This window comes from Erithacus rubecula (assembly GCF_903797595.1).
Source record: "Erithacus rubecula genome assembly, chromosome: Z".
Taxonomy (NCBI): domain Eukaryota; kingdom Metazoa; phylum Chordata; class Aves; order Passeriformes; family Muscicapidae; genus Erithacus; species Erithacus rubecula.
Window position 1 is genome coordinate 15,696,706 of NC_136661.1, and position 144,179 is coordinate 15,840,884.

Below are 144,179 nucleotides of genomic sequence, written 5' to 3' on the forward strand. Positions count from 1 at the left end.
CAATTTATTTTTGTTTTTCCAGTCTTGGAGAAGAATTGTATTTGGAGTGAGGGTAGTAAGCTGTCCAAGGGTGCATGGGCCACGTCGAAGGCGGGAAGGGATTCTGGCACAAGCTCAATATCCACAAATGAGGAAGACACCGTGGGGGAGGGTTCTGGCTTGGAAAGAAGCAGATGTTTTGGGCTGTGATTTCTCCGAATAATTACACCAATCAGCTGAATTATAGATCTTTGTTGTTGGGGCAACATCATTGGGCCAGGAGGATGGATTGGAAAAGTAAAAACTTACACAGTAGCTGGCTTTAGACCCCAGTAAGTCCAATTCTTGTGGCTCCCCATGCACAGGTGGAAGAGCTTCTGACCAGCTTTTACCTTGTTCAGAAGGGTGGAGCCACTGTTCCCAGATGTTTGCTGGTTTAGTCAACTCCTCCAAGGAGGGGTTTTCCCCCTGCTTGAAGGGAATCCCAACAAGACATGTTGAGAGCAGGTTATCTACTGAGCCCATGCACAGACACAGGTCTTGCTGCTGCAGGGATTTGGCTAGAGTGACCCATACATTTTGAATGGGCTGTGGGACTATCTAGCCAAGAGTGCATGGCACGGTGAGGAGTATCCAGAGACTAAGAAGAGGCAGCAAGGTGAGTGGTTCTCATCTTGAGTGGGGAGGAGACTTTTGTTAGGGGGTGCAAAACTTTTTTTTTAGTTTTTTTTTTAGAGGTCTTTTTTTTTTAGAGTTAATAATTTGGAGGAAGAGGGTTAATCTTTCATACCTTTTAGTTTTCTCTCTATTCCCCCTTTTCCACACCTTCCAAAATTACCAGCATAGCTTCATGGTGGTGGTGGTGCAAGGTAAAGGGAAGATTTTAGGGTAGGAAGGGATGAAAGGGCAGGTGCGGGGCCAGCAGTGCCACAAGATGTTGTGGAGGCTCTGGAGGCTACCGAGGGAAGGGAGAAAGGGTAAGGACAGTAAGCAAAGCACCACACCCGCCAGGTGCTGCAGCGGATCTAAAGCACTGGCTTCAGAGCCAAACTGGACGAGGAGCAGCTGGTGCAGAGCAAGGTGAATTACCTGGGAATCACCATTGGAACTAAGGGATGGGGAAAAGGGAAGACAAAGGTAGGTGGTCACAATGAGAATGGTGCAGCAGCAATAGCTAAGACATGCCTAGTTTGTGGGTTGGGGAGCTTTTGGTGTTGTAGTTGGTTTTGTATACTTTGCTGTCTGTGACCTGGTGATGGGAGGACTTGATGGCTTTTGGCTCAGGGGCTCAGCGTTCAATGCCTTCTTCATCTCCAGCAGCCTGATTTTGGTCCTTAGAATTTGCTTGAAATTGCTTAGAACTGATCTCATTAATCTTGGCAGGGGCAGTGTTTGTCGGCCCTAAGTATGGTTTGATATATTTCCCTGGGAGCCATTTTGGGCCACAGGGTGCAGACACACAGGCATACCCTCTCCCCCAGGTAATCAGAGGAAAGGCCCTGATATTTGTTGAGTCTCAGGATCCTTGATCAGCACCAGTGGCTTTTCATCGAGCTTAGCTCAGGCTGAATTTGAGAAGTGCCAGAGTATGTGGGGGGGTCGGCTCAGAGAAAGAGCAATTCAAGAAATTTGTAGCATACAGAGCCTTACAGAGTCTCTTAACTGGGGACATGGTCTCTGTCCCACCCTGCTGCTGATCAAGGATTCACTTGATGGTACCATGGGTCCTTTCTACAATCGATTGTCCTGTCGAGTTATGAGGAATGCCTATGATGTGCTTGACTCCCCATTGGTTAAAAAACTCCCTTAGTCTGCAGGAAGTGTAAGCAGGCCCATTATCTGTTTTAATTTCTTGTGGTACTCCCAGGGTAGCAAACGCTAGGAAAAAGTGCTTAATGGTGTGAGCAGCATCTTCTCCTGAGTGGGTTGAGGCAAACACTGCACCTGAAAAAGTGTCAATGGAAATGTGACCAAAAGAGGGTCCAAAAGAGGGGTAATGTGTCACATCTGTCTGCCATACTTGGCAGCTATTGAAGCCTTGGGAGGTTGACCCCAGATCCTAAGGAGAGTAGTTGGTATTTTTGGCAGTTCGGGCAGGTGGCCACAATGGCTCTGGCCTATTCTCTTGTCAGTCAGAACATTCTTATTAGGGCAGGTACATTTTGATGGAAAAAGGCATTAGATGTCTTTGTTTGAGCAAAGATATCTGGCACATTTGCTATTTTGGCAGATGTGGCCAATGCGTCAGCTCTCCTGTTCCCTTCTGCGATGGCTCCTGGGAGATCAGTGTGTGACTTTGCATGAATAATATCAAATGGTTGCTTTCTGTGGGAGATGAGATGGATTAATTTAGAAAACAACTTGTATAAATTTGGGTTGGTGTGGGAGCCCATGGCGTACCCCTGGCCTCCTTGGGGGTCTCAAAACCCCCTTGTTGAGGGTCTCAAAAACCCCTGAGTGAGACCCTGGTGTCTCAGGCACTGAATTCCAACCCCTGGGTGAAATTATCAACACAGAGGGAATGGAAACAAGCCACCAAAATTACTAAAGTATTAATTAGATTTTTAGAATGTAGATAAATAGAGTTTTGGAAATGTTTATGATAAGGGACACGTGGCCAAGATGGAGAATTTGGGGTGTGGATACTTCTTCCTCCTTCTTCTCCATGTCATCCATGTTAGGTGACATGTTGCCACTTTTAGATTGGATGGGGTCAGAGCTGGACCATTTAATAAAATTGTATTGTATTGGAAAATTATTGTAAACATGTAATACATAATTCGGACTATATAAGATAAGCCTTGCCTTCACCAGGCAGATTCCACCCTGGATGCCCAGCTGAGCAGGCCGCTGTTGGCTGGGCAAAAAAGTCCCTGATATAAGAAATAAACAATCCTTGAAGCCTCTGAAAACTGTCTCCAGCAATCTCTCTTCAGCTGCTTCAGGGAAAACCAGGATTTGAACCATTTCATGTTCTTCTGAGGTGATCTCGGGTCTAAGCAGAAACCTCAGACTGGGACAGGTTGGGGACTTCTTTTAAAAGAGAATGTTCTACCCCCATAGCTGAATCAGTGACCACATTAATAGGTTTTTGAAATTTCTCAAAAGCTCTGACAACAGCTACTAGTTCTGCAATTTGTGGTGATTCTTCGACCACCTGAACATCAGATTCCCACTTCTGGATCTTGGGATCCCTCCATGTCATTACTGACTTGTGGGATGATCCAGAGCCATCATTAAAAACTGTCAGGGCTTTGAGAGGTGTTTTACTTTGAATAAATTTGCAGACCAGATCAAAATTTGATTTGAATAATTTGTGGCTCGGTAGATGGATTGAAATTTGGCCTGGATAGCTATCGAGAGCAAACTGAAGGCTCTCCTTGGATTGGAGCAAATGCTCCAAATATCCGATAGTTGCCAATGGCAGAAGGAGCCATGTGAATTCACACCCCACAGAGAGCAGAGGCGAGCCCTGGCTTTCTTTATTAGGTTTGCTATGAGCTCCTGGGGGGTGGTGATGGTTTTGGTGGGCTGATGGTGTGGGAATACCTATTCCAGGATTAATAGAGCATCTCTGGACTGGGCTTCCCACTGGAAGATCAGCCCATGGAACCGAGGGGCCTTACCTAGGATGGCTAGCTGGAAAGGCAGGCTGAGTTCACACTGGTGAGCTTGACAGGACGACAAGGCCTCCTGGAACCTTTGCAATGGATTCTCGGGCTTCAGGTGTGAGTGCACATGATGAATCAAGGTTCTTGCTGCCGTGGAGGAGGTTGAAGAGAGGTGCGAGGGTTTCCGTTGTGACTCTCAGCAGGGAACATACACGGCTGATGGAACCGCAGAGCTGGTGAAGGTCTCGCAGGATCTTTGGGTTGTTTCTGATGGCCAGCAGTACGATGGTGCACTCACAATTCCGGAGTCTAAGGTAAGTCCAGGGGCTTGTATGTTGTATTTTGTTTTTGCTGATTTTGAAACCTGCCAACTTAATAGCTTGAACAGTTTTGTTTAGAGTTACATTTAGATAAGTCTCGTCTGGTGCACAAATAAGGCTGTTGTCCATGTAGTGAAGGACAATCACTTCTAGCAACAGACTCCTCACTGGTGACAAAATATGGGCAACGTATCACTGGCATATGGTTGGAGAGTTTTTCATGCCCTGGGGCAGGACAAGCCAGTGATAACGTTTTAGGGGTGCTTGTTTATTGAGAGAGGGAACTGAGAACGCAAACCTCCGGGCACCTTGAGGATGGAGGGGAATGTTAAAAAAGCAGTCCTAAATGTCGATGATAGCCAGTTTCCACTCCCAAGGCAACATGGAACACGAGGGCAGACCAGGCTGCAGAGGACCCGTGTCTTCAATTACCTCATTGATTTTTCTGAGGTCATGGAGGAGCCTCCACCTGTCCTTGCCAGGTTTTTACAAAACAAAGACAGGGGAATTCCAAGGGCTATTGGTCTCAAATATGTGGCTCTTGGAGAGCTGTTCCTCCATGAGAGCTTCTCGGGTGCGCAGTTTTTTTTTTAAAAGGGACCACTGATCCACCCACACGGGATGATCTTGTCTCCAGGTGAGCTGAGGGGTGGTAGGTGTTGCGTGCCACACAGTGGCCCCAGCTAAAAATCCTGGGCATTAATACAGATGGAATCCCCCCACTGAGACAAAAGGTCACTGCCCCAGAGGGTGATAGGTGCCCTCATTACATATGACCGGATGCTTGCTATTTTGCCTTCGGGACCTTCCACTAGGATGTTATGCTTGGTCCTCATGAGACAGCAACCCCTCCGATCTCTGAGATCATCCCAGCCATAGGTTCCAGTTCCCAGTTTGATGGCCATTCAGAGCCGGCAATGATGGGGACATCTGCTCTGGTGTCCATCATCCCTGGGCTGAGAATTTTTTCCCCTTTACTAAACAGATTACATTCAACAATTGGTTTGCTGGCCCCAACAATGTGAAACCACACAATGGTGGGATTGAGAGGAACCTGTTCCGAGTAGTCAGCAGGTAAGAGGAAGGCTTGGGCAATTGGAGTTCCTTGGTGCAATTCAAAGGGTGTATCTCTTGTCGTCTGGGCCTACAGTTTGCACCTCTGGATATACATGAAAATTGTCTGGCAAATTAACTGTGTCTCCAATAACAAGAATGTCTCGAGGACTGTCCCATGGCCTGTATTTCCCTGTGGGTATTCTGAAGACACACTCATCCACAAAGGTGACAGTCAAAGTGCTTACCAGCTGGCGTCTGGTCTCTAATGAATCGCTCTGTACATCATGTACGTGCGGGCTTTCGGAGCTGTCAAGGCTACTGGTTGAGCGTCCTGTTGCCCAGTGATGTAAGGTAATGTGGGTGAAACGGCTTCTGATTTGTTGTCATAGCGCGGGGCCGCACCGTGCTCTGTTGGAAGTTTCCCAAACGCAGTTGGTAAGGGGATTGGGACTGGGGTCACGGGTGACATTTTCAATGGTACTGTATTGTTGCCCTGTCTGGGCAGTCCTTTAAAAAGTGTCCTGGTGTTATAAGATATGAGCTAAGTTATTGTCTGTAATTGTTATAAGTTATGAGCTAAGTTGTTGTCTGTATATTAAATGTCTCATTGTCTGTATGTTAACTGTCTGTTGTATGTTCCATTCGTTACAATGTTTTGTGTTCTGTATTCCTGGTTGTTTGTCCCTCGCCCCATCCTGTACCTGATCCTGTACACTTCCAGCCTTCCCCCAAGATCAGCATACTGTAACAAGGACTTGTGAGAGTGTCACTGAGAGTAGGTACCTTTTTAAAACTCCATTTACTAAAAACACCAGGAACTAAAAATGTTACCCTCAAGTAAGGAATGCTACTGAATAACATCCAGGGCATTCCTCGCCTGCTAGCTATGACTTAACTGACACTCTGGTAGTGTGATCCCCATGGACAATGAGCCAACACCAGTCTTCCCAGGGACCCCATGAGGATGGAAGGCCCAGCTCTGCCAGAGACAACAAAGCTGCACTCCTCCTCCTCTGCGTCGTCTGGGAGCAAGCAGCGGGGTGCACGACTCCCTTGAGCCCCCTCCGCAGGGCTGTCTCTAATAAAGGCCGTAAAAAAGGGTTTGGTCTCCTGGCCCATTTTTTTACAGCTTGGGGCCTCATCCAGGATAGCCACACCCAGAAGAGGACCAAGGAAGGTATAGCTGCCCACCCTTGCGGGCCTCCAAGGGACAGCTGGCTATTCCAGACCAAAAAGACAGCCTGGGGACCAGCAACGTGAAGGAGCGCCTTGGCAAGTACAGCTGGCGGCAGGTCTAGGAGGCAAGCGAGTGAAATATGCGTGAGATGGGGGCCGGCAGCCCAAACCCCCGAAGCGACTGTGGACTCCTTAGTACTGCGGTTTCTGGACTCCCACGAGGGGGCTGGCCAGGAACAGGGAGAAGCAAATGAGGCCTGAGAATAAGTGAGGCGGCTCCTTGGGACAGAGAGGGCCCCCCCCAGCAAGTAGGGTAGGCCATCTCAATCAGTCAGATTGAAGCAGGAGATTCAGTTACTTCATTTAAGGGTTGCAATATTAATGAAAATTTTTGTTCAATACTTTCTGTTTTATCACGCATAATATTATTATTTTGTTCTGTTCTTACATATAGATTAGTTTATATATATATATATATATATATAATTTTTGTTCCTTTAAACCACTATTTTTCTTTCATTCCTACACTACTTCCTATTTTTGTCACCCACAATATATTTGTTTAAAACTGCTAGCTTTATTTAGCTAAAAATTGACTCTTGTTCAATTTCCCACACTATTTCTATTCCCTTGAGTCTTGTTAGATATCTCATTATTCAATTTCCACATGCATTTATTATTACCTTTGTTTTTGCGTTTTATTATTAATCAAGTTAGCTTTAGTTAATTGATGCAGTAATTAAGTTGGAGTTAAAACTTTAACCATGGGGCAGTGTGCAGGAAAAAGTGTTAGAAAATCGAAGAAAGAAAAGACCACAATAAGAAATATCCCTACTAATAGTCCATTGGGATAAATGTTAGACAAGTGGGATCGGAAAGATTTGAATAAAATAAAAATTATAAGAGTATTGCATGGAAATTTAGCCCAAAGAAAGTATTTCAGACGGACCTGTTTATTGGCCATGATATGGGTCTAAAGAAAGATGGCAACGTGTAGCCTTAAATAAGCATGTCAATTTAAAAATGGAATAAGGCACAGAAGAGATAAAACATGTGGCTTACTGGCTAGAAAATACAGAAAAAGAAAACAAAGCAAAAGCATACAAAATGTCTAGGGAGCAAGACCTAGAAAAAGGGCTGACCTCTGGGAAGGGTGAGATCCCTTGGATTGCCTCCCACCTCCAACTCCACCCGTAATCCAACTTCCTCCACTAGCGTTACCTCCTCCACCAGTTTTGCCACGTCAACAGGCAGCCCTAGCTGTCCATCCTATTCCGACTTCCACTCTGTCAACTGTATCATCCCCGCTTACATGTACCTCTCCAGGACCCACCTCTCTTGTTTCCCCTATAAATACTGCTTCTCTTCCTAATTCCCCGTTGTCACCTCCCATCCTAACCAGGCCCCTTGCAGTTCTTCAAAATCCATTGGATACCACAACACATTCTCTCCCTACCTCCATAACTCAACCCTGTCCCTCTAACTCCTGCTTAGCACCTCACAGTGTCCCTGTTCCCATTCCCATTCCCATCCCCAAAACTTTCCAAGATGCTACTTCTGGTGTTGAAGGAGAAATGTCAAGTACAATAGAAGGTGGTGTAAAAACTCACACATATAATACCAGATTCCAAACTAAAAGAGGGCAGGACCAGGAAAAAAATTTGAACGAATGCTCCCTCTGAGAGAAGCACCTATGGGAGGAGCTTTAGGGGGCATGGGATTCATAAATGCACCCTTAACTGCTTCTGAAGTAAGGAGTTTTAAAAAAGAAATAAAAAATTTGCTAGAAGACTCAATAGGAATATTACAACAATTCAATCAGTTCCTAGGTCCTAGTATATACACATGGGAAGAATTAGATTCAATTTTAGGTATAGTCTTTCCCCCAGAAGAAATCAAATTAATTCAGGCTGCAGCAATGAGGATTTGGGAACGGGAAAATCGGAGTGGTCCTAGAGCGGAGGAAAAGATACCTCAAAATTCACCAAATTGGGATCCAAATGAGGAGGATGGGAGGAGAAATATGAGAGACTACAGAACTTTAATTATAAGAGGAATACAGGAAACAGTTCCTAGGGTCAATAATACAAAGCTAGCATTTGACAGTCACCATATGGCTTGAAAGGTTGAAAAAAAATTTTCGGTTGTAGTCCAGCATAGACCCAGAGAGTCCAGAAGGACAAGTGCTAGTAAAAATCCACTTTGTGTGTTGGGGGTTGAGTGTTTTTCTATTACTGTGTCAATTGAAAGAATTTTTCCCATTATCATGCCAATGGAGCTGGCCGGGTTACACCCAGGATCTTTGGTGACTCTAGACAAAAGGGGTCGGTGGCAGCGGCTCCCGGAGGGGCCTTTCGTGCTTCCAGAGGGGACTTGTGTTTCCGGGGAGCTTGGAGGAAGACACCCCATCTGCAGCCCCTGCTGTGGAACACAGGAGAGCCAGACCCTCTGCGATCACCTGCCCTGCATCTGCCCCGTTCCAGCCTCCTGCCTCTGCGGACACAGCTGATCAGCCGGACACACACGGTGAGCGAGGAGCCGCCGCTCCAGCCCGTTCCCACCGAGACCGGCGTGGCCGCTGCCACCCCCCCGCCTCCGCTCCCGCCTGCCCTCTGCAGCAGCCGGACTTTGTTCCGTCTGCAGCACCGGGACTGAGCGCAGAGAGTGTGACTGCAGCTAAAGAAGGGACTGGAACCGAGCTATCTGCAGGCACAGGCCCCACTGGGACCTAACTGGGCCTAGGTTAGGTTTCACGCATAGTCTAAAGTACAGTTGGCCAAGAAGAAGAGTAGTGAGAAGTTTCAGTAGTTGTGTTGCCTGTCATTAGTTTTTCCGTTCGGGTATAGGCACTGTGAACATTTTTTTGTTTTTTTTTTTTTGAAGGCCTGACTTTGGTTGTACAAATGGGGAAGTGCTTAAGCAAGAGGGGAGGAGTAGAGAGGAAGAGTAAGAGAATGAGGAATATTCCCCCTTAGGGCAAATGTTAGAAGAGTGGGACACTGATGAACACACCAGAGGGCTAAATAAGGTTACAGTGATCCTTTTTTGTGTGGAAGTGTGGCCTACCCTAGACTTGCCTGGTAAGTGGCCCTGGTGCGGGACCAGGGATCCCTGGATGTGCTCCAGGTTAAATCAATATTTGAGAGCCCAAGGGGATCCAGATGTGGAGCAATTAGAATGTGCGATTTGTTAGGAACACCAAGAGAGGGCTAAGATCTGCAAACTCAGAAGGAAAGAGGAGAAAGGGGGGGAGAGGGAAAGAAGATGAGAGTAAGAGCCATAGATGGGACCCCCTTGAACATCTACCACCTCCTCCTCCAGACCCCGCAGTCACACCCCAACATCCCCCTCAGGGTCTCCCAGCCCCATCGATAACCCCTTCCTTGATGCCACAAGTCTCCCCTTCAAGTTTCCCAGACCCATCTGTGACCCTCTCCTCAACGCCACAAGTCCCTTCTCCAAGTTTTCCAGCCCTACCACCACAGGCCCCCCCTCCAAGGCTCCTGGCTTCTACTTCTCTGTCCTCCCAACCCACCCTCTCAAAAGCAAACCCTTTCTATACCCAGACCCCATCGTCACCATTCCCTAGTCCCAATGTGGTTCCTTCCCCTCTACCCTCAGCAGTCTCGGTGCCTCCCCTTAGTTGGGGACATGAATTGCCAAACCAACCAACCCCAGCAGATACTAATTTTACTCCTATAAATCAACTAACCCCCACCTCAACGTTTCCACCCAGATAACAGAAGCCTCAGAAAGACCTCCGTATAACACCAGGTCAAAGACTAAACTCTTCCCTTTAAGAGAAGTTCCCATGGGTGACGTGGCCGGAGGAGTAGACTTTGTGAATGCACCATTGACAGCTTCAGAGGTACGGAGTTTTAGGAAGGAGTTAGGGAGTTTGGTGGAAGACCCCATCGGGATAACAAATCAAATTGACCAATTTTTAGGACCAACATATATACATGGGAGAATTAAATTCAATCTTAAATATTCTCTTTAACCCAGAGGAAGTACAATTGATTAGAACAGCTGGCATCAGAATTTGGGAGAGAGAGAACAGGATGGGTCCTCCCGGAGATCATAAATTACCTGTTGTTGACCCGGGGTGGCACCTGAACTGAGAAGAAGACAGGAGGAGTATGGAAGATTATCGAAATTTAGTAATAAGGGGAATAAAAGAATCAGTTCCCCGGAGTAACAACACTAAATTGGCATTTGATGCAGCGCAGGAAAAAGATGAAACTCCGGCCTCTTGGTTGAATAGACTCAGGAGGAACTTCCAGCAGTACTTGAATCTGGATCCAGATAGCCCTGAAGGTCAGATGTTCTTAAAGTTTCAATTTGTTACAAAGTCCTGGTCCGATACAAGAAGAAAATTAGAAAAAATCAAAATTTGGCAAGAAAAGGGCATCAATGAGTTACTGTGGGAAGCCCTCCAAGTCTATTTAAGGGGAGAAAAGAGAAGAGAAGAGAAGAGAAGAGAAGAGAAGAGAAGAGAAGAGAAGAGAAGAGAAGAGAAGAGAAGAGAAGAGAAGAGAAGAGAAGAGAAGAGAAGAGAAGAGAAGAGAAGAGAAGAAGAGAAGAGAAGAGAAGAGAAGAGAAGAGAGAGAAGAGAAGAGAATAGAGAGAGAGAAGAGAAGAGAAGAGAAGAGAAGAGAAGAGAAGAGAAGAGAAGAGAAGAGAAGAGAAGAGAAGAGAAGAGAAGAGAAGAGAAGAGAAGAGAAGAGAAGAAATCCAAAGCTAGGATTATGATAGCTGTGGCCTGTGAAAGTGTCAGAGCTGGAGGAAATCCTCAAGAAGGAGACAACCAGGGGGGCAACAACCCAAAACCTGTGCCAAGGGAGGAGAAGAAAAAAACTGGGTCACCATGGGTCAGGCCCCAGAGATCGTGGGAACTCCAGGAACCCCCCCAGGTGCTTCTATTGTGGGGAAGTAGGCCACATACAAAGATTCTGCAAAAAGATCGTGTTTGATGAGACTATTGCAAGGGAGCAGAAGGTGTTAGAAAGTTGTTAAAGGGGGAAGGACAAGATGATTAGGGGTGTCATGGGCTCTATTCGTTAGGGGACCCCATAGAACATCAGGAGCCCATAGTAAATTTGGAAGTAGGTCCCTATGATGAAGAATTGGAATTCGTGGTGGATACAGGTGCAGATAGATCAAGCCTTAGACAACTCCCACTAGGAACAAAGATTGGAAAAAGAGTTTGTAAGGTGCTAGGAGCAGAGGGGAAGCCCTTTAAAGCAAGTATCATAGACCAAGTGGAAATAAAAGGAAACTCGAGACAGAGTGTGGCAAATTTTATATACTTACCGCATCTAGAAGGCAACTTGCTGGGAAGAGACCTACAGGTCTGGCTAAGCATAGGAATTATACTGAGACAAGGCAAAATGGTGATAAATATGATGAAGTTAACAACAAGCAACCTAGATAAGGTAGATCCAGGGCTGTGGGCTGAAGAGGGGAAGTATGGGTACTTAGACATTCCACCCATAGAGGTAGAAATGAAAGAAGGAGGGCCCCTTGTTAGACAGTACTCCATGTCGAATGAAAGTAAAAAAAGATTAGCACCAATTATAACACATTTGTTGGCTGAGGGAATACTAGAACCATGCATGTCCCCTCAAAATATTCCTGGCTATAAAGAAGTCAGAAGATAAATTCAGATTAGTACAGGACCTCAGGGAAGTGAACAAGCGAACGATTGCTCAACACCCTGTAGTCACAAATCCGTACACGCTCTTAAGTAAAATACCCAGGGAGCATGCTTGTTTTACAGTAATAAATTTAAAAGATGCCTTTTGGGCCTGCCCCCTCACAGAAAAGAGCTGAGACTATTTTGCTTTCAAGTGGGAATGCAAAAAAAAGCAACAGAAAGCAAAAGAAAGCAACAGCTACGGTGGACACGACTCCCTCAGGGCTTTACAGAGTCCCTGAATATGTTTGGTCAAACCTTAGAGGAACTGCTGGGACAATTGACCCCTGAAATTGAGACCCAGATTCTACAATATGTAGATGATCTACTCATATCTGGAAAAGGGAAAGATAAAGTCAGAACAACCACCATCAAGCTTCTAAATTTTCTGGGAAGGAAAGGCTTAAAAGTATCTCAGAACAAACTGCAATTCGTAGAAACCCAAGTCACCTACATGGGGTACATTATTGGAGAAGGATATAAAAGGCTGAGCCCTGAACGAGTATCTGGAATATTAGTGATCCCACCCCCAAAAACAAAAAGAGACATCAGAAAATTACTAGGCCTGTTTGGATACTGCAAATTATGGATTGACCAATATTTCCAAAATGTCAAATTTTTGTATGAAAAATTGGTCAAATCTGAGCCCATTGAATGGACGATGGAAGACAAAAAACAGTTAGAGAACATGAAAACTAAATTATCATCTGCCCCGGTCCTAAGCCTTTCTGACCTGAAGAAGAAGTTTGATCTATTCATAAATGCAGAAGAGGGAATTGCATATGGAGTACTGACCCAGGAATGGGGAGGGCATAGAAAACCGATAGCTTACCTCTCAAAGCTCTTAGACCCAGTTGCCAGGGGGTGGTCTACCCCTCTGCAGGCTATCACTGCCACCGCAGTACTAATAGAATAAGCACAAAAGTTGATTTTACAAGGAAAAATAATTGTACACACTCCACATGACCTTAAAACAGTATTAAGCCAAAAAGCCCAACAATGGCTAACAGACCCTAGAATATTAAAATACGAAGCCATTTTAATCAACACAAATTATCTAGAGTTAACTACCTCAAAAAGCCTAAATCCCGCACAGTTCCTTCTAGGTGAACCTGTAACTGAGTTAGAACATGATTGCCTGGAAGCTATAGATCTCCAAACTAGAGTAAGGGAAGACCTAGAAGACTTACCTTTACCCTACGGGAGAAGGCGATTCACGGACAGATCATCTAGGGTACTAGAAGGGAAAAGAATATCTGGATATGCTGTAGTTGAGGGAGCAAAGGATGCAAGCCTGAAAGTTGTTGAACAAGGGAAAGTACCTTCACATTGGTCAGTGCAATGTTGTGAGGTATACACATTGAAAAGAGGATTGGATCTGTTAGAAGATGACAAAGACACAATATATATTGACTCCTGATATGCTTATGGGATTGTCCACAATTTCGGAAAGATCTGGGAAGGGGTTACTTAAATTCAAAAGGAAAAGACCTGACACATAAAGAGTTAATTAAGTCGATATTAAATTCCTTTCTAAAACCTAGAGAAATTGCAGTAGTACACGTTAAAGGGCACCAGAAAGGAGATACTTTTGAAGGAAAGGGCAATCAAGCAGCCAACCAGGTGGCAAAGTTAGCAGCCAAAAGTCCAAAGAAGCCTATAAAAGTTTTTAATTTAAGTAACGCCCCAACTAATGAAGTGAGTAAGCGACTATATAGTGACAATGAATTGAAGGAAATCAAGAAGCTAGGGTTACACCAAGGAAGGCAAGGGGAATGGCTAACACCAGACAGGAGAAAATTTCTAAATAAGGCCGTGGCACGAAAAATCTTAACCGAAATACATGAACTGACGCATTGGGGCACCCAGGGGATATGTGACCATTTCTTAAGAAATTACCTATGCATAGGGGTATACGGATTGGCCAAAGCAATCACTGAAGGATGTTTAATTTGCCAGAAAATAAACCAGAAACATATGAGGAAAACCATGATGGGGGTAGAGAGCTAGTACTGAGGCCATTCCAGAGCATCCAAGTTGATTCTACAGAAATGCCCCCAGTCCAAGGATACAAGCATATATTGGTCATAGTAGACCATCTAACTCATTGGGTGGAAGCATTCCCCACAAAAAGGGAAACAGCCCAAGTAGTGACCAGAATACTACTAGAACACATAATCCCCAGATATGGGCTAGTAAACAACATCGACTCAGACCAAGGCCCCCATTTTACAGCACAAGTGTTACAAAATGTAATCAAGGCCTTAGGGATTAAGTGGAGGCTGCATACCCCTTGGCATCCCCAGAGTTCAGGGAGAGTAGAGAGGATAAATAAAACCCTCAAAAATGTGTTAACCAAATTGATAATGGAAACAGGCATGAATTGGCTTAAGTGCCTACCATTGGCCCTACTACAAATTTGAACCCAGCCAAGACCAGATGTAGGGGCCTCCCCATATGAGATGATGTTTGGGCTCCCCTTCTTGCTAACCTCGTACAGTATGGGAGATTATCTGGAAGGGAAGCCACCACCCAAAAATATATAAGGACAATTGGGAACACATTGGCAAATCTTAAGAAAAGAGGGTATCTTCCTCAAACCTCTCCTTTGGACTCAGATATACACCAAATAAAACCAGGAGAGTGGGTACTAATAAAGTCGTGGAACACTACCCCGTTGACCCTTAAGTTTGAAGGCCCATTCCAGGTCCTCCTCACAACCCATACTGCAGTCAGAACCCAGGAAAAAGGTTGGACTCACATCACTCACATATAAGGACCGCTGCCACCTTCAAGTGACCTGCCCAACTCCACAAGGACCTCTTCCAAGTGGGTAGCCATCCGTGACCCATCCACACTTAAAGTCACCTTGAGGAAACACCCAAAGACCAACTAAACGACATCAGTGAGATCTATCATGGAAAGCAATTAAGAACTGTTTGAGTTGTTGTTAAGTGTTTAAGTTATTGTTAAACTATAGCCAGAAGTAGTTGTAAGTTAATAAGTTGTTATTAATTGTTAGTTGTTGTTAAACCATCAGGAATTGCTGCCAATTTCTCTCAAGTGTGAATTGTGGTTAAAATTTAGAATATCACATAACAGCATCAATCTCTCATACGGTATACTCTTAAGTAAGCATATCTAAATTAATATAGACGTGGGAGAGCGTGAGAGATAGGGAGAACTTACAATCACTAAAAAGGGTCCACACTCATGTAAGTCCCACATGCTTTGATATCAATCAATTGACCACTTGTCAGGAAGATGAAAAACAATATTGGATTGCGAGAAATGCTGCCACTTTTAGGCAATGCTTGCTTGAAAAATGCCCTATTAAAGAATGGTTTTGCATGAAGCAACTAGATAACCCAGAGGGTGCTGCAGATCTGGTAAAAGAAAAATTACTACTAGCAAAGAAAGATGAAATAACTGAGGCCCCTAGCAAGAATTTGTTTATCGATTTAATAGAAAAGATTAGTCATGAACTCAACCAACTGTTGGGTATGTGGGTATGAGTACTCAAATGTCTGACATTTGGCCATGGGAAGGAACGAGCCTAGCCCCCCTAGACATCTTAAGGTGGAAATTAATGGGGTAGAAAATTCCCAATGAAGGAGAAAGAGGAAAAGGACAATGGGATCTTAAATCAAAGGTGGTAGGAGAAGAGTGTATAAGAACAGGAAAGAGGTCTAAGACCCTTTTAGGGAGCATGGCCTGTAAACGCTATCTATCCATCAAAGAATCAGAATCAGAATGGGTCCCAAGGGAGCCAGATACTTACTGGTCTAGTGGAAGGAAAGAAAAAGGGTGCATATACCACGAAGGTTACAATTTATATGAATGCACTGATAAGGGAATAAACCCTTTTTGGGGAATACAGGAAATATCAAAATTCTGGGAATATCCTTATGATACTCAAACTAATACCTGGAGAGCCCCAACACATTTGTTTTAGATTTGTGGAAATAATTTACCTGGAGACTGGACCGGAAGTTGTACCATAGGAATAATTAAGCCTACCTTCTTCTTGCTCCAAGAGAATCAGCAAAACATTTAGGTGTTCCCCTATAAGATAATCTGAGAAAAGTCACCCGAAGAAAAAGAACTATAATAGATTTGGGGAGCACTCAGAAGTGGAAAGGAAAAGTTTGGACACCAGAAGAAATTGTGAGGACATATGGGCCAGCTACGTGGGCACAGGATGGGTTTTGGGGGTAGTGGACCCCAATATATGCTTAATCGGATTATTAGGTTACAAGCTGTTCTAGAAATAATTTCCAACAAAACAGCTTTAGCCTTAGATCATATAAGCGGTCAATTGACTCAAACTAGGACAGTAGTATATCAAATCAGACTGGCCGTGGACTACCTGTTGGCCAACAAAGGTGGCATTTGTGGTAAGTTTAACTCCTCGGAATGTTGCCTCGAAATTGATTATAAGAGCAAAGAAATTAAAAATATCTCTAAAGAAATCCAGAAAAACGTTTATGTAGGCACCCAAGAATGGAAGCCCATAATTAATACTGATTTGTGGAATAACTTTTGGTCCTTAAAAGGAGCCTGGTGGAAAAAGGTAATATTTGTACCTGTAAGTGCATTGGCCAGTCTCATGCTACTTCCCTGTCTGGTACCCTGCCTAATTAGAATAATTACAGCTATGGTAAAAGCAAATCTTCAAATCCCCATACCCACTAGCCAAAAGCATACCACCGTATTAACAATGAACTCCCAAGATGAAGAATTGGGTACAGCCCAAAGAATTTATAACCAGTATCAAACATTAAGAAAAATATACTCTAAAAAACCTGAGACTGCAAATTGATGCGGGCAAGGCCCGATCAAAGACATAGAGGGGAAATTGAGATAAATACATCTCCGCTGAGGGTTATAAGCAGCATTGTTTAAGTGTTAAATATAGTTACTTACTGTTTGTCTGTTGGATCTGTGTTCCTTGTTCCAGTTTGTTATATTTCCCTTGTTACTTCCTACTCCCACCCTGTCCCTTACCTCACTTCCAGCCAGGCTGCGGCTACTCCCTGCCTGTCAATCAGCCAGTTGATGCCACCCAATATGTAAATCCTGGAGGGTCCCAAAAATCATTGCTCCTAGCAGAAGTTGTCCAACTATCAAAACTCTTCAGAGATGGAATATTAACATCAAATGTAAGAACCAGGTCATAGCATTCAACTAGCGAGACCATCCACTACCACTGCCTCTGCCTTTCCTGCTGTCAACTCGCCACCACCTAAGTGCAGTTGAACAAGGTGACACCCCTAAGTAACAAGGGATTGGAGAAGTTTGTTATAATGCATGTGAGAACAGAACTTCTGATCCTGAAGTGCAAGCTACAAGATTGCCTTGGGAGCCTCATTTCTGGTGGGGACTCGGGCGTGGAACTGGCAGAGCAGCAATGTAAGCAGTCCCATGGGTCCCCACTGTTTTTCAAGAAAAAAAAACTGTTTTCATAAAGGCTTTGGCCCTGAGTTATTTCTTACATTGTCCTCAGATGCGTCCAGGAATGAGAAGCTCTGAACAGAATCAGGGGAGAAGGGTTTACAAAGGAAAGCTTAAGGGAAGGATAGAGCAACAGACCTGTTCGCTGAGGGTGCAGGGGGGAATAAGGGGGAAAGAACCAACGGGATATAAACAATTTGCCTAGAGCAGGGAAGCATTATGGGAGAAATATTCTTCTCTATTAACAGAATTCTCACTGGATGTCTAAAAGCCCTCTCTCCAAGGGAGAGCGGCTAACTCCATTCCTGTTGGCCCATCGGCCTCCACATTTGGAACATTAGAGCAGCCTTTTCCCACGGGATTCCCAGAGGAAGACCAGATCCATCTACATCATCACTGGACCTTCGGAGGAAAACTGCACCCTTCTGCAAGAGCACTGCTTCAACAGAATGCATGTGTTACTCCAGGGGGACTGCAGCCACCATTTAATCATTTTGCCACCAATACCCTGACTGACAGGATGTCAGGGTGTATTCTGAGTCTGACAGTGTTTTGGGGTTTTGTATTACTATATTTTAATTTTAATTTCCTGGGTAAAGAACTGTTATTTCTCTTTCCCTATCTTTGCCTGATGGTTGCTTAATTTCAAAATTATAATAATTTAGAGGGAGGAGGTTTACATTTTCCATTTCAAGAGAGGCTCCTGCCTTAGTTAGCAGACACCTGTCTTTCAAACCAAGACAACCAGGCCTCCTGTTTAGAAAATATTCCCCCCAACTTTTCCAAAACAAAGCTATCTTATTACACTACAGTAATGTTACCAGAAAGGCTAATACCATACATTTAATAAGCAAAGGCAAGTTTCTTGAAATTACTTTTTCAATTATGATGGCTGGCTGTTGTGTATGTATTTAAAATGCTTTGAGAGACACTGAAAAACACAATGGGTTTTTTTCTTATAAAATGAAAATTAGCAATGTGCAATATTGAGGAGAAACTGTTTCTTATTAGGCTCTTAGTTGTTTATAATTCAATTACATACCTGCCTTTTCATTAAAAACTTCCTTCTTGACCAACACTAGGGCATACAGAGGAGGTACCTGAACTGTCTGTTTTTCTTTGCATAGCTGAGTAACAGTTTTCAGTTATATTGCAAGGACAGTCCCATTTTAGTATGTAGGCAATCAGAAAGATGCTTTCTCTTAGCAAGACTACCTTCCTGGGTGAGCTGTGCCTTTAACAGAATACAGGGCTCATTCCCTTCACACTGGGGTTATCCATCCCATAGGTGTTAAAACCTAAGGAGGGCTGAAGATTGCAACCTAAGGTAGATCCCTGATGGGAAGCCTTCCTTAGATTACCTCTGTAAAAATCTCCTAAACTAAAGTATTCACATTACACCATCTCTTGTGTACATCTCGTGTGTAATTAACAGTGCTGTAGTTATTTGCCTGTGTAAGTCATATATCGGTAAGTCTGGATAAAGCATCTTGCTATAAATCTCCCAGTTTTTGTAAGCTTCACCAAAAGTAAGCTGCTTTGCTCACTACTAAAATTAAACTGTTGTTTATTGTTTTTGCTACTGTTATTATTTTTAATTGCTATTATTAAATACTTTCCACAGCCAAGGATATTTCAGTGTCCTGTGCTCTGCAGCGATCAGGTGCCCAAGAGGCTGGGGGAGCATGGCCAGGAGAGCTGACCCCACCTGGCCAAAGCGATATTCCACGCACAGACTGACATGGCCAGGGGATGAACTGGGGGAGCTGGCTGGGAGGTACTGATTGTTGCTGCAGGATGATGGGCTGGGCAACTGTCACTGGGTGATAAGCAACTGCATTTGAGCACCTCTTGCCTTTCTGGGGCTTTATTGCTCTCTCCCTGTGTTTCATTATTATTGTTGATGATGATGAAGGTTACAATTAGGTTATATTTTGTTTTGTTTCAATTATTAATCTGTTCTTATCTCAGTCAACAAGTTTACTTTTTTTTACTGACTTTTCGCCCCATCTGGGAAAAATAAGCAGGCAGTTGCACAATACTTAGATGCGATCTGAGTTAAACCATGACAAATAACCAGGACATTTTAAATTTACTCTGCACATCCATTCTCTGTTGAAATAAAATCCTCAAATCGATGGCACCTGCACAAGAAATGTGATTAGAAGCAATATGCCTAAAACACAGATGGGGCTCCTTTCACCCTTCCCTCCCAAAGCTCAAGGAATATGAATTGGTAGGACATAGCACCTTGTATTTTTATATTGCTTTTCCAATAAGTTGAACAGTGCTGTGACATGGTCATCCTTGACATCAATCTATTAGGATGGTTCCTGTGTGTTTCATGACCAGCAGCTTTCCTTTCAGGTTACTGTGTTCAACTGTCCACCTACAACAGATGGTCTCTGACAGAAGCAAAGGTTTTGGCTGCAGACATATGTGCAGTTCTGGACATAATTCTATGTTCTAGACAGAAGTTCTGTGCTTCTTAGTGGTTTTAATGTCCAGCAAACATCCCTGAGTATATGTAATTTACTAGCACAGATACAGCCAAAAGATCTACGATAAGATCCATTTCCTGAACAAACAGGCTTTGCTTTTTTTCCCTTCATGCCTACAGAAAGTGGTGTTTGAGGACTTTACTCTAGGGCATTGGGAAACCATTTGTGGAGCGAAGTAAAAGATTAGCACCATATCCACACCACCCAGACACAAACTAAAACTTAAAAAATGTTTATGGTAATTTCTGATCATCAAGTGTCTCTTAGATATGTCCATAACATCATAAACTAAGACTGCAGGATGCAAAAGAGTGAAAGAAAAAAAATTGCTACAGATCAAGAAATCTTTCTTTCTGTACTCTTAGTCTCATGATTCCCCATTTATAGCTGTTTAGTTTCATTGTGTTATTGGGGGTTTTGTTTCAGGTTTGTTATTATTATTTGCAGTTATTTCCACTTTCTTTAGTGTTTCAATCAATTGAAACAATTTTCTTTTTGAAATTAAGTCAGATGATAAAATACAGCCAAAACACATACATATAGTGTATCATCCTCCATTACTTCACAAAGTACAAGTTAGGCAGATTTTTGTCCCATCTTTTTGATTCCAATTCAAGAGAAAAGATGCCTTGAAATACAGAACACCATGGGTTTTAATATTCATGGTAGCTATGGAAAGCTGCATCTCCATTGATGCAATTATTTGATTTGCTCTATATATGCATAGTATAGTTTCTTCTGCCATGTCTAATTCTGAGTCCTTGCAAAATTAAGGGAAAGAGCAATCTCACCTTGCCTTTCTGTTCAGGGAGGCAGGGCAGAGGGCAAAAAAACACTGTTGAAAGTACTGGGCTGCAGAAGAAGCTCCACAAAAACACCATACCAGACTTCACTGAAACACAAGGTTTTGTTTCCTAGCTACAGTTCACAAACATTTCAGGTTCTCACCCCTGTTTCTGGAGAAAAACTGAGAGAGAAGTGGTGCAAGCACATCCCTATTCCTTTTCATTTCCATTAAGAACAATTCTAACCCAGTAATTCACCATCCTCACTCTATATTCTGACCTGCACTCAGTAAAAAACACTGGGAGGTAAAACACCTTGTAACATCTTGCAACAGCACAGAATATTACAGATATTACAATCCAACCCCCACTATGATAGAGGATCACAGAAGCTCCTTTCAAATCTTCAAGATCTAGCTTTTTTCCTTTTCTTTATCTGAAGTATTGGAATATGCAAATATTTGAACGTTTTTCTTTATAGCTACAATTTCCAGGTGCAAAACTAAATCTCAGTGAAAATTCTTTTCACTGTTATGCTTTAGAATCCAGTATTTTTTATTTTCCTTGCAGCCCCTTGGCCACAGGTCTGAGCACTAGTTTTTCCAGAATACCTCCTACACCTTATATGGCAGCTCTGGAATACACATCATGACCTCCTGTAAAAGGGCTATGAGCTCACACCATTTTATCAAAGACGACTGAATTATAATTTAAAAACTCGGTTTTAAATCTGATAAAAAATTTTAAGTAGCAAATTAGCAATTGATTTTTCTGTAAAATTGCACACAACTGAAAAGCTTAATCATATCTAACAGCCAAATGACGCTGAAGTTAACTACATCAGGAGTCAGGAAATAGGTACTTGCATCAAAATTGGGGAAAATTCCTATTAATAAAATGCATATAGTAGCAAATATGTACTTTCATGAATTGAGATTCTTTTCCTGTTGCATTTTCTGTGCAATTTTATTGGTACAATGAACAGGCCTTTGAATATGTAACACATTCTGAGTTTGTGAGAAGCTATTTGCCTTATCCAACCTGAGGCTTCAAGAGAGTAGGGAACTGGATTTGTTGTATTTTGAGGGAACAAAACGTAGAGAGGCTAAGTTGCATTAGTAGGTTATAATTACATTCTGGATCAGTCAGAGGTGGAAGAGATTAAGTCTACTTTCTTAATTTTTGAGTGGATATGATTGACTCTTTCTTCTTCATGTTGGAATATGTGCCCTGACATAGCCCATCTGTCTGCTGCTGACCATTTTTAACAGGAAACTTGAAAAAAACTTGAAGGCTGATCTGGTAACAGAGGTTGAGGTACTGATGAAGCTGCCAGTGATTGTGACAGCTTTCCTAAAATACGTGTTTCTGCAAAGACATGCAATTTTTTATGTCAGCATTCTACCCCAGGTACATTGATAGCAGTATGACTACATTGTATCTGCTGTGTAGTTTAAAGGCATACAATCAGTTTGAGTACTGGAATTGTATTAGACTCAGCAGTGTAGCATGATACTGTTTAATTTACTCTGTTTCTCAGAGCCACAGGTCCCTGCAGAATGAATGCAGCATTGTAGAACTCTCTTGCTCAAGTACCTGAACTAGCCTGAGATCCCTACACTGTCTCCAAATCCAACTTAGGTCGCAGCCATTCACTTTGTGTACAGCCTTGAGCCCCCCCAGTGCATATGCCCCCCTGGGGCATACTGGCTGTGAGTGCTGCTGTGACACACACCACCCCGCCAGAACAGCAGTATGCAATGTATCAAGTATGGCCATTGAAATTGGGCCAGAAGCAGAAACTTGTGAATCCAAAATTAAAAGCATCGGTCTTTGTAGCCTGGGATGAAGGAATCCAAAAACAGCCCAATCCAACGTTATGTGTAGAGGGACAAAAAATGCTAGAGAACAGGAAGAGTATGGCCAGCAGGTCAAGGGAGGTTGATCCTCTCCCTCCACTTGGCCCTAGTGAGGCCACATCTGGAGTACAGTGTCCAGTACAGTTCTGGGCTCCTTAGTAAAAAACAAGACCAAGATTACCAGAGACAATCCAGTGAAGGGCCATAAAGATGATGAGGGATCTGGAGCATCTCTCTAATGAGGAGAGACACCAGGTCCTGGGCCCGTTTAGTCTAGAGAACATCGAGAGGAGATCTCATTGACGTGTATAAATATCTCAAAGGCAGGTGCCAACAGAATGGTGCCAGACTCTTTTCAGTGGTGCCCAGCAACAGTACAAGATGTAATGACCATATATGAAAACAAAAAAGTTCCACCTAAACTTGAGGAAGAAGTTCACATTGAGGCTGGCAGTGCAGTGGAACAGGCTGCCAGGGAAGTCATGAATCTGCCTCTCTGGAGACATTGAACACCCAACCTGTGGCAGGGGTTTGGACCAGCAAATATCCTGAGATCCCTTCCAACCCTAACAATTCGGTGATTCTGTAAAAAGGAGTAGATATAACTTGCATGCAATAGACATGGCACGTTTTAGATAAAAAGACCGCTAAGTAAATTTTACTTTCTCTGTTTGCCAGAGCAGACGACGTACACCAGCAAGGCTGAAGGCTTTGGAGTTTTGTTCACGTTCCTGACACTTAGGGCGCGGGGATCAGCGTGACGCCAGCTCTCCTGCACACCGGTACCGAGGTGACAGGGCCGGGTCCGCTCCCGCTGGGCGCTCCCAGCTGTCCGAGCCGCCGGCCCCGAGCGCTCCGCCGCCGGCCCCCGCAGCCGCCCCCGCCAAGCGGGGCGGGCGCCCTCTCCGGGCGGGGCCGCGCTGGGGCGGGCCGAGCGCCGTCGCCGGCCGGGGCGGCGCCGCCAGAGGAGGGTCCCGGCGGGTCCCGGCGCTCGCTGCCCCGCCTCCGCCGCCCCGCCCGGCCCGGCCCGGCCCGGTCCCCCCGCGCCCGCACGGACGGTCCGGCGGGCCCGCGGCCGCCATTGGCTCCCGGCGCCATCCGGGCACTCGGCGCGGCGCCGCCGCTCGGCCCCATCGTCCCAATATGGCGGAGGTGAGCGGGCAGAGCGGGCCGGGCGCGGGGCTCGCCCGGCGCCCCGCGGGGCCCCGCGCCCGCAGCGCCCCCGCGCCGCGCCGGCACCCCCGAGAGGCGCCCCGGCGGCGGCTCGGCGGCACCGGCGGGGGCGGCGGGGCCGGGGCGGCGGAGCCTGCGCGACCAGGCCGCGGGGCGGGCGCGGTGCCGGTGCGCGGCCCGCGGGCGGCGGAGGGGCCGCGGGACGGGCCGGCGGTGTCGCCGCTGCGGCGCGGGCCGTGGAGAACCGCCCGGAGGGAGGGAAGAGAAGCGAGCCCCGGGCTGGGAGCGGGGACGAGGCGGCGGCCGGTCCGGTCCCTGACACGTCCCGCCTGGCCGGGGCCGGAGGGAGCGGGAGCGCCAGCCGGGCCTGGCACAAGGCCCCCCCCCCCCCCCCCCCCGGGGCCGCGCCAGGGACGGAGAGCGGCAGGCGGGAGCCGGGTAGGAGGGATGGGATGGGCGCGGGCGAGCGGGATGGAGCGGCCAGCAGGGCGGGATGCCGGGGGTGAGGCTGGAGGGGAGCGGGGTGCCGGGGAAGCGGGGCAGCTCCGACGGCTGCGGGAAATGAAGGGCCCTGCCTGCTGCCGGGCCGCCGGGTGCCCGCTCTCATCTCGCTCTCTTTTTTTCTCCAGGCTTCCTTTGGGAGTTCGAGCCCAGGTTCGTCCTCGCCCACCTCCTGCATCGGCACCCGGCCTGTCGCCCGCACACCGTTCTCTCCCTACTGCTCCTTCCCAAATTTATCCCCTCGTAGTTTTCCTAAGGCTTCGTGTGCACGCTGTAACCGCCTGCCAGGTTTTTAAGAGGAGATGTGCGCTATGGAATCCTTCACTTAAGTCCAGTTGCAGTTAGAAATTGGCTGCTCGGAATCAAAAATGAAAACAAAGTTGTGTAGCATCTCAGTAAAGCCAGATAGCCTGGAGAGAGACAGCTTCTCTTGTTGCTGATAGCTGGAGGCTTGTCTAAATTTTTGACTTCTTGGTAATAACAGAAAATATTTAAAATCATAATAACAAGTAATTTTCAAGGCTGTAACTAAATGATGTTGAGGTTCTTTGGAGCTCATTATGCAACCAAGCATCATTAACATAAACAGGGGTATTTTCAAACGTTTGGGGAACATATTTGCTTCTATGCAAATGCATTCTGCAGTGTTTGTCATCATCTTTAACTATTATGAAATTTGTTGAGCTTGTATTTTTCAATATAGTTTTGAGTATTTTGAATGGGGTGTTGGACATTCAGAACTACAGAAGTGGGACTTTTTAGTGTAAAGTCTATGGAGCAGAACTTCCCCTTGAGTTAAATGGAAAATTAATTAGAAAAGCAATTAGAAGAAATAATTTTGAGACACCCTTATAAGTACATGGTAGATTAAGACAGGTGATACTTTCTTAAAACTTGAGTGGGGTGTGATGGCCAACAGCAGGAGAATTGAAAACATAATGTAATTCTTGGAACTGTAGTAGTGCTGTCACCTATGTAGAAGGTTCTGTGTGACCCTAATATGAATAGAATGTGAATAAAAAAGCATTTTTAGCCTGTATGTTTCTCTAGATTATGGTATTATAAACTTTGACAACTTTGTCTAAGGCAAGCTGAACAAAGTTCAATTACCTGCATGTACAGAATGAATACATAGCATGAAGGATGAAAAATTGCATTATTTAAGGCTCAGAAGTGTTGGTATATACAGCTCAAGGCTGAAAGCAGTACAGAGAGGAATACTGTATTATTTTTTGAAATGAGTTGAAAAATTTGTAGCTATTTCTTTCAAAACTTTTAGAGAAGTTCCTTGATAGAAATAATTCTTAATAAACCACTTTGATGCTAGAAAGCAAGGCATTGTAACAGAGCACTACCCTATAAGGGGGAACCAGAAGGGAAAGAGGAAATATACTAATAAATATTAAATAGAAATAATAGTAATAGAAATAATCTGTCTTTTTTTTCTTCAACCAAAAAAACCATAAAGAAGTGAACATTTAAGAGCAAAGCAACTCCTAATTTGGTGATTCTTTACTGTAGAACAGTAATATTCTACTGATGTAGAATATTTTCATCTAATAATATTACTTTTTTGGTGACTTCTGAGTATCATCTTCAGTAATTAAAAAGTGTCTGTTGGACCACAGAACTATCACACTGTGTTGTTAATTAATGTGATCCATTAGAAGCATCTTGTTATTTTTAGTGTATTTTCCATAGTATTTATTGAAATTCTCCTGTGTTTATTCTTCTAGATCAAGTCTTACAAGGTAATTTTATTAGAAGATCCATTTGTGAGGCTAAAGCAATTGGAAGCGAGTCTCACTTTATTTTGCTATTAGTAGGATGTGAATTCATAACCTGTTACCTGTTTGCCAGTGAAAAATTATGCTTGTTACATATAAATTCCATCAATAAAATCAGAGTCTATAGATCACAGTTTTGCAGCTTCTGATGGATTTTGATGTGTATGCTTTCTAAATCTTCTGATTTAAAAGGTGTATTGAAGAAACTTTTATTCAGTAAAATATTTCAGTACTTTCTGAAATTTAGTTTTGCTTGTTAAGGTACTTCTCCTTGCTATTTTGTCTTTAGCAAAAGAGAAAGCTGACCTTATTACTTACAAATATGAAATGGAAAGGTCATCTAAAGCAGCTGAATTTGTCAAGTAGTTACAAATTTGTCTCTCCACTGAGAGTTCTGACCCTGTTTGTAAGAGAATTCATGCAGTTGGGTTTTTTGCCAGGATTTAATTTTTTACATTTGTATAGGAGAAGAAATTTCTCAAGTTAAGTTTTTTTTTTTAATAGTTGGCTCTTTGTCATCTGAGGATCATGACTTTGACCCATCTGCTGAAATGCTGGTACACGATTATGATGATGAGCGAACTCTTGAAGAAGAGGAAATGATGGAAGAAAGCAAAAATTTCAGCTCTGAAATTGAAGATTTAGAAAAGGTAAGAAGGACTCTATCCCTTGTGAATGTCCATATGTATTGTAACTTTTCTAGTGGAAAAAACATTCAACCTGTCCTTCAATTTGTATTGTATAGTGCAGTTTACTGCAAAAATGCATTTGCAGCTTGTTTAAAAGAAAGTCAGGTTGGGATGTAGAAGTGCATCATCGCAGAAAAGAACTTAGCTTCTCAAAGATACTGGCATTTAAATTTTTTTGCTTTGGTAGAGGAAACCTCTACCTGATGTAGGTAGAGAGGTAAACTGATGTAGGTTTTAGGGGCCTGTCATTTAAGATCACTTTGTTGAAACTGTACATTTTGTTTGTTGTTAAAATGATATCTAGCTGTGTTTCATTATGTTGGTCAGGTTTTACTTTTCCAATACGCTGACAAACAATCCTGGTTTAGGCATGATGGGTCACATTAATTTGCTATATAAATTCTATTTCTGTGTCTTAGTTTCATCAGTTCAGTATCCAGTGAGTGTACGGAATGATCAGTGTGCTCTTTGGCTTTTCCTATTCCTTTTTGCACTTCTTAATAAAAAGTTTTTCATATGTACACTTCTTCTTCATCCATGGTAGTGTAGCACGCATTCCAAATGCCTGCTGAACACTGAACATCCAGACATTGATGCTGTTTGCATTGCTGTTTGGTGACCCACTTACACCATGCAACATAACTACAGGTTTTGGTCAACAGAATTCTGAAAAAATGTATTTTTTAGCATCAAATGCAAGGCTGTGTTTATGTAGTCCACGTAAAAGCAGATCTTCTACATGTGGAGTTGACACTGTTTATACTACTAACTTTTTTTTACCTTACTGCCTTTACAGTTGCATTTCTGCTGATAATGAGCTCACTGTGATAGTAGTGAACCAGTTTACCAGGTCTGATGGTTAAAATGGAGCTTTTACTCCACAAAATTCTCTTACTGCTTCTATAATAGAAGAAAGAAGAACTGAGAGACACTCATCTTAAAAATTGTATTACTTTAGGTCCTTATCCTGGAAAGACTTGGACATGAATTTCCATTTACCCATTGTGAAAAGTCTTTGCAGGACTAAAAACTTGCCTGACTAAAGAAAAAAGGGAATTTAGTCAGTATATGAGTTTAGCAATAATTTTTTAGAGGTATGACTTTTAAAGGTGTAAGTGGTTGAAAATATTTTTCATACTCTGTCTTGAACCAGGTTTTATTAATTGTGTTAGGATGCAAGTATGATGATAGTTACTAGAATCACCTGATAAAAAGCTATTGAAAAATAAATGTTAATATCAAGCCTTTCTCTTGATTTTTGCATTTTCTTGGCTGTCTTTGTCTTGTTACATTCTCAGTAGTTAATATAAAATACATTGTGCAGGAGATGAGATGAAGGGCTTAGAAGTTGCTGTATTGGTTTACTTCTGAGGGGTTTTCACATGTAAAGCTGTAGCTATGAAAGTCTTAAAGAGTTTTTGTATTTCTCTTGAATAAATATTGACAAATCATGTACTACAGTACCAATCAGATAAGGAGCAGTTTTTTAATACATATTGTTTAGTTTCATCCAGTAAAAAATGTTCTCCCCAACAGCTTGACAGAACTTCACTACATGCCAAGAAACATGTTTATGAGTTATCGTTATTGTTGAATCACAATGTTTTAAACCTTTGATCATTGCTACTTTCAGCTGAGTTTTTGTTTTTTATTTCTGTTCTTCAAAATATATATTCTTCTCTTAGGCCTGAACTGTTTACAGTAATTGACAATATATTGAAGTGTTGTGAATGTTCTTGTATTAGGAAGGAAACATGCCTTTGGAAGATTTACTAGCATTCTATGGCTATGAACCCACGATTCCAGTCATGCCAGGTTCCAGTGCGAATAGCTCTCCAAGTGAACTTGCGGATGAACTTCCAGATATGACTCTAGATAAAGTAAGAACCATTTTCACCTGAAGTGTTGTTTAAAAGTGGCTTTAATTACATGTCATAATATCATGAGGTTACAAAATACTTATCTTGGTTAATTTTGATATACATTGTCACTCTGAGATCCTGCCAGTTTTGATATACATTGTCACTCTGGGATCCTAGCTTTTCAAGGATATTTGAAATCTAGTTCTAATAATGATGTACATCAACTTTAGTGTCACTATATTAGTACAAAAGAAAACTAAATATAACAACAGTTCGTCTAAAGCACATGCTAAGAACTTTTAAGTAGGGGTTGTAAATTTGGGGGTTTTTTAGTTAAGAAGTTGTGGCTGTTACAGGCTCAGGGAAAACCTTGAGAGATTTTCCAGTCTAATTTTGTCATGCTTAGCTGGAGTTTTTCCCAAGCTAGAGACCTTTGTCTAATGTAAGAGAGAGAATTATAACAAAAGATAAACACCTGTTAGATCCATAAGAAAACTTAGGACAAGAGGTGTTTCCTTCACTGACCAATTAATCCTTTCTATTTTGTTTTGCACAAAGTCTCTTTTTAAACCTATGGTTTTCTTCAATAAATTGTTCTTTCTTGTACCATGCAAGAGAGTGCCATGTTACTGTGTTGTCTTGCTGCTCTGTAACCCTATACAGTAACAATGGGATTTTTTGATAATATATGCAATGTCCAGAAATGAGTCTGACTTCCACCACACATCAAGTACCGAAAAATGGTATGAAAATAAATTGAAAATGCACTTTTGTATGCTTTGGAATTTTATTTTCAAATGCCTGTCTTTTAGAAAGGTATCATCATTGGGGATTGATAGATTATGTGTAGTGACTCTATGTGTTTCATTGCTAGTACAAAACCCTGAAACTTCAGCTTTTATGGTTTGCAAATTAACTTAAAATTCTGAGATTTTATTTTGATTTTTGGCCACAAAGCATGTGCAGCTTGTAGTTGAGCTTAGAAAGTATGCGAGTAGTGAGTATATGTCTTTTTTTTTTCCTGTGAGTATGATGTAATGGTAAACTCCACAGAAAGAAGGATATAATGATGGCTCTGCACATCTGATTCTCATTAGGATTCACGATTGTGTTGAGGCTACAAAAATGTAGTCGGCTTGTTGTCTAATACAGTTCTTTCCCTTCCAAATCTCTGTCAGAGAGGTTCAAACATATCTGCTAGTGAAGGAAGTGTGCCTTTTCCAACTTAATATTGTTTCTTTAACCTACGAAAACATAAGAGTTTTTTGGTATTTTGTTATCTGGAACTATCCTCTTGGCAAAAGTCTACAAAAAACCTGGCTAGGTTTTTTTTTTTTGTTTTTTTGGTTGGTTGGTTGGTTGGTTGGTTGGCTTTTTCCCCAGAGTTTAGGAGGCAGTAGGCTTTTAAAGCTTCAATATATCTGTGATGCAAAGAATGACAGAATGCTAAGTGTGTGAGGCAATTTCCATTGGTGTTTGTTACTAGAAGCAGTTGGAGGAACATCTGAGATTGATGCTTGCAAAAATTAATTCTTGTACATTTGTTTTAATAGAATACACAGGGGAGCCACTGTGTATGACTCTGAAATGAATGATTGTATTCTAGAGCTAGTAGGAGCAAACTAGCTTTTTATTTAAGGGAATATAGCCTGCTAAATTTTCTTACAGTAAGGTAACTCATTTTAAGTAATGAGGCTTACAATTGGCTGAATCTAAGTACTCACCAGTCTATATTTTATAGTCACTCTGAGGTTTAATTTTTTGTATTTTTAATGATACAGGAGGAAATCGCTAAAGATCTCTTGTCGGGTGATGATGAAGAAACACAGTCCTCTGCTGATGACTTGACACCATCAGTTACTTCACATGAGGCTACTGACTTCTTTCCTCGACCACTAAGATGTAGGAAACCTAATTTTATAATAGTATTTGAAAAGTTGTAGTATTACATGTAGCTTTCTACCTTAAAATAGCAAAATTGAGGAGTACTACTTACTGTACCAAGTGTTGAGAAACAGTGCTTTGCAGGATGTTGTATGTGAACATTGCCTTTGGTTGGCATTTCTGAGTACCTGAAAGACTTGCATTTGGTTCTCTGCTCAAAGCACAAGTGAAATTAATTGCTCTATAAATACAATGGCTTCCTAATCAATACTTAATACAGTATTGAGGAACACCCTTCATGATTTTCAATGTTAGTGAATTATATAAACATGTAACCCATTCTTTTAAATTAGTGTTTCTGTACTAAAACTTCTGCTGCTGCTTTTAAGCCAGTGACTCCTCCGTGCAGCCTGTGGATGTGAGCTGGGACGTAGTGTCTTTGTGATTATTTCCCTTCACACATTCAGCACTTTTCCATAGGACTTCATGGGGTGAGCCAAAGTAGTTTTATATGGGATGGGGCCTGTAAACCCATGACCACCAAAATTTCACTGTCCATGGAGCTGTGATGAGAAAGAACCAGTGGTTCAGTTATCCAGCCTGGATGTGGGATTCCTCATCACCTGTTGCATCTCATTTTTTCACTGGTGTCCTAGAGTTAGAGCAGTGTGGAGGACTTCTATCACAGTTTTAATCTGGCAAATATCTAAAGGTATTCCGTGGGGGATTTCACGTTTTTAGAGAGGGGCAATAGAGGGATTGTGCTGCCTCAGTCACCAACAATCATAGCCTTTTGCATGCTGCTGTCTGACAAATGCAGGACATTTGTATTGAAAGAGAGACACAAAAAACTTAAAAATTGTAATGCCTCTTTTTCAGTTGAGCAAACTCCAAAATATGCTCGCCCTTATGAATTGTTAATGAGTGTGACATTGTAAGTGTGGCAGCTTCATAGAAAAATATTTTTAACCCTCTTTTGTATTGAGGATGTAGAAACAGTCATCTTTGTTATCAACTGTCATGGTTTTCTTTCAAAATGTTACTTTGTGAGAACATTAAGCTGGGCGCTTTAAGATCAAGTATCCATCCTTTCAGGGAAGGGGATGTCAGTTCTCTATCGTGTTGGCAGTTCCGTCTTTTTTCTGGTCTCTGCCCATTTCCTAGATTCTATGGTAACATTAAGCTTTAAGATATACATTATTTAATACATAACACAGACTGTTGCCTTACATTTCAGCCCAATCTATAAGTATTTTTTTCTGAAGTTGGAGAATACAAAATAGCTGTAATCGTGTCATAACTGTAGATTCCCTTCTGCTGGGGATTATACAACTATAAAAATACAATTCCTTCAGAACCCAGTACCACAGTGTTCCAGATTCTAAAATCTGAGTTATTCTATGGAGTAATGTATTTGAATTGTTTGGAGGGCTCTGCTGTATTTCTTCCTAAGGGAAGAGAGGAAAAAAAAAAAAAAAAAAGAGATTTAAGAGTAGTAAGCAGTCTTTTGCTGTCTTTTCCTTACTCCGTTTTGTGCGTCTCTCCTGTATCTTACTCTGAGCTAAGGCACCCTGGTTTAAAAGGAATGTTTCAAATGCCCATTAAAACTTCTGGTGAAAGGTTTCAGTTGGTAATAAAGGCATGCCTTCAGTTTTACTCTCTTTGTGATTAATCTGAGGCTATGTCATAGCCCTGTTTTTTTCTCTAGATATAAGCTTTTATTGAGAAAACTAACAAAAAATTATCTCATTTCCTTTGACTTTTGAAAATGTAGTAGATTGTGTCATTTTCAATGAAGTTAAATGTTTCAGTTCTGCGGTACGGAAATACCTGTGTGTTCTGACTTCATTTTAGTTTGGTTTTGATAGAAATCTGGATCAACAGACACACTATAAGTGTCTCCCTGAATAAAAGCAGGTACTTCTTTCAAAAGTAAATGATATCTTATAGTTCTGTGCTTGAACAGAAAATTCTTCGTAGCTAAAAACAAACTTCTTTGTTTCTGAAGCAAACACCACGTGTGATGGAGATAAGGAATCTGATGGTGAAGACGTAGAGGCAGACAATGGTAATTCATCTGAAGATTTGAGAAAGGTAATAATTATATTTTTTAAAATTTAGAACTCTGCTGTTAACAAAAATCCAGTAAGATTTTTAGTGTATATCTAAAATTATACCTTAATTCAGAAATACTATGTCACATGCCAGGTGAACATTTTTTAATACTTCCATGCACAAAGTATCATTAATAACTTTTTCTCTTCATTTTTATTTCATTTTCAGGAAATAATGGTTGGTTCACAGTACCAGGCTGAAATTCCAGCTTACCTTGGCAGATGCAGTGATGATGAAAAGGGTTTGTTCTTCTAATTGTTTTACTTCTTATTTTGTGTTTATACATAGCACTTGGAAAAACCTTATATAAATTTGTAAGGTCAATTCAATTACCTGGCTAAAGTCTCAGACACCATTAAAAACGAGTTACTAGAAAATTGAAGTAGCACAACTGTATACTTGTATCTCAGAAGTGTGACTCTCTAACTTGGAGAGGATATTATTAAGACAAAAATAGAGGGTTAATTTTGAAGTGTCTGGTAATATTTGATGTCAGTTAACTGTAGGTCAAGGATGAGTATCTTTGTTGGAGAATCATAGCTGGTCAATGAGTATGTAACTTAGTTTATATTGAAGATGTTCAGAACAGTCTTTTTCCTTGCTTGTGTTTTTTGGCAGGTAAAACCACATGAGATGCAAAATTGATACGGAAAATAAAGCAATAAGCTATTTTAAATTTCTTTGTAAAGGTCCTGTAATACTGTCTCTCAAAAATGTGGTGTTTTAAATACGATATTACTCCAGTGCAAATTTAGGTTAAAAACAGCAGTTGTGCTAGAGTGGAAAAAAGAGCCTTATTTAATAGAGTTGTATTTTGCTTCTTTAGAAACCTAGCACATGTAGCTGTGGAATTAAAAATGTAAATAATGCAAACATGTTTTCTCATGGGTTGAACAGTTATGAAATTAAGAAACTGTGGGGTAGTATAATAATAAATGAAGGGCTGTGGTTTTTTTCTGTAGATTTTTGATACTCTGTGAAGTGCTTGTGTTCTTTAACATTTAAGGGGGATATTATTTGAGTGAATTGTATTGAGTCTTTGCAATAGTACCACCTACTCTTTTGAGATATAATCCTTTACAATGAGAAGAATGTTTGTTAGGGATAGAGCTGGAAGGGTTAGGAAGTGAGAATCTTTTGTTTTGCTTAAGATCTAGGAAAGACTCCAATTTTTTAAGATTCAAGCATGATGCTAATGAGTTGCAAGAAATGGAGGAGAAAGGACTGGGTTTATGTGGGTAATGCTTTTACTATTTCCACATCTTGACTTCTCCTTAGCTGAGAACTAAGGAAGTTCCTATAACCAGAGGATGACCAAGGACAGGTTAATCTGACAGTTTTCTCTGTAATGAGTTGGTAGTAGAGAACTAGTGAAATTCTTGTCTGATAGCATGGCCAAGAGCAAAGGGGTAGCTCCCAGATCAGAGCTCAGGATGCATCTTTTGAGGTTATTAGTCATGGACTCTAGCAAGAAGCACTGCATTGTCTTGATTGATAAAGAAAGGTAAAGAGGGTTGTCACCAGCATTCCGGAAGGTTTGGCTTGGTTGTAGGGGTGTAGTATTCTGTGAAAGCCTTTCTGCACACTCTGAAGAGCTAGTAATGGCAAATAGGGACTTACATTTGTGCCATGTAGTCCAGTTACTAGAATTGAGCTGGAAAGCAGTTCTGCACTCCTGTAAACTTTATGCTTGTAACATGTCTGTCTGAAAGCTTTCCATGTTGTTAAGCCATAAAAGAATTTTCAGAGGCATCATTTTATTCCTCACCTTAGCCTAATGCTGTTTCCTGGAGTTTTAGGAGAGCTTTGAGCATCTCCATCTTTTGCTGTAACAGCCATTTTGATTCTGAGTTTGAATTAAATAACTCAGATTCTGTATTGCCGAGAGAAAACATGATGTGCAATGGTAATTGCATCTATTGATCAGAGTAAAGGATTTATAGTTTAATCTAGTATTGAAACACATGCACAGACTGATAAAGGTTCAGGTCAGCTCTTTTGTGTTGTATCATCCTTGAAATGAGCTGTCTGAAAGTTGCAGATGTCATTTCAATGTACTGTGGAGACTGCACAACCTAGTAACTTACAGCATTCAAAATACTAGACAGTTCTTGACAGCATTCAGTTTTTACTAAATGGAAGAATAAATCACCACTCTGCCATTTTGTTATGTAATTTTTGGCAAATTTTTGTTGAAAATTGCTAAATAGCTGAAGTGATCTGCTGTTTAAAAGTGGTATGTTCATGCTTGATTTGATTGCTTCTGTGTTCCTGTTCTTTGTATTTGTGAAATAGCTTTTAATTTACAGCTTTAAAAATGTTATACCTGGCATGAATGGGTTTCTGTTTTATCAGCTTATGAAAATGAAGATCATTTACTTTGGAAACCTGATGTGATCTCAGAAAGTAAAGTGAAAGAATACCTTTTTGAAACCTCCTTGAGAACAGGAAATGAAAAAATGATTGGCAGAATTCCTGAGGGACTACATACACGGGACAATGAACAAGTAGGTTTTATATCCTGTTCCATTTGTGACACAGCACTTTGTAATTAGCATGTGTTCTCCTTCTCTGCTTTTGTGTTATAAAGGGACCACTACTCAACATCCTCATTCCTTTGTTGGATATTATGGGGTCAAGATCTTAATTAAAATTTTTAAGCATACGCTTAAAAATCTTGAGTATTTGAATGTTGGCAGCCTTATGATCGCTGATGCTTCTGTTGAAAAATTCAGCCTTTTTGATAATTGCATATAGTGTTTTGCATTTTGTTTTTAGTTAAATCTTGCCTCAGCTTTTGGGTGGTTTTGGTCTTGGCTCTTATTTTTAAATTTTCATAATGTGTAAAGATAAATCCTCTATTTATTCTTTTTTACACTAGATAGGTTCGCTACAAGACTGATTTAGGAGGTCTAGATTGAATATTAGAAAACTTTGATTCTTCCTGAAGACTTTTTTTTTATTTTATAGGCCCTGTATGAACTTCTTAAAAGTAGCCATAATGTTAAAGAAGCAATTGAAAGATACTGCACAAATGGAAAGGCATCTCAGGGTAAGAGAATACCTTGTTTTTCAGAAAAATATAGTTTAAAAAAAAAAAAGTTGTGTGGAAAATTCTTGAGTAGGAATCAGATTATTAAGCACATTGCTGTCATGAAGAGTTTAGCACAAATTAGGTATAATCTGACTGTCAGCCATTTGGAAGTTCTGCTACAGAAGTTGGCAGTTTGTAGAAAAGTTGAGGATGTGCTTTTGACCTCCCCTTCTTTCCTCCACAGCTGTTGTAACAATGAAACAGATAGACCAGAGGGGTAGGGAGTGTTGTTACTGTGATGCTGTAAAGGAGTTCTCATCCGCTAGGTAGTACCTGAGATTGTGATTGATTGCAATCTGATAATATTTGTACCAAAAACAAGAGAATATAGGTGTGTACTTAAGTAAGCCCCCACTCTGTGCTAATATTTGTGCTATGCCAGACCTAAACAGGCTCCATTGTATAGTTCCTGGAGCATGGAGAGCTTTGCTTGAGTCTGCATTGGAAAATGGGCTACCATCTTGTTTCTCCTTATTATTTATTAATCCCTTAAATGAAAACCAGAGTCTGTCATTTAACAAAGATGGGGTTTTGTCCTTTATTTTTGCATATGTATTGTGCAAAGTGGAATGGGTTATGAGCTCTGGTGTAAGTTGATATTCTGGCAGATAGCCCTCTGCTCGGAATGGGATCCAGAGGGAAGTTGAGTGTATGTGGTTTAGGTTCTGTGACAGGTGTGCTGAAGTGGTTAAACACCGGTTGGCAACTTAAGTACCACACAGCTGCTCACTCACTCCTCCTCCCCACCACTTCCTTTCCTGGTGTAGATGAGAATTAGAAGAAAAAAGTAAAACTTTGGGTTGAGCTAAGAACATTTTAATAATTAAAATAAGAACATAGTAAGAATACTAATAATACTGACAATAATTGTAATGAGAGGGAAGAGAGAGGAGTAAAACCCCCGAGAGGGGAGTGCTGCCCAGTGCTGCAGTTGCTCAGCACCTGCTGAGCACTGCCCAGCCCGTTCCCCAGCAGAGCCTGGCCCCTCCCAGCCAGCTTCCCCCAGCTCATTCCCATGTATGGAATATCCCTTTGATCCCCTTATGGCTAGGTTGGGTCAGTTTTCTTGGCCATTCTCCTCCAGCCTCTTGGGCACCTGATTACTGTAGAGCAGGGGACACTGAAATGTCCTTAATTGTACAGTTTGGCATCAACTAAAACATCAGTGTGTTACCAATATTGTTCTTGTATGGGAACCAAAACACAGCACTACACCAGTTACTAAAAGGAAAATTATTTCAGCCACAATCAGGACACTAAGATCAAGCTGAAAGGGGAAATAAGGACTGTAAGGAGAATGCTTTAAAAGCCTCATGTAGAAGAAGAGATTGTATAGACCTTAAAGTATCAGCTGCAGGGCTGTATCCTAAATCCAATACCTCTCTGGAATTTAGGTTCCTGTTTCAGGATTGAAAAATACCTCTGTCTATTTGTGACTTAGAACTCTACCCATACCCCATCCCCAAGTTCAAATGGGATTGTTATACCCTCACTAAAATAGTAAGGGATAGATGGAGGATGGAGGCCTAGTAGATGAGGGGGAGGCTGTAGATGTTGCTTACCTAGACTTCAGTAAAGCCTTTGATATCATTTTCCACAGCATTCTCCAGCAGCTGACAGCCCATGGCTTGGACAGATGCACTCTTAGCTGGGATAAAGCTGACTGGATGGCTGAGCCCAGAAGGTGGTGGTAAACACACCAGCTGGTGTGTTCCCCAGGGCTCAGTATTGGGGGCAGTTCTATTTAGTGTCTTCATCAGTGATCTGGATCAAGTGCACTCTTGGTCCATTTGCAGGCAAAACCAAAATGGGTGGGAGTGTTGATCTGCTGTTGGGCAGGAAGGCTCTGCAGAGGGATCTGCACAGTCTGGATCATGGCTGAGGCCAATGGTGTGAGGTTCAACAGGGCCAGTGCTGGGTCCTGCCCTTGGCTCACAACAACCCCAGGCAGTGCCACAGGCTGGGACAGAGAGGCTGGAAAGGACCTGGGGGTGCTGGTGGCAGCAGCTGAACATGAGCCAGGGTGTGCCCAGGGGCCAAGAAGGCCAATGGCATCCTGGCTGGATCAGCAATAGTGTGGGCAGCAGGAGCAGGGCAGGGATTGTCCCCCTGTCCTGGGCACTGCTGAGGCCACACCTCGAGTGCTGTGTCCAGCTCTGGGCCTGAGTGCAAGAGAGACACTGAGGGGCTGGAGTGAGTGCAGAGAAGGGAATGGAGCTGGGGCAGGGTCTGGAGCACCAGAGCTCTGAGGAGCAGCTGAGGGGGCTGGGGGTGTTTATCCTGCAGAAAAGGAGGCTCAGGGTGACCTTGTCACTGCCACAACTGCCTGAAAGAGGCTGTGGCCAGGTGGGGGTTGACCTCTTCTCCCAGGCAACCATGGCAGGAAGAGAAGAAATGGCTTCAAGCTGCACCAGGGGAAGTTTATACTAGGTATTGCAAAGAACTTCACAGATAGGGTTGGATTTTCCAGGAGGGTGGTGGAATCACCATTCCTGGGGGTGTTCAAGATAGAACTATGTATAAGGCATTCGGTGCTGTGATCTATTTGGCATAGTGATGTTTGATCAAAAGTTGGGCTTCATGATCTTGGAGGAATTTTCCAACCTTAATGATTCTATGATTCTGTAATGTTTTCAGTGTCTGTCTTTTAGAGTAGCCATTATACTGTGTTCTACTCTTATCCCACTGAAGCTCACTACTGTTCTCAATATGGAAATCAAAAATACACCATTCCGAGACAACTCAGCACAGTGAGACTTCACATGGGGATATTTTTTCTTCTTCAAAGGTTGAGAACTCTGTAGTAAGGAATGCAAAAGTAATGGGGCTGAGAAACAAAAAATAAAAAAAAATCAGCTCTGCAGTGGAGTGATTATCACTTTCATTGGGAGCAGAAACATAGTGTTTTCAGTGTCTGCTTCCAGAGATACTTTGAAATGTGTGAATGCTTTTCCCTCCACTGGCTTTAAATGTTAGTTGCTTAGTTAGCTAGTTGAGTGGAAACTTTTTGGGTCACCATTATGAGCGTAAGATATCTGAAAAATCACTTCTTATTTATATACCCAAAGCTACAATCAAAATAGGAAATTAAGAAGAGTCTTGAATGATTTTTGTTGTTTATCTAACTAAAATAGTTTTAGAAAATGTAGATTTAGTAATAAAAAAAAAAAAGGAAAAATAATTTTGCAGTTTTTCCTCAAGAGATCTGAAGGGGTTAGAAGAGATCTGTGTCTCTTTAGGACCAGGTGGTTTTTTGTTTTTGTTTTTCTGGATTCCCTGACACCCCTCATTTTTCAAAAACTTGGATCATGCTAAGTATAGTCCCAGTCAGTTTGTCCACTATGGCTTCCTGACCTAGGCTTAGTGCTGAGGCACTCCTCCATGGTGCATTATGCCTTTTCCAGGAGTGCACTACCTCCCCAGGAGGTTTGTGAGATCAGGCAGGCGTTGTATGTTCTGGGCAGTGTGTCTCACGCTGCATCCATTGGCTGTCTGTGCCAGGTTGGAATGCCCTCCTCATGGCAGTTCATCCCACCTTGTTTCTTGGCTGATTTACAGTGCCATGCACCAAGGCTGGTCATTGGCTCCTGGGTAAGACATGGCCTAGACTGCTGAGTGCCTGGGAGGGTGAGGAGCTAGCAGTGCTCCTGTGTTTGCACAGCAGGGCTCAGCTCTGTCAGGCCTTCTTGTCTGTGATGCTCACCCTGCCAGAACACAGCCATCCATCAGGATTTTCCTTCACTCTCTTTTTTCAACCACTCTTCCTTGTGTCCTGTGTAACAAGAAATACTGAGAAAAATTATCACACCTATCACCTAAGTGATGTTATCAAACACTATTTTTAATTACAAACTCATTAAGAACAATAAACCTTTGAAATATCCTTTGTCTTCAAGGATGAAAGATTTCTGAAATCAAACTCTTCTATATCATTCTTTGTAAAGAAGAATGTTGAGTTTCAGGTAGGATAGTTTCTCAGTAGGAGAAATAACATGGATCTAAATAACTGAATTCTTTTTTTAGAATGCATTTGGATACTCATCAATTAGGAGCAAAAATTTTATTCTTTGTGAAAAGTTAGTGAGTTAAATCAATTTTCTCATGCTACTTTTGTAATTATCTAGAAGAGATGACAGCATGGACAGAAGAAGAATGCAGAAGCTTTGAAAATGCACTTCTGATGTATGGAAAAGACTTTCATCTCATACAGAAAAACAAGGTTAGTATTTTACAGTTAAGTGGAAGAGTTGGTAAATAGTATGATACTGTGTGAAGGCAGTCTGTCAGAAGCCATACAGAAGAGGGAAATAAGAGCTGTTTAAAATGAATTTGGCAGTTTTGAATTTTCCTTTATTTGCACTGATATTTCCAAATGTCAGTGGAAATACTAGGCATTATGATGAGTTAATATATTATCTCTGAAATCAACTTAAGTTGACATTATTTCTGTTTATGCTATGTGCATTACAATTCAATTTAAATTAATGTCTTTCCTAGTGAAGTGAACAGCATTTCTATACCATAGCTGTAGGAGTGGAGAATGCATCTTTGCCTAATTAATTCTTTCACCAGGAAGGTCTGGTGAATTGCTTGATTGACTCTTCTGTACCTGAAGAATAGGGCTTTTTGTTATTTTTATCAAAAAGCAATCATTGACAATATCCATGTGTTCAAATTTCCTATATACCTCCTTTATGCTTTTGATAATATATTTTTTTTTAGGAGTCTGGTGTTTGTATTGTATTTCAGGTAAACTTTATAGGATTGTGGTTGCTGTTCAACAAGAGGTTGCTGATCTTGCCCAGTCCCTGGCTTAGCCCATCCTAAATAATTTGGGTAGTTCAAATTTTAAATGGACATTACAAATAAACATTAAAGCATCAGAGATTAAAAATATATTTTCCGACATGGTCCAAAACACATGTTGATGTGTCTGTCACTATGGACCACAATTTGACTAAGAAATCTTAGGCAAAAAGCAAGAAGGTTTAGGGAAAGCTCTGGGATCCAGCATAAGGTGATGTCATTTGTATACAGCATCAGCTAGACATGATTTAGTATGTGGAGGAGCTTAAAAAGATGTGTTTCCTTATCACTGCAGTGCAAAGCTTTGTTAACTGGGACTTTATGCATTAGCGTATGGACACTTTTTCCCCTTCCTGGTATGTCTGTGCCTAAACTAGCAAGGTTTACTACTACACTTAAGACATTTTGGATTTACCAGTGATGATTCTGTATGATTGAAAACACTGAAATACATTTTACTGCCAGACTGTATTGGATTGAGTTGTATATTGGATGGAGTTGTAAAACTGGAACTGTGGGTGATGTGATGATGATGTGAAATGTTTCTGCATCAAAAGGTAGATAAAAGTGGAAGTAATGACTTTTTCTCTAAGAATCTGATTTCACAAAGCACCTCCATTTTGGGGAAAGAGACAAACAGTTAACATAGATCGAAATTAGTCTTTTCAGTCCTTTATACCTTTGCAACAAAACTACAGTTTTATTTTGTTTAAGCATTTACTGTTGTGGTTTGACAACTCTGTTGCCAAAGCCTCCACAGTTCTGGATTTTCCCCAAAGGAATACATACTCAGAGTCTTCTGTGCTTCACTCCTTTTAGATCATTTATTTGCTTAGCTTTTTCCATCATAAGAGAGGGTATCTTAATGTTTACAAAATGTAGATGTAGATGTATATATATAAGCATTTCAAAAGTAGAGTTTTAACCTAGTTAAGAAAAAAAAAAATCTAATAATGCATTGAATAGAACAAAAGTAATACTTGAAATTATAAATCTGTTTGAAGTCTGCAAAGATTTGTTCCAGAACAATAAAAACTAACAATATTGCAGGAATGGGAATTGGGAAGATGACAAAACTTAAGTCTTCACATTAATCTTGTCAATTCTTGTTGCCCTTTAGGTAAGAACCAGAACAGTAGCTGAGTGTGTGGCTTTCTACTACATGTGGAAGAAGTCAGAACGTTATGATTACTTTGCTCAGCAAACAAGATTTGGGAAAAAGAAATATAACCATCATCCAGGAGTTACGTAAGTAAAATGCTCTCGGAATGTGTTTTCTATTCCAAGTCATAAATGTAGAAGACTTCCCCCCACCCCACTTCTGTCATTGCAGTGTAAAGTTTCAGTGGCTATGGCAACTGAAATTAAATCTATAATCATTTTTAGGTCTTGTTTTCCAGTTACATAATACATTATGGGTGCAATATTCTTTTAGGGACTACATGGATCGTTTGGTAGATGAAGCAGAGTCTCTTGGAGGAGCAGTGCATTCTTCATCTAACAGTCGAACAGAAACCATTCCCGACCAACAGCTAAGCATTCTGAACTCTATCACTGCCAATGAGTTGACAGGTAAATCAAGGAAAAAAAAATCTTGGTTGGAACTACACAAACAACTATTTCATTTGCATTTGTGTTCATCTGTTTTCCAGCACTGACAAACAGCGTAGCTACAGTCTGCCACACTTCAGATGTGAACTGCCTGGATGATGCTTTTCCTCCCATGGACAGCTTACCCCGAGCACCAGTTAATCATGTGCCTGTTGGAACAGAAGAATTGCTTAACTTGCCTAGCAATGGTGAAAGTGATTGTTTTAATTTATTTGAGACTGGCTTTTATCATTCAGACCTAAACCAAATGAACATGTGCAGTGAGGAGGCAGAAAGACCTGCAAAGAGATTGAAAATGGGGATTGCTGTCCCAGAATCCTTCATGAATGATGTCTCTGTAAATAACCTTGGTGTGGACTTCGAGAACCACACACACCACATTACTAGTGCCAAAATGGCTGTTTCAGTGGCTGACTTCAGCAGTCTATCTGCAAATGAGACAAATGGTTTTATCAATACCCACACTCTCCACCAACATGCTGCCCTTCATTCAGAATGACTGTGGAAAACTAAACAAACAGTGGGTACTTTATGCAGTAGTAGTAAACTTGATGGGAGCTATCAGGTTTGCATAGTCTTTCACTGGAAGTTTGAACTTTATGACATCAGTGATGTCTTTGTATGTATAGAACTATATCTTGATTTATCAAGAGTAATTTCTTTTTTCAGTCCATAAATGTGGAAATGTCATAGGATGTGTGGCAGAGTTTGGGACTAAGAGAACTCTGTGGTGCAGCTTTAAGCTCTGCTTCAGTTTTTTTTCCTAAAGCCTGTAGACGGAGGCCACCGTTTCAAAACCAGCACAGAAGTTCAGAACGGATTGGAGTGGCTTTTTTAGTCTAAGTTACTTTTGCCGTAATGGATGCAGTGGAATAACAATGTTTACAGGTACCAATCCTGATCCCTGCTCAATGTAGCATTTTTTTTCCCCCCCTTTATAAAGGCAGGGATGGGTTTCTTTATTTTAAACTGCACAAACATACAAGGATGTGTTTTTAAAGGAACCTTCTCTCATGTGATACTAAACTAGAGCACTTCAGTTTACAAAACAGCAAATTTATGTTGGTAGAAGCTAGCACAAGGGACTTCAGATGAGTAAAGTGAAGATCTACACTTGAATGCTGTTGCAAAATTAAAGGTCATGGCTACCTTAAACAGAAATAATCATGCTGCCATAGATGTCTGTGTACTTTAAACTTACCAGCTTAAACAGATGAGTTTTAGGCTATATTGTATTTGGATGGGGTTTGTCCACAACTCTGAAGAGTAATGCAATCGTGTACCTTAACTTTCCTAAGGCAGCTGATGTGTAAAGCTACAGTCTGCACAGCTTAGGATTTACCACTAAACAGTCTACGTTTGGAAGACATCTTAAGTTGTTTGGAGCACTGCAGTTCTAAGTGTTACAGTTTTGAGGGACTATCTAGTTTATATAGTAAAAGTAGAACCTTGAAGTACGTGCTTGAAAGTTTTTATTTAGCGTGGATTGCATTTATTTGTTTTGGCAAGTCATTGGCTTCAAAATGGCACTTCACTTCCTTGGTCAAATAGGAAAGGATGGATAAAAATGCATCCCATAAAAGCACCTATTTAACTTCATTACATTTTTTCTTTTGAACCTTGAGTGCAATTTAGCCATCCAGGATGTTTGTCTTGCAAACATTTGTTCCAGTTGCTGCAGGAACCAAGCACAGTATTGGTTTGTAACACATTGTAGCATACAATTTGCAGGGTGTTCTAAGGAAAGCCTGAACCTTACTTCAGTAGGATTACCCCTGTCCCTCCACACCTTTCTTTGCACTGTTTGTATTACAAATCTAATTGCCACTAATTTGTATTCATTATTCAAGCAATTCAGTTTGCATTGTTGATATTTTTAATAGTTGCTTCAAGGTTGTGCTGAGTAATTAGAAAGTAGTGACTTTAATATTTGAAAGGGAAGAGGGTATTTATTATGCATACTGTGAACTGCATTGACATCCAGAGTTTCAGATGCAGCATACGGAATTTTCTTTACAGCATTGTAATGAAGATTGCTTTGAAGTGTTTATGCAATAGCACATTTATCATATTAAAAACAAATTAGTTTAGCACAGTGGACAAAAGTAGATACGATTTTATAATCAGTTCTTAACTTAAACATCTGAAATACTTAACTTCAGTAAGTACACAGTAAATAACAGGTAGCCTTGGCCCTGTGTTGTACTCTTGACATTTTTAGCCAAGTTCTCAGCTTCCTACTGCTGTGTTTTGTGCTGAACTTTGTACCTTGTTTCTTTTGTTTAGAAATCAACCCATTTTAAGTAATTTTGTGGAATTCCGGCCATAATCTTCCATTGTTATACGTTTGAGTTTATCTATGGGTTTACAGTGAGTGGCTGGTCTGTATAAAAATCATTCAAAAATGACTGAATGCTTATACCAGTTGCACTTAAATGAACTCACCCATTTTCATTAGTTGATGCAGTAATATACTCAGTTTATCTATGCATTGCTGGGCTCTTAATGTAGGCAGAGACTTGTCTAAGGTTTGGGTTGTCAGCAAGTTGAATGGACACTTTAGTTATTTAATAAAGACTTTGACCAAAATTCTGAAAATGATATGAGAGAAAAATGATTTCCGGGTAGTCTAATATAAATGCTGATCTTATTTAGCCTGTTGGCTAGCTAGCTGGTATCGTTTACTTTTAATTCCTTGTTAAAATGAGGCAATAATTTGCAAGATTTCGTAAATATGTAAATTCTTCATATCTTTTTAGATATCTCTTTCAATATTTTCTGACTACTTCTGTGTATAGTAACATTTTTGTGCATGCTTGATGTGACATTCATAAATTTGTACCACTATGACTTTATCCATGTAAAATAGCTATTTATTGAACTTTACTTTTAAAAGCTGGACTTACTTTTTTTTCTCTCAGTTTAAACATTTAAATGGAGAACTTGTTACTGTTTATTAAAAGAATTGTGTTTTGAAAATTAGCATGGAGATAACTGAATTGCAACCATGTGAAGAAATTACAATGCTTTGGCTATTACACAGTGAAGCACAATTCTTGTAACAAACTGTGATGAATTCTTTGTCGTTTGCCACGTGTTTTCTTCATACAAACAAACCAAAAAATCCATAATGGGCAATTGCAGTGTTGGTAAATGTATCCTTTTTATGTACAGGGAATCTGAAGAGGGTAGCAGATTCATGTAGAAGTGTAACTGGTGCTGTGATTATAGCAATACCACAGTTGGTGGCACGTCATCTTCCCATGCTAGGTTCTTAAGTGTTTAGTCTTCCTCTTGTAATGGTCAAACTGCTGAATTTACTTGAAGGATGTACAATACTGTTTGAAGAATACAAATTGTATACAATTAGGTCAGTGAATTGTGCAATTGAAACTGAGAGTCAAAAATATAGAAAAACTTCAGTTCAAGTAGGACACAGTGATACTACTTAATTTAACCAAAGTCTCTAATGAGTGTTTAACTTTGAATGTAAACTAATGGATAAACTGACCAGCAGGGACGCTATTGCCCAGCATTACAAGCACATTGTCTACAGACAGGGAAATTAAATACAGTAATTTGTAAGATAATGACAAGGTTACTATTTTTATTATTCCTATTTTTCATTGAAAGAAGGAGGAAGATACTATCAATTGTACAATAAAGTAGGAATGGTCATAGTCTTCCTAATGAAACAGAGATTGCAGTTATTCTCAGTTCAAAGTAACTACCCTGTGCATAACAACAAATCAAGTGACAATCGGAACATGTTTTAGTATCAGATGTTCAAGAGGAAGTCGCTGTTGTTGCATTGGTTTTAATATTTGTACATAAACACTGATTTTTTTGAGCATTATTTTGTATTTGTTGTACTTTAATACCTGGTGTACAGTTCCAGAAATAAATGTCTGGAAACCTTTCTTTATTCGTAAAGCTCTTCACGCATCTGCACTGTGTTTGCTACTTCTTTTCCGAGATATTTAGCAGTAATTCTGAATGCACCTTTAAGAACTCTGGCTTCCAAAGCACATGCTACCATCTACCTAGAGGTGTGCAAAGGAGTGAAAAAGGCAGCAGGCAGTGATGCAGGTAGCTGATGAGTAACGGTTTGTCTCAGACTTTTGAAACATCATGGCTAAAGTCTAGCAAATCTCAGATGGGACTTAAGTGTAGCTTCAAAGTAACACATGGCAGTACTGTCACCCAGTTCAGACTACACCTAAACTGGGGAACAGGTACCTGTTTTCTGGAGAAAGAAAGCTCACCCAAATTCATAAATATGTGTCGAGGTGGATTACAGCTGTGAACACAGAAATTTTACTTGGCTTAGGCCTTAATTGTATTTAACAATTAACAATTGTACTTAAACAATTTAAAATGCTTTTTGCCTGGTTCTCCAGTTCCTTTAAAACAACAAGCACTAATCCTGGACCCTGAAAAGCTCTAAGACCTTACATACCAATTCTGTAAAATGCCATATGGTTAGTGGAGTTCTTCCCTGGATCCAGCATGCTTGTTTTTACAGTGGCTGGCACAGTAAATCTTCAAGTAAAGAAATTATTTTTTAATTAGACAGGAGTACAAGCTGATATAATTGTAAACAGCAAAAGTTGTGATTTGCCAAGCTTTACTTCCCCTGATAGAGAGATAGGAGGATGTCTTTATAATGATGCTCAATACATATAATGATGCTCTGAAAAACATAATACCTATCCAAAACACTACAATTACAAGCTGCACCTCCCTTTATTTTAGTTGTTTAGCTTAAGGATTGATGTTGGAATAAATGATAATGACTGACCCCATCGAATTCTTGTTTTAATGCAACTAATTGTTAGCCTGGCAGTACTGGAGTCTTAAAAGTGGTTGAAGTTTAATACATGTATATTTAACCTAAACTCCCCTCAACTCAGTTACTTAACTTATGCTTCCTTTGAGGTAGGAAACATTCATTTCTAATACTAAAAAGATAAGAAGATGTCCTTACAGTGCTTAGGCATCAAACAGTCAATCATAGAATCATAGAATATACTGAGATGGAAAAGACCCATCAGGAACCATCAAAGTCCAGATCTTGCCCTGCACACAATATCCCAGGAGTCTCACCATGTGCCAAGAATATTGTCTGAATACTTCTTGAACTCTGTCAGGCTTGGTGCTGTGACCACTGCCCTGGGGAGCTGTTCAGTGCCCAAAAGCCCTCTGAGGGAAGAATCTTTTCCTGACATCCAACCTCAGTCTCCCTGGACACAACTCCAGGTCATTCCCTTGCGTCCTGTCACTGGTCATCAGAGTCTAGAGGTCAGTGCCCACCCCTTTGCTTCCTTTCCTGGGGATGCTGAAGAGCACAGCAAAGTCTCCCCTCAGTCTCCTTCTGGCTCCACAGACAAGAGACTCGGCTATCCTCCTATGGCTTCCCCTCCAGATCCTTCAACATTCTCATGGCCCTCCTCTGGGTATGTTCCCTAGCAGTTTATTGTCTTACATTGTAGCACCCAGAATTGCCCCCAGCACTGGAGGTGAGGCTGCCCCAGCTCAGAGCACAGCAGGACAATCCCCTCCCTTGCCTGGCTGCTGATGCTGTCCCTGATGCCCCCAGGACACTCTTGGCCCTCCTGGCTGCCAGGGCACTGCTGGCTCATGTTCAACTTGCCATGGACCAGAGCCCAGGGCCCTTTCCATGGCACAGCTCTCCAGCCTCTCATTGCCAGTCTCTCTGTACATCCAGAGCTGCCCCAGCCCAGCTGCAGAATCTGGCACCAGCCCTCATTGATCTTCCTATGATTGGTGATTGTCTAGTTCTCTAATTTCTTAAGGTCTCTCTGCCCTCGAGGTACTCAACAGCTCCTCCAAATTTAGTCTAATCAGCAAATCTACTCAGTATTCCTTTCCACCCTTTGTCCAAGTCATGTATGAAACTGTGGAAGAGCACAGGGCTGAGGATGGAGCCCTGTGGAACCTTCCTAGTTACAGGTCCCCTGTCTGATACCTCCCCATTCACTGCAACCCTTTGTGCCCAATCCATGAGCCAGTTCTCACCCATCCCAAAATATGTTTGTCTAGATTCTGTGAGAGAGAGCAATGAAAGCTTTACTGAAATACAAAAATATCACATCAGTTGGCTTCCCTTGATCAAACGTGTGGATTACCTTCTCATAAAAGGAAGACTCAATAAGCAGGACTTTATTCTCATGAAGCCATGCTGGCTGTGAACAGTGACTAAATTGCCCTCCAGCTGTTTTTCAACACTTCTCAGAATAATCCTTTTCCATTATTTTACTGGGCAGTGAAGTGAGACGTACAGGCCTGTGTTTTCCGGGGTCCTCCTTCTTGCCCTTCTTGAAAATCAGATTTGTCAAATTCCAGTCAGCTGGAACCTCTCCAGATTGGCAAGACTGCTCAAAATTCATTGAGAGAAGTTTTGGAACAACATCACTCAGCTCTTTTAGGATTCTCTGATGAACTCTATTAGACCCCATAGATTTGTAGGGATTCGGCTTGAGCAGCAGGTCTCACACAGTTTCAGGGTCAGCTGGTAGCTGATCACTCTCACAGTCATGGTCCTCCAGCTCAAGGCACTGAGATTTCCTCGGTCCTTTATTGATGTATTACTCCTTGTTAGGGAAGAATCAAGAAAATCACTAGTGCTCCTGATCCTTCAGACTCCCAATTGTCCCAAGAACCCGAAGGCTCTTTTGACGGCCCTCAGACATCTCTTTGTTTTTTTGTCTCTGCTAATTTGAACAACCGGTAGCAGATAGTAATCAAATAGCCTTACTACCTGGAAAGTTTTCCAGTAATGTCCCTTTTCTTGAACCCCTGGGAGCCAGCAGACTTCCCTATGCATTGAGTCCGACTGGGCCCTCTGTTCTCCTTAGAAGGGAGTCTCCTATTAAAACTACTTGTTTTCTCTTAAAAGAAAGGATTGTGATGTGGAGTACAGAGAGTGTTGTTTTACAAGGCCCCTCTATTCCAGGAGGATCTTTACCCATCTTATCTGTTGTCTGGGCTTTTAGTTCCAGGGCTTCATACCTGTTGTAGCAGGTGCTAGTCCTAGTCTTTTTCAGGAGGAGGAACCTTCCCTGTGGTACATGCGGTGACCTGCTTCCAGCCTTCATCTTCAACAGACCCTTGGATAATTACCTTGCAGGACTCTGAGCCCATCACCTTCTCTATTACCATGGAGCTTTGAGACTCCCGAGAGTCTTGAGTGTAGCATCTCTGAAAATAACTGGTCAATCTCTTACTTATTCACTCAAATACTATGTAACTTGTTCACTTCTTCCTCTGCTCCTTCACTGGGCGACCCATCTCTTCAACCACAGCCCACTGCAGAAGAACTGTTTGTTGACCCAGCCTGAGGCATCAGACACTTCTGGCAGTCTGTGACCTGGACAGATGCATCTGCCATCAGCAGGTGTGGCTGGCCGGCAGCTTCTGACATGGCTGGGTCAGTGACTCCAGCAGCTGCAGGGAATGAGCTCTGGTGCAGCAGCTCCACAACTGAAGCTCATGCTAATATTAGCTTACATTTATAAGACTGGGGCTGAAAGGATCTTTCCATGGCTCTTTTCCACCCGACACTGAGTCTGTTTTTCTGCTTCTATTGGCTCTCTGCATATGGTCAAAGCAGCCCTTCCTGTCATCCTGCAGTGCCATGCTCATGTTCACTGCAGTCTCTGTTGCTCATGGTCTTCAGAGCCAATTGAATCTGCTGCACTGTTCCCAGCAAAGTGGGTGACTGGCTGCCGAGGGCTTCTGGATCCAGACAGGGCTTGGGGCTGCTGCCCAAGTCTTGCTGAGCACGAGAACCCCATGAACAGCAGGATCTAACCCTCACCCCCAAATCTACCCAAACTGTCACTGCTGCCGCCTCACCAACTGACTTGTTTTGTCAAGTTACAAGGCAGAAACATTGCAAGCACAAACCTTGGCTATCAGTTTGATAAAATACTTTCTCTCCTACTTCTTGGATTTCTCTTCCCTCTCTGTAGGGGGAAAGTAATTTTAAGCTCCTAGTAAGTCTTGTCCCTCCGGGGAGGAGGCCAGAGTACCCCAGCAGAAACGTGCTGTCCTGCTCCCCTCACCGTGCCGAGCCGTGGGCGCGCTCCTGCCCTGCAGCGTGGCTGCTGATCCCCACCCGCTCCCTTGCCGTGGCTGGCACACAGCTGTGCCAACAGGCCGGCCATGCACAGCTCTGCAGGGCACCAGAACACCACCTCTCCCTCTTGCTGAAGTTCCTGACACCGTTCCCTGTGTTGGCAGGTGAGCTCCAGAGCTGGCATGGGGAGGAGTCTGCAGTGGGGAGAAGAACAGCCCGGCAAGGCAGTGAGATGTTGAGCAAGCACAGCATCACCTTTATGTGCAAAACAGAATTGTCTCAAAGAACAGCTTTGTGAGACTTGGGGAGTCAAGCAGCAGCTCTGACAGCACCTATGGGCTTCCCACTCTCTGGCTCACTCTGGCCCTTCTATGAGCTGCTTTCCATGAGCTGTTTCTGCTCACTGCAATACAAGAGGATATAACAGCAGAGAAAGCCTGGAGTAGTAGTGGTGTTACTGTCAAGTCAGATCAGCTTGCTCTCCTCCTTCCTGAGTGCCATGGGAGCCCCTACACCAGGAACACTGCAAGTGCCGTTGACATCCAGCTTCCTCCATGGTTCAAGAGGTCCCAATAACCTCCCAGAGAGTTGGGAAGAGCCAGCTCAAGAGAGGAGGGATCCTGAGAGGCATGGAGGATGACCTCAGCAGACTGGTGATCGCTGCTCTGATCCCTTACAGGCAGTGAAGACACAAAGAATGTCACTAGAAGTCTCCCTGAGCATCACCATGACATTGCACAATCCGTGCTGAGCCTGATGCCACTATCTCAGAGCTCTGCTGATTAACTCCTGCCAGTTGCCTCTGGCAGTGAAGGACTTCCAAAGGAATGTGGCAGGCAAGGTTCAGGCTTGGAAGCAGAACATGTACTGCAGACACCACAAAGCTTTGCATTCTGAACAGGAGAGAATGCCTCAGCAGCTAAGCAGAGCACCCCGGCTGCCCCAACCACTAACCAGTTCATAACAGCACAGTGTTGCCCAGCTCCTCCTCTCTCACGAGTTTATGCCAACCACAAATTCATCGGGTGGCTTGTTTGGACTTCTGCAGTAAATACTGGCTTAATCTTTCTGAAAGCAGTTTGCAGACAGCAGCAAAAATTAACATGGGAATAGCTGGTCCTGTTTATACCAGCAACTGTTTAATTAAGTCCTCTTGCAGAATACAAGTAATGAAAATTGCCGCATGCCAGTAGACTTTCAGTGGATCACTGGAATAAGGACCGGACAAGGTTTCAAGGCATACACGTGTTTTTTCCTAATGCAGGACAGGCACAGCTAAAGCCAGTGGCTCCAGATGGCCTCAAGATGACTGCACCATGCAGGCACAGCTGAGGGGCCCATCAGCACGGCTCCACAGCTGTCAAACAGCTGCAGCTGCCACTTGGCCATGACACTCGACCAGCCGAGCTGCTTGCAGAACAAGTCGGCAAGTCCCCAGGCATGTCATGGAGAGGTTGGACCCAAACTCAAACAGGAGACCCCAGCCACTCCCTTTGAAGTACGAATGCACCTACACCATTGCCCAGCGAGCTGGGCAGAGCTAAGACCCTTGACCAGCCATGGGAAATTTGAAGCCCCTATAAAAGGAGGCACACATCAATAAAAATTGGCTGTTTCTGCATGAATTTGGTATCTGTCTTTGCATTCCAACCTCCAACATCACTACAGCTTCAAAATGGGAGCACATAAATCATACAAGATTTGGATAACTGCCTGCACTGCTGTGTTTTTTAATACAAGCTAATACCAAAGGGGTCAACTTCAAGAAACCAGTAAAAGATGAATCAGCATTATATTCCTTATGAGAATTAGCATTATATATTATTACACAGTTCAAGAGGAAAGTCATTCTTACTAGCTGTGTCCATTTTAAGCACAGGAAATTAAATGGGAAAATACTACAACAGTCCCAGTTAAAGATAACTGTGCAATCCAGTAGATTAAACAGCATGTACAGAACTCAGGTTTTAATTTTACAATCTACTTTATGGGCAGCTGAACACTAATATGCAGAAGTATCAACAACAGCAGACAGCTGAAAAGCTAATGATTTAATGGTTAAATCTTCACCTGTGCATGAAATGCAGACTTTTTTCCAGAGGAAAAAAAAATTCAGAGAAATTTAAGCCTACAGTTTTGCTTTCTGGATGGTAAAACTACAGCTCTCCCTTACAGAAAAATGATAATGAAGCTTGAAGTACAGGTACCACATATATTTTATTGACACAGATTTCTTCAGTTTTGAATCTATTAATTCAGCTGACAACAGTGTAGTAATTTGAAAAAAGTTCTTCTCCTTGCTTGATGTCCCTGAGAGTGACAAGAACTACACACCTCAAGTGGCTGCAAAAGAAGAAGCAAAACATGAAAGCGAACAGTTAATACCTCCCTTTCAATTGTTTTCAATTCTTCATTTCAAGAAGCTAAACCACTGGCCTCATCTATATTAGTTTTGAATATATGCGTAATGCAGGGCAGAGAACATGGAAAAACAACACTGGAATACAGACAGCAAATATAAGCAAAACCAATATACTTACCACACCTATGTGGGTATGCAAAAAAAAAAGTTCCCATTCAATTGTTCCACACCATCATTCAGAGATGAAAATAATTAGTTGAAACTGCAAGACACACACTTACTCAGACAGGAGCAGAAGCTAAGCAGAGTTCATGCAGCAGGAGCCACTCCTGTGGACAGCCTGTCCACAGGTGTCAGCTGGCTAAAGCACCTCTCCTAGGGCCCACCACCACGCAGGAAGACAGTCCCTAACTGCAAACAGAGATCTGCTGCCATCTGCAGTGATGGCCAATCATCGCAGAATCACTCGGCTGGAAGAGACCTTCAAGACCATTGTGTCCAACCCATGCCCTAACACCTCAACTAAACCACGGCACTGAGTGCCATATCCAGTCTATTTTTTAAACGCTTCCAGGGATGGTGGCTACACCACCTCCCCAGGCAGACCATTCCTGTACTTTATCACTCTTTCCGTAAAATCTTTTTCCTAATATCCAACCTAAATTTCCCTTGGGGCAGCCTGAGACCGTGTCCTCTGGTTCTGTCAGCTGCTGCCTGGTGAAAGGGACCAACCCCCACCTGCCTACAAGCACCTTTCAGAGAGTAGAGAGTGATGAGGTCACCTCCATGTCTCCTTTTCTCCAGGCTGAACAACCCCAGCTCCCTCAGTCAGCTGAAATCAGGGGCTGGCAGGCAGCTTCTGAGAAAGAAATACAGAAACCCAGCCCTCCAAACTTCCTTTTAGTAAACGACCATGCCCTAAAGCTGAAATCTATGTTGTAGGAAGGAGAGTACGTGCTTTAGACACTGATGAACCAGGAAGTGGAAAACTGCATCAACCTAAGTCTCTATATTAAAAATTTAGCATGAGGCCATTTTGAAATGTATGAAACAACATAGTAAATAAGTACTGAGAACTTTTCATATGACACAAAAATATCTAGAAATCAGATTATCTATGTTGTCAGTATTGTATACATCAGTATTGAAACAAGGACCTAGAAGCAGATGGGAGCTTTTGTCTGGTGGCTGTATACTGGGAGAAATGATGACCAGAAGATGTTATTTTCTTGGATATATCCCAAGCAAGAGTGAAATTCTCCCTTCCTGAAGCAGTCCCATAGTTTATGTGCTTTCACTCTTCAAGTACAGCATCTAGGCTTCCTGAGAATTCAGTCCTACTGCTTATTTTATTAGCATTTATTTAATTATCTGCAGATTCCAAGTGCATCTTCAAACTTAACAAACTCTAGGTTTGATCAGAAAAGCCATTTTTCCAATATGCATCACAGCTTTCTCCAATGAAATTGCAGAGTACTTATATCAGAATTACATTAAAAGCTCAGATGATCTGCTCTAAAATTCTTACACATCCTTGAAATGAAGAGGATTATCTGAGAAAGATTTCCAAGTGTTCTAATTTCTGAAAAAAGGTGGACTTTCAAGTCGTAACCAGGGTGCTGTAATTTTACTAACTGTACTGCAGCTCTAAGTCCCTGCCTTTACACTGTACATTTTTTCACAATTTTAGGTTTCTTCTTGAAAATTCATCTGCTCATTTGTCACATAAGAAGACATGGAGAACAGAGTGCAAGAAGCCTAAATCTGAATTATCTTGGAAAGGCTTTGGTCAAGGCTGAAACAGATTTGAGATATGTGCTGAAAAGCCTAGTACTGTAATACAAAGTACAACTAGTGCTTTATGGGATTCAGAAGAATTGCACTATAGTGCAACAACTGCTTGTAAAACTGTGTCCTCCAGAGCTATGCTGATTTCATTTGTGAAAATATGGAAAAAAGAATGAAGAATCTTGTAATTAAAATTAGTCTATTCAGAGAGGTAAATCACCCATACAGTTGCACACTTCTGTGTAACTCATCTTCATATGGTTTGTTATTTTTCAGCCAAGTCTGTCTTTTCTTTACACATGCAGTATGCTTTGTATCATACAAATCTACAAGCTCTTTCACTTGCTGCCAACCTCTCTATGTCATGACTGTAGACGATGTTTGGAAGATATTGTTTCAGTTCTACTGGAAAATGTCTTGGCACGTCAAACTCTTGGTAACACACATTTGCTGCTTTTTCTAGGAATTAAAAAAAAAAAAAAAAAAAGGTGTAAGATAAGGCTTACAGATGTGTAAAAGCATCAAATATACTCCTACAGAACCAGATGCTTTATCAAGCCTGAAAACCATTCCTGTGTCAGGAGGTAGAGCATTCCTCTGAAGGCTATTTTGAATTATACAAGAGGCACACAATCAACTGCAGGAATTTTGCCCAGTTATCAACATGTCCGTGAAGAAGCACAACTTACTTAGTGTCAGGGGTAGCTTACAGCATAGCTAAATGGTCCAAATACACAATGTTTGCTTTTACAATTAAAAAAAAAATTAAAAATATTTTTGTCTGGTGACAAAACATGTCAGAAATACAAGCAGGGAGAAAATCACCACTTACACAGACATGATGTGGAACAGTTTTGTGGGACAGCCCTGTATCTCTGTGCCAATCCCCGGCCACCTTTCTGAATGCTACTTGGAGGCAGGGAATCTTTAGTGTAATGCAGGCTATGAAAGCACTTAGCTGAGTATGGGATCAATTCAACTTTCTGTACAGTACAACTGTTCCCGTGAGTTACTTACGACCAACACAAAATAAGCAGCTCCAACAAGGAGCTTCTTCAGGTCCAACAAGAGAGATTACAACAACAATTTCCTAGACTTTGTGCATAAATGTAGGGAAGTCTAGAAAAGGTTTTAGGTTCAAAGTGAGCAGTGACAATCTTACAGTCTATGTCACTGTGTGCAGTTTTCTCATAAAACGTCCTGGAACATTTCTGGGGAACATGATCTGCAAATCTCTACTGCCTCAGTCTGGTGGTACTTTGACAGGTATCCTTTCCCACCATCTCACTTTTGGAGTGCATGTCTTTCATTCTATATACCAGGAGAGAAACTGGGGTGTCACTGAGAAAAGAAAAAGTATATCTGAAGTGTTGCTGCATGGAAAGATTCTAACACTCAGCTGTGACAAAAAGCATCAGAAACGTTTTACTCCCTAAGTGCTTGTTTTAAACAGCACTACTGCCCCCCCAAGATCATTATATCCACAAAGCCAAACTCATACTTGTAAAATTTATCTGGCAACTTACCATGTGAGCAGTTGTTGACGTATTGTCCCACTGCCAGTGGGTTTTGCGGGGTGGCTGTGAGCCAACTCTCATCACTCATTTGAAAAGGGCCAAGTTGATCTCTTCTGCTGCAAGACCTGAAATGCCCGACAGCGTGAGCGTGGATCATGGCTCATTTGCCTAACAAGTTATCTTACTTCCTCTGTTGGAATGGCCACAGTCACTGCATAAAGCTGCAGCTGCCCAACCCATCTGGGGTGGAGGGCACGTGCCTAGACCAACATCTCCCACTATTCTGTGGTGTCTGTCGGATTCTGGTGGAAGAACATGCAAAAAAGTACTACATACTCTTCCACAAATCAATATCTAATGTTACCATTATGGAAGTGTCAACACCTTTCATTCATCTCTAAAAATACAAAGACAATATTAATATTGCAATATTAAACTCATTCCAGAAATTAAAAACTGGTATTCATAGATATTAATATTCAAAGTAGCATTATTTTCTAACATTCTCCTAATTGTTTTCATGTCATATTTAAACATATACTGCAACAGATTATATTTTATGGTAAATCAACCAGCTAGCTCTTGCAGAGGAAGTTTAGACTGAGCATTATGGAGATTCTTCACTGAGAGGGTGGCCAGACACAGTGGTCCCCTGCAGAGTGGTCACAGCACCAAGTCTGTCACGGCAAAGGAGCGCGTGTATGATGCTCTTGACATACGGTTCAGCTTTAGGCAGCACCGCAAGGAGCGGGGAGCTGGACTTAATGAACTGACGTAAGCAGGTTTGAGTAACAGCTCAGAAACATTTGAATACTTTTACACTACATCCTGCTCTAGAGAACTATTTTCTGCACAGTAAAGTCTCTACATCAAAATGCATCTCACTGGTGTTACAGATGAAGACACAAGTACATGCTGGATTACATCCAGAATCTCTTACCCTTGTGCTGCTTTCATTATGAGCAATTCTCAGGTGGACAACAATCATGTACAACTCAGGGTAAGAAATAGGAACTGAGGTGAGGAGTACCCCTGTTTTAAATCAGATGAGCAACAATCCTCTATTTCTTTTGCTTACCTGTACACTGATCTTGACAGTCCTTTATCATTCCCATCAATAAGGACACCATCAATGCACCTAAAAATAAAGGGATTGCCAAGCGACTGGAAAAAGATGGGCTCATGCTTTCTGTATACTGTTCCTGTTGCAAGACAGATATTATTTCAGAAGAAAATAAGTTAACTGTCAGAATGGGCTTACACAGAAACTCAAAGGAAAGACAGCAGGTAGGAGAGAGGCCTCCTCTCACTTAGTGACACTGACATCTACCTATAAACCTACAAGTTATCAGACACAACTTTTTGGGATGTAAAAAATCTCCTCTCACCTAAATGAGCTGATATATTCCAAAGAGAGAAGCCTTACAGGAAATCACAGAAGGCCTGAACTGAATATCTTTGGAGAAGCAGATAAAGCCTCACAGCCAACTAGCATGCTTCAGAGATTAAGGCATCAGGGGATATTTGTTCAGGAAAACACAGCTTAAAATACTAAGCCGTTTTTTTACTATTGTGTCAGGACTCTGAAAAACACACAGAGATTCAGCAAAGAATCTGAAACACTTCCCTCCACTACCCCATGGATTTTGTTTGGTCCAGGAGATGGAAAATGACAAACCAAGAAAAAATATCTCAGCAGACTGTTTCCCAAATCTGAAGAGAGGATTTAATCTGCCACGACTTCCAAGCACAGAAAAGCCCCAGCAGACTGGCTTGCCATTTTTCATGAAGTTGCTGTGCTGCATCCCTCACACCCAGACCATGTCCAGCACCTCTCTGCAGAAATCCTGCACTGCAATCTCACAATGAACCAGATAAAGGCTGCAGTCAGGCAGCAGTCCCTGTACACAGGGTCCCATCCCCAACCTGGCAGGCTCCTTCATTACCCTGAAAAGGCATTTCAACAGCCCATCCTCTTGTTTTGCCAGAAGAACTGTTACAGGAGACTCTGAACGAGCCTACACTCCCATCTGGCACGTGCCTGAAATTTGAAGTGAGCTGCAGAAGTGGCAGGCTGTCTCGCTGGCACTCGACAATTAGCTCAGAGTACTCAAGGGCCAGGACCAGGCACCCCAAAGGTCACACTCCACTGCCCAGCAAACGCCTGGGCTGCTCCTGATCCCGCACTGCTGGCACAGGCAGGCACCACAGGGCATGATTTTGCTGGCACATGAGACAGACACAAACCCAAAGCAACTCAGCAGAGTTGTTAGCTTGGCCATACTGATAGAATTACAAACCTCTTTAAAAAATGTATGCAAATACAATTCCAAGAAATAAGAAAGGGAGAACTATTGATTTTTCCACACATACTTCATGGAATGAAGTTCTGCTGAATGAAGGTTTTTATTTTCATTCTCCATCTTGTACTTCTGTACTTAGAGGAAGCTCATGCAGTTGTCTACTGACCTGTGTGGAGATCTCAAAACCTCATTTTTCATATCCTGAACCAAAACAGAACCCCTAAGGAATCAAACTGCACTGTTTGCAATGCACTGTTCATCTACTATAAATTTCTCTCATGCATTGATATTTCAAAGCTTTGCAGCTGCTGGAAAATCAAGCTTTAAAATTATTCTTCCCAATATTATTTTTTGTATTTCCAAAATAACTCTAGATAGTTTAGAAATATTCTCATGCAGCCTAACCGGTGATTTTGTTAAGGAATGACAGAAAGAAAACTCATAAAATAAAAATTAGTGTAGATCTCTGGCATTCCATGGTCAGATGGTTAGAAGTCCCATCTAACTTAATAAAAAATAAGAATATTCCATTACCAGGATACATAGACACAACTGTCCCTTTCGGTACAAAACCTTTGGTAACAAAGACTCCAGTTCCAGCAGAGGCGAGGGAACTCCGGTCTCTGCTAACAGTGAACCCAAGCGTGTTAAACAAAACCTCCTCAGGACTAGACACGTGCTGCTGCTCCACAGTCAGTAATTCCAGATATTGACACTTGACTTCTGGAAGTATGGCCAGAATATCTGCTTGTTTAGTGAAGCTGTTTATGAACAGAGCCTTAAATGTTTTCAGTAGTGTTTCAAATACGTCTTCATCAGCAATTACTTTGTCTTGAGAGCTTTCAGGAACATATCGAAGGGTCCTGTAAAGAAAGTAATTTAAATTAGAATTAAATTTTGCAGCACCAGTAACTCTAATATACTATTGTTTTACAAAACCCCAGGGTTTTTTTCATGCTTGTTCAAGCTAAACCACAGTCTGTAACTCTAAAAGAGACTGTTTAGCTGTTTAGTTAAAACCTGTTCTACCATAAATCATCTCTTAAGTATTTACCACAAGTAGGTTAAACCCTCAACCCTCGGTGAAAAAGGCACCAAAAATAAACATAATTATCATACTGCTCATTAAAAAAAAAAAAACAAATAGTTAATTACACCTTAAATGAAGTAAGACAGGTATTATAAGGGCAAAGAAGGTTCCACTTTAGTTAATAATTTTAATTTTGTTACTTACAACCATGTCATAATTTAAACTGAAACACTACTTTTACAATGGGGCACACACACATTGCCAAAAGAAATTATTTATCTAGCTATCTATCAATCTCCACCGTTAAGCACCATTTTAAGCTATCTGACTAAGAATTTCATGCCAGCCAAGAAGAGACCAATGCTGCACTTCTGTGTGACAAACCCAAGTGAACTCCTGCGGCGCCCAGCCCATCCCGACGAGGGGCAGCGGAGTCTGGGCTGGCGCCCGGGACCTTTCCCCGCGCCTCACCTGCGCTGGCGGCGGAGGTTGAGGGCGAGCCAGGGCACGAAGCGGTACTTGTAGGAGCGCCAGCGCCGCCGCAGCTCCCGCAGCATGGCGGCCGCTCCCTCACGGCCCGGCACCGCCCCCCTGCCGAGCCGCGCCCGCGCTGACTGAGACAACCAATCCGCGCTCCGGACACACTCCGGCGCGTTTGTGTCCTGAGCTGCCATTGGCTGCGACCGGTCGGCGGGGCGCCGAGGGTCGGGGCCGGCCGTGAGGGGAGCCCCTGGCCGAGAGTGGGGCCCGGGTCCCGCTCTGTGGCGCGGGTGAGGACGCGCAACACCCAGAACGGGGAGAGGGCAGGCACCGGAAATGGAAGAGCATAGCTCCTTGGTGTTCACGTACAGGCGTAAATACACGCATTTCTCTTTTGGAACAATGTTACATTGCACCTTCTGTGTTGTACTGAGCAATCCAAAAAGACAAGATCAGATTAAAAGGTGGTTTAAAAGTATCTAGAAGCGGCCATGAAAGACCGCTTCTAACACCGTCACATCACTTCGCCAAAATTATCCAGTGCCTTCTTCTAGCGATGGTAAGGGCTGTAAATGCCTCAGATGGTCACAGCAGATGGTCACAGCATTAGGATGGAAAAGACCTCTCAGATGGAGTCCAACCTATGACCAAACACCACTGTGAGTACCATTGTTCACTCTTCCCTTAAACATCTCCAGGGACAGTGACTGCACCGCCTCCCTGGACAGCCCATTGCAGTATTAAATCACCCTCCCCGTGAAGAAATTCCTCCTGGTATCCAGCCTGAACCTGCCGCGCAGCAGCTTAGGGCCGGGTCCTCACGTCCTGTGGCCCGGGAGAGGAGGCCGGGCCGCACCGGCTCCAGCCTCCTTTCAGGAGGATCGCATCTGAACCTTTTTTCTCCCGGCTGAGCCCATCCCCATCTCCACCCCAGCTCCCTCAGCTGCTCGTCGTAAGACTTGTGCTCCGGAGTTGTGATCCATGTCATAAAGAGTGGCTGAGTTACAGACACCTGTTACACTTCTGTCCACGCTTTCAGCTAGTATGTGGCTGTGGTAACAAGGAGATATGAGTTGTACTTTGTAGCATCATAACTTACTGTAGATTTAAAGGTGCTTCAACGGCCCCCAAATCATCCTCTACAAACCACTACTGGTGTAAAGATAAGAGTACTGTTACCATCTTTGGCCACTGTTGTCCTTTGGCTGCTTGGATACCTATCTTTGGATGCTGCTCCTTATCTGCAGTTTTAGTTTAACAGTGGCTATGAACTGGGAAAATAAGAACATATATGTATGCATGTATTTTACTTTCTTTGGAAAGTAGTTAAAAAAAAAATGGAGCGTTTGAGAATTGGTTTTGGAGTAAACAGAGAAATATGACCTCAAAACCCTCCTTTGGATTACACTCCTTCCTCAACCTGAAATTTTGACAAAAGTTTGGAAATTGGAGACAGGCCCACCAAAGCAATTTAACTACCAGAATTAACTTCTCATCTCAGAGCTTCACAAATATTTTAAGTTGTGCCTTAATTTATTCCTAATAACTTCTACTGTTAGCCTGCCTCATCTTTTCCAAGAACAGGAGCTGAGTGATAGTCTACTGCAAACTGAAGAAATTGAAAGAAAAAGCAGGAAAAGGCACAGTGACTGCCGCAAAGTGCTTCTCTGCCATCTCCTGGCCTTCCTCGGTCATTGCAGGGAAGAAAGGTCTTAATATTAGTAACTCTTGTTTCAGCAGCCGTGTGCTATAGCCAGAAAACAACACACGTTCACCACAACACATGCATATTGTGGCTCTTAAAAGTAGGGCAGTCAGAGTTGCCCACTTTCATGTGATGAAAGGTCATACATGACCCTTGTGACACTCCAGTGTGTTCTGGAGGCAGTCTTAGCCTCGAGTGAGATCTTGCAAAGATGAAACACCATCAGACTTCAACCCATGACCAACATGCAGAAATGTGATTTTATTCTCACTGGAGAAGTCGCACCAGGCCTTGAGCTTACCCTTTGCCTATGGAAGTACTGAAAATGCCCTTGGTACCTTAAGTAGGTGTCTCTGAAATTCACTGCCATTTGCTGGATACCAGTGATGTCTGCCATCCCTTGTTCCAAAAAAAAGGCTGCAACATCACAGGTGCAACACAGTAGTGTAACTTCTCTAGTTAGTCATTATAATCAGTTTGTCTCCTACTTAATCCGTGCCATGTATTTTCCTTTCTGACATTTGAGGTAGTACATTCTTCTGATTTGAAAAGGATTTATTTGAAGATTTCTGCTGCCAGATTTTCTGGTGAATTGATACACTCATTTCTACCAGTAGAAAGTCTCATACTTTGATTAATATTAATTAGAATATGAATTATTAGAATATTTAATATTCTAACATGAAAATATTCAAGAAGTTCAGTCCTTCAAAATACAGAATTTATAGTCACAAGAAAGTCTATAGTTGAAATCTGTTTACATGAAAAAAGATTTATTTTTAAGACTTCAAAAATATCTAGAGAAAAGCATTGAAATTAGCCTAGCTTTGCAATATATGGATTGCCTGAATAAGAAAAGGCTTATGGTTCCTATTAAAATCTCAAGTAACAGAATCATTTCACCAGAAACATAAAACAAGAGATTAACTTCCAACTTACACTTCAGTGGCTCTACAGCTGATCTAACCAGCTCACCTGAATAGGTAATTGTTACATTTGCAGTAATGCAAAATTTAGACAATTCTTGGCTCAAAGGCATAATCAAGTGAGGTTCGTGGATAACAGTGCTAAGAGAAGTTTTAAAAACAGAAATTAGTCTTTGTTGCTGCCCTTTAACTAAGCATTCTTTATTAATTCCCCCAAGATATATAAATATGTATGTAGGCCAGAATTCACTCACTTGTGTCATTTAATATTAGAAACTACGACTTGATATACCAAGTGTATGAAATTGTGCATGAACAGTAAAGTGTACCAGAGATATTTTATTTCCATCAGTAAAAGGAACGTGTTTGGCTTACAGTAAGCAAAGGACAAAGTTTGTTCAAAAACTTTTATTTACTATAAAGACAAAAAACACCAAAATACGTACAAATTATACTATATAAAATTGGTTCAATGGGGTAAAAACTTTTAATTAAAATATCTTGATATATTTAAAATAACAAAGGATACAATGAAGCCAAATTTCTTAACCCAGAGATTTCTGTAAAATTTGCTTGCACAGTAAGGTGCTAATAGAAGTTAGCCCTTAAGCCCTGGAAGTCTTAGGAATCAGTCACATAGCAAATATAATTTCATTGTGAAAGTGAACTTTGGTAGAAGAAACTCTATAGGACACCTGAGGTAGTAGAAACTGGAATAAACAGCAGTAGACGTTATTTACAACTTAAGTACCAAATAACATTAAGAACACAAAAAATAATTACACAATACAATTTTCAGTCCAGCTTTGATCCAAAGAAAATAAGAATATTACATCACATCTCCATTTTAAAAACACCACAATTACCAGCAAGCCGAGGGAAATGCAAACTCAAACAAATGCATTTGGACACCTAAGAGGCAGTTTGAGTTTGAAATGTGGTAGGCATGGTGATCTACATAGTAATACTGATTAGCTGAGGTTCATCAGTTTATACAGTTTACATTTCTGCCAGAAACAGTATTAATCTGACAACTGATCTTCCAGTACATGAATTGGCAAGAGTGCATCCTTTAAAGCTTGCACATAAGAAAGACTTGGAAACAATCTTATTAGAATGAGAAATTCTAAAGTGGTCAAAAAAAAGTCAAGTACAAAACAGAGCTACCAAACTTCACATTTCGGTATTATCTTTTCAACTCTTCAAAGTCTGCCAATCTTCAAAAACAAAGGAATGTAAAATTTCCAAAAGAAACACATTCACAACTAATGACATGGGTTTTGTTTGTGTTTTTTTTTTTTTTTTATTAGTATGAGCACTATCATTCATGTAAACTTATCTTTAAGATGTCTTGTTTCCAATTTGTATTACATACTTTTAAGGTACTATAGCTTATTTAGTTTGTCCTGAGTCTTTGAAAATAACCAATTCTATTTGAGTCCAACAATCCAACTGGCTTCTGAAGAGTTATAACATGAACAGTATTTTTTTTCAAAATGGATTAAACACAATCATTATTAGATTAAAAAAGATCCCCATTTTTAAAAAAGCAAAAGAAAAAGCTGCCATTTTCCTTCAGAATTACATGCATCAGAATCTAAAAACCTGCCTTTAAAATAATTTTAAAAACCTGTTTAAAAAAAACCCCCACAGCTCCTAAAAACCAACAAGTTTTGCACTACAGGTGAAGCTTTACTTCACATTTTATTTTATCTGATCTTCAAGTCCAAGTTTGTTTCTTGGTAAAATAAATACCTTTCTTACGGTAATATTTTTTACATTTTCAAATTAAATTATCACTAATTGCTACAGTAAATAGATGATGTACGGCAGAAGGAAAACAGCAGGTAAAACTTGTTATCAGTAGAGAATGTAACCTCAGTTTCTTTACACAAAGAATGAGATTTGCTCATTTGGCACCTGCTCACACTGAAGTACATGCCAAAGTCTCCCATAAAAACTTTAAAGGGATTTGGGGGTCTTTGACATGATACTTCCCTACACGATTTGCCAGAAGAAACTGCTATATGAAAAAAAAGGCTCAACAACTTCTAGCATGATTCAGACTAAGTTGCTTTATACAGAACAATCTTGTTTATTAAATAACCTATACTATCAGAGCCTTCAACATATCCTTGTTGAAGGTGGCATTTTATCCCAGATTTCCAGCAAATCTGGTTTTAAAACTCTTGTGTCAGGAAAATATTCCATGACACAGCTTGCATCTTTTTGTCTAAAGACTATTTTAAAATATCCCCTTTTCATGAAAGTTAAAAATACAAAGAAAACAAACTTTGATTTCAAAAGAAATTACATGGCCAGCAGTAAATGCACAGTGAACCATGAGTGCCTGCTCTTACCTTATAGGAAGGCAAATGCTTTTTTTAAAGTTTCCACCAATATTTGGATTTGTTATTCAGAGAACATAATGTAATTAAAAGGGACAGATAGAGAATGCCCTTTTAACCAGTACTGAAAACTGAAAACTGCAGAGCATCTACATGTGAAATTGAACAGTGATTGCTATATTAAAATAGATTCTGAGCCTCTCAGCTTCTAATACTGCTGAAAAAGTGCTCTAAATAAAATAAAAATTACTTACCTGCTAAATAATCATGCAGATTTAAGGAAAAATACTTTTATTTTAACATATAGCCACATTTTTGAAAAGGCACAGTTTACAAATCTCTGCACGAATTATCAAATGTTGCATACTGAGCTTAGGTAAAGATCTTGATTTGTCAATCACATACTTAGGTAGGGTCCTCCACTGGCCTTATGTTCTTGATATATCTATCATTAAGGCCAGCAGAATGATATCATTTGCTGCGCTTAACTGCACTGCAAGACAGTTATTGTATGTTCAGTAGCATTTTCTTCAGTATTTCAGCTTTACAAGTAAGCAGCTACCATGTAGTACGGAAGACTGGGTGTTTCAGCAGCTCCCTAGAAGGGGGTCTGTCCTGAGGTTGAAGTTCTAAACACCGAAGAGTCACATCTTTCAAGCCCGGAGACAGATGTGTAGGGATTGATGGAGCAGTAGTTGCACTAGCAATCTGAACAGGGGAAATTACTTTTAGAAGTCAGTGATTAAGACCCCTCTTCTACCCCAAAGACATTCTCCAGATTATAATTACAGGTGATGAGCTAGATTTGTGAACTTTTCTCCATTCAGTACGTTTCCTACTGCAGCTTGAAGATTACATTACTAATAGCAGTTTATTGTCCTTGCACCTATTGCTTTTTAGTTTGACTGTCTCTTGATTCTTTTCTCTAAAAGCTCTTCTCATAGCACGATCCTGCAGATATCTCTGAGCAGGCCATAGGAAAAACTCCTACAGCACACATATGGACATTCTTTAGTCTGCTAGCTGACTTCATTATTAATTGGCATGTGTCACCATGGAGAGAGACTAAACTGAGCAATTTTACACTACAAGAAGTCAAACTGCACGTGCTTTCTTGCACTGCCTTTACTGTATTTCTGCTACTACCCCAAAGGCAAATATTTCTCAGAAAGACACAGATGTCTCCCTATCAAATTAATTTTATTTAGATGGATTAAAGCAGGATGACTGGGAACACTACAATTCAGTTATTGATGAAATCAATCAAAATCTGGCACCACCAGATTCACAGAGACACAGACCAAAGCAATTACATCTCTTATCACAAGTGATTTTATTTAGAACATACCCAAGTACTGCCATGCAATGTCTGTTTTCTGCGAACACTTCCTTTACTTGCAGCCTAGAGTTCAACTGGACCTTTAGAATTAAATATAACTAACTGATTTTAGTAAGAAACAAGAATGCCAAGGTGGATGACTAGCAAAGGAAGGGGCAAAATTCATATATAGCATGGCATAATAGAAAACATCTTTCAGCAAAATCTGATTGTGGAACATCAGGCTTTTACAAAAGGACTTTCCCCACTTTGAAATATGAATACATACACAAATGAAAAGCTGCATTTTACAGGATTGTAAGAAAAGTTCAAATCTTCTGCCTAATTCAAGATAACTCTATCCCTACTTTTTTTTAGCCTGTTGCACTATGTTTTTATATCTTAGAACAGACCTTTCTGAGCAACCTGCTGTAGTGGAAGGTGCCCCAGCACCTTCCCAGTGGTGGAGAAGGTAAAACTAGATTATCTTTAAGGTCCCTTCCAACACAAGCCTACAATTCTATGATTTTGAATATCATGTATACATATATTTTTTTTGGTATCAGTTTGGTTTTTTTAAAAGAAGCAAGTATGATTATATTGGTACTGGTATTGCTTCTGTACTAACAGCTAAAAATAATATTAAAAAAAAAAAGCTACATGCAACTTTTCTAAAATTCACATTGCTGTATAGAAAGATTACTTTGCATCTTTTATAGTACATTGATAATAACCAAATACTTCACCTTAAATATCAGAGCAAGATGATTGGAGTGCTTCTCTGCATTCCACGGAGGTTTAGCACAAGCCATTTCTATGACAACACAGCCAACACTCCACACATCACAGCTCCTTCCATACTGCTGACCTCTCAGGACCTGAATAGACAGACATCAAAAATGAGATTATATGCTTCAAAGTCTCTTAGCTCTGAGTCATTTAGAAATAAACCTCAACACATCAACAAACTCTGATTAACATTTCCGGCTAAGAGAGTGACTAGTGATGTAAATGCTACAAGGTTTACACAAGTGTAGAGATATAGTAAATAAAATACTAGAGCAAGTGGCAAGCAAAGTATCTTGCAATAGCTAACTTTTGAGCAAATGGTCACATTAGTAACAACACTTGTGATACTCGTATCTTGTAGCAAACTACTTAAAAGAACTTTGACAGCAAGAAAGAAACCTCATCATTACCATGTTGGAATAATTTGTACTCTTTAGAACAAAAGCATTTGAAACACATTTGAAGCATATACAGCATTTTTCTGTTATTTGGCTACCTGAATTAGCTTCAAGAGTTCAAACAAACTTTTTGAAATAACTTTAAAAATTGGTTTCTTACCTCTGGTGCCATAAATGCAATAGTTCCCAACAACTGTCCCTGAAACTCCCCAGCACCAGTTCCTTTTGATGCCAATCTTGCTGCAGCTCCAAAATCAGCAATTCTTAATCTATGACCTGTGCTGTCAATTAGCAAATTGGCACCTGTCAACAGCACAGTAAAAATACAGTTAGCTTTCTATTAAATCAAAAGGATGAACAGACACTTGACACTTTTCCTCCCTCCACTTCAAAATTTTAAAACAGTTTTACATTCCCCAACCCAGTATCAAGGAAATCTAAAAATCAAGGATACAGTCTAATAACCTCACTCTTCTGTTATGCCTGAATGATACCGCACACAGCTTGAGGCTGTTCGAGAGATTTCAAGAGGCAATCAAATTTTCAAAATAGGGCAAACACACAGGATTCTGGAACAATGCCTGGAGATGGTATAATGGAAGAAAATGGTGACCCCTAAAGCCCTAGAGCTTTCATTGCCTAGAGCTCCTCATGAAATTTGAAGTTATTTAATTATTAAGCAACCCCGAGTTGCTTTAAAGATAATTAAAAGAAATTTAAAGTTTTACTATTTCAAAAAGAACTAGTAAAGACAAAGAGCTGCCATCAATACTTTCTACTTATATATCTCCAGTTGGTGGACAGCTATAGTGATAAAGGGAAAAGTTCAGTAAGACTGGTATTTCCCAGTAAAGTTCACATTACTCAGGGTTCAACTGTATTTATCTTCAATTACGATGAAGGAAGAAAACTCATCTCAATATCACCCCACATTAGAAATCTGGCCTCTCTATTTTGGTTTGTTCACAGATTTTACTATAATTTCAATGCAAATATTTGCATTATTTAAGCACAAGTAATTTTAAACTGCATGGCAACTTCCTATCTTATTTTAAAGAACTGAGAAAGACAATTTTTCTAAACTGGTAGCACAGGTAGCAAATATCCACAAGCTTGCCATGAACATTTTGATTAATTTCAGTAGCGTTTTGATTAATTTCAGCAATAGTTTCTTAAAAATGATCAGACAAACCCAGTAGAAATGCCATTCCTGATGGTATTTGAGAGAACAAACAGGTCTCAGGCCAAAACAAAGGCTGCCTTCTGAATACTCCTTCTTAGAAAAATGTATCAGTAATTCTCACCTTTAACATCTCTATGGATTATCTGATTCTCATGGAGGTAAGAAAGGCCACGTAACAGTTGTTCTGTGTAATTAATAATAACTGATTCTTTGAAGGCTCCATATTTACTTAACAAATGAGCAACTGAACCTCCTAAAAAGATAAAACAGTACATTCTATCAACACTTACACATTCTGTTAATAGGAGCTCAATACTGCATCCTAAAACTGGAACTTGATATTCGTGTTTCTTATTAATATTCCTCCTTCCCCTACCCTCAAAAATTAAAATAACTTCATAGGCAAAAAGTGATGTAATTTACTCCTTAATTATTTTCTAAATGTATATGTGCACATTAAAGACAAAGTAATAATTCCTTCCTAATAATTTTATACTTCCTTAAAAACAACACTTTTCCACACTTCACATTAACATGTAAACAGCAGAACATTAACTATTTTTGAGTCAATAGGTAAGTGCAACCTCCAGTAAGTATTCCCTCTTAATATCTTAATTTATGTTTGTTATCACTCAATACATAGAACTACACTGACAAGCAAGGAAAAGCAGTATATTTCTCTATTTTCCAAGACTCGTAACAGATTCTCAAGATTTTGCATTTCCAATTTGTCTCTCCTTGCAATATAACCTGGGTTCAAATGAGGTAAACCCAATTCTTGACATTTAACTATCTAAATAATATTTCAGGAAAAAAAAATCACACTTAAAAGGTTTAACACTCTAAATTTTCAGAAAATATTTCTTGCACTACTTCTTGTAATGACACATACTTGGGGGCTTTGCATGTTAGCACTCTGACCATAAGTTAGGGGGCTTCCTTTTACAGCAAATAAGGATGTATAAAACACCACTTGGTAACTGGACAGCAGCAACATAAAATCACATTAATAGAGTTAATAAAAGTAATAAAACTACTTCTCAAAATAAAGACAGATTTTCTTGTCCCTGCTCTATACAATTATGAAAAGATTTCAAAATTTTTACTAGCTTACTTGTTAAGAGATTTAAGATTTGAATTAATTTTTCCAAAAGCACTGCTTACTGCTGATTATTTGAAACTAATTTTTGGATTTTAAATGCTGATTCATGTCACCTGACAATTTTTATGAAAAAGCTCAAGACAAAAATGAAAGAAATCAAGGTTTGGTATTCCAAACTTTCTAGCAAAGTTATTTTTAATAATAACCTAAAGCTACACAGATACACTGAAAATGCAAGTTTGAGAGAGAGTCACTTCAGCTGGAAATAAATAAAAAAATAATTTATAACTTCTCATCTAGAGTCAGAAATGGAAGGAAAAGTAGTAGAATCTTTCTTCAGGGTTCCAACTGCTTTAACTCTACGATTAGATATGGAAAATGCCAAATCACAAAAGGGTGCACCATCAAGCATATTGCTATGGCTACTTGAGCCAATCCATAAGCAGACTTTTATACTGGTCGCCAGCACAGCAATGAATATGTGAATTCACAACCTCAAGTGATGCAACTCTACATATCTCCAGACTCAAATAATATTTTCACCAGCTGTTTACCTGCCATCCATTCAATAAAGAGGTTATAGTTGCTCTTCTCACATGTTGCGCCCAACATTCGAATAATATTAGGATGGTTCAGATGACTCATCATCCTTATTTCTTCCCTCAGTGCTTCAACCACCTCTTCTTGCTCAGATGATGTGTTCCTGACATACGTCACCTGTTTTGAAATATGGTATTCAGATTTACCTAATTCAAGTCCTGTAGTTGCCTTTCAGCAACCAAAATGGATGGTTTTCACCACTTTCTTACCTCCATCCCCATCAGCTGAGAATGTATCTCCATGTGAGATAGTCACAGAAAATTAAGAGCAATCTTTCAGTGAACAAACAAAAACTTCTCCAAGTATAGAGTGGGGAAACATCCCTCTTTTCACCTCTGTTTAAACTAGGAAAAAACCCCTTGATTTCCAGATATTGAGGAAAAGGAAGAAGGAAAAGGCCTGAAAATAGGATCCTGAATGTCACGTATAAAATTTTACCAGTTAAATGTTTCATAACTAAAGCTCTTACAGAAATTCAACTGAGGGGAGTACTTGGCAGATCAGAAGTAATGGGATTTGAGCCAATCTCAGCTCTGATCTGTACTAAATATGACATAATGGTATGCTACAGAGTATTTCCTCAGGCATCACAATCATCACCATGTCTCCAGGACCCCATGAACAGTCCCACTTTTTCACATGCAAAAGAGTTTCAAGGGAGAAATAGTTGGTGGCAGATACTCTTTGCTTGAGCAATTTCAAAACATTTCATCTATTCAATAAGTGTAAGTTCATTGTAGAAGTGATAAGGGTGTTGGGACTAAAATTCCCTCTATTTTGTTACCACTGATTCAGCCCTAAGCTGCTCCAGCTCAATTTACTCAGACCTGAAATCTTAAAAAAATACTGACTGAAGCATTTGCCTCTTCTCAGTTATACTTCTGTATCTATTAATTTAAAGAAAAATACTTGCCTCCAACTTGGCTTTACTTAGTTAACACCATGCACATAAAGGTTTTTTAAATTATGTATTATATCAGAACTCATGACAGGGAGTAGAAGAAGCAGGAGCACAATGGGTCAGAGAGAAAACAGGAAAAGTGAGGTACTTTCCTGAAGTATTTACCTGTTTCACAGCCATTAATGTCCCTGTTCCCACATCTTGAGCTTGGTAACAGGAAGAGAAAGCTCCAAGACCAATTTGCTGACCTTTAAGCCATTCTGCATCTTCTCTGTAATGGTGTTTTGCTTTGGTATGTCCAGGCAGGGTTTCTGGTGTCTGTTGAATTAAATTCAAAAATCAATTCCAAGTTTACTAACATGCATCTAAAATACAGATATTCTAATGTGTTAGAAAATATCCAAGCTTATATACACCTCTCCTATCCCTTACACTTCCTTGAATTGCTTGTTATACAGGTCTCAGCTGAGACGAGTGCTCTGGAGTATTCTGTAATCCACATAACTTTACTACGTGAAACAGAGCTTCCTTGTGTTACTACGTGAAGGTGAAAGGCAAGATTAAGGACATAAGCTGGAGGACAATTTTTTTTTTATTCCTCATCTCACATCTAGTTAAGGCTTTAGCTTGTACCTACACTAAACAGAAGCAAAACCAGGTTGTTTTCTATTTAATTTATCCTCCCATTTTATGCTTTACATGTTACTTCAAAGGATCACAAATAAAATATTCCCTTTTCTATTATTATAATTTCTTGTGCTTTTTATCTAGTTGCAAATATAGATGTATTTTTTTTTCTGACTAATAAAGTATTTCTCATCTACTCTCAAGATAGGAAGACAAGATCTTTTCCCATTCCTTCTTTCAAAAATCAGTTTGATTTTGTACAACTGCCTTCAAAGTAAATCAGCATAAAGACTCAGTATGAGTTCTGCTTAAAATTTTTGGTTTTATTTCCTGTTTTCCCCAATTTTACACTTTCTTTTCTCTCACTTTAAATGTTGATACATAATATGGTGTTTCTCTTGCAAACATCTTCTCTAGATTTGTTAATAACATAGAAGGATGCTTTTAGCACCCTCAAGTGGAAAACTGTTTATATTCTGTTTCCTATGAAAGGGTATTGAGCACCTTCATGTTTTCTATCACTTTTGAAATGTAACAGCACTGCTTTACAATTTCAGTGACCCTTGGTTGAGACTTCACCTAAATTCTCATATGCATACTTACATCCTGCTGAATGATTATGATATCTTCACCATTTTCCACCTGTAGCTGAGGAATTACTGGCAAGGCATCTTGGGATGCTGACATTGCCATAGCAATAGCTAAAGCTTCCTCCTCTTCAGCTTCCATCTTTTCTTTGCATTTTTGATTATGATTTACATCATCTTTGTAAGTATCATCATTTTCTGCCCGCTCAGGAGAAAGAACTGCAACTTCAGACTTGAATGTAACTGTGCCATCACTCGTTGGCATGGAAGCCTCAAGTAGGTCCTCAATACTGGAATTCAGCTCTGCATTAACATCCAGCCGGCACTTTTCATCTACTGGTGTGAACACTGTCTCTTCACTTGGTATAACTGCACTGCTGTTGCTATCACACTGTGAAATATCATTCAGGTCAAGTGTCATACTGCATTTTAAGGTTTCTCCTTGCTTGTTCACATCATTTGGGGTGGGTCGCGATGGCTTTGGCCTATGTATGTGACTGGATGGCAATGGCCTGGCTTGGGTAAAAACTGGAGAAAGTTTCTCAGATTCTTTATTTTCAGAACAGTTTCGCTGAAACTGGAGGGAAAGTTTCCGCTGTGTTTGAGGAGAAGGTGAGGGGATTTTACAGGGAACAAATCCCTGAGGTCTAAGTTTGGAGACATCTGTTACAGGGCCAGCTGGTACAGATGGGTTTGATGGAGACAGAAGTGTTGGGAATAGTGACTGGGAATGACTGGATGAGGGAGGAGAGTTTACACACTGACTGTGGGGTTTTCCTTTTGTTTGAATGGCTGGTTTTGGTTGCTCAGTGGTTACTGATGAAACAGGAAGTCCCATAGCAAGGCCAGCTAGCATGTCTGAAATTTCGTCTGGACTGGCACTCAGTTTTCTGTCACTCAAACCTTTCCCACTTTTCCCTGATAACTGCACCGTATTATTAGGGGTATTATTTTCTGTTGTTTCTGGAGAGTTATCTGGCACAGGTAGCTGTAAAAAGTCTTCATGTCGGCATTCCCCAGAGTGCATTTCTTCCATGCCTAACTGAATGGCTTCTGCAATTTCCATTTCATCCGCTATTGCCATCAGACGTCGACGCATCCTTGCATAATGAGTTGAGCTTGTCACACTCAACATATCTAACAGCTTTACAAAAATATGGGGCACTCTTGCTACCATTCTTGCTGCACTTAAAAATACTCTTCGTGACAGTTTGCCAACCATTGAGTGGGAATTGTCAATTGACTGCAAGGCGAAAGTTAAGAGGGAGAGAAGCTTCTTATACCTAAAAAAAGAAAAGAGATCTTTTATACACTGCCGTGTTCTCATTGACTAGTACCAAAACAGATGTTCCAAGATAATGTATTTAGTGCCAATTCTGAAGTAGGAAGGATATTTATTGTTGTACTGGTGCTTCAAAAATGCTTCACAGATCAGAAGTTTTAAAAAGACAACAATTTACTCTGTAAAGCAAGCACGCTTTGCATAAAAATATATGTTATTTGTTAACAGGAGTTAGAACAATTACTTCTTTTATGAAACTGCCACCAACAAATTCAACTACAAAGAGTAATATTCATAGTACAAGCAAGTACCTGTCAACTACAGTATCAGCCTGCAAGACATCTCCACAGACAATATGGGGGTAAAATTCACCAGGAAATTCCAACAGAAGTCTGTCTATTAGACAAAGTCGTCCCAGCAGTGCTTGCCAGTTGCTAGATTCAATTTCATTGCCAAGAATACAATTTAAGACATAATCAACACCTCCAATACCAATGGATCCTATAAAAAAGTTGATAAATTGAAGTTTAGGTATAATGTTCACCATCTACACAGAAATCAGAACTGTATCCTACAAAATTACTCACTGTTTGCCCAAACTAGCCCCCTTCCAAACTGTTGAGAGGAATACTGTTCTCTTTGCTATGCTTGTAGTTGATAATTTCAGTATTATTTGCTCGTAATTATAATTTAATTGTATATGAAGAATTATTATTACCAGATTTAAGTATTTCTCTCCCAACTGCCAGCTCGCCTGCTTGACCTTTACACATCTCCAACAGCGTTGAGACTGAAAGTTGACTTGTTCGACTGTAAGAAAGTAAAACAAAAAAAAAAAATTCCTTTAGCAAATGCTTTCAAGGGAAAACATTCTATTCATTATACTTAAAAAATCATCATCTAGCAATTATGTGCAAAATGATTTCACATCATTTTATTCCAATAAATTTCTATAATCCACTCTTTGTAAGCTACCAGTGGTTGTGACATTTTTACAAGAACACTTTCAGAAATGTAGCGTCTATCAGTAATATACAAACAAAACCTCAAATTGCTTGTTTTCTTGCAAAATGTGGCCAAATGCATAAAACCAGTTCTATTTCACTTGTCACTTTAACTTTAGATATTCTCTTGCTAGACTGTTGCTGGGGGATCTCTAGCTGCAGTTTCAGAAAAAATGCTGCTTAGAAATAGAACCATGATAGACAAAACTCAAGTTGGTGGAGTTCTTCATCTAGTTTACAGTACAGGAGGAGGAATGGTTGGCCTGGCAGAACAAACAGAGTAGCCTAGGACAGGAAGATTCAAGCCAAGGGCAATTCACCCTAAACAGTCATCTCCTATCATTTCACTCTGAATTACAAATCACAAGTGTTATGTTACTGCTACTACTTCATGGCAAAGATGTGTAAGAACTGCTGAAGTAGGAAGCATACAGAGGAGTACTTGCTAATAGCTCTAAGGAGAGTCATGAGAATTAGACCAAAGCAATAGAAAAATGGAGATGGAAGGGATGGGTTCATGACTGCACCCAACATCTTCCTTTACTTAGCAGGGGAAAAAGCCCTTTATGAAAACAAAACATACAATAACTTGCCTTCAAAACCTACATATTTCAAGCTGAAGTTTGCCAGGAGCAGTTAGGCTAGCAAAACAATGATATGTATTTACAATCCACACATTTTAACATCAACTACTTACACATGAATAGCAACAAATTAAGCTTTAAGATATTTCAGTAAAAATCCAAAATGAAGTTCATGAGACATCATACCTGTTAGCATCGGCACACTTAACTAATATCGTCTCTACTACTGGCTTGAGAAGTCGCTGTAGTTTAGTCCTCTCTGCCAAAGTATGACAGGGAGTGTACACTAGCATGGCTCTTAAAGTTTTCTAAGAGAAAGGAAAAAAACAATGCATATGAAATCCAACTAGCTACACAATTTAATTTTTTTAAAGAGACGTAAATAAGCATGAAAGAGTTGTAAGTTCAGTTCTACCTAAACTGCATTCAAAATGTCAGTGAAATATTCAAAGGATAAATAGCTTACTACATATTCACTTCTAGAGTTAGTCAACTCCTCCTTGAGAGTGAAAAGATATACAAATATTGTCAGCACTTAGCACTGTGGCAAGTGCCAGTGAAATCATGTCCTTTCACTTATGATGAGTATTTTTATCATCCCACTTTCAAAGGGAAGTTAGAAGTCATCAGTAGCGCTCAAAAACAATTACTAGGATTCCTGATTTCACATATCTTCTCCCATTCCCTCCCCCTTCAAAAATGAAGTAACTGAAATTAGTAGAAGACAAGTAAACAACTACTTACTAAAGCAGCAACATACACTTTGTAGACAGGGTCAGCACAGACCATGGACAGCACACTGCAGCAGGATTCCACCACCACATCTCCTGAGATACTGGTCTGAGATGACCCGCTAGCTGCTCCCAGGGCTCCAGCACTTGAGTTGTTTCCATTGCTGCTTCCGGAGTTTCCAGTGCTTTCACCGTTAGCCAGTAACAGAGCACCACTAACATCGTGGGAAAGACGTCTAAGTGCCATCTCTCGTATATTCCAGTTTCGAGAAAACAAGCAGCCAACTAGCTCCATCCCAAATACCTGATGAGGAAGAAGGCAACATTACAGGAGTCAAAAAGAAAATTGCAACTTAAGTACCTGACAAGAACAATCAAAAAGAGGAAAGATATTTCCAGTTAAAAATCATCATTTTGCTGACAGCAAAAATATGTCTGGAGGTACAGTGTCTTAAAAAGATTCTGTGATAGAAATGAAACATCATAAATTAAATGCTGCTTGGTTCTGTAAAAACTCTATTAAGAGAATCTTAATTATTAAGTATGAAGCTGGTTTCCAGACATTGATATTAACAATCTTGAAATCAAGGTGTAGCTATACTAGATAAAAATAATGGCAGAAATAAAGGAAATGCAGATGTTCTCATTTTTAAGTGTGTGACCCCATGTTCAGCTGAACCCACCTCTACACTTTAAAGGCTATTATGTCTTCTACAAAATAGAATTACCTGAATCCATGGCTCAGCTGAATCTTTATATGTAGAAGGGATCTGCTGGACTCCATAATGAGTAAGGTTAAAATTGCTATCTTGAGTTCTTCTCTGGGATCCTGCTGCAGACTGCTGCTGAGATTGTTGCTGAACCACACGGAGAACAGAAGAATCCACAGGGCTTGGTAATTCATGACTACAGATCAAGAACACAGATGAACAAATTAAACATCTGAGGTAAATAATCCAGCATATTCAGAAATATCAATTAAAGATCCAGAAACAGTTTATTATACCCCAAATGAATCCTCACCTATAGAAATCATGAGATCTCCATTTAGATCTACAAAGTGGACAGATAAGTGGCTCTCTGTTTCTTCTGCATTCTTCTGCCCCTGGAATACAGCAACAGGATCATATGCACTTAAGGTTTTCAATGTACAAAACAGGAAGATTTTAGGCATTAAAATATGGATGCCTAAACTTTTTTTGTTCTGCATGAAGAAATGCTTCACTTCTGTACTACAATTAATATTTTTAAGTTATGAACTGAAATTCAGGTCCTTTGTACCTCCAATATAGGAAAATTTTATTTGCTAATGCAATCTATAAATATTTATATACTTAATTTTATGTATTATATAAACATACTTCATTACATGATTTTTATACATTCTAATGACAAGTCACAGGGAGCTGAAAGTCTGTTCCTTATTCTAATTGGATATAATTTTTTCACTCAGATGAGAGAGAGGCTTAAATCTCTAGACCTGCACATAACTTCTCTATCAGAGCATGGAATTACAGATTTGAATAAAAATAAGGTATCAATAGTACTTGAATGATACCAAGTTTTCAGAGTTACCACTCATCATTTGTGAGCAGATTTCTGGGTTTTTTTAATTGAGCATAAAACAAACAACCCAAAACCAACCTAAGCTATAATACTTCTGCAGATTTAGAATCACCAGACCTTGACAAAACAAAGATAACATACATATTGACATGCAGTGGTGGTGTAACTTGTTCCTGCAGCCATCTTCACATACAGTTAGACTCTCTTCATCGAGCATGCCTAATAAACAAATAGGGCACATCTGTTCTTCCTCATCCTTCATACTATAAAGAGAGAAAATTGTGATTGTAGAAGAGATGTATCAGAATTCAGAACAGGCTTTAACAGTGAAAAAATATTAACTTCCAGTTTGAAACACTCACTTCTGGATAACTACAGGCTATTCATGAATCATTCTCCTAAACCTTGGTCTGAATAAGTAAGCAACCAGATTTTTAGAAGCACTGAGTACAGACAAGACTTTGTTAAAATGAAAGGGAAAGTCACAAAACACATGACATCTTTCCAAACTAGGTCAGATACCAATTAGAGATTGAAAGGCCCAGCTTTGGACACTTAACATTTTTTTCCTAAGGCTTCTTCAAACAAACCAACTTTCACTTTTTAATTTACCATTTGGGTTTGAAAAACAAGGGAATTTCTATATTTTGAAAGCTACCCATGTTCTTTTTCATTACATTCCTTTCAAAGTATGGAGTTACAAGGCAGTCTTAAGCCCTTTACAAGAAACTGCAAATACTCTTAGATGAACATAGCAAAACTCAAAAAATAAACAGCTACTTAAGAATTTTCTGCCACTAACAGAAACTGATGGAATAAGATTCACATGAACACTAACATACATGTCACACACAGATGCTTAAACAACCTCCTAATTTCCATTTTTTGCTATTTTATTTTTATCCACTGTAATTTTTACATTAATATAACCAGAGATTTATCAAAAATTATTCTAAACCTAAACAACATGCCATGAAAAGCACAGATTTTTAATCTTCTGCAATACTGTTTAAATCTGCAAAATTCTAATTACTCATTGCAAAAAAATTATAGTTGGTGTGCATCTAAAACTTTACAGGCACCCTGCATTTGTTCACCAACAACATCTTTTTGAAATAAAGTTAACCTGTACATGCATAATTTCTATACACATGTATTCCTTTCTATTCCTCTGCAAATGCTTGCAAAGCTATTTATTCCTTGAAAAAAATCCACAAAAGTAAGCTTACAATGAAAAAGTAATTCTAGACGTGTGTATATATATTATCTATTAATTAGAAACTTATTTTTTTATTAATTAGAACTAAGCAAAACATAAGTGCAAGTCACAATAATTATCAGAACTTCTATCTCAAATTAATCTGATCCTCAAATTTAGACATGCACAAATTAGCAGCTTCTCTCATTGAATGAATATTGCAGGGTGACTCAGTATCATCAGGTGTACTGGCAAACAACTGAAAATTTTTCATTCTGTAAGAAGTGATAACTAATGCAGGAAAGTTCACAATCCAATGAAAAAAATTTCCTACATGAAGCATCAACATAAAAGGAATTCGTATACCAGATAAGTAGGTCCAGAATAATAATCTATTTAACAATTTTTTATGCAGCTTATTTACAGTAACACAATTTGGAAAAAGAAATTAAAGATTAAGTGAAATTACGGTCACAATCTGTATATAAGAATTATAACCCTGAAAATATTCATCTTACTATATGCTCTTTATCACAAAGTAACATATCAAGATACTCCTTAAGTTAGATTCCACTTCACACAAAATAAAGCCTCAATTAGGGTTTCTGTCTTTGGTTGGATCTCTCTAAATGATGGAGAGTTTACCCACTAAATAATGCAAGCAGGAATTATTTGTTTCAAACATTAATCAGTATCTTTCAAAACCATGGGAAAGAACATACAGAAGAACTTAAGTAGAAGTAGTCAGGGAAAAAATATGAAAGAATAACACATCACTTGAAATTCATAGCCAAGGCATAACAGGTATTTTAATAGCTCTCTTTAAATAATTTAATCATCCATTTTTAATAAAGTAGTTTTAAAAACATATGCTTGCTTGTTTTCATATTTATGTATGTGTTTATATAGAGCGCATTTACCTAAACATTTTTCAGTACATTGTCAGAGGCACAAGCTTTCCTCCAAAGCAGGACAGGAAACAAAAAAAAAAGTTTATTCTTTTGTTAACATTTGCATAAGTGCTGTATTTAAAATAATGCACACAATAGGTTTCCAAAGTTGATATACGCTTCAGTCTTGCACTCAAGATTTCAAAAGTTTGTGTCACAAAATTCATATAGGGTCATTTTTTTTTTTTTTTTCCCCACAACTCTACTTAACATTCTCCAAACAGAAGTTACAAAAAAAATATGCCCACTTGGTACCACCACAGTGACTAATGTATGCTTGACTTGACTGCTTGCAAATGCAGAGAATTAGAGTGGCTTGAAATGAAAGCAACTTTGAACAAAAAGAATGCAGGTGATTCTGAAACTAAAGAATAAAGCTTGTAATTCTTTTAAAAAATACTAACCTGTTTTCTGAACTAGATGTAGAAGTACTAGATGATGACAATGTATGAGAATTTGACATGCGTGAGACAAACTTCTGGATGGTGTTACGAGATGGAGCTTTGATCCTCGAGCTACGCCTACTGTGATATTTCTGGAACAAACTCTCAACCTAACATCAGAAAAAAGATAGCAACAGTCTTATTTATGCTATGAATATCTTGTAATTAAAAGCCATATTACCAAACGTAAACTACTGCTAACAGGAAAAATCTATTCTCCTTCACAATAACTGATTAGAAGTAGCAGCAGAAATTTCAGAAGTCTTACTACTAAAAAGATCACAAGAAACATTTTACACCAAAAACCTATCTGTTCATTAAAAATAAATAAGAGGTCTAAGTAGACACATAATTAATTCAAAACACCCACATTTTTTCTTCCTTTTAGCAAATCAGTGAGACACATCTATAAATTTTAATAGAAAATCACACGAATTGAATTGTTCACTAAACTATAGCTCTCTACTATTTATGCAGTTATGTCTTATATTTGCAAGTAATTTTTCCACTTATAGAACTCCTAAGACTGAATTAAATATATAATTATATACATATATTCTTGTTGCTTTGAAATCTAAGTTTTCAGAATTTTTCAGATAGTGTCCTAAAGACATCATGGAGTGTATCCTAGATTGTCATTACATCTATTAGAAATTGAATACCTCAAAGTTCTTCAGCGTCTTTCTCCAGAGCATTGGGTCTGAGGGTTCAAGCTGAAAGACTCTCAACATAACAAACAGCAGATGAATACAAAATGTCCCACGGCCACAGCTACAAGTCTGCAAACAAAAGTGTATGCTAAGATTCTACTGACTTGGTAATTTTTCCACGCTTAAGTGTATCATAGAACACATCCATCCCCCCCCTCAAAAAAAATTATATATAGGCATAAATGTCCTCTTGTGTGGCCTTACAAAAAAAGAGAATTCCTAAAATATTACTCTGAAATGCATCCACGAAAGCATAAAATTACTATACCAGTTTCAATTTATTTTCTCACCCCGCCCTTTTTTTAAAAAATTAATTGAAGCTATTTTTATGCTTCATACTGGAAGTATGATGTCACAACATGACACGAATCAAACTTAAATGAGATGCTTCTGTTTACCCAACCTGGATGTGGCCCAATACCGCATCACATTAGTACAAAGAAAGGTATTAAAAGGATCTCATTATGGGTATTAATTAAATTATCTCACTATTAAGAGAATTATGTCATGTATTTGTCATTTATATACATCCCATGAATAGAGAAATTAAGTGGCCAAATTTTAGCCAAGAATATGTAAGACATATAATTCAGGAATAGGAATGAGGAATTCAGGAATGGGAATGAGTCTTCTTTTCTTTTAAAAAGGAGAAACTGTAGACAAACATAATTTACAAATTACAAACTGATTTTAGTATTACATGAGTGGAGATTACAGCTTTAAAACCGTTTTACTTTATAGAACAGTGATCATCAATTGAACTAATCTGGCTTTGAACAGTTTTCCAAGATGATCTATGAATTGACAAGACAAAAAAGTTCCCTACCTGGGGCCCAATAAACACTCTGTATTTATTATCAGGGCTGTCGCCTCCAATTAAGAAAGAGTTGGGTCCGATCTGCTGCAGCAGGTACAGCCTGGCTCGCATCACTTTGTTGACGCGGCGATTTGTCTCCTCAGGGCTGTACGGAGAGAAGCCATCGGGGGACGGCGCTCGCCGCGGTGGCGTTACCCGTCCGCTCTGAAACTACACAAGGGCCTCCGTCAGGAGCATTCAAAGGACAGAGAAACATTTAAATAGGTATGGTTTGTTTGTTTCCAGAGTAAGAGTCCCCAAAATCTGGAACTACTATCATCTCTTGGACTACATGATTTAAAATAATTACTTTTCTCCCATGCCCAGTACTCAAGAAGAAAACTGAAATTCTGTAGCTGAAACTTGTCTGACATTGGGACACAAAAGGAGTCTTTTAAATTGCTGCTCATTTTCATGTCATCCTTGGTTCCCTTACCATATTACAACTGAATTATCAAGTATAATTCAATCCAAAGATAATCAGAGACTTACAAATCAATAAAGGAGATAATTCCATAAGGTTATAATGCTAATATATTTAATAAATGAAAAAATGCTATGACTACAGTTTACAAAAGGGAATAGAAATTCAACAAAGATCAAAAGTTTAAGAAAATTCTGAAGAAAAGAAAAAAAAAGACTGGGCTTTCTCCCTTTTCCACCATTAAAACAACTTTTAGATGAGGATGAGTTTATGGTTTTTTTAATCTTGTTTCCCCATAATAAAAAAAAAAAAAATCAATAGCCCAAACTTTTTAGGCAAATTGTATTCATTTAAATTCTTCACATTTCTAACATTATGAGATGCATTAGTAGTTCTATTGCATTTCAGATCTTCTGCTTTTATTTGTATGCATTGAATTTCATGTTAGGATGAAAGTAATAATGAATTCACTGTCCATCATGTAATTAAAACGTGAATAAGATTTTTATTGTTTTTAATGTGAAAAGTTAATATAAAATAAAAAACCCAATCAATTAAAAATGGTTGTTCTCTTTTTTTAACCTTCTAATTTATCTTGTCAAGAGGAAAGGACCAGTGCTGCTGTGCTGTAACTTGTCTCTAGTTCATAATAATGGCAGTCCATATTTTAACTGATACTGGAAAACTTGTTTAGAACAATGAGGAAATAAAACCAATTAGATTTCTCCTCTAACTGCACTATGAATTGCACTGTAAATTTAACTGCTGATGAGCAATTTTACAACAATATTTTATTGCTCAAAATATACTCTTGATCTTCTTCAATTAAGATGGCTACTCTTGCTCAAAATATTCTCCTCTACATGCAGTGGTAGTGATTTTAGACTTCTAACAACGTACATATGTAAGCCTTCACTAATCTGTACATAAATATAAGTTCTGAAATAGAGAATCACAACAACATATGAAAAAGACTTTTCTACAGGAATTTTAATCTCATCCACAGTCCTATCCTTAATGGAATATACCTGCCCACAGAACTGACAGTCACTAGAAAGTGATGACAGTTAAAAAAAAAAAGAAAAAAAAAAAGAAAAAACCTAACCAATCGGAAAAAAAACCCCAACAACCAAAAAACGAATGAAAACCCCCACAAAAACAAAATGAACAAAAAAAATATCAGCACTTCTTCATGTTAATCAAGCTAAGAGAACATACATGTATTCATGATTGAGTACCTATATTCATTTTTTTCCTAGCAATTACAAATGAATGCAGGACTAAAGGAAAACACATGAGAAATACCACATGACCAACATACATCACTCAAGTGATACCCTGTAATAACCTCTTTACTATCAGCACCTTGATCTACAGCTGGAAGACCAACTGTCCCATAAGCAAAAGATTGTAGAATATAGCCAAACTGAAAATTATATCACAACTTGCAACTTACAGGCACTGGAGATACCCTTTTTCTTCTAACACCTGGTGACTCAGATTTAACTGTCCTAGCAGATGATGAAGAGGAACTGCTAGGAGAAGGACTACGCCTTCCTTTCTGTGTAGGGGACGAAGCAGTATTTTGTCCTTCAGCTTGAGGATCTAGACAGAGTTTGTTCATTTCTGATCCATCTACTTTTCCAGGTATAGGTTTCACCACCTTGCAGGAATTAAACCACATGTTAAAATTATTAATTGGCATTTTACATTAAAGCAAACAAATTAATCAGTAACTCTTTTGCTGTAATTAAACCATTATAGAGATAACCAAATATTCCTTAGGCCATACTACTAACATCTAAGAGGGATTAGTTTACAAATCTATATGGAACAGAAAAGCAAGAACCTTTCGTCCTGTCCATTTGTGCAGCTTATGTTAGTCATAGCAGCAACTGACTTGATTCTTAAAGTACTCATAATTATCATTCACGAAACCTCAAAAATAGCAGTTTCACCACCTGGATAGTTGAAGACAAAAGAATTATCTTCTTTACAGGTACTGTGCTTATTAAGAGCAATAATACTAGACCCATCCATTCTACATAGCATCAGCTGAAAAATACCAGGGCTACTATTTCTTTAGTACAACACTTTTGAAAAAAAAAAGACTTAAAACATGGAGGTAATCCAGCAAAATTACGTGTGCTGTTCTTTGTAAAAACCACATTCACAAATTTTGTCTGCCATAAAAGCAAAATAGCTATACCACATCTGGTATCTGAGCTAACCATTGTGCATGGTGCTGCACAATCTGGATAGAGGAAGTGCTCAAGCAAAGGGAGTACATACACAACAATGCTTTGTTGCATGAATACTTAATCTTGACAAGAAGGATTGGAATATCTCAAAACAACTTTCAGCTTTCTGCCAGTCAGACCCACATAATGCATAAGAAGATTAACATCCCTGAGAATCAAATTAAAAATAGTTACATTGGGAAGATTCAGTTTTAGTTCTACATTTTTCAATGTCTCAGAGGCTTGACTCAACACTGGAAGGAAGTTCCAAGCAGCACCTCATATAAACAGAGCAGATCTCTCCTAGGAAGTGTCTAGACTCAGTGTCCAGTTATGAATGTGAACAGGATAAAAGAGAAATACAAAGAGCAGTGATAACATTTTTTTGCCCTCCTACCAACTACAGTAATGCTTCTCCTTGTCAGGAAGACCAAAATGCAAATTCATGTACCTATGGACAAACTACTTGTGTTTGAAAACATTAAAAAATTCAAATTAGAGTAATTGAGACTCTGGAGCATCAATGTTGTATTAAGACACCCAGAAACCTCAAGGGAAGTGAGCTGAGCAAGGAAATAATTTCAAGCTATTCAGCAACCCAAAAGCATTTAGAGTTTGTAAGTTAAAACTGTGTTATTTGACCCTTTGAGGTAATGGGGTTTGCATTTTCAACATTATTTCTCACAACAGAACCTTCTTATTTTTGTTCCACAAAAGCTGTCCCTAAACACTTGCCTACTGAATCAGATGATCATAACAACATTAGTGGTACATGGGAGCCACATCAACCAATGCGTTCATAGGTAAGTAACAACAATTAATTAACCAGCATTATGCCAAATAGAATTAGAACTACTCTTAAAATATTTCAGGTTTGATCTACCTATGTTTCTTAGAAGCACTCCCAAGCCATTTATGGCAAAGCAGCAGCCAAGAGGCTGCGGGAGCCCCGTCCCGCAAGCCGCAGGGGAGCTGCGGGCGCTGCCGCTCTGACGGGCTCCTGCGGTGAGCGGCGCCGCCGCTGGGGGGCAGCGCCGCCGCTCGGAGCGCACCGACCGCCGCGGCCTGGAAACCAACAGCCACAGCCACGGGCACCCCGGAGAGGAGCCACGCTGCCCTGCGAACACCGCCGAGGAAACCCACAGCAGCACCGCCACCAAGAGCAGGGAAACTGCCACGGAAAGGAGGTTTCTAAGAGAAAGAAATTGAAGTGATTTTTATTTGTAATAGCTGTTACAGATACTGCCCTTCCATCGGTGCCACTTACCACAGGGCCTCTCCTGCTTCTTCTTTCCAGCCATTCATGCTTCCAGGCTGGCATACACGTTGCCTTGAGTTTCTCCCTGATCATGCGCTCTTCTGGGCGGTCATCCATCTTCTGCAACCCCCTAAGGGTTTCTTTATTCTCCATGTCACGACTACAGCAAAGAAAAAAAAGTCATAAACACAATTAATTTCAGTAAAAGTATAATGCCACAGCGTTCTTAAAACTTGTGCCATCCTGTTCTCCCTCTCCTTACAAAGCAGCTGCTACAACACTGTTTCCACCAGACTGCAAGAAGCCTTTTAAGAGTTACAATGAATCTGTTATTCTGCCATTTGAAGCAGGACACCTGTTTAGAGGGATATTTCTTTAAAACGCATTTAGTGCTTGTAATACTGAACACCCAGTAAAAATAAAGAACTTGGCAAAACCAAAACCAATACAAAAATTACCCTCTATGTTATGTCATGCCATTCAAACGTTTCACAAGTGTTGCAATGGTTCATGCATTCCTTGGCAATTCAAAGCTTGCAATTTCCATCTTTTAAATAATTTATGAAATTAATTTAAATTAAAGATGAAAATTTCCCATAGTCATAGGATGCACAAGCATGAAAGTATGTACCTGGTGCCTCTTCATATAAAAACTCTGCTCAAAAAAAAACCAAAACCAAACCCCAAGAAACTTCTAAACTAATACACAGTAAGTATCAGAGAATAATAAAATGGCCTGGGTTCAAAGAATCCTTAAAGGCCATCTCTTTCCAACCTTCTCACTGTGGGCAGGGACATCTCCCACTAGACCAGGTTGCCCATCCAACCTGGCCTAAAGTATATTTAAACTAGACACTGAAGTCACAAAATTAAGGCTAGTAGCCTTGTGAGTTCTTTCCAAATGACTAATGACTCAAGTGCTCTTAAAATCAGCCATAATAACAGCAAAATTTGCAGCAAGTTCATATCCAGAAAATGAAAATTTAATCCATCTGGGCTTGTACATTTTTACCTACAGCAAAGTAGTTCCTTGTAATTGCTGGCAACAACAATAAAGCAGACACTGAAAAACAAATATGAACAGTCTGGAAGATTTCCTGATTCTGTTGAGCTATCTGCTAAATCACCAAGAAAACCACATTCTTAAGCAGCAGCACATGATCCCCACCCACCTTCTTGAAGCTAGTACTTTTTAAAAATAAGCAAGCTTGATCAAGCCAACTGTCAGAATGAGATTTTATTCAAAAAATTAAATCACAACTTGAAGAGGAAGAACATATAATAATTGAGCTATGACCACTCCTTTCTTCCATGCAATCTCAGCTTTTAAAACATTTAACAATGCAGTCACAACTGCATTTATGTACTATATGATGACTGAAAAATATATTCCCTGTAATACTCATTGTGAGAAAATGACATAAATTACTGTATTAATGCAATGCTGCTGAAGAAAGGAATTGCAATTTTTATCACAAATCTGCACTTTAAAGAAAATGAAAAGTTTTTGCAGATCAGGAGGAGAGTCCTAGTATTTATTTTTTTTCTTCTCTCATTGTAGAGACAAAGGAAACAAAAGATTCTGAGCCAGGAAATAATTCTTCCTGTTCAGTGCTGAAACGTAATAACCAGATGGACACTATAAAGAAAATATATTTTCTTTCAAGTTAATGTCTAGACCTGCTGTTAACAACTGATTTTAGATAAGCAGAACTGTGTGATTCTAGTAATTAAGGACTTAAAAATGTTTATAAGTAGAAACACAATCCACCTAAGAATGAATATTTTTTTCAGAGGTTAAGCATTCATGCTTGCTTAATTCTAATATTCAAAAAGTAACGCAAGTGAATTCCATAGCATTGCCTTCTAGACACAGAGACAAAAGTAGTGTTAATTAATGAAAAACAAAGATATTATAGCAGTAGGTAGAGCCCAAATAAAAAATGTGCCTGGAAGCTTCAAATGCAGAAGAAATCATTGTGTAAAAAAAGTCAGCTTTAATTTTTTTTCCTCAATCAAAAAAATCTATTTAAAGACAAAAAATATTTTATAAGAACAGCACAGCTCTGAAGTAATATAAGTGCAAGTTAAAATATCTTTGGTCAATTTTTTATATCAGTTATTTCATGGCACGAACTATCTCAAGTTGCATGAATACTTCATATACTAGACAGAGAACACCACATCAGCACTGAAAGAATGACACAGTATTTCATTTGTTCATATAACCATGATTAACTTCCCAACTGATACAAAAAAAGTCTTTTAGAGGCCCTTCGACTTGAATTCATGAACAATGTAATACAACAGTAGAGGCTTCACAATCTCTGCTTGTTCTCTAAAAAGCAGAAGCAGCTATCTTCCTCTCATGTGACAGCTAAACCGATCTACTCTTGTCTGCACAAAGAACTCTTGTGCTTTCTCTACATGCAGGTGGGAAAGATCAACTACGTTTGAAAGCTTTTGCTTGGCAAATCAGTTACATTATGCAGAATTTAAATTGTATGTAGATCTATACATATTTATTTTATTTACAGAACACAACTTCATAAGTGATCAAAACAACTTCATATTTTAACTCAACCCTTGGCTAAAATACATGAGATTTTTATCTGCTGGGTCTGTGGAAAAAACATTTTTCCTATGACTCCTATATACTGCAAGATACCCTCACCTTGTGATTCTGAACCTGTAGGATTTTTGTTGTTCTTGTTTTTCTTTTTTTTTATTTAGCATCTTAAGCAAACTCTCTCATCTATTCCAGGCAAGCTGATACTTTTCTACACAGCAATGTCTAGATTGCCAGTCTCTATATCACTGTACCTCAGTACAAAATAAAAATAAATCCAGAGCATATTCCCCCTAGGATTTCATCCTGCAGTGTACAGAGTACTTTCATCTTCACAGAGCAGCACCTATTCATGATAGAAATATACTTAAGTGACTCTCAGGTGGTGTTTTATTTGAATTGCAGTACAAAGTTAATGAGCAAGCCAAAAACAAGCCTCAGAGAACATGCCAAGGGGAGCCTTACATTTCTCAACTGCCCATCCCTCTGCTTCATTAGGAAGCAAGGATTTTTCTTAAATGTTTCAGCTTCTTGTGAGTCAAACAAAAAAGATAAAAGACACTTTTTTTGGGATAAATATTAACTTTTTAACTCTGCCTCCCTCCCCCTTAAGGCAACTCCCAAGTATCTTCTGAATTCTTTGTACTGGTATTTTCAAACCAACAGACAGCTCCTGCATTAAATATCAAGAAGTTCCAAAGAAATCGGTCTAAACTGAGTTTTGGAGTACTGAGCAATTGTGATGAATCCTGGAATTTAATGCATAAGACTACTATCTGCACTTCATTAATTCCATTATTCATTTTGGATTATTTGTTTCATGAACTACAAAACTCAATGCAGTAAGATTGTTTCTATGCAGTATGTTAATCTACTTCAACATCTTATGCAGCACAGAAGGCAAAATGTCCTTCATTTGTGTGTCTTAATTTTGAAGACTTGCAAATAGCAATTGAATAGCTAGATCATTAACAACTTGTTTTCTATGGATCAATGACTCAGTATTTTATAATGAGGTATGCAGTACACATGCTATTTTAGTGAACTATGGTGAAGTACAAAAGTGAACTGTACTTTTAATAGCTTAGTGAATTCAGTACTAATTCTCTGCAAGTATTTTTCTTACAAAGGTATATAATGGTATATGAAAGCTCAGCTTTAGCTCCAGTACATTTGCCAATTGTACATTTCATGGTACTTCTCAACAATCAGATGTCTTGGTTCTCTGCTATCTTAAAAGGTAAAAATGCTTTATCCAATAGCCAAACTGGATCACATTTTATTAGCAGCTGGAAGACAGGAAAAAGGCAAGCTCTGAAATAGGAGTCAATTCACTAAGAAAAGCAAGTTATATTTGCTATATGCACAAGTACTCAGTCATAGCAAGGAGAAAAGTTTTTAGCTGCTGAGTTGTTTGGGTTTGTTTTTTTTTTTTTTTCTTTTAAACATTCATCTGAAGCAATTCAGCAAAAGTAACTTGCATATAAGCAGTGGTCAAACCATGGGGAACCAGAACAAACATTATGAACAAAAGTGGTCATGAAGCAGCTAGATGCAGTTAGTAACAGGTTTGATGGAAGAGCACTGGATGAGAAAGAACAAATACAGTAGACATTATATAATCTGTTCAATACAAATGCCATCTATTGTAACAATGACAACTGGAAGTGACCTTAGATGGGATATAAAGATCTCATTCTGAGGATCTTAAACAAGAACTAAGAATATGGTCACCCAGCTAAATGCAACCCAAGCCTCAACAGGTCTCAGTGATGATTTGGGTTTTAGCTTTTATATCTTTCATATTCTCTGCTGCTTGGGGTGCAACTCTGAAACTTAATATGAAGTGTTAGTAGCTTCTCCTCACAGGATAGTTAGACAAAACAATCCCTTCCTAGCTGGAGAATCAAGGACAACCAGTACCCAAAAAGCATAAACAACAGTGAAGGAAAGGAGGCAAGCAGAGGGGCTGAGACTTCATGGCCTGGGGCTGTGGCTGGACAACTGACCCCAATATGTAGATGAACAAAAACTTACAAAAGTGTAAAAACTCATGACTGGGATCCATCTTGGATTTGATTTGGGTGTAGCCCCGACCAGGCTCTTGCACTGCCCAAGGTGTATCCTTCCAATAAATACCTATTTTATTCCTTTTGCTCTGTCTAGTCTGTGTTCCAGGTCAGCCTTTCCAGGCATCACCAAGAACAACAAGCCAGTCCGCCAGCCAGGAGGATGGCACATAGGAGCAGTGCTCAGTGTGAGGAACAGGGACAAAAGAGTTAGTCATTCCCTGAACTGAGGTCAGCTACTATTATGCTAGGTTACTTCTTGCCATTAACAGTTCCAGTAGTGCTCCCAGTTTCTCTTTTGCCATTCAGTATTTCCAATGAAATCAAAATCAGTAAATAAAAAACAGAGCAAGATGGACAAGCCATGGTCTGTCCTCCTGTCAAGACCCCTATTCCTTCTGCTGACATCTATCATCTAACCATATGTGTCCATTCTAACAAAGCAAAAAATCAAGTATGGCACATGCTATGAAAAAATTCACAGGGAACTTTTTCAATCTGGTAATAAATAGCAGCAACTGCCACTTAACAATAGAACTGAATGTGCTGCTTCAACTTAGAGATAAAGGTACCTGGCTTCCTAAAACAGCTACAGACTTTAACTGAATGTCACAGGAGTGTGAAATTTACTTGTATTATTCTGTTAAGGGCACTCCCTTGAAGGCTGGTATGTCAAAAGGTGCAACTGTCAAAGACAGTATTTAACTGCTAACAGAACAATCAATATTTACAACCAAAGCTTTAACTACACAAACTGAGCCATCCTCTGCAGTGCAACCTCACAGGCCCTGGTTAGAAGGATCATCCCTCCTGTAAGCCTCAGTGATGAAAGCTCAAAACTCCAAAGACGGATGTCAACACAGATCGATTTCCTGCGCAGATTTTCTAACGTCTATGAAGTCAAATTCTCCTACGTAAAACATTTGTTTTATTTCTTGCTCCAGTTAACCATCTAGCTAATCCTTTGACATACCTTACTCAGTAGAAACAGAAAATGAGTCCTCCTACAAAACAAGAAACAACAGCCTCTGTTTGCAACAGATACTTGCTACCAAGCTAATGAAATGGCTTCTCTCCTGTGTATTTCTTACAAAAGCTATCAGACATCTCGCACCAGTATTACACAAAGTTCCTAGGGCTCTCTAATTTTTCTATCATTATTTAATGGGCCAGTTGTAGTCCAGATGGATTAGGGTATACACATAGGTGTTTTCAAGACATGAAAAACAGCAGTAATGTTACATGATCTCTCAGACTGCATGCTTTCATACTAAATGCCTTAGAAAGAGAATTTGGTACTTTATCTTTAAAACCCTTGAAGTTTATGCCATTATTGAGCAGAATTTCTAGAACTTACAGGAGGTAAATAATTTATAATGATACAGGAGACCCAAAGGTAATAATCGTGTAGTTCAATTATTTTGAGTTTTGCTTAAATACACCCAAAATGAGATGATAAAGGTTCATATATTTATTAATGTATGTCAAACTTCAGCATCCCAGCAGAGAGCAGAACCCACCATGCCCAGTTCATGTTATGCCAGCTGAAGAGGATACCCAAGTCCTGTCCCCAGAGTGGTGCAATGTAGCACTGGGCCTTACTTCAAGAACAGCAGTAATGCCATTACAAAGACTGAACAGAAGTGCTCACTAGCAGCTATACAATTAACTCATCTGCACCAGGTCATAGGATCTCAAGATTAGGTGTTGGGGATTCTTTCCCCCAGGTTAGTCCACCAGAGCCATTCTCTAGCTCTTACCAAAGTGTAAAACTAAGTATTCCCTTGTTACATACCATGTAAATCAACTCAGTTTTTAACAGAATCAAATTATTCAGTTCTGGAATGAAATTTGATCTCCTAGGTACAGAACTGATCTTCTGCCTCAGATTCAGTAAGGCTGACCTCACTCACATTAGGAGTACTAGTTGAAATGTGATTGGCCAACACATAGAAAGGATTAGGTCAGAGCAGATATGGCCCTTGCTGATGCAGAAGTCTGAACCCATTAACAGAAAGATGAGAATTAAAGGTAGGGTAAAACCCAAAATACAAGACCTTGAACAAAGCTCTCACTGGAAATTATTTTTATATGACAGGTACATATCCTACTGTTTCAAGTGTCTGTCCTATTTTTAAAGAGAAAATTTCTTATTGTATATTAGTTGACTGTCAGAGAAGGGTAAAACATCTCCAGACATAATGCATGGAATTAAGAGTTTCTTAGCAATTTTACTCCCCTGTCAACGGTGGAGAACATCAGATATTTCATACAAAAAATTTGCTTCGAATCAGCTTAAGATACTAGGGTTGAGCAGATGAACACACACACTACATCCTCCACCTTTAGTGAGAATGGTGGAAATAAGACAGGATACAGGCAAGTAACTTGCACAGGGTAAACTACATAGAATTTAAAAGCTACATCCTACTAAAATACTTCTGTAATAGTTATAAATGAGAAAAAAAAATTAGAATATCTTAGCCCTGTTCAAAATGGCAGAATTATCAGCAGATATCAAATGTTCAGAGATTACTGCTGTAAAGTTCTCTCAGGAAAATATGATTATAAAATAAACAATGAAAGAAGGCAAATTAAAAAAAACCTGAGGCTCATTTATATGTTATTTCTAGAAAAGAAACATAACATCCTCTACAAATTTTAGGCTTAATGACTGGTTAGTCTGACCTCACAAAAGGAGACTAGAGATGCAGAAAGAAATTTAATTTTAAAAGACTCCTCTTGCTCTTTTCTGAAGAATGACCTCACTGACATGCTTTCATGATAATTATTATTTCTCATCATGGTTATACTTTTTTCTTAGCAAGTTTCCTCACTGCTGACAATTAAAACCATTTATTATCAATATCAATAAGGTGTACCAAAGTAGCAATTAGAAGTCTTGAAGCAGGCTCCTAGTATTCTAAGCACCCCAATTAGTTTCTTTTACTTATGTTTTGTTATTTGATACTAATTTTTTAAAGTTCAAGCTTTATTTCTTGTCCTCTTTTTATTATTTCTTGTCTATATATTTATTAATCCAAGTCACACTAGGAATTTATACTGACAGTCAGACTCATTGAAAAGGCCCTGTGCCCTGAAGATTCATGCATACACTGAATTTTGCTCAAAGGCCAAAGCGGGCTAATTGTTTCCACTAAGATTTCTGACCACCAGAAAAAGTTTTCCTAAGGTGCAGAAACAACGTAAAAAATTCCTTGCAAGCTTATTCTGAGTAACTGCTGGGTGAAAAAATACAACCGTGGCAACCCTGGACCACTTAGGGTGGACACATATTGAAGAGCGTTATTTTCTATCAGGAGAGAAGCCACAGGGGAACTGGATCTCACCAAGAAGATCCAGATTCAGGGTCTGCAGATCCTTAATGTTGGTACATGCAGTGGCTTTGCAGGTATAGAATGCTCTGTGCTGAACAGGGTTCTCTCCTTCAGAACAATGAGACCTTTCATGCTATCTGCCAGCTAATCTAACCACAGGTCAACCATACAGTAACCACACCCACTTAAAGGATGGCAGCCACTATTGCAAATGTTGTGCTTTTTTAACAACAAGCTGCCATGACAAAAAAATTAAAGGGAAAGGCATTCAAACCTTCTGTGAGCATATGGCTAAAAATGATACAGCCTCAGTTACTCAGTAACTCCTGTTTTATCTTTTTTAAAATCTACAGAATAATAAAAATTAAAGAAATAGTAAAAATAATTTAAAAAAATAAAGAAAAAGTAAGTGCGGGAATCTTACAAGATAAGGAAAAGAGTGTTTAATGAGACAATTTTTTTTAAATTTAAAAAAAAAAAAATCTGTGCAGTTAGCAAGCAATAACAAGATTTTTCCACAATAACCAACCAAACAAATATAGCAAAAAAAGAAAGCCAAAAAAGGACAGCAAATATACTTCTTAAACATATACCATTTCTTCATATAATCTTCAGTAGATTCCTGAGATTTTATTTTAAAACTTTGCTTCTTCCACATCTCACTTATAACAATGCATTTAAGTTTTTAATTTAAAGTAATGCATACTCCTTACAAAATTACAACATTTAATTCTTGATACTAATTAGAAATTACATGCTGTCAGATGCAATGAGCTTATTTCAGTATGGTATGGGTCTGGGTAAAGGAAAGTATTTGCTTAAAAACTGAGTTACAGATCAAAGATTCATTCACATAGCAGTGTGAATGCATAACACAAGAGAAGCATTACTTTATGAGAATTCCAGCTTGTCACCACTGACCTGAGCAAAGACACTGTTCCATGCAAACCACATTTGATCAGAAAGCTTTTGCACTCAAGTTTTCAGATTAGCCATTTCATTCCAGGTTCCTAGGCACAATACATTCTGCTGTGCACAACTGACTGTGAATTAACAGTATCCTAAAACATGGGACCCCTCCATGAAAAGAGAAAAATAACATTACATAGATCCAGAAAGATCCATCAGAATCAAACTATACAGACAGATACTGCACTTATGCAAAACATGCTAGTATATGAAAAGGAATAGTCTGATTTCATTAAGATATACTATGCAAGAGGAACTAGAAGTAGTATTAAGCTTTATACAGTACTTGAAGGATGATGCAAGAGTAAGAGCTATTAGGTTAGCTGGCATTACTTTTCCTATCTGTGAAATACTCTTAAAAATGAAACTAGCAAAACTAATTTATTTTTATCTAGTGACATGTATATGGTCCTGCCAAGACCAGGTTCATGAAAGAGTAGAAGTATTCGACATGAAGTGCTAGGTCTTAAAGAGACCCTAGTCGTGAATAAAGATGCCTTAATTATGTTCAGACTTCATTAAGCACATTGCCTGCCAGCAGACTATTCCCAACCTGCTGAAGGTTTTGTGGGCAACTAATCTAACTGATCTCTCTGCTTATAAAATCCAGTGCACAGAACATACAGCTTCACACACCAGCTCCCTGCATCCCACTCTGACCACCATCCTGAGCTCTCTAAACCTATGGCTTCATTAGTTACAGAAAAAGTCAGGTGGAGAAAAAGTAAGTGGAGATGGGGGGTGAGGGGAGGAGGGGAAAGTAAACTGCACTTCATGCAAAATGTCATCAGATAGCATTCACTTAATGTGAACTCGAAATGTGGGTGAAGCTGCGGGTGGCACCTTCACTTTTGCCTTTCCACACTACACCAGCGTGGTAACTTGCAATTTCATGCATTTATTTTGGCAATTTTTGATTCAAGCACTTTTTAGTATTTCCATGCTTGTCAGCTTTAGGAAATACTATCTTTCCTCCAGGATTGTGTCAAGTGATTGTTCAGCAAAAATTCTTAAAATACCATTACTTTACTGATTACACCATGACTATGCACACTGAAAGCCACTCTATGCATAAGGCACTACAAAAAGATTAAAAGATATGACCTATCAGAAAAAATAAACCACACTGTGGAACAACCCCAAATCTACACTGACATTTATACATCTCCCATTACTGGATTATTCAAACTTGCAAGGTAGTTGGAACAAATCTGTCTCTAACTTCACACAGGACTTTAAGACCACAAAACATATATTGAACATAAATAGTAACATTTTAAAACAAATAACACCAAGTAACATGAATTATGTTACCTTTATGTACAGTTAGCAGAATGCTGAACAATTTCCCACTGCTGTTACAAACACTTTTGAAGAGGAATGAAAGAAGGCTTTCCATAACTGGACAGTTAGTATCTTACTGTCCTCTCTAGTCAGCACCACAACTGAATAAGAGTAATTACAGTTCATTACCACATTCTGAGATCTCCCAAAGGTAACTGCATGGGGTTTGGCTGGGAAGGACTTACAATAATAACTTAAACTTTCATACATTATTGCTAAATAAAATCAAAGCACCTAAATCTACTTTTGTTTTGGTTTTTTTTGTTGTTGTTGTTTTTTTTGGTTTTTTTTTTGTTTTTTTTTTTTTTTTTTTAATTATTCATCCAGAAGAATCAGGGAAGGCAGAAAAAAGTTTTGAAAAATTTGAAACTTAGGAATAACTGCAGGCAATCATGAAACACATATCCTGTGGGCATACAAAGGTGTTCAAACAACTATAAAAAGTTAAACAATAGAACTGAAAAGTCTCTAAAATACTTACTTCAAAAATACTAACAGCAGTACTCACTGCTTGCTTTATAACCATGGATAGGTATTACATTAAAGCAACTTTACAAAAGCTTCTTCATTTATCTTAACCCACAAGAACAAAAGAAGTAATCCTTGTCTTTGAAGAAGCAGCCTCACATTGCTGAAGCTACAAAAGAGCTCATTTATTTTCTCATTGAGAAAACCAGTGCACTGTTTACAGCACAAGCACCAAAAGTATTTCCAGGGGATTTCATGACAATAATTATTTGTAGCGCAGGAATATAGATATATGTATTCTTAAGGCAGAGAAAACGTTTTCAATTATAAATGTTTCTCTCACCTATTTAAGCTTTAAAAAGGAAGTTAAGGGGCAGAATTAAAATGATGCACTTTAAGTTTAGCTTTATCTGGGATTTGATTTAAATATTTAACACAGGCAGTCATCAAAAATACAGAAATTAGTACTTCAAAAAGTGCACGATGACAGATCCTTCTTTATAACTACCTGCACATCAGAAACTGTCAGCATTCAAGACAAAAGATTATAATATTCTTTATGTAACTGACTAGTTAAGATATCAGTTACCATTTAAGATGCCTTTTTCTTTAGTCACTTAAACCAACAACTACTCAGGACATCTTTCAGGTAGCTGGAAGCAAGTCTGTGCCTATCCAAACTTTTCAACAACAAAGTCAAAGTAGAACTGCAAGAAAAGACTTCAAGCCATGAACCAGCACCTAAGACAAATCTGATTAAGAATTTCTATGAAATTCATCCATACTAAAGGACCCTGAAAGGTTATAGATAGGAAGCAGTTGCTAACCATTTTTGCAGTATCCTCAAGTACTGCTTCAGCTGAGATAGCAGCACTCAGTGAAGTCCATGGCTTTAAAGAAAAAAACCAACCCATTAACACACAAGTGTACTTTCAGATTTTTAAACTGCTCTCCCACATAGCCCGAAAGACAAACATTGTTTGTTCTGCAATACTATACACTAGGCTTTTGTGGGCTACTCATGTAAGCTCATCAATGCAATCCTCAAACATCCATCTCCTGTCCACAGTTGTGTTTGACCCCTACAAATTAATTCTGATAGAGCAGTTCTCTGAAGTTTATACATTATTATTAAGCTCCCATTTTGAAAACTAAAATAATAATGACAAAATCCTTTCAGCAATATTCTGACTATATGGAAGAATACTGGGATGCTCCCATGTGAGGCTCAAAGTCTAAATATTCATGCACTAAAATGACAACATTTCCTTGATTCACTACTGCCTCCAAACCCAAAGGAACTACCTTAAAATTTTGATATAAAACATGTGGTCAGGCTGTCATGAAACACTAAGGTTTATCTGAACTTTACAGTGACATGAAAGCAGTGTAGAGTTTCTACACTGCAGTGAGACCAGAAAAGCTGAATCTACCAAAGTTTTTATAACATTAACTCTACTAATAAAAATTAAGGTATACATAAAAGTAAACTTTATCCAATGTGCCAAAATTAAAATAATTACAAACATTTTTGTTAGGTTGAAACATCATTTAACTTCACATATAAGCAAACAAACTCCAGGGTTCTCAAACTTCTCATGAAACACATTTGAGAAATTTGTCATCTTCCAGACAGATGTTTGTATATTTATTTCACTATTACACATAAGAAGAAAAGCCGTATTGAAATTAGAATTTCAAATAAGTAAATGTGGGCTTGTTAAGAAAGCCTTCAAACATCTTTATTTGCAGACTTTATTTCAAAACTATGCCTTTGTACAGATAAGTCCAGCCTTTCTCATTTTTGCTCAGTTTGTTAACTAAGATGTTAATCCCAGAGAAATATGCAGGTCAATGGTTCAGAAGCACTTATTCTACAACAGAAACTAATCAAGTCAAATGTCAACATCCACTTGTTTTCCTATTTTAAGATGTCTTCCCTCACTATGCAGATCTCAATCTTATACAATTATACTACTAGTATAATGCATGGCTGCATTTTATTCATTTATATTGGCCCTTGATACCTTCAGCTCAAGAAGTCAACTCTCAAAAGCATCCTCAACTGAAAGTACTTCATTATCCCAACCATGATTTTTCCACAATTCTCAGCATGCCTCCCTAAACAACCAATTAACAGGTCTACCATCCATTTGAAATAAGCAATCTAAAATAAGGAAAAGTCAACAATAAAGCACCGATGCTTGCCACTGTCTTTGGCATCAGCCACGTGTCCTCTGTAAAAGTGGACCCAGCAGCCTGAGATGTCTACAGAGAAAAGGTATGCAGGTTTGTAGTATAGGATAATGAACTGATGGTGTCAGTCAGTTTGAGACCACCACCCAGAGTTGCCAAGCACCAATGCTGACAGATGCTTTATTCAGATTGTCACAGCATGTTTTTGTAAAGAAATATCAGAACTTTGATTTTCAGTGTCGTATGTACTGTACTTGGAATATTTTGGGGGTTTTGTGGTTTGTTTTTTATTGAGGGTGATGGTGGTGATTGTTAAAAAAATAACTTTCAGGGCAAGTTAAAGTTGAATGGGAAAAGTATGTGTACCTTGTCAATCCCTGGTATAAGTGTCTAAGTTTATGAAGGGATCATGAAATAAAAGTATTTCTTCTTCCATTTTGTTGCCACCAACACATACAGCATTCTAACAATCTACACGTTAAGCAGAAAGCTTGTTACACAAAGCTCAATGTACAGGACAGTATTTTCATAGTTCTTTTAAGTTTTAAATCAAGATGAAACAATTTTTTATGCTGCTGCAAGCCAACAATAAAATGTTCCTTCCTACAAGAAACCTTTAACACAAGTACTGCTTTAATGCACAGATATGTTCACCCATTACCTGGATCCTCCTATGTAGTAAGCTTTATGCTGCCCCCAGCAATGTTGGATTTCAGATACAATTAACACTTAACAACAGAAGTTAGGAAAATATAACTTTGTTTATGGACACATCTACCTGCTCTACATGGATACAGCACAATTGCAGCCCTCATCTCCTAAAGCAGACTGGTTTTTAACTTACCTCCTAACACTGTCAGGGCAACCAGGGTGACAAAATTCATCACTGGATGGAACATGCTAACCACAGACTGGAGGCCATGCCAGTGCCAAGGGCCACACTTAAGTGTGGTTCAGATATTTGTGAGAAAATGTAGTTGCAGCAGTGTGATGTGCCTCTAGACTCATGAAGACTGATGTGCACCACTTCCCAGTGCAGGGTACACTTAGACTTGACATGTAAAGCTAACATAAGATTTCAAAATGAAGCTGCATTTAAAATCTGTTTTCTATGCAATTCACTTCAAAATAACTACTTCCTGAGGCCAATTTTTAAAATTAATCTTCCTAAAATTTAATATATTATGAAATATTGCTATTAAGAAAAAAAAAAATCTGTGCAATTAACATTTTAAAACCAGAAAAAGTAAAAATTCCAGGTTTTTTATTTCTTTACCAAGCAGCTTTCAAAAGTTTGTGAAAGGAAAGCAAAAAAGTTAAAACAGTTTTTCAGAGTATTAATCTGAAAGCAAACCTACTTAAGGAACACACCCAAACTTATTTTTTCTTACTTCACTGTCTGCCATTCTGTATCAATTAAAGAAAAGCCAAGGTGCTTTGTCAATTTGATAATGGATCTCAACTTCAGACATGAATATGTAACATTTAAAATATTTATATGCAAGCAGAATCTTAAATTTGCTGCTAGAGTACTCTTACATTAAGTAACATTAGAACTAGAGTGGTGACAAGCCTAGAAACACTTTAGGTTAATACCCAGGCTCTGAAAAACAGCTGTTTCTGCCAATCTAAAGGAAGAAGGGGCAAGAAGCTATCCTAACTTAAGGAGGTATCCTGTTGGATCAGTTCCATATATCATCTCTGCAGACACAAGGTCAGTTTAAAGAATTCCTATTCCCTACCTAAGATATTAATTTCTATTTACCTCTACTGATATTGATCTAACTGCAGAATCAAATCCCAAATCACCACCACATATTTTGAACTTTAAGCTGGAGAGGAGAAAACGGGAAACTTTTGGTCTAGATTTATCTCCCCCCTAATTGATGTGGAGCTCCAAGTTTCCCAGGAAAACAAAAGAGGATGACACTTCTGACAAACAAGCTTCCTTTACAGTACACATGCATTGTATTACACATTTATTCCAGTGGAGAAGATCCCCCATATGCAAAAATGGAATTTACTGTACTAAAGACTATAGTTCTGTAGGATGAAGATCTTATTACTAAAATAAAACCACCAGAGCAGAAACAACAGTCCTAAAAAGCTGAAATTTGTTCTCCCTCAATCCAGCAAGACAGCAGGAGTTATGACCTTCAGTCATGAGATTAAATGTATTAGAAAGCTTAACACTGAAAGCAAGTCAAACTACCTTTTCTTCCTGTTTTCTGTTCAAGAAGTTACCCCCAAAAGTAATAACTTCCTTTGTTTCTTATTTATTGTAGGAAGAAAATGCTGCATTTCCAAGACACAAAGGAAACATGTCAGTATGACTAAGCATTAGAATAGAGCTCACAGAGAACTGCAGACCCTGTGCATTCACAAGGCTCCCAGCTGCAGAGTCTGTCACTCCACAGGATCTCCCCATAGAAGCATCTTTGTAAGTCCAAGCCATGAGTCCCTCCAGCCCAGCATCCTATGTCAAACTGCAACTATTTGTGTTTGCTGTGATAAAGCCACAGTAAATCTCTGAGCAACTCCTCCCACTAGATTCTTCCCAACTTTCAGCAGCCAATATTTCAGGGATGAATGAGAGGAGGATATCTCCACATGAATTTGTCTGGTTTTTTAGCTGATGTATCTTTCATCTGTTCATTTATAAGTAGAGTGTACTCTCAAAACTGAAGGCATGCCATGTGAGATAACCCAAGAGGTTTAAAAGATGCTGAGCTGACCTCAGGGAAAAAATAAAAATTGTGCTCACTCATCACACCACAAAGCTAAAATAACCCCTTATGTTGAAAATAACTGCAGTACAGAAAATTGTTAAGATACACACTAGAGGTAAATGCCCATTGTTTATCTGAATACTCTTGTGTACAAAAGGAGGTCAGGGAACAAACCCCACTGCTATAAATCGGAAAGACTGTAGGCTGAGGAATACAGTAGCTTTAAAAAGTTACCATAAAGACACACACCTTGAGCTTCCCGCTGCTTCCAAAACCCTCATGCTAGTATTAAAATACTTGCTCCTGCAGGCAAGCTAAAAGAGAGGAGAGTGCTTAGGTCCCCCGGAGGTACTGAGAAAATGCACTCATCCACAGGTACAGGCTTTGCTTCGGCTCAGTTTATCTTGAAAAGGTCTTTGACTTCTCTAGGCAGAAGACATTGCATGTCTTTGACTTCATACCAGACTATCAGCACTATTATAAAAGAATGATGCAAGAAATTCTACTGTGCCAACGTTCAGAAAATGTTACACCAGAAATGTTATTATATACAACTGAATTTAAACTACACTAAAAATTATCCAATGAATTATTCAGTGAGTAAGTTCCAGTGAAATCAAACTGGCAGAGAGAAAAAAAGTTAGAGACCTCCTTGACCTTTTGGGGACGAAGGAAGGAGAAACTGTAGAACTACAGTTTATGTTCAACCTCTCAAGGAAGCTGTCTGTGCCAGCAGACATTCAACACACACATCTGTCAGTGCTACCACATATATACAACCCAGAGGAGGGGAAGAAAGGCAAGTTCCACTTTATGAAGGTTTTCCCTTGGGCAACTATACTAGCAGCAAATTCTTAAAAATAAGATCTGTTTGCACCATGGCAGGTTCAAAAACATTATTTCTAAGTTATACAAAAAGAAATCAGAAGATTATCATAACTACTAAAAACTATAAAAACAACAAAAAACCCAAACCAAACAAAACCCCCACAAAACAAACACAATAACTCAAAACTAAAACCCAACAAAAAAAGCCACCACCAACCAAAAACAAAACAACTCAAACAGAAAACCCCACCAAAAAATAAAATAAATGTCCAGCTAGCTTCCTTCCAAACAGTAAAGTCAAAACAGAAACACTTTATATCCTGGAACACGTTGCTTGGGATTTTAGTAGCTCTTCCTGCTGTAGGCATTGAAGTTTCTGACAAAGTGCAAGTAGACTGTAATTTCCTGCTTTGCAAAACTATCAAAATAGCTGTCACATTTTCAGCTTTTAACTAACAGACAGGAACAGATTACTGTACTCAGATGGTGCTAGTGTTTTATTATCACATTGGAAATGAAACCTCAGCTACAAGGGGAAGCTGGCAGCAGAATTTAAGATAAACAAAACCAAGAAAACCACCTCAGATTTCTGAGGGACTCTACAATAAAAATTCAGTCTCTTCCCCAAGCCTAGAGAGATCCTGACCAGACACTGATCAAGAAAGATGCATGCTCTTAATCTCTCACACAGGAAATTCAGTACACACATTAAAGCGATATTTGTCATAACAGAGACAGCATTAAGACAAAGATTACTAATGCAAGTTTAAGAAAGCTTCATAAGGACTCCCTTCTCTTGCAAAGCCAGGGAACGAAAAACCATTTTGCTGAAGTCAGCTGCATGCTTTCGGTTTCTCTTATCTAAGAAAAACCCCTTCTCTTTTCTTGCATTGCAGCTTACAAAAAATTTCTATGAAAAACAGCCCTTGAGAAGCAGATATCAGAAATGCAGAACTACTTTCAGGCACCATTAAAATATCTGAGCATGTTTTACAAGGCGATTTGATTATTACATTAAAAAAACTAAAAAGGCCAGAAAAAGTCAAAATAGAGTTTGTTTCAGAAACTAGAAGAGGGAAATGTGCGTGCGACTTAGGGTTACGTGACTTTTGCACTGAATTGCTCCAAACAGCACAGTACACCAGCTGACCCAAAGTACATCGTGATTAAATAAGCTTGAAAGGTATGATCAGCACAGAACTGAATCTTACCATACCATGTCACAATTCAGCTTCTCCTTTGATGGCTTGTTTAAGTAATAAACAATTTACTACGACTGAGCTGTTAAGAACACAACAGGAAGTGTTTCTCTAGAGATGAGGACTTTGTTTTCTTCTTGCACTGCAGAACACACTCACTGGGACTGTTCTGTGTTACTGCCTGAACTTTGCATCAAGTCCACAACAAACTCATTATCTGCTAAAGATTCAGTTGCATGAGGTAACCTAAAATTAGTGCAAGGTACTTGCTGCCTATAATTTATCTCAGAAGAACTTTTACAGCATTAATTTTAAAGATTTGTCTAGGAGAAAAAAAGCCCCTTAGATCTGCCTTTTTCTTTTTTTGGGGAAAGCTGTTTCCAGTTAATAAAAGGCAAATATTTATACTATAAAGCTATTACCTTTACAGCAAAAGAAAACATCATCTAATTTAGGAGATGTTACTGCATAACTAACAGCTGGATGCTTGATTTACAACTTATTTCCAGTTTCATGGTGCTACTTATCATATACTATGGATATCTGTCATCCATAGCACAGCACATCATACTCTCTTCTCAGTCCAGACCCAACAAGCAAATAGCTCATATTTATGTAACACCATTAATTTAAAAGCAATGTTCTTACTAAGAAAAAATATCACAAAATCTAGCCCAAGAATGAAAGTGTTGTCAAAAAAATTATGATCAATGTGGGAAGCAAGTTATCCGAACTTTTAAATTTTCTTTTATTCAATCAACACATCCATAATTTGCCTCCCTTATGAAGGGCAGCAAAATACATATGTATGAGGAAAAAAAAGGAAAAATGTCTATGTCTAATTTAAAATACAAATGGACAAGTGCCACTAGTGTCTGGGGGGGGGCAAGGCAAGGGGGCGGGAAAGAAAATGTTATCTTTGTCTGAATCTTTCTCATTTCATATATTCATCAGTTAGCACAATTTTACACAAATTGTGATATACTAATGTGTACCCCCTCACTGCTTCATGTGAACATTAAAAGCCCAGTTTCTAATACAAAACATTGTTAAGTTGTCCCAAGACCAAAATATATTAGAGCCATTCTGGTATTAATATTGGGATCTAAGTATGTATGCACTTTTCAGGACCTCCTTGGTAACAGACACTATTAAAGACAATCCAGCATTTAGACTAAATATAGTGTAATAAAGAATATGCACTTAATTTTAAATCTTATGCTCCAAAGCAATCTATACAATTGTGCACCTACAATAACAACTTTATTTAAACTAGCATAGGATGAGTGTCTGAGCTTAAGAAGCCAGACACTAGTAAGAAGCTTTCTGGTAAGAAGCCAGAATCACAAGCCCACCTTCCAAAATCTAGTCCAGAACATAACTACAGGAATATTTTGTCTCTCCTTTTCTCTGTACTGTTTAGTGCAGTGAAGAACAACAAAGGAAAACACCTGAAACAGCAACAAAGGCAAACACAGAAGAGGCAGCCATAAATTATGAGGCTGAAGAGGTACAGAGTTCCAGTAAAGCCAAGCCCCAGCTCTTTTCCTATCCACATCCCATTGGCAGACACAAACTCTTACCAACACAGACTAGAAGTTTCAAGGCAGTCTGAGAAACCATATTGTCTTACAAAAGGTCAGGTAGGTTGATAGTTTGCAACTGTTGTCATTTCACTTCAGAACTAACCTAAAAGTTCAAAGTCTAGTAACTTCACAGCACTTAATTCACTGAGATACTCCTTCTGCACTATAGTGCCAATGGGAATTTCTGAATCTAATGTGTATTAGTGAGTTTTTACTTCAATTTATAACTAATTTCTCATGAAATCTCATACAGCTTTGACCACCACAATGGTCTAAAATTAGAAAGGCAGCAAGTGAATTCTGTGCTTCCAAGTGTGTCTTAATCTAGTTTCCTGATCTCTTCTGCTTCATTTTATTTCAGTGTTCTAAGAAAAGGTTAAATTAACATTGATTGAATTTTTTATTTCTGTTTAAAAACCATCTCATAATTTCTTCATGCAACAACAAGTCCTGGTCCATTAAAATGACAATTTTCAAAAAAAAAAACCAAAAACCCAACAAAACAAAAACAAACAAAAAACCCAAACCCCACCAAAATAAACCTCAAACCACCAAAACTTTCTGGCTCAAATTGTGCATGAAAGTTCTCATCACAGACTTACAGACTTTTACCAAAAGCACTACAATCAAGATACGTGTTTTGAGAAAAGCAAATTTTCTGCATTGTTCTTGGAAGCTTCTTAATTATTTCCAACTTCAAAGTAATAAAGTAAATAACGTTTAATATTGTGTACTCATTCCTTAACAAGTCAGAATAAATCACATCACATGGAGCAAACTGGCTGGTAAATGCACTCTTCTGGTGTTTTGATTTCACTGTCAGCTTTGGAAAAAAAAGGCCATTACATTTCTGAAAAAGGTGTAAGACTTCTAGTGACTATTTTCTCTGTATAGTTCTCTTCCCTGCCTTCACATTAAAATAGCTTCCCAATTAATACGAAAATATCCAAGGGGCAGTTTCATTTTCTAAAAAACGTCAAGCCTCCCAGAGCCATATCCAAACGTAGGCTTCACATTAAATCTGTATTTCAGCTGCATTCAAAACCAACCTTCACTTTCAGCATAAGAAATTCTAGTTAAAAGTGGCACAGTAAAGAAAAAAGAACAGAACAGGCATTCCTTTTCAGAGAACACATAAATCAAACAACAACATGAGAAATTCAGAACTATTAAAATATAATTTTAAAAATTAATTTTTTATTTAGTAACTAATGTGAGGTTTCCTTTCTATATGAACATACAGATAGAAGTATATCAGCCTAGAAAGCAGCAATACAAGACAAGAATGTGTCCAATATCAGAAAAAACAAAACACCAAAACCAAGTCACTGAATAAGAGATATGACAGTTACTTTGGAAAAATAGTTACCAGTAAAAATGAGAATACAATGAATAAGAATCCAACTGGATATTTAAAAAAAAAAAAAAAAAGCCAAGAAGAATTTGCTAGTTCAAAGTTTTGTTATGGTTTCTGTGCCTTTTTCAAGTAGCAGCAAGTATTTAAGGCACAGGTGAGGCCCAGCTCACCTAAGCCTTTTTTGATTTGATGCAGCCAAACTCATCCAGAACTGATTTCTGTAATTCTCTATATACACAATCATGTTAAAGTGTCTTCAGAAAGTAAAAACTAAATTGCACAGCTCAAATAAGTATTTATCCTTGTGCTTTATTGTTTAATTCCTTCTGAAGCAAATTCCTCTCTTTGTATTAGACTCACTGGACCAATCTACAAATTTTAAAGTGACTTCATGTATTTGCCAGCAGTCTTTACTCAAAATTAAGTGAGCAGAAAATGGAGAGCTTATTATACTCAAGAATATTAATTCTTATTTGGAAAAATGAGATTGTTCCATCTGTCTTAGTAAAGTTTTCCTTCAAGTTTCATGGGTATTTTTAGCACAATTGTAAGTGAAATCTCAGTAATTTTGTGTTGTCCATACTTCCACGATCTTTTGGAGGATTTAATATCAGAATCCATAAAAAAAAAAAAAAAAAAAAAACCAAAAAACCAGTATAGCCTAAGCCTCAGTGTTGTTTTTTTAAGAAACACATTTAAACGTAAGAAACACAAACTAGGACTTAAGGTGATAGTAATGGAAATCATAAAAATAAGGGAAATAAAAGCTCATTATTTCATTGAATCAACTTAAGAAAGGGTAAATTATGCCATTTGTTACACAGGAAGTATTTTTTCACACAAAGGAAATCAGTAACAACAACTGAATCTGAATTCCCTGAGGTACAACCAAGAAACTCATCACCACTCATCCAGCACATGAAATGGTAAAGCAGCAATAAATTAAACAGGTAATCATCAAGAACTCTGAGCATCGTGGCAGCTGTACCAGTTGAGTTCCACTTGTGATCACCCCACTATGCTATGACTCCTCTAAAAGGACCTGCAACCTCAATTGAAACAACTTGACATAGTAATAACTCTGTCCCAGAATTTGTCTGATTATTGCAATTTCATAACCCAATTTTATTTACTTTTCTGCACATGCAAGTTTTACTTTAAAGGAAATAAAAGTGGTGGAAAGATGTCCATACCTCTTGCAACTCCAGAAGGCGCTCCAGTTTAATGGCATTTGCACATATCTAGAGATTACAAAAGGACTCACCTAAAATTAACACATGATCATACATCTTAAAAGTTTAACCACCATCGCTGAAACACAGTTGCAATAAGCTCATTTTACAGACAAAAGAATACTATTCTCAAAGACCTTTACAAGACAAAAGCTGAAGAAAAAGGTAACACAAAAGCATTTTCTATAACACATAGATAACTTATTTAAAGAAAATATTCAAAGATTAGGCAAAGATTTATGATCACTGAAGATGTCACACTACTTTTATTTCTTACCATGAGAACTTGTATGACAGTAGCAGCGTCTCAAATACAGTAACTGGGAAAGCAGTCTCACATCTTTAAGGAGGTGTGCAAGTGCTTTTCAAATCACTATGAAACCACAATAACATATAAAAGTCCAGAAATAAAGAACTAGTTTCCAGGACACACTGGTATAACTATAGCTGGGGAAGTCTGCATGTGAAATGAGTCGTAACCTTGTGACTTACTAATGGACTGTTTATGGAAATACTTTTCTCAACAAGTTAATATTTTACTAGGTACTGGAGTGACCTGGCTGTGAACTAGAAGCTGAAGACTCATGTCTTCATTGTGACCCACTGAATTAATTGCTACATTAAAATGTCAGGCGACCTGGGACAAGCAAAGGGTGACAGAGCCCCAAGTCCATGCAGACATCAGAAACAAAACATGCCTTTGAAACGTTGGAACAAGGCTGATTGCAGCCCAGGACCAGAGAAGAACACACTGTCACGTAATCCTGTCCTGGAAAACCAAAAGGCATTTGCATAGTCAGCCTCAGAAACACTCAGATATGTAACACAAACTCTATCATTTTGAATACTCTCCACAGGGAAGGTGACCACTTTCAGAAGACACACTTCCCATACCTACTTAGGGTTAAGTATTAGCCAGCCAGTCATGCACCTACACAAAATTAGAAACAAGCTGCTGTATGAATATGGAATAGCAGCATTCTCAATTCTCATTCCTTGGCTGCCCGCTCACAACTACTGAAGAACTAATGCAGTTACACAGAAAGAGTTAACAATTTTAAATCCTGTAATTATAGATTATTTTAGCAAGTGCAAATAAGTATACAGTAGCCCAACAAATCCTTATCAAAAGTCACCATGGTAAGAACTAACCACTTCCCTTGTGAGAGCCAGCTTCATCCCCTCCCAGTTATAAAAACATGCCATTTATTTGAACATAGAAAGGGAGTATGCTAGACCCATATTGTCTCATTTCCTATTTCCTTTTAAGTATCAAAATGCAGGTCTTTTCACAATGAGATTCAAAAATGCAATGAAGCATACATTCTTCAGAAGATAAAGTGAAATGCTAGATCTCTAAATGAACTTAAGGGGGGGAAAAAACAGTAAGTTCTACAGAGCTTTTTTCCTCCTCCAAAATGATTATAAAGAAACATGAGGAAAGATTGGGCAGACTGACAGTTAAGAAAAATGCCAACCTTGCCCAATAATAATTACACTGCAAAGTTTGACTGCGTAATTATTTGTGGTTTCAAGCAAAAACCAGTGGTTTAAAAAATGTTAATAGCACAAAATACATATGCCTGCTCTGCACCTCCACCAAATCAGAAATTTATCATCATGTCTGATGCACAAATATTTTGATATCTAGAGGCAATGGTGCCTTCTCAAGCAGAGATTAACTGACAATACTTAATGAAAAACAGAGCCTATCCTTCCTAAGGCACCAGCTCCCATAACATGAGCTGGGCTCTCCCCACAGAGGGGAGACAGAACAGAGCTGGTTCTAAGGAGTATAACCAGTAGAGCTCTTTCTCACAGATGACATGTCACATCTCTGAAAATGCTGTTATAGTATAAATCAGTTCTCCATCTGTTTTTGGCTTTGTTCCAATCCACTATGCTTACTTACTAGTTGTGCAAATCCAAGCTTTAGCACTTTTGGCTTTATGAGCAGAGAAACTTAATGTAGCTTTTGTACCAAGGCTAACCAGAGAAGGCATATTTATTTAGTAGTCTTTCCCCCTCACAAACATTAACAGAGCAGACCTGAATTACTTCCCAATAAGCTGGACGAAACAAACTTGTTTTTTTTTCAAAACCTTACAGCTCTGTAAATACAGCTATCAATAGCTAAAGGTCCTAGGCACATAAAAGAAACAGGTTTACTTTAGACCACTTTCACCATTATATCTTTGAATCAAGATTTTAATCATGACAACCCATGAGTTTTTTAGATATTTAACAAAGTAATATGCATCAAAACACTATCAGCTTAGCCTAGGCAAAAGCGACTTAAGTATGATAGTAGAACCACACATTCCTATGCAGAGATTCTTGCAGTTTGTAGCACATACTATACTAGCAGATGTTGCATCCTTCTTTTCCCCCTGAAAGTCTATAGAGGTACATAGTGCCTAAAGCACCAAAAGCAGTCCAGCCTGCTAACTTTATAAGTCCTGGAAGTTTTATGTAGCTGAGTGCCACAGGGTGTAAAGAACTTACCTAGCCACTGTGAATACAACAGGTATGGTATCTGCTTCCAGCTGCTACAAAGAGCTGATGAGCAGAGAAAACTAGCTCAGAACCCTGATAGAGTCACATGTAACTCCCAGGTGGGCACAGTGGTTTTTCCTCTGAAATGGAAATTATGTTTCAAACAAAACCCACACTAGCTAGTCACATACTCAGTGATAAATGCCGTGCTTTACTTCATACTAAGGCACCAAAATATGATAGATACAAATGAAGTGAACACTTGCTCAAAAGAAAAGCCTATAAGGCTCCACCACTGTTTAAGGTTTTTGCTAGAGGCTCACTTACAAGATTAAAATCTGAGTTTTTTTCTAAGTCCTAGCTATTTATGGCTATTTATATCTTAACTACTTACGCACATGCAAGAACATTAAACCCATTGAAATTCTAATGCACACAGCTAAGCTGTTTCCTGGGAAGAAATACTTTCAAAAAATTATTTGTCAAATAAGAAAAAGTGAGAGCCGTATTTTGATGAATCTCCTATGGAACTCTATCTACAAGACAGAAATTGGCAGATTTCCTACTAGTTCCCCTTGCTAGTTCCTCAACAGTCCACCCGGTAGGTTGAAAGGAAGCCAAAAATCCAAAAGCTCTGGCTGCGCTCTCCCCTGCGGTCTTGATTCCCAGGGTCTACAAGTGGCTTGCCCTGGCACTGGACCTATATTCTCATTTGCAGTCAAAATTAAGAAATGCAATTCATATGCAGCTGATTTCAAAATGTCAAAGCAATTCTTCTCCACTTGCCTTTGCTGGGCATCCTCACCAGCAGCAGCAAACTGTAAAACACTGCCACAAACAAGCAACTCAGAGCAGGTCAGGACAAGCAAACAGTAGAGCATACTAATTTACTGCTGAGACACCAGGGAGAATTAAATACTTCAGCAAATTTACTGGGACAAGACAGTTTACCATTGTACCTGAACATGCTGGAACTTAACCATATGCTTAAAAGACAAATCTGACAATACAGTAGCACCGTTCTGCTTAGCATACATACACTTAACTTTTCATAAAGAGCTAATCTGTATTTCAAGATTTTCAATATAAATCATGATTTCAAGATCAAGTATAACTGTACTTCAAATGCATTTAGAAAGACAGAGTAAGCAGTTCCATTAGTTTACTATCATAAATTAAGGCTTGGTTAAATACACTATTTTTCTGAGAAATGCCAGTTTTCAGAAAGGTTTGTGAAGTTATTATAAACTGTATCCCAAAGAGCAACAGCCAAGGAAAGTTACTGTCACTGTTTTATTTGGAAGAGACAGTAAACATTCGAATGAGATGTCATCGAGACCTTTTTCATGGACATGTCAACGGGCAATGTTCAGATCAAATCTTTCCAACTTTTTTTCTTTTTTTTTTCTTCAGAAAGAAGTCCATCTTCTACTGCATAAAAGGATCTGCAGGATGGTCTGGGAGTCTGCAAATCCTGACTTCTCTCCTTTTGTGGAATGAACCCCCCCCCCCACCCCCCCCGACTGAGGAATTCTTTTTGACTAAAATAATGAGCATCTCAGGTACAGGGAATGCTTCATGTTTTGGTTTTTTATATATATATATTAGTACTCTGGTTCTTTCTAAGTCTTTTACCTATATTTCCCATTCCTAAAGAGTTAACTTGGACTCACTGGGCTTTGAAGTATCTATACAAGGAAAAAAGCATTCTTTTTCGAAATTGAATCCTTTGCTACCAGAAATATAGCAGAAATGAGGGACAACAGTAGTCACATTGAACAGAGGATATGGCATGCAGCATAAGCCAGTGCAATGACCAGGCACAAATCCCCAAGTCGAACACTTTGTCAATCCATACTTTCCTCACTCAGCTTGCTGAATGTATCAGCGTATGCTGGTTTACCATGCTGAACACATCCTTACATGAAAGCACCTTACAACTTTGAGAAGATGGAAGACATTTTAGTTTAATTTAAAAAATTATTATTTTATTATATGCCCTCTTACCACAAAAAGGGGCACTCAGTCTGCATGTAAATTTTCACAGTGAGAGAAACCAAGTACATCAAACTTTTCCACACTGGTTTGGCAAAAGGCATTTCTAAAATGACAACCCTGAAGGCCACCTGCATTGCTCTCTGCCACAGCTCTGCATGGCTTAAGGTGGCTCATTTCATGCTTTCTTGACCACAAGGCTGGAGGGGAGGTGAAGCAGGAGCTTCCCCTCCCTCTTCTCGTACTACTGGTTTAAGGCAACTGCAGAACAATCTGCATGTCTTTAAGATCTCTTTTCCATGTACCCCTGCTCTTCCTCCCAAATGCCTCTGGGAAGGGTAAGAAACATGCAGTTGCAACTCAAGAGTAACTTCTCCAGGGAAAAAACGCTGATTTAGTTAATTTCAGGAAGATGTTTGAGGAAGTGTGTAAACAAGGCTGTGTGGAGCAGAACGTCCGGGGCCACCAGCCCCAGCCCTAACCGCAGAGGTTCAAAGAGAAAGCAAGTTATCCTGGTTACTGTGACCCTGCCAGAAACCACCAACCACCCCTGGCAGGTAGATAGTGAAGAGCTTGGCTGCATTTCCTGGGCATTACAGCAAAAGTTTCCACACCAGGAAAACCTAATAGAAACCCCAAAGCCTCGCACTTCCTACAGGCTAGAACATTTAATTTGCCTGCAGAGATCAGGAGACCTACTATATTAAGCTGTTCACAACAAATCAATGCAGAATTTTCAGTTAAAACCTCCCCCCAAAAAATCAATGTTAATTCTATCTTTACAGGAGAAGCCATTTTCTGGATCTATATGGAGGCATTAATGAATTATCTTTTCTAAAAATAAACATGCATATTAGTACAATTTCAATAGTAACTCCATCCAGCTCCACACAATTAAGAAACCAGCTCTTCACACTTCCATTTCAAGTGTGAACTATGACAGAACTTCACCCAACTAGAGAAGCCATTCCCTATGTTTTACTTATATGAATAATCTAACAAAATATGTAATACAGATCCTTAATACAGAAGATCCTTTCCAAGTTTTTAAGAATACATTAACACTGTCCCAGCAAGCTTCCATGCCAGTCAAAACTGCAATAATTTCTTACATTAAGCAAAGAAATCTGTAATCGTAGCTTAGACTTCTGTAGAGGCATTTCCTTTATTGAAATAACAAACATTTCAGGTCTTTATTTATGGAAAGATTTAAGACACTAATTATAGAACTAATGCTAAAGTTCTATGAAAAAAAAGATTGAAATGACTATTAATATCAGACCTTGCAACTCTATCATCTACAACCATGAAAGGAGTAATAAAATTAAAAAAAAGTAAAATACTGATAAACAGAGAAATTGTTCCTGACTATGCAGGAATTTTCAAACTATACACCCAGCAACCAGAAATTAAAAGTACTGTCATAATTCAGAGCAATTAGAATATTGTCTTAGCCATGGTGGTAAACAAACACTAGCCTGTTAGACTGTCCTAATCTGACAAGCTCAATAAACTATATACGAACTGCAAACTGGATGTCACTGCAAGTTTCACACAGAATCCCACAGACTCACCACACCTTTGATGGATATTTATATTTTTGTATACATCTCCAAATGTAGAGCATTTACATATTATCTGAGGGAGAAATATCATCCACTGAGCTTGGAAGCCTCCCTTTTATAGAATACTAGAATTTTAAAATAAAATTGCGCAGGCATTTTATCAGCAGTAGAATGTGAAGTAACACAAAATTTGTGTAAAAAACCCCAAAATTGTTTCTCACTTTGTTTTCACAAATTTTGGTTAGAGGGTTTTTTCCCTCCAGCATTTTAAATATTTAGACCAAGCTCTTCCAGCATCTGAAAGGAACAGCCCTGGAGATAGAAATATGACAGTTATACAGGACTGCAAAATTTATCAGGGTGTAAGACAGTATTTCAGAGAAATAAGTACTGAAATATAAGCACACCTTTGAGGGTGAACTACCAGCTCCCAAAAGCACCTGATCATCACTGCTGACAGCTAATAAGAACTCATTTCAGTTTGCTCAAAAGCAAGATGACTGGAGGCTCAAGAACAGGATGGGGAAGAGCTCAGAAAACAAGATGTCAGATGTGGTCAGATGTCAGTGAGGTCAAGCAGATGCAACTCTCTTCCCAGCATTCTATTTCTACCTTCCACAGTGACCCTGGGCAAGTTACAAGGAGCTGCACTATCAAGAACAGGATGAAATCTATTGATGAGAAATAGTAGGAAAGAACTGAAGTTGTCCAGCATAATAATCACATTAGCAGTCATTTAACTACCAATTAGAATACTAGGACAAGAGAGATGAGAACTGACAGTATTATGCTATATTGCCATGAATGACTTGAATAACTTACACTTCAGGGACACGAATGAAAAATATGGAGATAGTGTGAAACAAAGATAGACTGACTTGAATTACAGTTTAATCTCAGAAATGGGAATATTCAATGACATTTTAAGTTTAAAGAAAAATGCCAGTTTTTGCAAATATCTTAAAATCTTCACATGTTGAACACTATTGAAACCATTAGACATTACTAATCCAAAAAAGAGAGGGAGTGATGTCTCTATCACCTTTTATTAAGACAATTTGAAAACTATTTTATCATATTCCAGGCAGAAGGTAAATAATTTCCAATTTCAAATTGCTCTTAAGTAGCAAGTAAATAGAGCTGCTGTGTTCTCAGGATATTTTACAGCCAAGATTAAACAAAACTGATCTTCTAAAAGCACACAAACAAACAAACAAACAACACCAACAAAATAAAGCAAACAAAAACCACTCAAAACTCAGCAAAAACACAAACCTAAAACCTACAAGCCAGGAAACAGTCCAAAACAAAAAACCCACAAACTCCCAACCCCCCCCCCCAAAAAAAAAAAAAACAAAAAAAATAAACAAAGCACACCAAAACCTCCTCAAAACTCCAATCATACAGGAAAAAAATACTCAAGACACTTAGCACCAACCAGAATTCTCCAGTTCTACTCGTGTAGTGCTGTGAGACTGGAAAGCGGAAACAACCCCGCAGGCAATGCACTCAGCCTCTGGGCGAAGATAAAACGGCACGGTAGCAACAGAAAGCAACTCTCCACTTAACCACGTTCTCCTACTCACACACAGACAAGTAATGAAGCCCTTTAAAAGCCTTTCTGTCCACTCTGCCTGAAGCGAAAGAATGAAATGCAATTTTAGAGCTTTAAGTGAACACACAGCAGATAAAATGTAAATTAAGAATGACCCTCAAGTCTCTGCAGAGAATCCTCTGAGAACACTCAGATTAGGCTTGGAAACTCAGAACTCAAACCAGATCCGCCCTCTTATTATCACTTCTGCTAAAAACTAGCTTTACAAGTTTGTTTAAAAAACAGCTACATAGCAACATATAATTTGTATTTTAAACAAGCTTAAGCCAAGTTTCACCAATACTGGAAGCCAGTGAAAGCCAACAGAAGCATTCCCACAGTCATTCCACCCACAGATACTTGTTTCTACTTCTGCCTCATGGTCCCCTGCAGCAGCATAAATCACTCCATAGCTGCAACATTACTTTTGAAAGTGCTAGTACACTAAAGGGTCTAGTGAAGTTCAAATCCATCATACAGAAGGAAAAACTGGTCTTCAAATCTTGTGCTCTACATGTTCGACCTTTGGGTAAAATGTCTACACACAGGTATTGCACTGAGCAGTACTTAAACTCCGAGTGACAGTAGAGACTGAACCTTTAGTATCACTAAATCCAATGAGACAGAAAGCTCCAGATTAGTTAGTTACAATCTATTTACTTTGCACAGGAACAAAGAAACTGCCATACCAGATCAGACCATTTAAGCAGAACCCTACAACTTGCAATAACTAAGAGTGATAAAAATCAGACATGGTAGAGGGTGACCCTCTTCCAAAAGTACTCCCAAGCCACAGAGCACAGAAGAGGTAGAAAGGCAGTCTTCTCTCACTGCAGTATCCACTCAAAATGGATGCAGAAAATTCGGTGGCTTATTTACACAGATGGATATAAACATCCAGCATTAGAGACTTAGATAAAATACATAATTATATTTTACCTTAGCTGTGAATAGCATAAACAACAATAAGTTATATTTTTTACCCTAGCTACATTCTGACAGGAACAGAGAAAGTTAGCATTTCAGTGGCAGAAAAATCCTTGGCCATGCTGTGTGATTACTGTAGGTGCTCACCCTCTGTTCCCACTCCAACTCCCAGTGCTCTGTTAAAAGCATTTATGTCCTCCCTTGAAAGTCATGAGAGGTGCTACAAATTGATAAACTGAGCTGAAACTAGTGAGGTTTTACAAGTACACTTGTACATATAGACAAAACATCTGTTTTGCAGTCTGACTTTGGTGGCTCTAGCATCTGTCAAACAGCAACTGCAGAAAAATACAGTATAAACATCTACAAGGACAGCCTCGCAGCTGAACTATCCTAGCATATGCCTTTCCAAACATCTACTTTTCATGGAAGTCATAAAGTATGTGGTTACTGCACCCAGAAGAGATGATCTACACCATTTATTTCCTTTCGTTTTTATAGAAACATGATTACAGCAATATAAACTAATTCTGTACTTGGGGAAGTAATAAGGCATATACACCAATTTCAGACACAATCATTACTTTAATATTTGGATGTTTTAAAAGCATATTGTTAAGCTCACAGAAAAGGAGGTGCTCTTCATCTCCATGGATTTCTCTCATGCTACAAGGAATCATACTGCAGTTATCACTGAATTCACTATTTGGATCTTGTTACAAACAAAAACAATATACTGACAGTAAATAATGTATATGGGATAAGAGATCTGAAGTGTTTTATCATGGTGAAACTGCAATTCCTAGGAAAAGAGCTCCCTTCTTCTCCTATAGTGACATAAGATAGTTTACACCCTTCACTGATTTTAGTGAAGATATTCACTCTACTGCCTGACAAGCAGAATGCTTGAGAGTTTAAAGAAAAAAAAATGGTAATATTTACATCTATAATTCAACAGCAGTCAGTTTCCCTTCTCAACTTCATTTTGAGGCTCAGGAAGGTCTTCCAGCATAAACAGAAACAGAGAATCTATTTAAAAAGAAGTAACTGTAATACCAAAGAGACTGATAGGGGGACTTAGGAGCAAGCACAGTATCTTATAAATAAAAGTAGATCCTTACAGAAAAGTATAACTAACAGTATCCAAAGCCTCCCCATAAAACACTATTTAAATTATGCCTTTCAGTTTGCCTTCTAATAAATATCTGGGCAACAGCTGACCAGGCAAATTTAATGTGTATTACTGTTACATATAAATTAGTCTCTCCTCCAGATAAAACAAGCCAATATTAAAATGAAGGCAGATAGATGTTTTAGATTTTTAAACAGCTTGATAAAGTACAACTTGGTCTAATACCCATTTATTGGCAACACAGCACACAGAATTACTGAGATACTCTACATGAGCATTTATAGTATTTATATATATTTACATACATATAATTTATATATATATTTCTGAAGGACAGTTACTGTTAAAGTCCTGTATTTTCAACTGCACTTATAATAAACTCAGAGTAGACTCACTGAAATACTGAAGTGAAAAGCATTTGGCATTCAGTATTTTCTAAGATTTGTTAACATTCCTAGTCAAATAGCACAAAGCACTTACAAGTATTTTAACTTGCATACACACTCAATACACTGCTTTGCTCAAATGCAGGTCCTTAAAAGCCAGCAAAACTGTCAGTGTGAAAAGGAAAAAATTCCACAGCTGCTTTGTCATTACTGCTTGGGACCAACTACCAAGGATGGACACAGCATTTCAGCACTGATGCAAAATACATCCACCTTCCTGCACCTCTAACATCAAGCCAAACTCCCACTTGCTATCACCATGGGACTCAACTGCTTTAAACAGCTCCCTGATACAGATCCCTTTTTTACTGGAAAGCCACAAATCTTGATATAACTGTATTACAATAAACAGTCCATTATAATTTCATGACTTTATAAAAACAAAGACGGTGCTGAGAATTTATAAAAAGACAAGGCACTCACTAAAACGTGTACATAATTCCCCTTCCCTAAAACATCTATGATTTCCTGGTAATTCTTCTGTAAGTACAGAGTAATTTCTTACATGAACAACCATACCATAGCAAGTATTTTTACACTGCCCTAGGAATAGGCCAAAATCCGTCTGAATTGCTTAGAATACATATAAACATGACATTGGTTTAGAAAACTATTCTTATTAGAGTATGCCCATGGCAATTTCAGCTTTACAAAACATTCCTGATACTTGACTGACATAAGACACAACTGAAAAGAACACAGAAGTCATAAGTCCAAACAGAAATTATATTTTTATGAGGTTTAAATGATTAGCCAAACTGTAAGGCATCACTAAAATAGGTCCCTGAATGTTAATACTAAGTTCTTAAACTACAGAGTCCACATCACATCAAACTTTACAAGAGACCCCGGTGAAATTGTCATCTTCACATCAAAATTACATTGTCATACTGCAGTGCCTACACACCAGTAAGACCCAGTGACTACATGTTAAAGCTGAAACGTGTTCTGAAGCATTTAAACTGCTTCACCACGGGTGTAAATTCACTTTCATCCTGAATACTTGCACACAGGCGAAATACTGGCAGTTCACAAGAAAATGGGCTTATCAATTAATACGTATAGAAGGCAAATACGGGCTGCAAACACCAGGGTGCTGAATGCAATCACTTAAATTTATCACCTACACTAAGCCACGGCAAAATTACTTTCTCCTAGGAAAACAGACCAGGGGTAATATCTATGCTTCTAAGTCTTTCCTCTTCCTACTAAAAGAAATCAGTTCTGCGTTATTCCGAAGCTGGAAATCAGAATCTGCCTTCACAGAAGTCCTGGCCGGAGTGGAGGGGGTGGGGGGCGGTGGAATACAAATAAGATAAAGTAGAGGACTCGCTTTTTCAGCAGAGCGCCCGGGCAGCGCCCGGGAGCAGGCAGGGCAGGCGCTCAGCCGCCGCCCGCAGCCCGGCCCCGGCCCCGCGGCAGCACCGCGCCGCTCGCCCCGAGCCCCAATGGCTGCTGACACATCCGGCCCCGGCCCGCCACCGCCCCGGCTCACACTTCAAAGCCTTTCGGACTCCGGCACAAGTCAAACACAAACGCAGCCCGCAGCCAGGCGGGCCGCCCCCCGCGGCTCGGCTCCCGCGCAGCCCCGCACGGCTGACAGCTGCGGCCGGCGGGCAGCCCGGCCCGGCCGCGTCCCTCCCTCCGCCGCGTACCAGGTGCCCCGGGGGAAAGCGGGCGAGTTCAGCCCGCCGCGCCCCAGCGCTGCGCCCCGCGGCGGCTCCCGCCGCCCCCGCATCCGCTGCCGGCCCGCGGCCAGGAGGGAACGGGGCGCCGTTGCCCGCCCCGAGCCCCGTCCGCGGGAACAGCACCGACGCCGCCGCTGTCACGCAGCGCCCGCCGGGACCGACCCCTGCCCGCCCCTCACCTCGCGGCCGGGGACGGCTCCATCCTCCGCTCGGCGGCGGGGTCCGTCCCCGCCAGGCTCCCCGCCGGCAGCGGCTCCAGAAGCTCGGCGCAGCGGCTGGGGGAGGCAGCCGGGCTGGCGGGGCTGGAGCGCGGCGGCCCGGGCAGGTAGTGGAGCAGCAGCGTCTCGGGGGGCTCCGGCGAGGAGGAGGAGGAAGAGGAGGAGGCGGCCGGGGCGGCGGCGAGGAAGAGGGGCGCCTCCGGCAGCCGGTCCAGCTCCACGCTCCGCACTTTGCGCAGCTGCTTCCGTCTCCAGTCAGAGCGCTGTTCCCGGCAGCCGCCGCCGCCCGCCTCCCGCAAGAGCCCCCCGCCGCTCCCGGCGACGCTCCCCGCCACCGCGCCGCCCCTCAGGCTCTCGCAGGCGGCGGCGGCGGCCGCCTCCGCGCCGCCGCCCGAGGATAATCCCGATGACGAGGCGCGATCCCCCGCCGCCGCCGCCATTTTCTCTGTCGGGTCACATCGGGCTCCCGAGCACCGGGGGCCGCCGGCGGACAGCGCGCTGCGCAAACGGCGCCGCCTGCGCAAATGGCGTAGGGCGGGGGCGGACGGCGGGCGCGGATTGGCGGCGGCGGGCGCCGGGGGCGGGGCCGCGCCCGTAGGTGCCGCGGGGCCGCGCCCCGCCCGCCCCCGCGCAGGTGTCGGGGCGGGGAGGGAGCGCGCGGGAGCGCGCCTGCCGCCGCTGCTCCGCAGCGCTGGGGCCGGGGCCGGGGCCGGACGCGGTCCGTCCGTGCGGCCGAGCCGAGCCCGGGAGCCGGTGGAGGCGCCAAGCGGGGAGCGCGGCCCCGCCCCCACCGACCCTCCCCACGTGCGGGAGCGAGGCGGAGGCTCCGGTGGCCCCGGGCGGGGTACGGCCGGCCGGGCTGGGCTGGGCTCCCCCGGGCGAGGCGCGGAGAAGCCTTTGCCGGGTCTCGGAGCGCTCCCGGCGCGCTGCCCCGTGATCTGAGCCGCGGCTCTCCCCAGCATTTCGCCGGCAGCCGGCGAGCGGCGGCGGGAGCGGGGCGCCCGCGCTGCCTCGCTGCGCGCAGCCGGGGAATCGCCTCTACAAAGTGCCCCGGCTCACCTGGTCGTCCCTCGCTGGACTCAGTAGGAAATCACACGCACATCCTCGCTCGTAGCCTCCGCGCGTCCTGCTGCGGGCTGCCCTCAGTTGGCCGGCGCCTCTCGCCCCGTCCTCAGGTGTTTGTCCATGTCTGTAAAGGACGGAGAAGCGTTACTGTCCCGCCGGAGCGCAGCCGCCTCCATGCGTGCGCAGGAATGCACATGTAGCTGGGGTTATAGCCTGCCGCGCTCACCTACCGCCGCCGCTGTTTCCCGAGAGACTGCGAGAGAGAAGAAATGCAGGAGACATCACATGACCCCAGCCTTAGGGAGGTTCAAGTAAATTTTCTACTTGCCGGGTTTTCACTCGACCATACTGGGGTGGTTTTGCTTTCTGATCCGAGATGAGAAGAGGGAAAATGAATGCGTATTAGGTTGTTTTCAGGATGGTGTGATTTTTAGATACAGTAGAAGTCACACAGTTCAAAGCACTTAGTCTGAATACTTCAGGCTTATTTCTCAGAATTTGGTAGGCATCTAAGTGTAACAATAACTCAACGTCTCAACAATGACGGTTAGTATAGTAAACTTGCTAGGATCGGTGATCTGATCTGAAACACTAGCTGAGTGAGAATTACCTTCTAACAGAAGCAGATTATTTCTTACCTTACATGTATGATCAGAGGCTGACCTAAATGTAGGGTCTTTGCTGGAGGAGTGATGAGCAGACAGGAAAAGGTTTTGCCTCTAGGTTTTTACCTGAGGACACTCTTTGTCCTCCATATACTTGCAGAATAAAATCAGTAGGTAAGGCCTTGAGGTCACACTGAGTGAATTATTTAGGAAGTCTGTTAAGATGCCACACTACAACCTTGTGCAGGTTTTTCAGTGAAGGACGACGTGAGAATTGCATTCATTGTCATCTTGCAAGTTTCTTTGGGATAAACAGACCATCTAATCAGATCATCTAATCTTCTCTTATAAGGTTCAACTCAGAGATGTAAATTAGTTCTGAATTTCATAAAGGTAGCATTTGACACTCAATTAAAGCCTCTGCTATAAATTAGAGACATTTTTCTGGAAGATTCCTAGACCAAGAAGTATTGACAAAGTGAGAATTGTTACTCATGGGAATAAGATAACAAAGTATACACTTTGTAGACGCAGCAAAATATTATTTGCATGCAAATTAGTGTACTATTATATCTTTTTAAATGTTTCTCTCTGCAATAAAATCATATTTACAGAAAAAGGAAAGAAAATAACCACACAAACCCTATGCTTTTAAAGATGTCTAAACAGAACAAGATGACTTCAGGTATTTTATAAATACTCCCACAATGAGGAGGAATATCCTATTGAATAGCAATTGGTCAGAATAGAATACAGAGAAGAAAAAGCAAATCTTCAACAAAAATTAATGTAGGAGGTGAGGGTGCATACAGTGTGTATGACAGTCCTAGGGGACAGCTCTCCCAGAGTGACAAGACTCCAACAAGGAGAAGGAAACAGGAAATTCAAATAAAATGTCAGAGTGGCAGTGGGATACTGAGGAACGTGCATGTACATGGAGGTGAAGCATTTTCTGGAAAGCAGCTAAGAACAAGGCAAAACATAAAATTCAGGGACAGTGGGAGACACCAGTGTACAAAATAGCCGAAAGGAGACAGATGCTGTCACAGCTCCTGTTAAGGCATTACTTTGCCTTTTGAGTAAGGCCTGTACTTTTGGATAATGTGCAAAGTGGGAGCCCCTTACTATTCTGTCATTTAAGAATGCATGGCATGCCTTATAATGGTTGTTTATCTCTTGATGACTTGCTGAATTTCAATTCTAATAAATAACATTCTGCCTTTAATCCTTATATTCACCTTATTTTTTTCAAGTGTGTGTTTCTCCACAGTGCCTTTACCAGAGAAGGAAGCACAGTGGCTAATAAAACCCACCTTCCATTTCTCACTACAGGACATTATTTATTGCTGGCATGCAACACATTTATGCACAATGTAAAGGCTCTACCACTTTGAAATTAGAAATTAAGCATGCTGGTTAACATCTTTTATTTTGCAATTAAACTAGTTGAGCTGATTGGAGAAAAAAAGTACAAAAGGTACTGAGGAGCTCTGGAAGATACTCAGTTACCTCTTGCACAGATTATTTCTCAGTCTGCCGAAAACACAGCTCCAGAAGGTAACGTGAGACACTTCTAGCAGTTTTCAGTCACAAGTAACGGCACCCAGGGTTTGTTATGAAACAGAGGCCTTTGGCCTCAAATTAGCATCGTGCAATATTTGGAACATCTACTGTTGTACACAAAGGAACTTCTGTTTGGGAACGCACTAAGATTTTGCAAGCCAAGGAGTTTCCTTGTTGCACAAAACTTGTAACAGTGTAATGAATAATCAACAACTTTCAACATGCTAGAGATAGGAATCTGCTGTGCCCCTGAATACATAACCTAGGCATCATCGTGCACAAACAGAATAAATATGAGAGATAACACAGTCCATAGTTTCTGGTCTTGACTAAACATGCAAAAAGTGCTTTAATACTCTATACAAACTGGATTCTCCCTGTCTTGTTAGTCTGTGTAGAAAGACTTATCCCCACCTTGATCTTCTATTCATTCTTTCCATTGTGAGAAAGGGAAAACAAACCTGCTCCTAAGCCAGAATCCTTTCCTGTTTACTCCTCCGTGTAATGGAAAAGTCAAGAAACTAATTGAGGATCGATCTGAGGACCTTTCCATGCTCCTTTCCTAGGTCCTACTGAAAATCTGCTGGCGTCACTGTTTTCTGTAGAAATGCTTTGCCATCTTGCTGATGCACCATTTTTACTTTCTAGTGTAACAGGTGTACTTTTCAGAAAAGCAGGGTCCCATTCAATTTCTCAGCAGAGAGAATGTCAGGGAAAACTGGAATCTGTTACAGAAAATTGTAGGGGTTTTGCTCACATACTAGGAAATGTGTAGTCTACTGTTATTTATGTTTTTATTTTCTTAATGTTTTACTTACGATTTTCTTCATTATTTCAATGGAAAATGTTTTAAAAGATTTTTTTTTCCCCCTCACATTTCAGTCCACATGGAACTGGACTTTTCTTTAAAATGTTTTTGGAATCCATGAAATTGAGGTGATGTTTTGACCTAGGCTTCAGACACATAATATAAGGAAAGAGCTGTACTTAAACCTCCTTGTTCTGCTAAAGATGTTATAGCAGGTCCCTGATTCTTTCCAAAAACTAATGATGCTGATGCTACTTAAAACACTCCTGCATTGTCTATTTACATTCCTTATACTTTACAAATTTTTTCACTATAGCATCTACTCGTGAACTGGTGAACCTTTTGGTCTATCCACCATATGATCCAAAGCAAAAAGGTGATCCCTTTCCAAAGAGTTTGCAATTTAAGTACGAAAAACAAGCAAGCAACAGAGCAATCAGCAAGCTAGAGTGTAGTCCTTGTACAATATATTTGCCACCTTGATTTTTTTATCACTAGTTTGTGCATCTTGCATTAGCTGCTGAAATCAGTTCCATTTTTGATCTTGGATAGTCTGTAGAATATTGATAGCTTGATGTCTGACTTGGATATTCTTCTTGGCTGCACTACAGAGGATTTTCTGCCCATGAATAAGTCATGATCCTTTCATGGTTCAATTTTTTCCAACTGCAACTAAGTAACAAATATATTTATCAACCCAAAGCATTACACAAGGTTGAGGGATATAATACTATTAAGTTTCAAGATGAACCCCTTGCTTAAAAGAAATACATTAATGAACTGAGCAAACCTGTTGAACCTCTTCTCATACATCATTTACAAAGATCTACCAAAACTATTGCACCATCAGCCCTTTTTCTTATATTCTTCCAGACTAGTAGGTTGAAAGCATAATTCTCACCTGGATCAGCAATTCTATCCATTGTAAGCACCATTATCTGTTTTCTCTCTGGGGGAAAGCAACTCCACAATTACAGAAAAACAGTGATAGCTCAGTTTTCCTTCACCCTGCTGCTACCTGTTACATGTCTTTCAGCCTAGGCATTCATTATTCTTTGTGTTCTGTGAGTCAAAGACACAAAACAGAAGCACAGATTTTAATAAATTGTGGCAGCTTTTTTTCCACTGGAAGCTACAGATTTCCAAATTACAAAGAAACAGATGCAGGAGTTTCACTTTTATTTTTGTCTCAACAGGATGGAAGAGGGATCAGTTCATCACTCCTACTGAAGAGACCCTGCAGTTATTCTTTTCCTGTCTCATGCTCATCACCCTTGCTCTGCCAGCAGCAGAATCACACAGTGCCAACTGCAGCTACTAGAGGACAGTAACTTGAAAACAGCATAAACATTCAACCACCTACAAACATTAAAAGCCTTGTTGGAATATTTCAGCAGGACTATGGGCCGCAAAACAATAGTCTTGTGTGATTGATATATCCAGCACATACCACACAATCCTTCTGAGCATCCTTAACAGAAATGCAGACAAGAGTGACACAAATTGACAGAGACCTCTGGATAACTGCCTCCCTGAATAATTGCCAGACAGACAAGGACCTGGCAGGAACACTCGCCAAGAGTACCCTGCTTGCTTTCTCCAGAGCCAGTGCATATCTGAATAGCCATTTCTGGGTGCAGTAATGACATCCAGCCTGACACCTTCTCTCCCTCCTTTTAATTTCTGTTCATACCACCCTGGCCCTCCAGCCATAATGTCTGTGTGCTTCCATTCATAATGACTAGCAGTGATGGCAGTGCTGTTCCTCCTCCTAAATCCAGCAGGTAGACTTGCCAAGGACCTCACAGCAGCAACATCCATGCCTAGCTCATCATGTCACCCCTTTATGCCAAGTCTGCCAATTTTCTGGCACCATGGGAGGAGTGAATCAAACAGCTATTAGCTGTAACAATGGCAGGGAATCCATAGATCTTAAAAATATTTCTGAGATCCTCTATGTCCAAACAGTCAGATCTTTGTCATCTCCACCTCTTTAGAAAAAGCTGCATGGCTTTTTTCTTAGGCTTTCAAATCTCTGTTACTCCCTCCAGCAATGTAGGTGGTACTATTTTATTGCTTGTGTGCCAGTCACAGTCCCTGAGAACAGTGTTTCCAAAGCCATTTAGTCGTAGTGTCTGAAGCTATCATCTAAACTAAGACATGATCTGGACATCAGTAGTAGGCATTTGCCTATCTAATGGCAAAGTATTTTGAAAACTATTTTGCCTCAATGTTTTCTGTGCATACATAAGTAAGAGTCCAGGAGTCATAAAAAAGTTTTCCATGTGGTTTCTGGAAAGAGAAAATTGCACTGGAGAGTTCTGAGGAAAGTGACATTTCAGTTCTAGTATTTGATTGGTATCAAAATCAATCATCTTATCTTTGTAAGTCGTGAAAAGCTGGCTCCAAAAGAAATATAAAGAAATAAAATATATTTTGCAAACCAAGTTTTTGTCCTTTCTAGAGTTCTACTTTACTGATATTTTTTAAAATGTTCTATCTATTCCATAATATAACTGTACCTGTTGAATCTGATTGCTGTTCTTGAGGTTTGTAATTTATAGAGCTCTAGCTGTTCTACATCACAGCTTCCTTTGCTATACCAAATTAATTTGTAATTTTTATGATGTCTGGATATTAATCCTATCAATAAATAGAATGAATAGAAAAATCCTTTGTTTTTGCATGCTTATCATCCTTTTGTAAGGTACTGAAATCACAGAAAATTGCTGTTGCATTAGCTGGTGGTCTTTGACATTTGCAGAGTTATTTTTCATGTAATATAAATACAGGTAAATACCATGCATATTTGTGTTACATATGTATGCTGCTTCTTTAATGGATTTGGATTAGATTTTGTGGTTTTGCAATTTTCATTTTGATCATTTCATCTCACTGATGTAACCTAAAAAAATTATCAGGGTACAAAGCTGAGCTGACTTCAAATGCTCTACATGTTTGCACTATGAAAGGCTTTGGAGAAGCAAGGAATGACCTTGACAGAATATGTTGTGTGGATTTGGGAGAGGACATTACTCTAATGCTTGCCAAGGTAGGATACACAATTTATTTTGACTGATTGCCTATCTTCCTTGTTCTTTGTGGTTTAAGCCAAAACTTTTCAGAGCTTGAATAAAGGTTTGCAAGTCTCCAGTGCATAACTGATGACTTACAGTTGAAGGTATTATCCATGCAAACCACTTCCAGTTAGTTGTGTAACTGCTTTTCAAGACGGTGCCTTAGTCAAGTTTTCTGTGCACAACACTAACAGTGCAAGTCAGATCAGTTAAAAAACAAATGTCACAATTCTCTCTTAAATTTAGTTAACAAAGAAATGGTTCTGTGTTGCTGCATTTAGTTTCCTTCCTCTAGACATGACATTTGGAAAGCAACTTTGTTGACAAATATTCCCCAGTTTCATTATATTGATTCCTTTAGCTGGTTTCTATCATCATAATTATAAGCTGCATGGAAAGCATAAGCTTTGTCTTGAAGGGAACAGTCTCTCCTTTAATTTCTCTCTAAGATAAGAATGTGTATTAACACTTTTACATATTAGTCATTGAAGTCTTGAGATTATAACTATTTGCTCTGTTTAACTAGAACAAAGGATCCTTTATGGGGTGGTAACATACCTTTCAGTCTATAGTAAGAACAATTGCAGCTGCTTTCTAATAACTTCTTTCAGCCTCTACTAAAATATACTAATGTATAAATGAAGTATAGCAAGTATTTTTACATTTTACTAAGTGTAAAAATAAAATGTAGACTGATGATACTAAATAAAGAAAATAATACTCCCTCTTATTTTTAAGTTCCTAAACCTATAACTTTCTGTGTTTTTCTCAAATTCCTTTGAATATTCTAACTTCCCATGTTTACCATGAATTGTGGCAGCATATATTCCTTTCTTTTTACAGAGGACTCAGATTTATTTGGATTTAGTTCAATAGAAGAAATTGTGCATTATTTCAGCAACATTTTATTTCAAATATGAGGAAAGCCTAGCTTTCCATATCCATTAATCTCCAAGTGTAAACTCATTAAACCTTGAGGAAAGATACCCTTCTCTCAATACTTTAAAGCATCCTTCTAGTTCAGGTCAATTCTCTATTCTCTTATTCTGACAATTAAATTTTAGTAGAGGAGATTACAATTTGCTGTATATTTGAGAAATAGATAGCTAGGTTTTGTTTTTGTTTTTTTGGTTTTTTTTTTTTTTCTGACTAGAATCCCATACTTTTCCAGGTTTCTAAAAATCCCCCCCAGATTCTTAAGACTCAAATTTGAATGGTGGGAATCTTCAGTTTCAACACAATGGTATATAGTTCTGTGGAACACTATATGTGTCCACCAGAAGCTTCTGTTTCAGATTTGTAGGATTTGGGGATATACACTACTCCATGAGTGTCTAGGTACCAAAGAACAGCTCAGCTCATCTTTTCACCATATTAAGTAATCCAGTGTTTGAAGAATGCTGAAGAGCATCTGAAAAATATCATTGGAGAAAGTGATGAAAGAAGAACATGGCCAATTGGAAAAGCCTGCAGAAAGTTTAAAAAATCCTATTTTTTTAAATGCAGACTTTCCCCTGATATAAATAGCACAAAACAATTTCTTTGCATCTAAAATTAAACAGGACTATTTCTAAAACTCACGTGAACATGTATTTAAATCAGTCAATAAATAAAAATTCTTTGTATGCAACCTTTTTTTTCTTAGTATTGTCTTTGGTTCTTATTTTTCATTCTAAAACTATCACTAATGACAGCAAGTTAAAGAGGTGTTTATCATAAACTCCTGACTTCTCCATCCTTCTCTCTGTTTTGAGGTGTTGAAAGTAGAGAAGTTAAATTCCAATTCATTTTGAAGATGTCAAGAAAGCCAAAGTCATAGCTATAATGAGAAAACGTTTCTATTTCCTCTGCTCTCAACAAAGCATGAGATAAACTGTTACTTTTTGGAATAATAATGATTCATATCTGAAACTTAGACTAGCTCTATAAACATGTCAAACAATTTGTTTAAAACCACAACCACAGTATATTTGGTGCAGATGCATGTTACAGAACCATGTGAAGGTGTTTGTTTTGGTATATGGAAAGGCATTCCAACCATCTTATTTTAGTAATTGTACCGCACCAAGGACAACAAAAGCTGTCCTGAGATTGAAGTGTATGATGCTTTCAAAGCATGTTCATTGTGAATATTCAGAAGGTCAGAGGTCTGAATTCCACTGATGTCTCGCATTCTAGTCTTGTTGAAGAAGATGGGAAAGTATGAATGAAAATGTTACTAGTAAGCCTAAGCTTACCATACAGTTTTGTGAGTATTTTGGCATTCATTTGCCTTGAAGAGGATATACAGAGGCTCAAGAATTAGAGAGGGAAAATCTGTCTACTTCTCCTTTGCTATCTCAGCTAAGCTTTTACAGAACACCAGGCATGGTGGCATGGTCCTGATGGTCCATGGGGATGGAAAAGGATTCTGCTGCCATTACTGGTCCCTAGGCCCAGTGAAGGCAACATCTCTGTCCTCTCTTTCCCAAAGCCCCGCTTTAATGAGTCTGGATCTTGTCCCTATGAGAAATTAAGTTTCGGAAAAACCCCTTAAAGAATGAAAGGTGCTCCTGATAAATCAAAATTTTGTGTGTCATTGCCTCTGAAAGGTGTGTGGTATGTTAATAATGACATGAAGATCTCCTTAAATACATATATCATTGTTAGGTGAACTGTTCAGTCTGCTCTACACTTCTAACAGTGTAATTCTCTGAATATCCTTGCTCTATTTGTATAACAACTGGTAAAGCACAGACAAGTGAAACAACTTACTATCATGCAGAAAAATCATGGCCTAAGATGGAAATTATATTATCTGCTCAGGACAGTAGGCATAGGCCCATTTCCTTGTGAGATGATAAAAGGGCTTCCATGTCAACTCTTAGCCTTTCTCTTTACCCCAGTGAATAATGTTTTGAAGAGAAAGATCTCATGTTCAGTGTTTCTCAGTCTAATTGTCATTGACTACAGTTAAAATACTGTTTCTCTTAGATTCAAACATCAAAATGCTCTTAAAGGAATGCTTATCAACTCATCTGAAGCAGAATGTTTAATTCTCTTTGCTGCAAAAACATGTACTTAGACCACAAATTAATAGAAAGTAATCTAGGATTGAACTAATTCATCTAGGTCATTACATTCCATGGTACTTATTCTGTCTTCTAGTTACAGCAAAAAAACCCCACATGAATATTTTTAAGCTCTAATAATTTTTTTGATATTATGAGTCAGACACAGGGGGTTGTGGTGGCATTATAGTAAATAACACAGCTCCTCTGCACTTAAAGAACATGCACAAAATCTACAAATCCTATCATAAGACACCCTGAGCAATGAATAAAATTTTAATTCAAACTAGTTGAATTTTAATTAGTTCTGGGTAGCAGAAACTGTGACAAGGGGCTAGGAAGTCTGCAGAAAAAAGAGGCTGCACTGGTCACACCCTCCTCTTTGCCTGCACTGGGCTCAGCAAAAAGCAAACTGAGCTGGCCAAGAATAAGTTGATTCAGCATGCTTTGCTGAAAAGGCTCTTAAGCTGTTCCAGACAAAACTATGAGGAAGGATGACAGTGACAACACCATCTATCCTTCAGGCTAAGTCTCCCCCTCCACCCACTGCCAGGTTTTGAACTGCTGCCAAAATGAATCATCTTTACTTCAAAATACAGTAGGAAGTTCATGTCTGGCACAGGTTGTTCCTTAGTTCTTTTTAACTGTCTTCCATGCCTGCACAACCTACTAAAAGTTTCAAATATGGTTTATATTGCAGCACACAATAATGTGTGGTTTACCTTCAGGTAAAAAGGCTGGACTTGTTTGCTACTTTCATTTGTACAGTGTGATCAGAAGCTAAAACAGGAAGGGGTGAAAGCTAATGAGAGCTGATTAAGACTGAAATGCTCACTTCAGAAAATTTTGCTCTACACTCTTTGACCTACAAATGCATTCCCTTTCCCCCATACTCAGTGCTTCAGGCTTTTCCTTTGGTCCTGTTTGTACCACAGAAGTTGTAATGATTTGACTGAATCAGTTTCTCAAGGAAGATATTTAAATCAGAGTAATCTGCTTGTATGAAGATTCGAAGACCCTTGAGTAATTTCCACAGATAAGACCTTTTATTTAGTATCAACAAATCTTTCAATTAGTTTTTTTTCATCAATAGATCTCAAAGCACTTTATAAAGTAGGTTGCTGCCATTTGCTTTGTTTTGCTGGTGAAGAACATATGAAATTATTTTTTTAGTATGTGCAAGTAGAAAGCTAGGAATAAAAACCTGTGAGTGCCCAATTCAGTGTTTCAGCCACAAAACTGCATGGGGTTTCCAAGTTTTTCTGACATGAACATGGATCCAATTTCTGCTAACACTGTAACCATATACAGTGATTTCATGGTAATCACATTGGACTTTTAAAAACCCCCAACAAAATAATAAGTCTTATTGGAAATATCATAAAGTGATGGGGTCTTGTTTTATTTTTAAAATAAAATATCAGCACATCTTTTAGGGTTTGCCATGTGAAAAAAATATTAGAAGCACCTGTAAAACTTCTAGAGCCTCTCTTTCTCCATCAAAGTCAGGCCATGAGTAATTTATTCCTGTTATATTCAGCTACAAGTCAACCATCTAAGAGTCAAAATACAATGCTGTAGCAGGATGTAAATCAGCCAAAGTGTGAGCATACAACTGCTTTAACAAGAAGCAAGAAGGAATAAACATGTTTGTGTTGAAACACCACCTTGTTTTCCATCTATCTTCAGAATGCAGAGTTAAGCAGAGCTTACATTCTCAGTAAGGCTGTCCTAGCACTGGGCTGCTATCAGGTGCTGGTCTGCTGGGGCATATTTTTCTATTAAATGTTCTTCTTCTATCACTGGATCTAAGGAATGTAGTCATGCCTCCATTTTTGAAGGATTCCAAGGCAGGGTCAAACAACCCCACAACCGACCTGATTTAGTGCTGGCAAAAGACTTGCTTTGAGCAGGAGGCTGAACTGCATGTTTTCAGGAGAGCCCTTCCAAAAAACGCTTCAATAGTCCTGATGCGGATGCAACAGAGCTTGTATTGAAATTGGCCTGTAGTACCTGAAAAAAAGCCCCAGTCCACCAACCCACCATCATGAGAATGGACAAGGTCTTGCAGAATTGAGAAAGTTCTTCTTTTCAGAAAAATGGAAGCACTCAATTTTTTATTGTACTGTCTCTCTGTTATGGTAGAAGAGGGATTAATTGGGTTTTTATGTTAGCCAGGTCTTGTGTGCAGAAGGATTTTTTTAATTGGTTGCTATCATTAACCCAGTTTCACAGATGAATAAGAAGCTGAGTTCCTGCTACAAATGATACTTAGGCCTTTTTTAGATCTTGGTATTCTTCTTTCCCTTTTCAATAAAAGAGAGAAAATTGCAGATCAGCGTGGTCATTGTAATCTGTAACCTTTTTCTTTGTCTAACTTTTTTTGGGCAGGACTTCTTAAGGCTACTAACTTTCAAGAAGGATGTGATCATGGGAAAGGTGCCACAGTTTCATTTCATAACCAATGCCTAATTAGCACTAAGAAGACAGTTACATATTTTGTTCTGGGAAAAAGACAAACTGAGAGTAGTACAAACCTCCATGTTACATGCTATGTAGTGAGTAACCTGAAGCTACCACTGTCATATATTAAATAGTTTAATTAGCATTGCTACTAATTAGAACAAGGCAGAAGAAGTTAAGGGAACAATTTGCTATCTAAAAAGGCAATCACATCTGTGTTTGGCATATAGTTTTTGCTCTTTGAGTAGAAGTATCATATTTTTAAAACAATGAAGTGTTTAAGATGTTTCTTTGGGTATATCTAAAATATATTGTGTTTCACACATCTCTATACATCACTGTATAACTATGAATTATCTTTTATACTTCTGGGTTTTTCCAGAGCAGTCAATGATGAATAGTTGCTGAAGTAACACTAAAGCAGAATTAGGGTGGGAATTTATTGAAGCTATCAAAGTTATTTTGTTTAGAGTGGAAGTTAATGGTATTTATTCAGTCTCTTCTGCTAAGCTCATTCACAGAATAGCATCATGCTATGAGAAATATGTGTACATCAAGACAAAATTAGAAGCAGACCTTATAAACATGAATACCTTAGAGTACAAATTCACTGTGGAAATTTTGCAACTCTAGAAATCATCACTTCAGATACAGAAAAGTAAAAAAAATTATAAGAAGTAATATTTGAATTTCTGGGGGGTTTTTCACTAGTTTTTTACTTGTGCTGAGAAATAAAATTCTATACAGAGTAACAGATATATATTAGGCATATGCTAAGACCCTAAGTCAGGACTCTTGCTGATTTTTTTGTGATAAAAATAATATATTATCCTTTTATGTAACTTCTTCTAGTACCATTAAATGAAGAACAGTTGTCAAATTGTCAGCTTGTGCATCTGACATGACTTGATAAAGAAGGAAAATTATATTAAATAAATTAAATGAAGTTCCAAGTTCAATAATCTTATTTTTACTGGAAATTCTAGAATATATTTTAAAATATTATCAGAAGGGAAAGATGACATGTAGGTTTTGTGACAATGAGTATTTAAAGAAGAATACAGTGCAGGAAATTAGGATACATATATGGATAAACTTGCTGCAAATAAAATTGTGCAGGAATAGGCCATGGATTTTCTACCTGTTCACATTTAGCATTTCCTACACTGTTGTTGTATGAAGAAAAATTTCTTTCCTTGCCTCATTTAAAATTAAATTAACATGTTTCTAATTTATTGCTTTTACTTTAGTTTGTGGCTTTCTATAAATATGGATTTTTTTTTTCACCACCTGAAAATTAGAACGTTTTGGGAACATAGACCTCTAAACACTGGAGCTGGAGAATGCATCTGTTGTCTGTTTACAGCCTTCTGGATCACAGGAGGTGTCACACTCAAACCCTGCACTGTGATCTGGGCTGTCTTTTGGCCATGCTGGATTACATTAAACATGACTCTCTGCTGGAAGCAGGTCTGTTCAAGGCATTACCAATCTTCTGAGCCCAGCAGCTCAGTCTCAGAATGCTCTGCTGTCCCTGCCCTGGTAATGTCACCTCCTGCCAGGACACTGCCATCATCATCCTCTGCCGTGACTCATTCCAGCACAAACCTCACTGGTGCCCATGGCACACGTACATGAGGGATGGCAACTGTGGGAGGTCCTGGCGTGGCCAAGCCCCATCAGAGCTCAGTAGAAAAGCTGGTGGGATGAGGCTTGGAGGACAGATTTTCCTACAGCACTGCATGTTTTTACTCACCCCACTGTGATATGTTTTCTAGGGAAGGACAGTCTTCCATGGCTGGATGTAGCTGCCACAGTAGGGAAATTCTGATGGGCAAGTTTTGAAAACAGCTGAGAGCAGGATGTGCTGGCACAGAGCATGTTAATAAAACAGGTCCCTTGCCTCTGAAAAAAACTGAGCCAGCACAGTCTGACAAGAGGGCTGGACACAGCTCAGTCTGCCCTATTTCTGTCCCACCACTCCTTAGCCTACTTCTACCCAACCACAATAACCAGTTAATAAAGGCAGGAAACAGAGGGTCTACTTGCATTTTATAAGACAGATATATAACCATATGTGCAGAATTTTAAAAGACTAGTGGTACAGCCTTTATGATCAGAAGTGTTATTCCCTAATATCTGAACTATGTAAATAAAGGCCATGAGTACATTCATTTAAATGTAGATCAAAGTGTTTCTCATTTCAAGACACAATGCACAAAACAACTAAATTTTCTGAGACAGCGACATCAAAGACCTTGAAGAAGGGAGTACAAATGACTGTCAGCCCATTCATATTTGTGACTTCTAGTATTTCCTTCTGCAAATAGAAGGAATGGGAAAATGATCCAGTTTGTTGTCTTCAGACAAATAAATCACCATATCTGTGTGCTTTGGAGCAAGAGCAATTTGTCTGTCTATAGCAGCAGAAGGATTCTAAGGGTGAGAACAGCTCACTGCAGAGGATGGACAGGTCCTTGTTATATGACATTGTTCTAAATGTAAAGATAAATCACAACAGTGTCCCACTGCAGGCCTATGGCACCTGCACAGCAGCAAAGCTTTCCTTTGCACTGGGAAGCCAAGAGACAAAGGCAGCAACTTGGCAAGCCAGAAACAGCAGCTAGAGAATGTGATTTCCACCAGCACCTCCCCTTCACTGGGGCTTTGTCTTAATGACATGGTCCAGGACTCAGGTTCATCACCTCAGCTATCCCATCTGCCATGCACCTGCTGAGAAGAAGCTTGAGACTTTTGAAGTTTCATCAAGATTTATCAATTACATCTCATATAAAGTTCTTGCAATTATAAGCAGAGATAAGCATTAATCTAATCTCTAATTTAAGGCAATGACACTAAAATTTCTTTTTGCAAAAACCCCTCCTGCCTAATTTTACAGTGATATTTAAGAAGAAATATAAATGGATAGCAATGCCTGTTGCCAAGGCAGATTAGCTTTCCTCTTGCCTCAGCATTGTGAAACAGATGTTGTGAAACATAACTGAAAGAGGCCTAGCCCAAGACCCAAAAGGGGTGATTTATGCTACTAACTTGAGGACTTTTTTTAAAGTCCAGGACTTTAAAAATAAATAACATGTTGGGCTCTTTTAAGTTATTTCTCAAATTGTTGCCAGCTTCATACTGATTTAAAATCTTTATACACTACAAAGCACCCAGCAGTGAAACTTGGCAAGGAATTAGCAGCTGAGAAAGACAGATGAGATGAATCATGATCATACAGACACAGTGCTGCACCCACACAGCACAGAAAACTGTGTATTTTATAAATGTAGAAAAGCCATACAAAATTTCAGTATTATTTCAGATGCAAGGCATTCACACATGTTAACAACCTGTAATATAAGAAAAGTTCTACCAGAGCCATTTTGTGTATCAAAACTCCAAGATCTGAAGGGAAATAAGAATCATAGCATCCCTTAGTGCAATGTTTATCTTGCAAATAATGTAAGAATCATCTTGTGTTTAGAGAAACTGAACTGATTTCAACAAGAAAAAAATTGTTAAAAATTATGCACACCCTCAGTCTCCACTATGTAAACTAAGGACAAGTTTAAAGACTCCTGAAATCTGTGTGACCTGTACAAACACTCATCAGCTGAGTGTAAAATGTTGTGAAAACATTCTTTTGGGAACACCCGAGAATGAAGTTGTCTGCATATACTTCCTTCTCTGTAAAGAGGTGATCAAATTCATGTTGTATCCTTTGCTCACATGAATCACTCAGTACTACTTCCTTAGAAAAACTTATTTCAAAATACATATGTAGCATCACTCTAAAAGAAAATGGAATGTTCTTGACAGTAGAGCAGTAAGTTTACTTTTAATAACACATATTTTTATAATTTAAAGCTCTGTAATTTTTAGAGTCCATGGAAATATGACCTCTAATGCTTGTAATTAGAAAGAAAAGGAAAAAAGAATTAAAAACATTCTGTGGAACAATTTTACTAATTATTAGTTTTCTTCATACAGAGTTAGTCAGTTAAGTAAACCGTTTACAAAAGTCAGTTATGGCTGACCATGTCTGAAAATAAAAGATATTGGTCATTTTGCAGGCTGGATTGGGTTAGAATAATTAGATCAGTAAGAACAATTTCTAGTTTAGTTATTGGGTAGATTGTGGTACTAATTAAATAAGACTACAGAGTGATTTCTAAATGCTAATACTGTTGCACTTCTCAAGGGTTACATATTCTCATCTCATACAGCTGACTGTCTGAGACTAAGGAATGACCATGAAAAACGTTCATGTTTCTAAATGGGAGGTTGAGGGACTTCCAGGGCAGGAAAGGACTGCAGCAGTAGCACTGTATGAAATTAGTATTGTAGTCATATAAAACCTGTTGTATACTGCTTGGATGAGGGAACCTCATAGTTGCTTCCATCACAATAATATAGTACTTTGATGAAACTTGAAATGACTTTATCAAAAAGTGATTTATGGCCTAGATTAAGTAGTTTATTTTCTGCAAAACTATGTATGGCCTTTTGGCATAACAGGGAAAATTTCAGGCTTAATGCACATATTCTCAACTTATTTCTCACTGAACAAATTGGGAGAATGTTTATCTTCATGCCTAGAAAAAAATAAAGTGATCAAAGAAAGGTTTGTCCCTTTCCTTCCTTCCTTCCCTCATGAAAAGTCTTTTTTTTTTTTTTTTTTTTTTTTTTTTTTTTTTTTTTTAGTCAGCTTGATACACAAGAAAGCCCTATGTCCAGGAAGAGTAATTTACAGTTTATAAAAGATCAGACTGTTCTTACTGCTATACAGCATGGGGTGCCTTGTCTGAACTCTATTGTTAGAGCTTTGGCTCTGCTCCTCTATAATTTATTAGATGCTTAATGGGGGCAGAGAGACAGATTAGGGAATATTGGTCTTCACTATGGAGCTTGGAATAAAATTTGCATTGGGATTAATGGGAATAATTATATTCCTATAGCACTTATATTAAAGGCAAAGGAAGATCAATTTTCCTTTAGAAAACATAAAGTAACACGTGGATATAGACTTGGGAGAAGGCAGTGGTGTCTAATATAAATAGTTGATTTTTTTATAGTAAAGTGATCTTTCAAGGTTAAACGTAATTTCCTGAACTCAAAAAGAGAAATAAAATTTAGGATCTTTCTTCTTGGCCAAGATGTATTTTCCAAAATGCAGCTTATAAAAAGTTTCATCAATGCCTTATGGTGATGAAATAAACTAAATATGTTGGTACTCACGGTGGTATGGAATGTCTTCATGCCCCATTGTCTGCTGGAATGGCTCTTCATGTCCCATGGATGAGTGACCCAACTGGGCATGTAACTTGTCATGTTGCAGATGCTTGTGAAGTTCTTACTACATGAGCATGCAGAGTTTAACATAACCCTGAAAAGCTGACTAGGAATCTGTTACAGGACATCAGGTTCTGAGGGATTAAAGAACTTGTTATATAAGTATTTCTTTCATGAGATTTGAGGGCTCTCTGGTTAGCTGGAATTTCAGTGCAACAGACCATTTTACCTTCCAGGAAACTCACTACTCTTACCAGGTTGAGCCTGCTCTGCTGGAAGGAGCACTGAGGACTATGCACCCATGCAAAGCACACTCCATACTGAGAGCCAAGGGGCAGAATCACTTCCAAAGGAACAGAGGCACCTTCCTGGATTTTAACTTACCTCATGTGCATGCATGGTTAAGTATCATTAATCTTTCAGTGGAAGTAAAACCTTGCCATTTGCATTTCAATATGCACAATGAAAAAAATATCTGGAAGCTTATTTGAGCATATCTGTTACAGAGCTGCACTTCAGATTCTGTCCTTGCAGGCTTGTGGATGTGAACGCTGGAAAATGTGGTTCAAAATGTGCATGTACATCCATGTGTTGGTTTAGAGGCAGAGCTGCAGCCAGGGCACAATGCACACTTACTGGGACACACAGTGCTGTGCCCTGACCACAGGGAAGATGGAGCAGCCTCGCAGGGCAGAGGCTGGTGCTGAGCTGTTGATTGCATGCCTGTGCTCTGCAGCTCATCTCATCCTGCTCTTAGACAAGCAGCCACCTCAGGGCCTTCAGTGCCCTCAGCCCCCCAGGGTATTGTCAATAACCAAGGGAAAAAGAACAGAAGTAGGAATCACAGCACAGATAAAGGTCACTTTGAGGAAACAAAATGCCATGACAGAAAAGCAAAAACACATGATTGGATACAGAAAGCAGGCAGACAAAAGGTCAGTGCCTTATCTTTTATGAATGTACACGTATTATTTCTACATGGTTAGAACCCATGTGCTATAATTACAAATATCTGTTTACAAAATTCAGGGTGGTTTTGCCCACACTTTGAGGAGATACTTCAAAGGTTGAGAGGTTTTTTCTGTATCTTGTGCACAACAAGAATCAAATCGCAAGTTTTATCCTGTTAGTAAGAAGTTAAATAGAAAATACCATTTTCTATTGAAAATGTCAATAAACAAACAAATTTCATTTCAAAACCATGTCCAATGACTGCTTTAGTAGGTGCAGATTTCTGACAATCAGAAAATATACACTCATTTCTCATATACACCAGGTGTTTGAACTCTTTTTAAAGATCCAAGTAAGTATTTTTATACAACAAAATACCTGTAAATTATAAGCCTTCCTACTTGTTTCCTTTCAGTTTCTCTAAGTCTTTTTGATACAACCAGTAATGAAATAGGGTATGAACACGAAGATATAAAAACAGAGAAAAAATTGTGTTGAAGTGTAAATTCAAAATTTTCGTTAACCAAAAATAACCAAATATTTCTGTAACCAAGTTGATTACTTAAGCTGAAGGCTATAGGCTCTTGCTGTTGAAATCCAGTCTAGTAAGAATTTGTTTTATGTTTTATGTTTTATATTTTATGACAATTTCCCAAAGTTCGGAGTAGCAGGACATCTCTATGAAAGAAATAGATTTTTACTGAGTATTTATGAAAGAAAGAATGCCTACAATATAGATGCTTCTTGTACTTCAAGAAAAAATAATATTGGAGTCTAAAAATCTTCCAAAATATGAGAAAATTATCTTGGAATTCTATTCTTCTAAAGACAAAGAAGCAAAGATATGAACAGATCAAAGCTCTTTGATTATGGAATGATTACACATAGGTGATGCTTTGATTTGTTGCATATTTCTGAGACAATTTATAGCTTTGTTTTCAGATATGCAGAAGGATGAAATGTAAACATAACTTTTACTGGATAAAGTTGGAGTAAAGAAGAAGATAGAAACTGACATTACTTCCCCTTATATTTTAAAAATGGACAAACAAGTGTTCTGAGATATAAATTAATCAGTAAGTATGGTCAAATTACACAATACTATTCAGCAAGATCATAGCTTTGTAACCATTGAATGTCAGATCCCATGCTAGCTAATACTGAGAATTAAGAGGGATTGTGTTGGAAATAGGTCATCTATGATGACAGGAAGTATCAAATTAAGTATTATTAAAGCTGTATAGCAATTAGTCAAGAAAAATCCAAACAACTGTCAGAAGACACTAGTAAGACTTTCTTTGCAACTGCTCAGAGAGGCTGTTTGAGTATGCTGCTGCTGAATGAAATACATTTTCTGTGGGTAAAGTCCTAGTAGCTGAGTTTGTTACCACAGGACATCATAAAGAACCTGTGGCAGACCCCACTTTCTGAAGAAGGAGTCTCTATGCCAGTGTTGTAGCTCAGAAGCTGCTCCTCAAAAATGTCAAAGAAAACCCAAACGCAAATTCATTAGTAGGTAAATTTATTTTTCTGAAAAGTAGTCTACATGTACTTGCCGGTTTTTGGGGCCTTACAAACAGAACAAGGTTGAAAAACACTGTTTCAGCAAATTTCCCCTGCATAATTAGCATTCTTCTGACTTTAACCATCTCCAATTTTCACAGCATTTCCTGTTCCCTTTCACAATCACAATGTTGTGTTGCAGGAAAATACTTTTAAGGATGAGAGTTTCTTGTATATCTTGCACAAAAATTGAACCAAATCACAACTAAAACAATATTGATTCTGTCCTATTTCAGAGGCAGGCACAGATCAGCACCTCACACAAAACTCATAAAGATGCAGAAATCAAATGTTAATAGCACAGCCTGTCACACTAACAAACTTCTACAGTTGACAGAGATGAGCATACAAGGTTAACCACAAGTACTTGGTTTTAAAGCAGTTCTTAAGAGCCATCTGAGTTCATCCAAAGTACCCCAAAGGTTACTTTTACTGAAATTCAACTGGAAAAAGTTCTTTCTCAGTTAAAGCGTAGAGTCCCATAACTGTAGATGAGATTAGTTAAAGAAGCTGTGATTTATTTTCTGGCATTTTTTCCTTTCAGGTGAAATGTTAAAGAGAATTTTTTATTATCTGATATTGTGAGTTACCCAATTTTTCAATTATTATTCTATTCAAACCACTGGGTTTAGTTACAGAGACTAAAAAAGGCCTAATTCTCTGAGCAAGATGAGACATCTCATGAGATTTGGCCCTCAGACCCCCAGACATCTATATATACTTCTGTTAACCTTATTTAGTCTTCATATAAAGACATTGACAAATACTTCTTTTATTTTTTAGAGCAGTGTGTTTTCTATCTGATCCATCTAATGACCCTAACAGTATCATGTTGTCTCAAATACCTTGTATTTATATGCATTCATCCTTCAGCACACACAAAAAGAAAGCAATAGTGTACTGCACAGCCCTCTTTTTATGGATGATGGTAGTGGCTCCTGGATTCCAAGTGAGGTACATGGCATTAATTTGGTGAGTAATTGCACAAAGTAGAAAGCACACACTGATTCTCTCCATGGGAATTTGGGCTGTGTTGATTTCTTGGCAGTGGAATGAGACTATTTTTGGTAGCTTTTTTGACAAGAATCCAGGAAATCAGTTTCATTTTAGTAACAGTATCTGTTAATGAAATACAGAGGTTCACTTTGGTTAGTTATCTTGTATGTGAATGCTAAATGGAAAGCTCTCCAGGAGGTGCCCAGTTTACACCATGCTTAGCTAGCACAGCTTTCCACAGGCAGGCTGCCTGTCTGTCTCCATGTAATTAGGGCCTTTCTCCTTCAAGAACTGCCAGGCTCTATTTACATCTTCTGTTTTCCTTGTGACTTTGAACAAGAATATCTTCTTGGCCCCAGAGGTCAGGACACAGGAATATCTGTTTATATAAAACACAGAGTAGTGGCCTACAGGGTCTGCTTTCTCTCCAGTTTGTCCTCAGTAATTCCACATGTTTATCACAACCCTGCTTGCTGTTAGACTACTTGCAAGTGGACTTCTTTTCACTCCTCCATTTCTTCTGGTATTTTATGGTAGATTTTTCTGTAAAAGAGCTTGCTATCCCCTGTGCTTGCACATTGGAAATCTGTCTGCAAGGATGGGCACAAGTCAGAACAGCCAAATGGAGAACATTCAAAACTATAGTCATAGTAACATTACCTTGGGTCTTCATTTCACCATTAGACAGATGACTTCTCCTTCTATTACGTGCTTTTTGTTATTTCTTCTAGTGAAAAAAGTAAATTTAGTCTGCTTATATCCCTTCATACACTTGGAAAGTCTGCCCTGTAATTTACAGTGAGCTGTGTTTAGCTTTGTCTGAGTGTTAGTCCTTATAGCATTAAAATAGTTTGCTTGTGGTTATGTTTCCTTCTGGAAGAGTTTCTACTAGATTTTTAATTGAAATTAAAAGAAGACTAGGAGGTATCTTGCACAACAGTAGGTTTAGTTCACCACATAGTTACAGCTGCTAATACCAATATGTTTAAACTATTGCCAAATGAAGAATGAAATGCTGTATGGGAAATAAAAATATTGATTACTTACTGTAAGAAGAAACAATGCAACCAAGTGCCAGTCGTGTATCTAGCCATAATAAATAAATAAATAAGCCTAATTTTAAATTCCATACACATCCCAAAGACTTACACCCAGGAAGTTATCCTGGGAGACAAGTATCCTCTATATATATAAAAGGAAAAAATCACCACCATTTTAATTTGAAAAAAATTAGATTAAAAATGTTGTGGTGAATACCTTGAGGTTTTCATATAGCAATTTTTAGCATTTGCTTTTATAGTAGTCTACTCCAAAATGAAATGTTTTGCTTACCATGCTGTGGGACATAGCACTATTTTCCTTTTCCCACAAGTTAGTAGCTAGCATTCACTAAAAGCAATATAATAGTGATAGCATTTTCTCTGTGAAGCTCTGTGGAAGATTCAACTGTATTACCTCACTTCTAGAAGAAGACCTCCTGATCATTTGTGAGTAGCCAGAAAGCTGAAGAGGGAGAAAAAAAAAAAGAGAGGGGGAAAAAAATTTATTCAACTCTTCCCTATTCACAGACCACCACAGAATACAGACCACCATGTGGTGCTTTGGTGCAGGAAATTTGTGGAAGTACTACACAAGATTGTGGTCAAGTGTAACCAAGCTAACAGGAAGCTAGATTTGCAATAAGCTCTTGGATAGTGCAGGAAGTACTTTCAGTGTATGGATAGTTTCAGTGCACTTACTAGTGCAGAGTTGGCCGAGGGTCTTCCCTAGGGACAACCAGTCACCCAAAACAAAACCCATGAAGGTCAGCATGCTGCATACTTGTGAGTCTAAGGGGAAAGAGCTGAGGAGCATTGTTTCTAGAATATGTAGTCTGCTGGGAAGCAATGCCTTCCATCTGAAATCCTGGTCTGAAGGATCTAAATTGGCTACTTTTTAACTTTGTCTGTATTTTTCAAATTTTCACACTGCTGTAGGCTGCTGCTGACAATAGTATCTCCCTGCTTCAGAGACATTCATATCCTTTGTTAGGCACTTCAGGAAAAGTACTCATCTTAATTTTGGCATAGCTCTCTTTCTCATAGCAAGTCATACAGATTTTTACCTAAATAATAGCAAAATACCTTCTGTCAGCAGCTGTTCTTAAAGCACCACAAGGAAACATTGCCAGCCCTATTTCAGCATGGTGAAACTAAAGTCTGGGGAGCTAAAGGGTGTGAGGTGACCCCACCAGCTTCTAGGCAAGTTAGCTCTGAAGAAAGCTTAGGTTTCTTGAGCTGAATCCCATCACTAAACTCTATAAAAGGTGAATTAAAACAGTAGGATTTAGCCTGTAATAAAGTACTTGATCTCACATGCTATGCCCTGTCTCAGGCAGTAGGAACACAGCTGAGTCTGGTAATTTTCTTGTGATGTTTCTTTCAGTCTTCCAGCTGACTGCTGCTGAAGACCTCTGTCTTTGCAAGTGCTACAATGCTAATTCTCCTAATTTGTTAAAAAGGGGGCGTTTAGTTGTGTGGAAAACATTTGTACAGCTCTTTGAGATGTGTTTTATATCACTCATGGTACCTGTTCTGTACCAGCAACTCAGGCCTAATTCTTTCATTTTGCTTTCAAGGGAAGCTGTGTTCAAGTGTATTATTAGGTGTTGCATTCCTGTATAGACTGGAGGAGGAAATATCACATAGCATGGAACTGGATTGTAGGAAAGGAAAGAATATCAGTGTGTTAGTTACTGCTGATAAAATGTCAGACAAAATGCAGGGGAAGTTTGAGGAGCAGAGTTCCTACTACAAAGCACAGTCTGAAACACACTCAGCAACAGAGTGTGACCAGTCAGAGAATCACAGAATGGGTAAGACTGGAAAGGATTGCAGTGATGACACAGAATGACATTAAATGGAACAGAATCCTCTCTACCAAGTGGAGGTGCATTTTAGGGGTGTATTGATCAGCAAACTCCTTGCAACTGGAACTGAAGAAATAGTAGAGATTAGATCATCCATCAAGCCACCACAAGTCAGCATTCATAGGTGTTCTGCTATTGTATGCATAATTCCATCCACTGAGGTGTACATATGAAAATATGGAATGCAAAATATGAAATACTAGCACTCTGATATGTTTATGAGAAAAACTGGTGTTACCAAATACAGGAAAATATCTTCTATGCAATATCCACTCAGTGACCCAAAGGCTGGGCTCTCAGCCAAGATCCTAAACAAAAGTAATGTGTTAAGATGCACGTACCAATGATTGGAGCCAAAAGCTGCAGCTTCTTTGGAGAAATGCATGCCTGCACAAGCTATGTGGCATGAGTGCAGGTATCTCTCACATCAGTAAAATGTGACAATTAACACTGTGTCCTCTCAAATATCTAAACACACTGTGAGAGTTTGATCTTAAAAATGTGCAAGTCTGCAAGAGTAATTTGTCCCTTTGCTGGGTGGCTGCAGGACACAATTCACCAACACCCTGGTGTCTAAGCTCTGGTAAAGGTTTTTACCTGTACAAGTACACCCCACTGAGT

General features: G+C 39.4%; 3 protein-coding genes across 5 annotated transcripts; 1 reads left to right on the forward strand and 2 right to left on the reverse strand.

Annotated features, from left to right (window-relative positions):
* The first annotated feature begins 23,349 nt into the window (after window positions 1-23,349).
* Window positions 23,350-45,883, forward strand: MIER3 (MIER family member 3). Of its 2 annotated transcripts, none has more exons than XM_079330613.1 (13): window positions 23,350-23,588; window positions 24,239-24,263; window positions 26,402-26,547; window positions 28,332-28,466; window positions 30,230-30,350; window positions 32,341-32,426; window positions 32,616-32,688; window positions 34,803-34,954; window positions 35,418-35,499; window positions 39,666-39,760; window positions 41,468-41,595; window positions 41,783-41,919; window positions 42,000-45,883. In XM_079330613.1, exons 1-13 carry the CDS (start codon window positions 23,580-23,582, stop codon window positions 42,455-42,457), a joined length of 1,647 nt encoding a protein of 548 aa, XP_079186739.1. In that variant the 5' UTR covers window positions 23,350-23,579; the 3' UTR covers window positions 42,458-45,883. The 2 variants fall into 2 exon arrangements, with proteins under 2 accessions (XP_079186739.1, XP_079186740.1); XM_079330614.1 differs by having other exon boundaries at window positions 39,669-39,760.
* A 6,374-nt stretch (window positions 45,884-52,257) lies between these two features.
* Window positions 52,258-59,645, reverse strand: SETD9 (SET domain containing 9). Its single transcript, XM_079330514.1, has 6 exons — window positions 59,531-59,645; window positions 58,564-58,892; window positions 56,805-56,928; window positions 55,736-55,851; window positions 54,563-54,668; window positions 52,258-52,402 (listed from the first exon to the last, which is right to left on the reverse strand). Exons 1-6 carry the CDS (start codon window positions 59,614-59,616, stop codon window positions 52,315-52,317), a joined length of 849 nt encoding a protein of 282 aa, XP_079186640.1. The 5' UTR covers window positions 59,617-59,645; the 3' UTR covers window positions 52,258-52,314.
* A 4,239-nt stretch (window positions 59,646-63,884) lies between these two features.
* Window positions 63,885-120,419, reverse strand: MAP3K1 (mitogen-activated protein kinase kinase kinase 1). 2 transcript variants are annotated; one of them, XM_079330684.1, is made up of 20 exons: window positions 120,274-120,419; window positions 85,279-85,429; window positions 83,228-83,434; window positions 81,318-81,518; window positions 80,444-80,560; window positions 79,743-79,891; window positions 77,332-77,453; window positions 76,648-76,729; window positions 76,353-76,530; window positions 75,638-75,928; window positions 75,080-75,201; window positions 74,024-74,115; window positions 73,617-73,806; window positions 72,040-73,306; window positions 70,975-71,127; window positions 69,863-70,025; window positions 68,328-68,459; window positions 67,184-67,326; window positions 66,583-66,714; window positions 63,885-65,226 (listed from the first exon to the last, which is right to left on the reverse strand). In XM_079330684.1, the coding sequence occupies exons 2-20, from the start codon at window positions 85,420-85,422 to the stop codon at window positions 65,077-65,079; spliced, it is 4,035 nt and encodes a 1,344-aa protein (XP_079186810.1). In that variant the 5' UTR covers window positions 85,423-85,429; window positions 120,274-120,419; the 3' UTR covers window positions 63,885-65,076. The 2 variants fall into 2 exon arrangements, with proteins under 2 accessions (XP_079186810.1, XP_079186809.1); XM_079330683.1 differs by lacking the exon at window positions 120,274-120,419 and adding an exon at window positions 119,176-119,755.
* Window positions 120,420-144,179: the final 23,760 nt, after the last annotated feature.

What these genes read in the sequence shown, in the direction of transcription:
- MIER3 (XM_079330613.1), top strand. An exon ending in CATCTGAAGATTTGAGAAAG is followed by an intron (nt 32,427 to 32,615) that starts GTAATAATTATA and finishes TTTCATTTTCAG; the next exon opens with GAAATAATGGTTGGTTCACA. An exon ending in ATGCAGTGATGATGAAAAGG is followed by an intron (nt 32,689 to 34,802) that starts GTTTGTTCTTCT and finishes CTGTTTTATCAG; the next exon opens with CTTATGAAAATGAAGATCAT.
- MAP3K1 (XM_079330683.1), bottom strand. Translation starts at nt 119,654, where the DNA reads ATGGCGGCGGCGGCGGGGGATCGCGCCTCGTCATCGGGATTATCCTCG. An exon ending in CCACCACTGCATGTCAATAT is followed by an intron (nt 76,730 to 77,331) that starts GTATGTTATCTT and finishes GCTGTATTCCAG; the next exon opens with GGGCAGAAGAATGCAGAAGA. An exon ending in AATCCATAGAGATGTTAAAG is followed by an intron (nt 67,327 to 68,327) that starts GTGAGAATTACT and finishes TGCTGTTGACAG; the next exon opens with GTGCCAATTTGCTAATTGAC.
- SETD9 (XM_079330514.1), bottom strand. Translation starts at nt 59,616, where the DNA reads ATGCTGCGGGAGCTGCGGCGGCGCTGGCGCTCCTACAAGTACCGCTTC. An exon ending in AACCTCCGCCGCCAGCGCAG is followed by an intron (nt 58,893 to 59,530) that starts GTGAGGCGCGGG and finishes CTTTCTTTACAG; the next exon opens with GACCCTTCGATATGTTCCTG. An exon ending in CGTCAACAACTGCTCACATG is followed by an intron (nt 54,669 to 55,735) that starts GTAAGTTGCCAG and finishes TTTAATTCCTAG; the next exon opens with AAAAAGCAGCAAATGTGTGT.